We start from the raw sequence: 107,338 nt of genomic DNA, 5'->3' as shown, positions 1-107,338 counted from the left end.
GGACACTCTGCACATACGAACGAGCATTTGGGAGACCAGCAGAATGAGTTTGCTGCAGGCACTTTCTGCCGTGTGAGAACTCGGTTTGCAGCAATATCATTGCATCTTGCAGTGAAATCTGAGTTAAGCACCCTGGTTTAACTACACATTGCCCTTAGTTGGCCTCTGTTTTTATTTAAATATATTGCTGGGTGACCACATTTCCAACTTAAGAACTGTTCAGGTTACCAACAGTTCCCAGGAAGGGAACCCTGTCCTAACCTGGGGAGGACTGTTTTGGTGTTTGGTGTCAGTATCTTCAGCAGCCAAGGTCTGATGCTCTGAAATTCTCTTAGGAACCTCTCCTCCTCCTTTTTATTGCTCTCCCTTTATTTCGACCCTTAAAGCCCATCTCTTTCAACAAGCTTTTGCTCATCAAGTTGGTTATCAAATTGTTTGCTAATCCTCTCATGAAATCCTACATAATATTGTTGTTGAGATAAAACCAAGTGAACTTTGTTAAATGCTATTCATTGTTTTAATTTTATGAATAAATGGTTGATCTAAAATCTATAATTAAAAGTAAACAATTCCTAAGCTTTGCTGGCAACTACCACCACAAGAGACAGCATGCAGCCAAATTCTTCACAAGTTCACATTCTGATATCAAATACCTTTAACCTCCCACCCAGTTGCCCGAAGGCAGCATTTATGTTTTAATTGAATGCATCTCAGGTGTGCTTTTTACTCGTTGTACATCATTCTACTGGTTAAGCCATATGCTTTACAAGACGACAAGAAAGGGCACGGTAGGCAACAAAATTACATTTTTAAGCCTCTTTAGGTCAAATTGATGTTTCTGAACATTATACATGAATGTTTTGTTTGCTACTCTTCCTCAAACAGTACTTGCTGGAGGGTTCTTTCAGGATGTTTCTATTTATTTCATACAAGGTGTTGGTCTTCAATAACTCAAGCCAAAATGATTACTTAGAATTGCTTGCTTTCCTCAATAAAATGGAATAATAGCAAATAGAAATAATTTTGTGCTATAAATGTATGGTTATTATGAAACTTTGTAAAACTCTTTATGTGTTTCTGAATTGCCGCCGTAATCACTATTTGCATGTTGAACAGCTGGCTGACTACTTGCTTGTGGAGCTCAAGTTACATAAAAATCCAGTTGCACTTCATAGATATCAGCAATGCAGAGCAAAAGATGCAGTTGTTCAAAGATTAACAGATTAAAAATAAAACTGTAAGAACTGCATGTTGAAATGTTTATTCCTTTACTAAAGTTGACTTCTACCAAACGTCAGAAATATTGCGATAGAATTTTACTTTTAAAATGACTGTGCTTCTCTATGCAAGCTGGATTGTGATTATAGTTTACCGTATAAAGTGCTCTATTCAACCCTTAATTTTGAAGTTAGTTTGAAGTTTCAATTAAAGATTTTATTTCCTTCTGTAATAAGAGAAGGCTGATTAGGCATGTAATGTTCGTTAAAAATATTTGTATTCAGCACTGATTAAGGGGAGTTCCTATGCCCCCAAGATGTATTTTGAAATAGTAGCAAAATCTGCTGGACTGATTTTCATCCTGCTCATCCTGCAGAAATCATGCAATGGTGAAGTTAAAATATGCTTAGTGGTTAACCTCCACCAACCTAGCTGAATTCTATCAGATTGCAGTTTTGATCTTACTTTTACCAGTTGATTGACTTATGTAAGGGAAGACAGCAGGGTCGCTCTTTAAACAAGTAGATGGTCCTCTGACAATCACAAAACTCTCATAAAATTGGTACATATTTCCATATGTGAATCCTTCAAAAGTTTCAGTCTGTACCTTTCTTTCTTTGATGTCTTGGCCCCATATCTGATTAAAAATCAATCTCTGAAAATACATTTTGCTGTCAACACCTTTTTCAAAAAGATTCCAAAGGTTGTGCTTCATCTGATCTCTGGTTTAGTGTTGATTGCTGAGTTTGAGAGTTGCTTCTGATCTAGTAGTTAGCTGTAGACAGATGCGTTAAAACTTTCAGTGAAATTTATCCACTCTTCCCAGAACCTAAAAGTTGCAATGAGAATGACGATGTGGTTATCAGCATTCCCTATTACAATGTGGGAAATCTGGCAGAAAGTTATGGAAGCCAGAAGTAGCTGTCATAATACACAGGCTCACCCTTTGCATCTCTCTTCAGTCTATTCAGCAGAAATCAGTGAGAACTTGAACTAAAATATTCCTAAGTCTTGTTGAGTGAGGTGTAACTGAGCTTTTAATGATGTACTAAACCCTAATTACTCCTTTTGGCTCTAACAAACTAATTATATATGTGTACTCTAAACCTATGAGATAATTAAGAATTATTAGAATCATAAATATCAACTTTACTTTCTGGTTTGTTTATATTATTTCAGCTCCCGCTTTAATATTGGGCGTACATCCCAATCTTTAGCTTAGTCTCTTATTGTAAAATATTCAAATAAAATTATCTCAATAATCACAGCTTCTACTTAATTCGACCAACCACCAGCTGGGAAATTGACATTATGTGTTACCTAGAGGTTGTTTTAAGATGCAAGATCTGCATATGTTGAAATAGCAGGGTGAAAGGAATGTCCAGGAATCAATGTGGAGGAAGGTCATGCCTGGGCTCAGCTGCAGAGGACCCAGATGTCTTCAGTGTGGTGGCCTGAAGAAGGCTGGCAGATATGTACAATGAAAGGCTTGGTGCTTGGGCAGACCTGCCAGAAACCTATGAGCAATGTCAAGGGACATGGAGGAGGACAGAATCAATCCTGCACAGCTTTTCCCCAAAGGATGGACCCTATTTGTTCCAGCATGGAAGTGGGGTCAACTCCATTGGCATATTCTGCACACAGCTGCCACAAACATGGATCACTGAGTTTCCAGTGCAGCTTGAGCAACAACCACACAATGTCTGGGTGCATGGATGCTGCAGTAGAACCTCAGACTGCTACCGACATGTTCAAAGGGACCGCAGGATATCACAGCGTTTTCTCCTCAACAAAAAACTAATGTTGCCAAGAAGCCACCCCAAGTAATTGTCAGTGGCTCCATGGAAGAAGAAGCTTATGTCCTCTCCGAGAGTGAAAGTATTCATGATTCCGCCAATGCCACTCTGACAGTGTCCTGTCAGCTTGCCAATCAGCCTAGACTGCCATTGCTTATAGTGAGACGTGGCATTCCAAAGCTGAGATATAAACCCAGAGCACCTCAAGGTCATCCTTCAATGGCACCAACAGTTGTCTCCACTGAAAATTAGCAGCTTTCCACCAGAGATGCTGCAGCCACAAGGGCAGCCCTATATTACGAACACAAGGTTAAGTAAAGTGATGTAGAAGACAAGCTCTTAAGGAATGCAGCATGACAATTTCCACTTACTTGATGCCCATCTGTGGTGGAGATGCTCATCAAACACACGAGCCTTGTTGTCAACAGGTAGCCCTTGTTGCCGAGGATGTTTGCTTTGATGGTACAGAGGCAGAGGGAACAGAAATCTGCCACAAAATAAAGGCATCATGACAGCTGCCACAATGTCAGGCACTGACGTGTTGCTTCCAGTCATGCAGCAGCTGGACATTAAGGAGATGGAATCGGTATTCATCCTGGTTTGGTACAGAGTTAGTATAGTGAGATGTCTGCACCCCTGTAGGGATATCCTCAATGAAACCTACCACCTGCACCAAACTGGCCAGGTGACCTGCAAATCCTAGTGCATGCAGTCAATGCATCTTGCAACATGCATCCAATTCTCACACATCAATATACTCACTTGACTTGCTACTCTCTGGTGAAAGAGAATGGAGGATGATCAGTCCTTCTGCAATGGTAAATAACAAACTGTGAGATGCTGCAAGTAACTACAATTCTGCCTTGATGGATCTTAGCCATAGAAATATTGACAGCGACAAGCAATGCAGTCATTGACCTTGCCTCTGTTTGGTGCAGATGGCAAGTTTCACTGAGGAGATCATGACTGAGGTACAGATATCTCACACACTGTTGACATGGGCTACTCTGTACTGCTTTATGTCATTTCATAAAGTAATGCCCCAATCGTGGAGTTAAAAAAAAATCAAGATTTCAGCTGAAGTAGAAAGAGCGGACAGAGGATAATGCCAAAAACAAATTTAAACAATGTTAATTTTAAAATACTGGAGTCTGACTTTACTTTCATACTTCCATTTAAAATGTCTGAATCCACATTTATAAGGTAAAGAGCTTTTTGGTTATTTGTCACACTGGTGAGCTGTGAAGTCTTGGTGCAGTAGTCCTGCATTGTACATGGGTGCTTGCAATGGAGGAAAAAAGAAAGCTTGTAAAGCTGTAACATCTTCATTATATTAACTGTCAATATCCTAAGAATCCAAGCATCAAGAATAAGGACATTTCCCTGGCAAAAATGGAGAGCAAGTACTTTGGAACCAAACATGAAAGCTTTCTGTATTTTCAATTAACATAAAGGGAGGCCACCCCATCGAGCCTATGCCGGCTCTTAGAGTAATCCCATTCCCCATTAGTTTTCTCCGTAACCTACTGTCCCCAAGTTCCCATGCTTCTCCCCCAAGATTCTATCGCTCGCCCCATTATAATAGGAGCAATTTACAGAGGTAAATAATACTATCAACGAACACATCTTTGGGATGTGAGAGGAAACCAAAGCACTTGGAGGAAACCCACCTGGTCACAGGACTGTGCAATCTCCACACAGACAGCACTGGAGGTCAGGACTGAACCTGGGTCATTCGAGCTGTGAGACAGCAACACCACTAGCTCACCATTATGCAGCCTTATTTGCCCTTAAGCATCTCAAAAGCTCTTCCTGGCCTTGGAAATATTTGGAAGTGTTGTTAATATGATACTGCAGGGAACTCACCAACCAGCTTCCACATGCCACATAAACAATATTATGATAATAATCAGAAAATCCATTTTGGTTAAATTCGTTGAGGGATAAACATTGGCCGGAATACCAAAAGAATGTCTCTGCTCTCCATTGGAAAATGCCATAGATCTTTTACTTTGATTTTGGTTTGACATCCCCCCTGAAGAATGGTACCCCTGGCAGTGCAGCACACCCTCAGTAAAGGACTGGTACTTCAGCATAGATATTGCACTGAAATCTCTGGACCGAGGCTTAGCTAACAACCTTCAGATTCAAAGACAGGATTACTACCAATTGAGTCACAGAGCCACATTCAGTGAAGGCAGGGTAGGATAGAGAGGATTGGAGCAAGGAAAAAGCAGGTGAAAAGATAAGGGTAGAGAAGGGAGAGGGGGTGGGGGGAGGACATTTATTCATAACTTCCAGGTCTTATGTTGTCCATTATTAGGCTTCTATTTCAAAAACCTGGTTTACTGCATTTGCCTTCATCTAATTCCTTCAAATGGCTGCAAATATTGGCCCAGAATTTCCTCTGTAAGTGGTTGACTGCTTGTACTCCCCACTCACCTACCCACTAAACCTGCCCTTACCTGGGAAACTCCAGGCAGTTCTCATTTCACCAACTGACATCAGGAGAAGTCCAGCATTAGAATGCAGTGAACTTGACAGCCAGCCAGTCACAGTTTCAGGACACGTTTTCACAAAAGCTTGCGGGTAATTACAGATCTCATTACAGTTATGGAGGTAACCACTGTAGTTTTTGCACAAAGCTATGTTCAGTATAATTTGCATATTTATTAGAACCTAAATGGTTTCTGCTTCTGAAATATCGCATGACTCTTGTTGGATAATGCTGTTCTTAGTTTTATATCTTCTTTTCAGAAAGGATATCACTGTTTCTGACTACATTCCACAGGATGAGGCTGGAGACTGTGACTTTCCTTGGTGAGTATTGTTAAAAAGATGAAGTAACTTTCAATAATCAGTTTGTGCACATATAGGAAAATGATCTGCAGGTCATCTCCATCTCAGGAACTTACTTTTGCAGTTCCTTCTACTTTTTCCATCAGTTATCTCAGTTAGATGGGGAGCAGTTGTGGATTCTGGCTCTCTTCAGTCTTCAGTCATTTGCATCTTCTTCCATCTCCTTCTCTCTCATGTGCCTCCAAAATATCACTTCAACTTGTCTTCAGTCTTCGCCTTCTCAAGCCTAATATCATTGGTAACTTCTTCAGCATTGCAATGTATTGAAATTCATATATCTTTATGGAATGAGCCAGTAAATAAAGGCACTGCCTTCTATATCACAAATATGTACTAACCAGAATATCCCCACTACTTCTCTGTACATATGCTCATTTAGCTGAACCATTGATGCATAAGAATTGGCTTAAACACCTTTGGTTAAATTGCTGTAAAATTAACGAAGCTTTAGACATTCAGAAACATACAAAGTTATTTTACAGTTTTGACAGCTAGCAACTCCAGCCTTAGCCAACTGTCAAAGTTTTTCTCAGTTGTCTGTGTGTAGGTCTTGTTCAGTTCACCACCTTCTACATTGCAGAAGGCTCTATCAATGACAGGGCCTCAGTGCTGAGGATCACACAAGACAAGCTTGTACCATTCTCATAGGTCAGTGGTAAATGTACTCACTCACCACTGACTGCAGATTCTGGGCCAATATAGTGGTCAAACAGAAAGAACGGCATGTCCCCCTATTAAATGAGAATTCGCTCTACAGATCAGCAGTGACAGGTGTGGCAGGTGAGTGTTGGATGAATTCAAGTTTACTGAGAGTGGATAATGAGAAATTAATCAGGAGGAAATTAGCATATCTGGAAGTGACAAAGAAACTAGTGAAAGTATCCTGAGAACTGGTGGTGATGTTATCTATGGAGCACATATATTGTGCGGAAAGTTAAAATAATATGGTTCTTTGTAAATAACCTTAAGCAAGATTTGTGGCAAGACATCAACCATGAAAGATAATAGACAGCTGGCCTATTAATATCCAGGCATGCAATCCTGTTTAACAACTTAACATAACAGCAGAGATAGAAATTAATTTAAAATATTTACAAAGCTAAAAGCTGTTCTGTGCTGCCCAAACACAACAAAATGAATGAGAGCCCATTATTATGGCTTACTGTAGAACCAACCACCATTTGGCACAAATGACAACCTGCATTCATATTGCACCTTAACAGGACAGACTATCTGACATTTAGCTATTGACAGACGGTCAAAACTTAGTAAAAATGATAATATCTTCAAGGAGCAGAGAGAACTAGAGAGAGACATTAAGAGAGAGAATTCCAGATGTTTAAGGCAGTGGAAACACAGTATGAATGGTTGAGAATGAAAATGAGGGATGCTCAAGAGGCAACAGTTGGAGGATTATGGAGATCCAGGAGAGTTGTAGAACTGGAGGAGATTAGAGTTAGGGAATGGGAAGACCATTAAAGCTACCCCCAAAATTTGCCATGAACGTAACAGTGAGGATAATAATGCACAATCTCAGTTATGAGGTAATAAGGTGGAAATCAAACAGCAAGTTCCTGCAAGTCCACATCCAGTTACCTACATTGCTCTCCACAATGTGATGTTTCTCCATGAAGTTCCCAATGGTGGCATCTCACCAAGAGAGTCACCCTTATTTTACTGAACTCAGATGTGGAGGAATTGAACCAAACGCATGAGGAGTTCTCCATGCCAGTGCCAGTATCCTTTTAACAGTGTAGTAAGTCATAACTACTGCCAAGCAACCTCTCGTATATTTAAAAGTGATGATAACAGGTGTGGAATCTCATTCCTTCATATTTCAAATATTGTTTATTTATCAAAAACTCAAACAAAGCATAGCAATTAGCGTAATGCTGTTACAGCGCCAGCGACCTGGGTCCAATTCCCGCTGCTGCCTGTAAGGCATTTGTATGTTCTCCCCGTGTCTGCATGGGTTTCCTCCGGGTGCTCCGATTTCCTCCCACATTCCAAAGGCATACAGGTTAGGAGCTGTGGGCATGCTATGTTGGCGCCAGAAGAGTGGCAACACTTGCGGGCTGCCCCCAGCACATTCTTAGCATCGCAAAAAGACGTATTTCACTGTGTGTTTCGATGTACATGTGACTAATAAATAAATAAGTATAAAATAATATTTTTATGATATTTCTCTCCTTGAGGTTGCAATTTGGATGCCCTCACTAATGTAAGAGTGAGTAATAAACCGTGAGAGGTGGCAGAGATCAGCAGCAGCCTGGAATATTCCTGAAGCCAGGAAACTGAGAGCAACATCCATGGACAAAGGAGTCAAGGTTTTACTTTAGGTCAAGGGAGGTCAAAGGCCTGAGGAAAAACAAAGAAAGCTGGTTGCATGTTTGCTCTTCAAATATGGTTTCAGCAGTCAGTTAAAGCTGGTTGTTCTGCAAATAAACTAGAACTGTTTTTCAGGCCTGTAAGGTTAAAATCTCACTGTAAACAACCTTGCATGTTACTATTGTTGACATCATTTGATAAGGTCCATGGGTGAAAAATTAAGTGTTAGAGAGAACAAAAATCCTGTGCAAAAGTTCAGAGTCAAAGTTTCTTGACAGATGCTAAGATATCCAGAACACGGCACAAAATTGCTCCTCTGGACTAAGCCAATATTCAACTGCAGAATCCTCATATTTGGAATATTGGGAATAAATTTCTAGGCTCCGATCTCCAATGGTGTCAATGAAAGAAAATAAAAAATCTGCACTTATGTAGTGTCTTTCATACTCCTTTTAGATTGTCCCAAATAGCTTTCTAGCTTGTAATCACCATTACCCAGAACACTCTACGCAAAGATGCATTTCACTGTGTGTTTCGATGTACATGTGACTAATAAAGATACCTCATCTCATCTTATCTTAAAGGAATTACAGTCCTGTTGCAGGGTTTTGACCCGAAACTTCGACAATTCCTTTCCTCCCACAGATGCTGCTCGATCCCGAGTTCCTCCAGCAGATGAGTTGTTGCTTAAGAAATTACACACACTTTTAAGTTTACATTTCTGATGTATGATTCAACTCACCATTCAGTTATCTCAACGAGAAAAAAATTAAATATTAGCCATTTGTTGGTCATGTGCTTAATTCCTGTTCCAGACTTTCAAGACTAACTGGTAAGAGTCAACGTTAGATATCAGTAAAATTAATTTAATATGATCAGCTTATTATGACACTGCAGAACTCAAAAGCAAAGCTGATTAACTTTTGAGGCAGTAGTTTAGCTGAATGCAGCTAATTATAGGAGATTTTTCACAATCCTACATTAATGTTTGTGAGCAGCAAGGTAGCTGTGTTCTGAACAAGCTGAGCCATGTTTTATTGTGTGGGCTGTTTGTCTAATTCTTTGCTTTGTGAAACCTGTCATTCAGATTTAATTAGTTGTCCTGAATGCTGTTTTAGTGCAGTGCATTGGAAACATTAGGAGGGGGAGCAATTTTAACTCCCAGAGAATGTTGGTTTGGGTCAAATTACACGTAAATATATTGGAAACCAAACCTAATGTCAATGTGCCCACTTGGGATTTTAAGCAGAGGCAGGAAGGAGTGAGGGCAACCAATTCCTGCTCACTGTAGGTGGGACAGTCATTTAAATCGTGTAATGAGTCCACATCCTTCAGGATTGGGATGTACAAGTGACCAAAGTTGCAGGATTACCAATATTTTAAGAAGGTTGTAGGAAAGACAGAGAAGGGCAAGGCCACAGAAGGAGTTAAAAACATGGATGACAATCGAAAAATTAACTGCTGACATCGGAGGTGAATGTTTCCAGGGAAATGTGAAATCAGACTGTGGCACCAGAAGTAACCTGATGTTTCCATTTATATGGAAATTGCATTCACAGCTTGATAAGGAATCAGGAAAACAGCATATTTAATTTATTTTATCCAAATCTGTATTACAGTGTTGATAAACATTGCTTACTCTCAAGACGATTGCAATGCTGGCTCATGTTACCCACCCCTTGGAGACTTGCTTGTGGGTCGTAACAGTCAGCTTTCCGCTTCCTCCACCTGTGGCTTGAATGGGCCTGAAACATATTGCATCCTAAGTCACTTACAGGTTAGTTCATCTTATTCCACAGTATTAATATCTAAACTATTTAGGTTGTTCTGTGACATATCAATGCTTTGGCAATGATTTAAAAATTTATACTTGCTGAAGACCTTTTGTATCAGGTAAAATATTATGATTAATATGAATAATATAGTTCATTCAACAAGGGCATTTTTTGAATGTATAAATTGATTCAGTTGTCCAGGGTGGAGTGCAGCAACATTACAATCATCATAGAACCTGTCTCGGCAATTGATAGGATTGTGATAAGACTAGTCTAAGAGAAACTGTCTGGAGGGAAAAACTGCTGATGCTGGAAATCCATAACCAAAACAGAGATAGACAGAAGTGCTTCACAGTTCAGGCAACATCTTTGGAGAGATAAACAAGGTCAATGTTTCAGGTCAATGAACCCTCATCAAAACAGGAGACAGTCTTGTTCTTCCTATGATTAATAATCACGTTCATTGAATGAAGCCCTTCATCTGACTGGCATTTTAATTTAGTAAAGAAAGATGTTATTCTATTGGTGTTTGATCAACTTTAGTTAGAATTAAAAAAATTCCTTGCTACCACTTTCATTACCATTGATAGCCTTTGATACAGATGATAATGGCCCAGCTCAAATTATTGAATATCACTTTCAGTGTATGTTAGATTCACAAAGAAGATGACTTACTAAATCACCTTAAAGTCCCAATCCGCAACTTAACCCCTGCATGAATCTTTAACAGCAAGTAAGAAAACATGAAGGGAACAAAAGGAATATAAAGTCATGAAGCTCGCCCTGGATAGAATTTAGCACATCACAAAAATGTTCCAATGAGTGCTTAGGTATAGAAATTTCTCTACCATTTGTCAAACCCTGAAAGAAAATCTGATTCCAAGTTCATACCATTTTGAAACAAAAGGGCAGTCATGGGAACCACTCTGCAATTACTCTTGTGTTTGTCTCCACTTTCACCATCATACCCAAAAGACTTTCAAATTGAATAAAACAAATCAAGAGTTCCAAATCAACTTGGTTGCAAAAGATTTTTAAAAAATCCTTTGCAAATGCAGCAAAATAAAGCACCACAACACCAAAACAAGAGCAACATTTAATAAGTGCAGAGAGCTGACATGCTGGATATTCATTCAGCTCATTTCAGCCACAGATAATTTTGGGCCAGAAGGCACTTCTAAAATTCAGCTCAGCAGCATACATCTAGCAGTTTTTGAACATCACTCAGGCTACCAGAGTCAGCAGCAGCTGGAAGTGGACCAGTTGATCAGCAATGGCCAGAGCCTCAGGTAACTCCTATCCTGCACAATGTTGAGAGGTGAACAGGGGCAGGTAATTACCATGGACTTGAAGCAGTGCACTATGCTATGCAGCCTAGTGAAGAATGACATGGAGTGGTTTAAATGAGAATACTTACCCTTTTCTAGTGGGGCCGCTGATAAACCCTGGCCCTTGTTAATATTTCCATTGTCAAGTAACTTCCGGCGATGTTAGAATGTCAACTGACCCAAGTGATATCCGACAGATTTCAGAAGCTCATGGGGCATGGGAAACATGAAGAAATTCATCCATTGTGTCCCCATTCTGTACCCAAATAAAGGCTCCAGTAAGCCCCCAAGATCTCTTTCAATAACAATTTCAAAACTTCACAGAAGGATCTCTTCCCACCACAGATATGTGAGTAGGAATTTTCCTTGGCAGCACATCGAACCAATTCCACTGACAATATCACATTTCCGATGTGTTAGCTGTTGTTTCCAGGTTTTCATGCAATTTATTTCCCTGACCTCTGTGACTGCTAGAACATGCAGTCCAGTAAATGGAGTAACTGCTGGAACATGACCACGTCTTTAATTTGGACCTCCTTCAAAGTTTTTCAAAATGCTTACTAACATCAAGTTAAATAGAATGTTAAAAGTCATCCAATGCAGTATCACTGTTATTTTGTCTGCTGCTTATAATCGTGGTACAACATGATCTACTGAATATCATCAAAGAGTCTAAGGAGACATGACAAAGCGTGCTACACCTCTTCAGTTCCAAAACCGAAGAACATTCTGCCAAAACTATTTGGTATTAGTCATGCAGAAACAGGTTGTAGAGCATTAAAATTATAAACGTTAGAGTGAAGTTACCGAAGAAAAACTTCTTGTGGTTTAGAATACTTATTTTTTTCTGCCCATGCAAGACATTGCATTGCAGGAATAAGTGAATCATGGAGATCTGTCAGGAGTAAAGAAAAACTCCATGTGCTATCATTAATGAGACAATGTTCAAAGGTGGGATAACAAATTCCTAACTACGTGCTCAATTTAGTGTGAAAGATGCTTGTGCTATGTCAAAGTTTATTTTATTATCCATGCACAAGTTAGTTCATGTCTTTTTTAAGAAGTGTGCTTTAATAATGGAAGCTTCTGAACAGACAGACACCTAACAAGCCAAGGTATGCAACATAATGGCATGAATCCACATTAGTATAAAAGAAAGTAATATTATCAAAATATAGCTACTTCCTGCAAAACTGAATGGAATTCTGTTTTACTCCATGAGATAATTGAACATTTGGCTACTTAAATTGTAAATAATTAAAAAGATGTTTTAGTCACTAACAATTCAGTGATTGTATGGGGTAGATGCATTCATCCCTACAGCATTAGTGGAAATTAACACAGATTATGCGACTAATTGTCATACCAGTGTTTGGTTGAATTTAGTGTTCTGAGCATTTTACAGAAACAAAAGTCTTTTGGCCTTTAAAATGGATTCTAAAATCAGAATGCACCACAGTAGGTTAAGCAGCATTGTGCTGCAGTGCATATTCAGGTTTCTTTCTGAAGGATAGTGTGTAATATTCATATTCATTCAATGACGGACCTCCCTGCATTTGGAAAGGCAAGGACTGATTCGGAATTGTCAGCATGGCTTTGTGTATGAGAAATCGTGTTTCACAAATTTGAATTAGCTTTTTTTTTGAAGAGGTGACCAAGAAGATTGATGATGGCAGGGTGGCAGTCATTGTCTACATGGACTTTAGCAAGGCCTTTGACAAGGTCCTGTATGATAGGCTGGTCTGAAAGGTTAGATCACATGGGATCTATGGTGAGTAGGCAATTGGACACAAAGTTAACTTGGTGGTGAGAGTCAGAGAGTGGTAGTGGAGCGTTGTTTTTCAGATTGGAGACCTGTGACAGGTGGTGTGCCACAGGGATTGATCATGGGTGCACTGTTGTTCATCATCTATGTTAACAATTTGGATGAGAATGTAGGTGGCATGGGTACTAAGTTTGCAGATGACACCAAAATTGGTGGTACTGTGGATAGTGAAGGAAGTTATCTAAGATCACAACAGGATCTAGATCAAGGGAAAAGTGGTTCAAGGAATGGCAGATGGAATTTAACTTAGATAAGTGCAAAGTATTGCATTTTGGTTAAACCATGGCAAGATTTACACAGTAAGTGACAAGGCCTTGGAGAGTGTTGTAGAACGGAGGGACCAAGGGGTACAAGTATATACTTCCCTGAAAGTGAAGACACAGGTAGACAGAGTGATGAAGAAGGTATTTAGCATGGTTAGTAGTGGAGGAAAATTTAACTATAGCATTTGAAAGAGAACTGGATAAGTATCTAAAAAGAAAATATGCGCAGGGTCATGGGAAGAGTGTGGAGGCATGGGACCATGGATGGAGTCTACTGTGCTGAATGATTTTCTTCTGTGCTTTAACCATTCTATGATTCACTGATACAAATAGTGGGACAAAAGCCAGAAAAGGAGAAAAACATTATAATCTTGCCAGTAGAAGTCCTCCCATTCTGATTTTGGGGATCGCAGTTGAGGTGGGACACACTTGTCCCTGGGAACACGGAATAGGTGGTCATTTGCAATACCAGAGCCACTTCCTAAATTTTTACAAAGACTGTTCAGCAGATCAGATATCAATGTTTCAAATTACTTTTAAATTACGCACAATATGCACAATATAAGGGTACATGTATTGGTTTAAGATACACTGAAGATCTTCAATTTTTTTCCTCAAAATTAGGATGAACGGAAGTGTTTTACATGTGATTCAAGATCATCTTTCAACTCTATCAGCTCCACTTTCAGCCATCGCATTGAAAATGTTATCACAGCTTTTGAACCAGATCGGAAAAGGAAATGGTGGCAATCAAGAAATGGTATGTTTGCAGAAAAAGAAGGTACAGGGACTGAGGTTCAACAACCAAGAGCATCTTTTTGCCTTCAGCAATATTAAAAAATAGTCCTCTAAACCAGAGTTGTCAAGTAAAAACACAGCACCATATTTTTACATTTAAAAAAACTTCAAATCAACCTGATGTCTGACTTTTTAGATATTGCATTTTCACATTGATCTTGGATGCAGATAGACGTAATTGTTGTTGTTAATCCCCCTTATTAACTGTGAAGAGCTACCATCTGTTCCAATTCTACACTATACAAGCAACTTCAAAAGTAAATGGGCCAACGTTTGAAAACAGGTGCCTTGAGCAAATTCATGTTGTTCTCCAAAGCTTGATAACAGCACCAAAATAAGTCTTGCCTGGAAAGTTGTTAGCCCTATTTATTGGAAATAAACATCAGACCTGAAAAGCAATGAGATAGATCTTAACTTTGTCAACTACTGTAAACTTGAGGAAGTATGAGGGTGAAAAATGTGTTTAAGTGAGTTCGGGTGGGAGGAATTGGTAAAGAACGAGGGAATGTGGGAGTGAACTCAGAAAGAGGGGATCTGTGAAAATGTTAAAGTAAACAGGTTAATATCTCTTAAAATAACAGATAGAAGAACATCATTCAAACACGTTAAGCATACGTTGACTGCAACACCCTCTTCCAGCTATTATTCTTGTCTATACAGATCAACAATTTACAGCTTGTCATGTTTCTGAATTCCAATAATTTTCTCTGCTGCTGTAGGTGTGCACCATGTCAGCATTCAGCTGGATCTGGAGACACTCTTTCAATTCAGTCATCTGATTCTTTCCTTTAAGGTAACACTTTAAAGCTTTGTTAGTTCCTACTCAAGTATTAAGCTGTTGGAAAAGGCAGGTTTTCCTTATGTCAATGATTACTCATTTGCAGTCAGGTAGGCTGCTTCTCTAAGTTGTTTATTGTACCCACCCCAGTGGCTACCATTTACTAATCATTCCTTGTTCAACTGTGCCAGAATCACATGAAATTCACTGAATACCCTCTTCATGTCTGTGATAGTTATGGATCATGTAATATCATCTGTAGCCCTTTGAGGATCGAAGCATGTGTCAACTGTTCACAAGGAGAAGCTTTCAGAAAGTCTTTCTCTCTATAGAAGCTGCCTGCTAGCCTCTGAGTATTAGACACATGGCAATGAAATGACGCATACCTCTCTGTAAGTTCTTTAATTTGTTGGTTTGATTTACTGGTTGTCCACAAGTATTTGGAAAAGTATTCTGATATAATATTTAAGCAATACACCAGCAGGAAGAGTCAGCTAATTCCTCCTTCCCTGATAACAATGGAGTGATTTGAATTATTTTGCTGTCAATTTTGATTTACTCATCAAGAATGTAAGTTATTCTCCAGTGATGCCATTTTGGCAAAGTAGTTTCATGGTCCACCAACCTGAATCTGAATGTGGTTTAATTCAGGAAACATCTTACTACCCAGCAGACTACAACTAAATGGTTGGAATCTCTATGAGTAGGGTAGTCTAATACAGCCTGGTCCTTACACTGAGTGAGTGTGGGATGACGCCTAAACATGTATAAGTAGGTGCCACAGAGAATCAGTTAAATCACCTGGAAATTAGTGATGTTAAGAGTGAAGATTTGTTTTGGTCAATTTGTTGAGGATGTGACTGTGGAATTACAACAGGTATGCTGCAAAGTCAGTGGCCAATGCTCTTCTCCAGCACTCCATTCAAATCTCAAAACCCCTTCCAAGTACCAAGCTTATTAACTCACAGGAAGAAAACACAGTTGTCCATGTTGTATATCACCACAGGGTGAAGAAAGTGAATGACTGATAATTATTCCATGTGAAACATGATTTGGGAGCAAAAGACTTTTCTTTCCATCTTACCCTTATGTTTCCCCACCACAACCCAGATGCCAAAAATACTTCTCAAGGAAAGCTGATGATTTGATTGAAACCACTCTGAGTCCTCCACTAAGTCTCACTGCACTGACTTCAATGGTTGGCTGCACAGAGCATCCAGACCCCCTTCTGGTGCCTGGCCAGGAGAAATTCCAGAAGGAAACTCAGTCTCAGAGAACATTATCAAAGTGATTCCCTTTTAAATAATGATTGCAACTTTGAAATCCTACTGCATTCATTTCAACTTTTGCTGAGTTCTTTTGAACAATGTTAATGGGGACACTGAGTCAATTAGCAGACCCATTCCTCCAGTCCAGTGAAACATTCTGATCAATCTGTTCTTTAATCACTCAGACTTTCCGGCCAGCGGCAATGCTTGTGGAGAAATCATCAGATTACGGTCAAACATGGAATGTCCTGCGATATTTTGCGTATGATTGTGCACACGTCTTTCCAAGTATCCCTACTGCACCTGCGCGGAGAGTGAATGACATTATATGTGATTCAAAATACTCTGACCTCGAACCCTCTACAGATGGAGAGGTAGGGCATTAAAATTAACTTCCTTACTAAATCAACCATCCATCTGTATATTTCTTCTTAATTATCCAATTAAGTCATTGTTACAGATTCATTGTTATAGATGTCAGCTTTGAGACAATTTTCGTCCAAGAGTGACTTAGCTATTCCAGTCCATAGTATGCAGAGTTATCTCCACTACCCCCTTCTCGTTTGTGGCACTTGAAATGATTTATGTGCAAGTGGAGCATTCCCTGTTAATGCAACACAGCTTCTTCAGAATTTACAGCCCTGACTATGAATCTTTCATGCAACTATTTTAATGATTGACCTTCTATAAATTTAATGGTTCTGTACAAATTAATGCCACTGTACAAATTAGTAGAACAAAGTCTCAGTTTCAAAGGATTTTATTTTAATCATGCATTTGCAGGTTGTTCTGAAAGCACTGGATCCACATTTCCAAATCCATAATCCATACAGCCCAGAGATACAAGGTAGGCACTTCTAATGTGTGAAAAAAACCCTGATATTTGCAGTGTTTGCAACATCAAAAAATGAATGAATCTGAACCTTCTTTCTTCATCGTGACCTTCAGTCAGGGTGGGCAGTTTAGTCATTTGGAAATGTTGTGCTCCTGCTGCTGTTTTTGTTGGGCTTCTGTGTGCACCTGATGAAGGAAGCCAATGCTCTAATTACCAATCCAAATGCTCCTTTACTATATTGAGTGATCACAGGCCAGGGATTCCTACAAGTAAGGTTCCCTACTTTGCATCCCTAATGGTGAGCACTCTCATAGGTGATCTCTGCCCATCCTCACAGGCAGTGAAGAGTATATTGGTGGGATCTAGTGAAAAGGTAGGTAATAATGGGGTGCCAATCAAGCAGTTGGAAGCCCTCATACTCTCAACGTTTCCTTCACACTTTGCCATATGCTAAATTTCTATCACTTGACTTCCTCAGAGCAAATATCACTTACCAACCTGCGTATAAATTTCACTCAACTTCACACCCTGGGTGATACACGATTGCGGAGGCAAGCGAGACCTGACGAAAAGTATTATTACGCTCTGTATGAAATGGTCGTTCGAGGAAGCTGCTTCTGCTATGGACATGCCAGTCACTGTATTCCAGCTGATAATATAAGAGGCGATGCTTTCAGCCAACAAGGAATGGTGAGAATCTCCTGAACATTTGTGGTCTCATGGTAACTGCAAATGTGCACTTCTAATAATTAAAAATTCAAATATGGATGGTGAACATGAATCAAGGGTGACATAAATACATCTGTATAATTATTGCCCCAGACAGTGGGTCTTTTAGCTTGGGAAAGTTCTTTATTTTAGTTCCCACTGGTGTGTTCCCTCACCAACCAGGACATTTGTTGATATCTGCCTTTCCTGGAAGCAATAAAGTGATGTAGCCTCCAAGATCTGGAGAAGAAATATCTGGGCCCAAATGGAAAGGGGCAAGAACTGTCCTATCAGCTTTTTCCACAAGGCAGGGGGGCAATGTACACTGAATCACAAGATAAACTTTACATCAGAATCAGAACCAGATTTATTATGGAGACACAAGAGACTGCAGATGCTGGAACCTGGAGCAACATACAATCTGCTGGAGGAACTCAGCGGGTCGAGCGGCATCTGTGGGAGGAAAGAAATTGGCCTGATGTAGGGTTTCAACCCAAAACGCTGACAATTTCTTCCCCCCGCACCCTCCCCCCCCACCCCGACAGATGCTGCTCCACCCGCTGAGTCCTTCAGATCTATTATCACTGACTTGGATGACGTGAAATTTGTTGTTTGGCAGCAGCAGGAAAGTGCAAAGACAGAAAATTATGAGAAATTACAAAATTAAATAAATTGTGCAAAAAAGAGGAACGATGAGGTAGTGTTCATGGGTTCATGGACCGTTCAGAAATCTGATGACGGAGAGGAAGAAGAACATAGAAGCACAGGAGAAGGGCATTCAAACCATCATATCCAGTGCAGCACTTAGCACCACTTCTGTTCTTTTTCCCTGTTGCTCTACTACTTTTATTCCCTTCTAAATATATTTATTTTCCTTTTGAAAGATACCATCAAATCCATTACCACTACCCTTCCGAGGAGTGAATTCCAGATTGCAACAACAGTATGAAAAGAATTTTGCATCTTCCCACCACCACTCCAGCTCCTCCCCACCATCCTTTTCTTAACATTTAGCTTGAATCTCTGTTCTTTAGTTACCCAAGCCTGTTGCTGCTGAAGGTGGGTTCTCCCTGTCTGCTTGACCAATAATTTTGAACACTTCTATTAAATCTCCTCTTGACTGACTTACTTCAGGTAAAACAATTCCAGTTTCTCCCAGTTCCTTAAACCCTGGAACATCTTTGTAATGTTGCAATAGGTATCCTTTGTCAAGTGTGGGGTCCACAATTTGACATGTTACTTTGTCTTTGATCTGAGCAATAATTTACAAATAATAAAAGAATTAAATCATATATTTAATTTAAATTAAATAAGTAGAGTTGCAGTGCTGTAATTAGCCAATTACAGTATATGGTAAAGCCCAGGAAATTCCCCAACTGATTACTTTGCAACGGTAGAATTGAGATTAACAAATGACACCCAAAATTGCTGGCCCATCATTTTTCATATGTATCAAATTTAGTTTTCATATATTTCCTGCGATGTAGAAGGAGGCCATTCATCCCAAAAAGACTATCCCATTCCTCCACTAATTTCCATGGAACCTGTTCTCTCTCACACACCCATCAATCCTGCTCTGATTCTCCAAACATCCACCAACACTAGAGGTAATTACAGCAGCCACTTAACATATGGCATGAGGGAGCATCCAGAGGAAATCCTGCATGGTCACAGAAAGAATGTGCAAACTTCACACACACAGCACTGGCAATCAGGATCGAACTCCGGTTGTTGGAGCTGTGAGGCAGAAGCACTACCTACTCTACCATTGTGCTGCCCATAATATCAGTCTGTGGACAATAATTGTTCCTTTAATGCTGCCACCCCCTGTAAGGACAATTTCATGAAAGTGACTGCTTGTAGTGATATGCAACCACGTTTTGGGATGGACAGTTCCAGAGGAAAGCTGGAGGAAAGAATGCAAATGAAAGGATGCTTTCTCACTCCGTAAGCAATTGATGAATAAAGTATCTTTATTGATCACTTAATTTACCAACTTTTATCACTACCTCTGAGTGCAAGGGAGACAATGAGACAAATCACATGATCCAAGCACTATCTTATTTACTAGTCTATCAAAAGTCTATCTGGTCTATCTTAAATCTTTCTACTGGTCTATGTCTAGACTATTTAAAACATAGGTATGTGTTTCATAGGGAAGGCAAGCTCAGGTATGGGATTGGGGGCTGGGAACAGGTGAAATCAGGGCATTGTTCAGAAAGATCAAATACAAGGTCACAGAATTCTCTGTAACTAAGGACAGGCTACTGAACAAAGGAAACCAGAATCACACAGAAGGGCGCAGAATGAGATGCAAAGTTGGAGGAGGTTATAAAGGCGAGGCAGGCCAAGATGACAGAGGGAGTTGTTGGTGAAGATCTTATATGTTGGAGAATTCACAATTTTTTTCCTTTGAGGATTTCAGCTTCAACATAGCCTCAGCCACACAAGATGTAAAATCTGTAGCAGTGTTTAACTGGGTCACAAGTATTTAAATCTGTTTCTATTACAAATATTTTACAGGTTCAAGGGAAATGTGTCTGTCAACACAATACAGATGGCGTGAACTGTGAGAGGTGCAAGGACTTGTTCAATGATTCACCATGGCAACCAGCTATAGGGACAGAGACAAATGAATGTAAAAGTAAGGATTATACTATCTGTTTTTGTTTGTTTGTTTAACCTGTTTCTCAGATCTTAAAGATTCAAAAGTTAAACTACGTTGGATTTTAAAAGATACATGTATTTTTACATTTATAATAGTATTGATATGTTCTATCAGATAATTGCAGAGGCTAAGGATTTCTGTTTTGGGCACAGTTGGTAATCTGGACATCAAATCAATGCAAATTTAAACACAGTTCAAGTAATCTTTTTGCTCAAGTTTCTGTTCAAACTCGTTTGCATTTTGCCAAACATAAATTATTTCAAGAACAATTCAATGCAACAACACTTTGGAAGTAACTGCCTTGATTTTTCAGCTGTAATGAACTGCAAATCTGTCGAAATTCGAGCAATTACACCGTGAAGCTGACAGTAACTTTGTGTCATATGGTGTGAACAGTGGTAATCAAGAAGCTGCTGACTGCCATACCCTGCCACAGGCTGTGTCACAGACAGAATTTTTGTACTATATTCATTGTAAAGATCCCTGGCAAAAGCTTTTGTAAGGAAATGTAACTGAGGTTTTAGTGGCATACTAAAACAAAATTACTGCTGAACCACCTCTCTGTTTCTGAAAAATTAGACCTTCTCAAAGGCAGAATAATGCACGAGTTTATGTGGAGGTTCCCTGTATGATTTATCAGCTGGGCAGGGGGCAGGTTTGCAAGTGGAGATAGCTGCCGGCAAATTTTTTTCTGCAAAAACTCCCACGGAGTTTTGTTCATACAGGAGGTAAATTCAGCTTCAAATTCCTCAGTTGTTTACGCTGATTTCAGGTGAATTGCACAGTCGTAATGGAAATTGTCTGGACTGTTTCACAAATGAAATAATTAGCGATGTATGCAATACTGTCACAGTCTTGAAATATACTTAATCTCATTGGATGGTGCATGTGAAGATATTCTATTGTGTTCAAGTTTTTGTTTTGCAAGTCTCAAGCTCCTATAATGGGATCAAATCACTTAACCTGAAATAGTATAGGCTTGAATGGCATTGATGTCAAGTTTTATTACATTATATATTATAGAGGAGTAACATTTAGTTTATATGATAATCCATGTTATTGATTCTGTACAATCCTTATTCTCAGGTTACTGGCATGCATCCATCATATTAAAACTGTTTTACAGGTTTTGATACTGTCATCTCAATATATTGGTATTGGTTTATTATTGTCTCTTGTACTGAGGTACAGTGAAAAACTTGTCTTGCATACCGATCGTACGAGTCAGTTCATTACACAGTGCAGTTACATTGAGTTAGTACAGAGTGCATGCAAAAGGAGTGACACTTTTTCTTATCCCATTATATTAGTTAAAATTGCTGGGAATAAATTGATGTGTTCATGAAGCTCTCATTGGTCAGAACTCCAAGACATTCATCAGAAAGAAATTCCCTGAATAGTGAACAAGACTGAGGATGAGGTTACAAAGTGGATTAATGAGGAAAAGACAATCTGATTAGTGGACAGGAGGACATCAGTCCAACAACATGTCACTGAGTAACCTTGAGAGGATTCAATCTCAAAATAGACACATTTTCTTGTCAAATTCTTTACACAAAGAGTTGGATCATCACCTCCCAAAGGAGATTGTTAGCACAATGCCGACTGCACTATATATGTATTTTCTCCATATTTAAAACAGGATGCACATAACATATGTGATGAGGTTTGGAAGAGCAGGTGTTACTCAGATCTTTAATATATCAGGTCATAATATTGGAGATGCTGAAGGTATCTTAAGAACTGCCATTTGTACATCGAAACTCCTCACAATTTTTCATGCAGAATCATAAGTGGCTCTTCCTGAATCTCTGCACCATTATTCTGTAGGATCTGGTGTGTTTTCACAAGAATGGTGGCAATCCATTCTCACACACTGTAATGAATTGGGCTGCATGCGAGGAACTTGCAGCATCTGCTTGTCACTTAATGAGGACTCAAAGCTGACCAACCAGTGCTTGTTTTGCTTTGGGAAGGAAGAGAGTCAAGATCATCTTACTGCTGGCTCCATGTGATAAACTGACACACTCATACATTGTGTGGTTCTAGCTGGGACCATAATGTATATGAATTAACAGGTTAAGTTCCACCCTTGGCATTGACTCTTGCTTGCAGCAACAATCTGTCCCTGAGCTCTTCAGACTTCAATCATTGTTGACCAGAGGTAATTTAAGACTGCATTGATGTTTTGCCATTTTCAGTCTCTGCATGTCCAATATGTTCGCAACTGGTGAGAGCTGATATATTTTTTAGATAAGGTATTAAACTGAGGAGTGTCTTCTCTTGTAGATGTACAACTGGAATCTGCTATTCCAATATATTTTATTTTTTGCCAAAGTGAAGTTTTTAATGCAGTTATTATATTACAGCTTGATCACCAAATGCAGAAAATCATCCTGCTTCATGGTTCTCATTTTGTTTGTCAAAACAGTGTTTTGTTACCATTTCCTTTTCAGGATGTAACTGCAATGGACATTCGGAAAGATGTCATTTTGACATGGCTGTGTATTTGGCCAGCGGAGGGGTCAGTGGTGGGGTCTGTGAGGAATGTCAGCACAATACAATGGGACAAAACTGTGACCAGTGCAGGCCCTTCTTCTACCAGGACCCTGGGAGATCAATTTCTGACCCGTATGTGTGTGTCCGTAAGTTCGCTTTATCTTTATCTCATTTCAAATTAACTTCCTCTGTAGGAGATGCAATGTAAAAGGTGATTGATTAAGCAAAGTAGTTACATCTTATGTGTGTGAAGGTTAAGGAGAGCTCCTGTAAATTTTGACACCAACGTATAAGATTTTTGGCTCCCATGAGCACTAAATCTGTTCCAAAATGGCATCTGGCACATGTGTGAACATCTGTGCTACAAGTCATACTAGATACTTTTTTGCTAGGAGTGCCTGCATACACAAACTGATACCTGCAGGGGTTTACAGAGCCAGCAGATTACTCAGTGAACCAATGTGTAACATGGATGTGATGCCAGTACTACGAGTTTGGAGCTCAGATCTACAACCTAGCACTCTCTTTTAGCTTTGCACAGCTAAATATGCCATTATTCCCAATAAGGAACTTCCCCTCCCTCAGTAGCGCTATTTAGAACTTATACTAATTCTCTTATCAGAGGGGTCAGTACCACCATGGATAGGAAGGGACATTTCTTTCCCACAAAGGCATTAAAACAGACGTGAATTACATTATCAGGCAACTTCAGATTCAACCAACTTAATTGCAGCAAGAATAACAAAGATACTCAGTAAAAAAGCTGTAGATCAGAGTTTTTCTAATAATCCTACTTGAGGAATTTCATTCACCTCATCCTAATTCCCGAAGATGAGATGATCATTAACTTGCCTCTTCGCTGATAATAGATTGAATCAAGGCAATTTGATTCCATCAAATTCTGCAGACGCAAAACTGAGCTTGTTGACATAAACGTCCAAAAAACTAATTTTCATTTGTTATATGTATAAATAGTTTATTTTCTTTCAAGTAAAAGTCTTCAGGAAATGACTGAACCTTACATCCTGGGCACAAATATATCATGATTCCTGAAGATGAAATGTTACAGACTGGCTTAGTTTGATTTACAGCAACTTAGAGATACAAAAAATTGTGACTAATTTCTCACTTGTCACTTCAGCTAAGTTCCAAGTAATCTTTGAAGCAGTTACTAAGGCAGTGGCAGATTAAGATTTTTTGGAGTGCTGGTAGGTACCCCCACCCCATTGTTGTAAGACTTGTTGTCGTTGGGGCTTGCAGGCTTAGCCACATAAAGTCTCACATTATATCAGAGGTTCCCAGGGGCAGCACAGCTTCCAAGGCCCATACTGTCTGCTGTAACAGTGAACGTTGCATAAAAGTATATTAAATAAGTGAACAAGGGAAAAGAAAATGCGGGGTCTGCTGATTACCTTTTCCTGAAACCTGACCATTTCGTGACAGCATTGCAGTCCTCAAAGTGTTTGTTAGTACATTTAGAGGTAAACTTTAAAATAGCACTCCAGAATAAAAATTCGGCACATTTTTAAACAGCTAATTGTATACACCTTCCTCCTTATTTAGGAAGTTGTACACATTTCCTCCCTGTCTACCCTCAATATCCTCTGTACTTCACTCCATCAGCTTTATCTGGATATCCTCCAAGTTCATGAACATACATTGTCTCTCACAAGAGTAAAACTTACAAAGGAAGCTGAGACAGGGATGATGATTCAAAGAATCTTGTGACTCATTTTGCTTGCTACAGCTCCTTAAAAGAGCACTTTGAAATTGCAATTAGGTGCAGTGAGAAAACTGTGCCAACCAGTATTGTACCCAGAGTTACACAATGGTAGACCCGTGTCCACCGTTACAGATTCCCAGTATTACATGGTGACAGACCTGTACTCCAGTGTTAAACATTGACAGATCTGCATCTACCAGTTCCCTACCTCTGTTACAGAATAGATCAATGTCCTTTGTACCATGTCCCTGTGGCTAGAGCTAGACCCTGACTTGGGCTCTTAAGATCAGACCTGCCCAACATGGTGTCTGGGTCTCTGATCCCTAAGCCTCTGCTCAGTATGGCCTCTGGGTGCCTGATGCCAGAACCGGGCTGATCCCCAGGTCCAGGCCTCCCACTGATTAGGCCCAGGGACCAGGCAGACAATGGGGACTGGAGACCTACATCAGGACTTCTTCCATAGAACTGCCACAATGACGTGCAATGACATCACCAGTTGCTCCATTTCTGAACCTTTGCCTGGTCTGAGAATTCCTTCCCACCGTTCGCTCTGCTCCCACTTCCCCCACAGTCTCTGTTTGTTTTACAGGAAAATTGTCTCAGAGCACGGAAACAGGCCTTCATCCCACCACATCCACTGCCGACCCGCAAACACCCATTTACACTAATCCCATTTTTCTTCTCACATCCCCACCACAACTACCCCTCCTCCCCCGTTCTCCTGCCATACACCTACACTCGGGACAATTTTGCATGGCTGTCGATCAACCTACCAACCAGCACATTTTTGTCATGTGGGAAGAAACCAACACCCCCTGGGGAAACCTGTGCAGTCACAGAGAGAACATACAAACTCCACTTCCACAACACCCAAGGTCAGAATCAAAGCCAGGTCTCAGAAGCTGTGAGGCAGAAGCGCAAATCACTGCGGAATTGTTGCTGCCACAGATCATGTCATTCCCAAAAATCAAAGTAACACCAAAACCAAACCACTGGACGAACTCAGCGGGTTGAGCAGCATCTGTGGAGGGGGAGGGATGGTGAACGTTTTGGGTCAAGGCCCTGCATCAGGACTGGATGTCTGATCCAGTCATCACGCTGTAGATGTCTCCAAAGTGACATGGGACAGGCAATTGTCCTTCCGCGCTGGCAACCTTGGCCCTGGTTGTAAAGCCACAGCGGCAGCTGCAGCTCCTCAGGCAGCTCTGCCATTGTCCAGGTAGACCTGGTAGGCCTGGGCCCGAAGACTTGTGCATTCATCTGCCGCCGACTGAAGTAGGTCTCACCAATCTTGTACAAAGTACTGACAAGTACATCATTCTGGTGCATATTGTTTGATCCACAGCCTGTAACTGTGATCCTGAAGGCTCGGTGAACAACGGGATGTGTGAAAGTCACTCAGATCCACAGCTTCGTACGGTTGCTGGCCGCTGCATTTGCAAAAGAAATGTTGAAGGAAGAAGATGTGATCAGTGTCGGTCTGGGTATTTCGGCCTGAGTGCTGTTAATGCTGAAGGATGTAAGGGTAAGTGTGAGCTAAAGATCTCTTTCAATTTTCCCCATTTAATTTGTTATATACTCTTAATAATTCCTTGGGTAATTTTAACATATTATGACAGCCATGGTTCAGGTAACATTCGCTGCTCTGCAAAGGGAAGTTGTGGATTCAGGTTCCAGTCTCAACATGGGCAGATAATCTAGGCTAGCTCCAAGAAGCTGTGATCTGTTCAAACTTGCACATAAGTTCAAATAAGATTTACTATTGAACTGATTTAATGTCACCAGTGGCTGCAATGTAAACATCCTGTTCATTGTAGAGGCCCAGAAATTTGACAGTGCTGTATCAACAGTTGATTGCTAAACATGCTGTTAAGCCTCCATTGGCATGGGTTGAATGCTCATGTTTTGTACTTGATGCAAATGCACCAGCGGTTATTTGATGAGGTCAGTTAAACAGGTATAGAACCAATGGTGAAACCGGTTACACCTTTTGCACAAATAAGTATGCAAATTATGGCCCAATGTCTACAAAGCACCCCTCAACGACAGTGGTTATTGAAAAGCAACTCACTCCCAAAAAGATAATTTTCCTAAAAATACTTTCCTGAAAACCACTCAGCACGTGGGAGTGGTCTTCCAGAGCCTGCATCAAAACCACAGATTGTTCCCTCCCTCATAACGTCCGCCAGTCTACCACCGTCCTCCTTCCTATCACTGTGACCCTTCCAGTATCCCTTCATCAAATCAGCTCCTCTTTTATCACCCAACACCCAATGGATGGCCACGCCTTCAAACTTCTATCCCCTTTTCAGTTGCACCCCTCCCTTTCAAAATCTTATCATTAGAGGTCCACTGTTCCCTGGTTTGGGATAATGAGGCCAGGGATCTAATCGTAGGTGCGCGGGACCTATTCAAACAGGTTCAGGAATTTCTTGGCCACGATACAAGCAAATCTAAGCATTATATAATAATCATTGCCGACTTAAATCTATTTATAGATTAAGCCAGTTATGGTGTGGTGGGCAATTCATGGAAGTATTCAATTATTTTGCTTTAGATCCATACATTGAGGAATTAACTACGATCATGTTATTTTAGAACTGGTATACAATAAGGAAAGTTTAATTAATTATCTTGTTGTTAAGAGGCCTTCAAGAAGAGGAATCATAATATGGTAGCATTTTACATCAAGACTGAAAGTGATCTGGTTCAATCCAAAGCCACGGTCTGAAATCTAAACCAAACAAACTAGGAAGATATGAGGTGTATGTTTGCGATGGTAGATTGGGAAACTACATTATAGCATATGACAGTAGACAGGCAATGATTAGCATTTAATGAATACGGTTTACAGCAAGTGTATATCCCTTTAAGACAGAAGACATCCAATAAGGCCTGGTGTCCCTACCTAAGGAAGGATATGCTTGCAGTTGAGGGAGTCTTGGTGGTTGAGGTCAGAGGTTTGCAAGGTGCTGTTGGGACAGTGAATAACTGCAGTGTATTTTGTAGATGGTATACACTGCAGCTACAGTGCACTGATGATTCAGCAGAATGAATGTTTAGCATAGTTGATGGGTGCCAATCAAGTGGGTTGCTTTGTCCTGGATGGTGCAAGCTTCTTGAGAGTTGTTGGCACTGCACTCATCTGGTCAAATGGAGAGTATTCCATCATGCTTCTAACTTGTGCCTTGTAGATTGTGGAAAGGCCTCAGGTTTTCTTGTAGGTGAATCACACGCTGCACAATACTCAGCCTCTGACTTGCTTCTGTATACATCAAGTTAGGCCAGTTGAGTTTCTTGTCAATGGTGTCCCCCAACACCCACAGTTTTGATAGTGAGGGAATCAGCAGTAATGCAATTGAATGTCAGGGATAGGAGGTTCTACTCTCTCATGGAGCTGGTCATTAAACCCCTTCATCTGGCATTTTTGTGACATGAAGTTATTTGCCCCTCATCAGCCCATGCCTGAACATTCGGACCATAGATTCATACAGCAAGGAAACAAGCTTTTCAGCCAATGTGTAAGTGGCAGCTATCAAGTACTTTTCTCTCCTAATCCCATTTTCTAGCACTTGAGCTGTAGCCTTCTTTGTCACAGCATTTCAAGTGCTCATCTACATATTTCTTAAATGCTGTGAAAGTACCTATTTTCATCACCCTTGGGAAGTGTGTTCCAGATTTCATCCACCCTCTGGATGAAAAAAAAACTCTTTCTCAAGTCCCCTCTAAATCTCCTCCCTTTTACCTTAAACTCTATGCCCTCTCGTTATGGACACTCTGCCAAGGGGAAGAGTTTCTCTCTATCTACCCTATCTCCATAATTTTGCATTCCTCAGTTATGGCATCCCTCAGCTTTCTCCGCTCCAAGAAGAATAAACCCAGTCTATCCACTCTCTCCCCATAGCTGACACACTCCATCCTGGTGAGTCTCCTCTGCACCATCTCAAGCACAATCACATCATTCCAACTTTGTGGTGACCAGAACCGTGCACACGCATGTTTTATATAGAACATAAAACTTTACAACACAATACGTGCACTTCTGCCCACAATGTTGTGCCTACTCTAAGATCAATCTAACCATTCCCTCCCACATACCCCTCCATTTTTCCATAAATTTCTTGCTCCTATATTCTATGCCTGGCCTTCTTAACCAACTATGCTACTGTCTTCAGGGATCCTTGGGCATGTACACTAAGGTCCCCAGTTTCTCAGTACATCCTGGTGTCCTACTGTTTACGTATATCCTAGCCTGATTAGTCCTCCCATCGGGGATAGGAATGTTCTTGGAGTCTCCTTCTCCCATTAGCTGTTTAATTGTTCACCACAACTCTCAAATAGATATATGGGACTGCAAAGCTTTAATCGGCTTGGTTGGTTGTGACATTGTTTAACTTGGTATCCTGTATGTAGCTTTTGCTGGAATGCTGGTTTAATGGAATGAAATGAGTAGCTTGATGCAGAACAAAGGATTCCCTTGAAATATGTTGCTGCACAGACCAAGTATTGAAGTAAGGACATGTTGTGATTCTACAATGGGATACAGATGGATCCAGTGTTTGGCCGAAAAATTGGCAAATGGACTCTAATACGGGGAAGTGTGAGATCATGCATTTTGGAAAGAGGAATCAAAAGACAGATGTTACTTAAGTGGAGAGAGACGACAAATGAGCGAGGTAGAGAGGGATCTCGGTGTTCCAGAGCAAGAATCACAAAAAGTTCGCAGGCAGGTCCAACAAGTAGATAAGAAAGCTAAGGCATGTTGGTCTTTATTGCAAAAGTATTGGAGTTTAAGAGAAGGGAAGTTTTATTACAGTTGTATAGGGTGTTGATGAAGCCACATCTGAGATACTGTGCAGAGTTTTGGTCCCCTCATCTTAAAAAATGAAATATTAGCATTGGAGACAGTTCAAATGAGACTCATGGAGCTAATTCCTGGTGTCCATCAAGAGAAGCTGGAGGGTTTGGGTCTGTATTCCTTAGAAGAATGAGGGTAAGATCCTGAGGGGCTGGACAGGGTAGATGTTGAGATGTTTTCATTGTTGGGAGAGTCATGAAAAAGGGGACAAAGCTACAAAATAAGGGGCTGAGTATTTAAAACTGGGGTGCATAGAAACTTATGGAATTCTCTGCCCCTGAGGTCCTCAGAATTGATTTTTCCAACAACTGTTTAACAGATATAAATCTTCTGTCAATTTCTAGACCAATGTCTTTGATGTGATGACTTTCTTAAGATGCTGATTTTTTTCCCCAATCTTCTTGAGCACTTTGAGGAAAAGCTTGTTCTTGGCACCACCTTGTGGCCACCTTGGGAATCCTCATCCTATCATGCAATTGTCATTTTGTGCTGATATCATTTACATTACTGACTTTATCTTGAGACCACCGCAGTTCTGTAGTTTCATAAAAAGAAATTGAATAAAACCTTATTGCCTCCTTGTCTTTTGGCATTTCTTTGCTTTTATAACCTGCATAGCCACCTAATCTTAGATTTGATAATTGAGCTAAATATATCCAGCCTTCTTAACCTGTCCACATAAATACGCATGTGCACATACACGTGCACACACACATGCACACACATCTCAGCCCAAAGTTAAGCCAGTTTGTTGCCAATTTAGAAACTAGAAATGGAATCATCAGAATAGAGACAATGTTTTCAACATAAGTGCTGGAGGTGGGAGATAGATTGCCTAACAGTTTATGGACCTTGCAGGAAGAACTTGGTCAACAGGTGTGAGGCGCTTGCAGTGTTGCTGTACGTGGCAACTTGTGGCACTGTGCTAAGATTCTACCTGTCCCCTGTTTAGTAAAAGATGGGCCTGACCTTGTTGCCAAGGCACATTCTATTCAGTTAGACCATGCCATACCACCTGTCCCTGATAGAAAAGTGAAGAAAAGCACTTCTGATCATGTCATTTAGACAGTGGTCTGCAGGGAATGCCCAGTGGACCTGCAGGAAAACGAGATACCATTCCTGTTGAATGGTTCCCCAAACAGTCAGTCATTTGGCAGAATTCTGAAGAAAGCACCAAGGTCTGGCTGTGATGAGAAGGCTCCATTTTGTCAGATCCTTCAATCACAGCCAGAGTCTCAATCCCACCAGACACTCAAGTTAAATCAAGTCAGGTTGTGTTTATTGTAATATGCACAAGTACAGTGAGGTCCAGGTACAATGGAAAACTTCCTTGCATTGCTTACACTCCCCATTAGGTGGCTATGGCACAGACAAGACCATCAGCTGAATGCTTTTGAAGTTTGTGTTTACCATGAAAGTTATAAATGGGTGTCGAGTATCATCCCAAGCAGCTGCACAACACAGAACTCTGTTGCTCTAAGGGCTCTTCCCAGGGACGGACATTAAGACTGACATCAACTGCTGCTGAAAGATCATCAACTCAGGGAAAGATACATTTTGGTCTGTCTAATACTTGGGGCTGGTCCTCCTGTACAAGGCGTTGTCTACAACCCAACACTGCATCCTGGCACATTCCACAGGTTAAGGGTTATGTGCTGATGGGCTCTGGTGACACTGCTGAAGCTTGGTGCAGCCTCTGCAATGTATCTACAGAGGAAGTCCACAGTTCAGGATCCTCTCTCCACTGGACACTGAAGAATTGGGTCCCGTGTAATAAATTGTTCCAACAAAATGTTGACGAAATGTTTGGGTGTAAAAAATTGATGCCTTTATGACATCATGTAAATATTATAAGCAAATGTAATTATGAGTTGTGCAGTGAATGATGACAGGTGAATGTCCTGTATAGTGTAATTACAAATGCTATGAATGAAGCACCTTACCGGGGAAAAAAATCCTGTAGCATCTTTACTGCACTTTAGAGTTGCAAATTGGTGAATTGTGTGCTGCACATGCTCTGCCTGGGATAGTGGAACCAAACCAGTGGTGCCTAAAGAGCTGGCGCTGCTTAAGGCATGCCCAGGAAATGTCCTGCTATTCTTTTGGTGGAGTCAGGAGAAGAAAAAGAGCGGTCCATCTCTTCCAGTCGCCTCTCCCAGGAATATCTCCCTCCCCCAGACTCCAACTGTTGGCCAACTCCATGCAAGATCCAAACAGTTTTCTAATAAGCCAGAGAATTGCAGCAGGAAGACCAGCCTTGTGCCTGGTGCCATTGCACCAAAGCACAAACCTCGAAATGGCACCAGCCTTGCACCAGTCACAATAAGCAGCTCTCTTGTTAAGCTGTTATAAATGAGAGGAAACAGAGCTGCTTGAAAGTAACAGATGAGCAAGGGTCACGCGGTGATTGTGATGTGGAGAACATCAATGGAGAACCAATTGCGGATTCAGTAAATTCTATGTTTTTTTAGATCTTTGATGTAAATGGGTCATTAGACTTTAACAGGAAAGGGATTTTGACTGTGTTTTCAGATTGTCGGTGCGATGCACGAGGTAGTGTGTCAGCACACTCAGCCTGCGACCCAGTCACTGGAGAGTGCCAGTGTCTACGAACTGTCACTGGAAGGAATTGTGAACGGTGTCTGGTATGTCAGAATACAACCTTTAACCTTACCAAATGCCTCCAAACTTCATTGTTATACCATGAGTGAAATCTTCAGAATCAATCGTTATATTCTCTGGTGCATTGCAATATAACTTTTTATGTCACTAAATGCCTCCAAACATTCACTGAAAGCAGTCTATCCCCATGTTACGGCAGTACAGGTAATGGAAATTCACACTTAAGGAATTCACAAATCACTGCAACAAAATTTGAGATACGGAGTAAAAATTCACTCCTATGGAATTTATGTGAGAATAAATAACCAACCACAAAACACAAATAAATAAACACAAAATGTGAAAGAAACAATAAATTTTGTCAATTTTTGTCAAGGGTTTGCATTACAGGAAATCCTGATATCGACAGTTTTCTAGGAACACATCCATAATCCAAGAGTGTGCTGCATACCCACAGGGCAAAACTCTCAGGCATCCATCAAGGTGGAAACCTTGCTGTCTCAAATCCCAGGAACCATTTGGTTTATAACTGCCCCACACCTCTGAGCACATATTAGAGGCATCCAACCTGGCGCAATGGTAAATGTCAGAATGGCTCACATCAATTCATCAGAAGAAAGGAAATACTGAAGGGAAACTGGACAAACAATCTGGAAATGCTCCAAAGAAAACTCACTGCCACTGTTAGAAAAATTGTGATTTTTCAGACTCTTCCAAAGGATCTTGGGTTGGCTGCCTGCCTTCCACTGGGATCTTATAAATTCATAACGGGAGGAGTTTCCAAAACAGTGTTGGAACACACCCAGGCCCAGCTCTTTGACATGGAGATGGCAGTAGATGGCCCCACATCTCCTTTCCTTTCTGATAGTTGGACTGGAAAACAAGTGGACCAGAAAGAGGAAATTTGCCCTCCCCAGCAGACAATCAGCCTGCACCCAGCCCTCTCCAGGGGCTGGGCAAACTTCAGCCTGGGTAACTTCAGCGTGAGCTGAAGTTTGTCTATCCCTTACTGTGAAGATCACATGAGTTGGATGAAGTCATGCTCTTGTAGCAGCAAGCAGTCGGTTATAGAGCAGCTTTGATGAATAACTGGAAACAGCCCAGCTGCCTGATCTCATCATCAAGGAGTAAGTGAGAAAGGAAATTCCAGAGCTCAATAAAAAACCTTAGCTGAGTTCCCTGGTGTCAGCTGTCTACGTGAAGGGTGACCTGATGGAAGGGTTCTACAGTTAGTTTCAGTGGCCTTAGGCAAGAGTGAGAAAAGAAAGAACAGTAATAGCCTTTCATTGCTTGGTATGGGATCAGACATTGGGTGTCAGATGAGAGTGGCATTAGGCTCAGCAGTGAGGCCTCTGTGTCACATAACCTATCATTTCATACAGTCTAGGTTCACAATGAAGGATAGCCAAGATATCAGGTTTATGATAGGTATTGTATTACATTATCTTGTGAAATTTTATTCAAAACTTCTGATGGTGTTCCTGTATTTTGTTACAGCCAAACTACTGGGGACTTGGTAGTAGTCTCTATGGTTGTTCCCCCTGTGACTGTGACATTGGAGGAGCCTACGATAACGTGTAAGTACAACTCCAAGCAATGCTTCCGGTCTTTACAGACCAGGCCAGTTTAAGAACTTGCGAGTGTGAATTGGGATGACATTTTTGAAGGGAAATGTACTATGGAGATGTGGTCGTTGTTCAGGGATCTTTTGCAGGATGTTAGGGATAAATTTGTCCCGGTGAGGCAGAGAACGAATGGCAGGGTGAAGGAACCATGGGTGACAAGAGAGGTGGAACAACTAGTTAGGAAGAAGAAGGCAGCAGAGATAAGGTTTAGGAAGCAAGGATCAGATAGGTCTCTTGAGGAATATAGGATAGCAAGGAAGGATCTTTAGAAGGGGCTGAGGAGAGCAAGAAGAGGACATGAAAAGGCCTTGGTGAGTAGGGTTAAGGAAAATCCCAAGGCTTTTTTAACTTACGTGAAGAGCAGAAGGATGATGAGAGTGAAGGTAGGACTGATTAGGGACAAAGGTAGGAAGATATGCCTGGAAGCTGTGGAAGTGGGTGAGGTCCTCAATGAATACTTCTCTGCAGTATTCACCAAAGAGAGGGGCCTTGATGACACCGAGGACAGTGTTGGTAAGGTTAATGTTCTGCAGCATGTGGATATCAAGAGAGAGGATGTGTTGGAGCTGTTAGAAAATATTAGGACAGATAAGTCCCTGGAGCCTGACAGAATATTCCCCAGGCTGCTCCGCGAGGTGAGGGAGGAGTTTGCTGAACCATTGGCTAGGATCTTTGAGTCCTCGTTGTCCACAGGAATGGTACCGGAGGACTGGAGGGTGACAAATGTTGTCCCCTTATTCAAAACAGTTAGTAGGGAGAGTCCAGGGAATTATAGACCAGTGAGCCTTACATGTGTGGTGGGCAAGCTGTTGGAAAGGATTCTTAGAGATAGGATCTATGGGCATTTAGAGAATCATGCTCTGATCAGGGACAGCCAGCACGGTTTTGTGAAGGGCAGATCATGTCTCACAAGCCTGATAGGATTCTTTGAGGAGATGACCAGGAAGATTGATGAGGGTAGTGCAGTAGATGTGGTCTACATGGATTTTAGTAAGGCATTTGACAAGGTTCCCCATGGTAGGCTTCTTCAGAAGGTCAGAGGGCATGGGATCCAGGGATGCTTGGCCGTGTGGATTCAGAATTGGCTTGCCTGTAGAAAGCAGAGGGTTGTGGTGGAGGGAGTGCATTCAGATTGGAGTGCTGTGACTAGTGGTGTCCCACAAGGATCAGTTCTGGGACCTCTGCTTTTCGTGACTTTTATTAATGACTTGGATGAGGGGGTAGAAGGGTGGGTTGGCAAGTTTGCAGATGACAAAAAGGTCAGTGGTGTGGATAGTGTAGAGGATTGTCGAAGATTGCAGAGGGACATTGATAGGATGCAGAGCTGGGCTGAGAAGTGGCAGATGGAGTTCAATCCGGAGAAGTGTGAGGTGGTACACTTTGGAAGGACAAACTCCAAGGCGGAGTACAAAGTTAATGGCAGGATTCTGGGTAGTGTGGAGGAGCAGAGGGATCTGGGGGTTCACATCCACAGATCCCTGAAAGTTGCCTCACAGGTGGATAGGGTAGTTAAGAAAGCTTATGGGATGTTAGCTTTCATAAGTCGTGGGATCGAGTTTAAGATCCGTGAGGTAATGATGCAGCCCTACAAAACTCTGGTAGACCACACTTGAGTACTGTGTCGAGTTCTGGTCACCTCATTATAGGAAGGATGTGGAAGCGTTGGAAAGGATGCAGAGGAGATTTACCAGGATGCTGCCTGGTTTAGAGAGTATGCATTATGAGGAGAGACTAAGGGAGCTAGGGCTTTACTCTTTGGAGAGAAGGAGGATGAGAGGAGACATGATAGAGGTATACAAAATATTAAGAGCAATAGATAAGAGTGGACAGCCAGCACCTCTTTCCCAGGGCACCAATGCTCAATACAAGAGGGCATGGCTTTAAAGTAATGGGTGGGAAGTTCAAGGGAGATATCAGAGGGAGGTTTTTCACCCAGAGAGTGGTTGGGGCATGGAATGCGCTGCCTGGGGTGGTGGTGGAGGCAGGTACGTTGGTCAAATTCAAGAGATTTCTAGTTAAGCATATGGAGGAATTTGAAATAGAGGGATATGTGGGGGGAAGGAGTTAGGTAGTTTTTAGGCAAGGTTTAAAGGTTGGCGCAACATTGTGGGCCGAAGGGCCTGTATAGTGCTGTACTTTCTATGATTCTATGAAAAATAGCTTTATCAGAGTCTGAACTAGTGGTCACATGTGTGGATTGATTGGAGGCACCCAACATGTAAAAGGTAAATTGCATCCAACTAACTGTTGTTCGATGGAGTAACAAAGAGGAGCGATGAAAGAAATGCAGTTATGTGGTACATGTGGACATCCAAAAGGCATTTAATAAGATGCCAGATAATAGGCTTATCATCAAGATGGAAGCCCATGAAATCAAATGGGGCACAGCAGCATGGCTAGAACATTGGCTAAGTTACAGTGAAAGAAGAGTTGTAGTGACAGGAAGGAAAGTGTACAAAATAGTTCCCTGGTGGTCAGAATCACTGCTTTCCTTAATGTTCAGTAAAGTCTTGGACTTGGACCTGCAGGTAACATTTTCCAAACATGCTGATCACACAAAACTTGGAAGCATAAAGAGCTGTGAGGAGGACAGTAATAGACTGCAAGGAAATGTGGACGGGCTGTTGGAAAGAGCATTAGGGTTAGGGTTAGGGTGGCAGATGAAACTTAATGCCAAAAAATGGTTAATGTTACATTTTGAGAGGAAGAATGTGAAGAGGCAATATAAACTAGAGGACACAATTCTAAAAGGGGTTCAAGAACACAGAGATATGGTTTGTTAGAAGTGGCAGAGCAGGTTGAAAAAGTAGTTTAAAGAAAGCACTTAAAGAAAGAATTGGGATGCCTGGACTTTATAAATCGAGGTACAGAGAACAAGAACGCGGAAACTGTGATGAACTTTTATGGACTTGCATCTGTGTGCTATGCCAAAGGGAAAATATAAAGGCTAAAGAGATGCTTACTAAAATGATTCCAAAGATAAGGGACTTTAGTTATTCAGAGAGACTGGAAAAGATGGGATTGTTCCTCTTAACACATTGGAAATGAGACGGAATCTGATGCGTGTTTAAAATCTTGAAAGATTTCAACAGAGTAAATAGAGAGAAACAGTTCCCATTGTCAGAGAAATCAAGAAACTGGGGAACATAGAATGAAGGTGATTTGCAAAAGAACCAGTAAGCGTCTGCTATACACTGCTGAGGTAGCAGTGGAGGCAGATTCAATTGTTGTGTTCAAGTGGGAGCTGAGTAACTATCTGATTGCAGATGCTGGAAATCTGAAATATATAACCGAAAATGCTGGAAACATGAGTAGTTCAGGCAGCATGTGTGGAATGAGAAAAAGTGTTTATGTTTCAGGTCGAAGACCCTTCATTAGAACTCAATCTGAAACGTTAAATCTGTTTCCCGTAGCACAGATCCTGCCTGACCCACTAAGTGTTTCCAGCATTTTCTGCTTTATTATTGAGATTATAGTACCTTAGCCATCAAACCCACTCATTATTGGATTCACCATGAGCTGTGCAATAGGAGACTTGCTAACATGAAGGAAAATAACAAGTCATGATGGTCAACTGTTGGGGACACAAGAGACTGCAGATATTGGAAGCTGTAGCAACACACAATCTGCTGGAAGAACTCAGCGGGTTGAGCAACATCTGTGGAAGGAAAGGAATTGTCACATTTCAGGTCGAAACCCTGCATCAGTCAACTGTTGATAGGCTCTTGTTAAATGAATGAACTTAAAACCTCACTACTCCTAAATTGAATTTAATGGCTCTTTTAACGTATGCAACAAAGAGTGTCCCTGTCTGAAATTGACTTATTTAACATCCGTTGAACATTTTAGTCATGTTTATTTGACGAGAATAGATGTTTTTCAGAAATTCCAATTAATCTTCCTCCAATGTCTGTAATGGTTATGATGAACAGACATGTAGTGAATTTCATGTAGTAGATCTTTGCACAGAACAGTGAAAGCAGCTGAATAGGGTACAATATTACTCTGTGTTTTGAGGTCTTTCCACTGCATTTGGTTCAAGCGTATTGTCTGTGTTTTGCAGTTGTTCCCTGCAGGATGGACAGTGTCGATGTCTACCCAATATTATCAGTCGCCAATGTAATGAACCAGCACCTGGTTACTTTTTCCCTCCACTGGATTACTACTTGTATGAAGCTGAGCTTGCACAACAATTAGGCAACAGCGTTTCTTCCTTGGTTTGTACCTCTAAAACTTTTACTTTAGTTTTAATTTTTCAGACAAGATCCTTATCAAGCAGTTGCACTGAAATATAATGTTAGATCTGCACCAGTGTGAATCCTTCTACTATCACTTAACTATACAGGGGCCAGAGCATAATGACAGACATTGAATATTTGGTGTGCTTTGTTCTGACACAATCGAAATAAGTTCCTGGCACTGCATTAAATGAATAAAGCCACACTGAGGGCAAGCAGATCAACCCTGCAAGATATTGGCCTCGATGCAGGGTCTTGATCTGAAAGATCAACCATCCCTCTACCTCCTCAGAGGCTACTTGACCCCCAAGTTCCTCCAGCAGTTTGTATTTTGCTCCAAATTACAGCATCTGCTGTCTTTTGTGTTTCTGTTGGAGGTCTTTGTTGGGTTAGGAAATTAGATATTCCATTTAAAACTGTGTCAATTTTTTTTGTAAATGTAAAGGAATTAATTCATTTCCATTTGTCTCTGCTGCAATTTAACTGAAAGGTCCTGGCCATAACTTAATGCTTCTCAAGTTATTCTGCAACATTTTTACGCAGGGCATTCTGTATTTCCAGGATTGGAATGAAACTACACTTGCACATGTTCATCAGATATGAATTGTAACATTATAACTTAATAATTACACAGCAGGGACTTACATCATTATTTGTCCTTGAAAGGTAAAATTGAGGTGCTCAGTCCTCGGCCTCCTCCACTGCCAGGAGAATCCAAGCACAAACCGGAGGAACAGCACCTCATTTTCCATCTAGGAACCTTGCAGCCTGACAGCATGAATATTGAATTCTCCCACTTAAAGTAATCCCCACCCCCCTTCCCCAATAACCCCCCACCCCCACAGTACTTCTTCCCTTTCCTAGCCTCTCCCTCATTTTTCTATCTTTTTTTCCCTTTCTCCCCTTACCTTTGACCCATCCCCTCGTGGATCTGCTCTCCCCTCCTCCCCCCACAGCTGCCTATCACTATCTCTTACCTGCATCTACCTATCACCACCTTGTGCCCATCCCACCTCCCCTCTTTTGTCCACCTATCACTGCTCTGCTTTTCCCTGCGATCTATTGGGCTTCCCCTTTTCCTATCTTCAGTCCAGAAGAAGGGTCCTGACTTGTAACGTTGATCACCTGCTTTTTTCCACGGATGCTGCCTGGCCTGCTGAGTTCCTCCAGCATCATCGTGTTTTTCATTCATATTGAGATGCTAACTGTCCAGGGTGTGCAGGGCAAAGTTCATGTACAATCATTAGTACTAACATGAATGTGTCTAACCTCATGTGTTTGCTACCTATGGCTATAAAACCTTTCACTGGGTGAATTCGTCCACTGGTCAATACTCTTTAGCTCCCTAAATAATGAAATGAGTTTCCTTTTTCTCAGGTGAGGCCAACATCTATGCCATTATGTGATCAGTATTTACAACAGCAAGGCTACAACTTTCGGGTGGATCAAGGCAGACTGATACTTCACAGGATTGCTAAGCGTCACTTGCGACGGCAGAGGAAGAGGGTATGCTGAGTTTCAATAGTTTACTTGCTGTAGAAATCATAACAGAGGATAACAAAATAATGTAAGTACCCTCAGCGATGTTTTTATGGAGAGAAATAGGAATCAGATTGACTGACCAGTTCCTGTTTTCTTATGAGCCGACTCAGACTGTCACAGTTTAAATAGTTCAAATGTTAAAAACCACAGGATCAAAATTCAAAGATTTATCATAATTAAAACTGAACCATTGCCTTAAATTGATTAATGCCATCTGTTATGATTGCATTTTTGGATTTTTTAGGATATTTTATGTTGTGGTTTAAGGAAGCCAATGCAACATCCATCCATGAGCCAGGTAAAGCTGGACCCAGCCCGCAACTCACGTTCACTTCTTGCGGCTTGCCTGCAAGTCGCATTCACTTTTTGCAGCTGCGCAGTTCCCAATGTGCTGCTGGGCCCGCTGCTTCAACCATCACACTTCTAGTGAAGATTGACATCCTTATTTGAATGAATGGGGATGTGCTTGATGCACCAGTTATAGATGGTGTAAAGATCATGAGCAGATACGAAGTGTGTCAGGCCGCTTGGCACAACCCTGGACCGTGTGCTAAGCCAGGGTCAGAGTGGGGGGTCAGCAGGTCAGCAATCTGACCTCTAGCATTCTCCATACTTGTGTGCTGCACGCACACACAGAGATCTGGGACATACTGAGTCATGCACAGAACCATCAGTTTGATCCAGCTCAATAATAGCAGTAACTACTGGATGACATCATACATGCCATGTAAGGGTAATTTTTTTCTAACATTATCTTCCCAACATTAATAAAATTAAGTAAAAACTATTTTCTTCTATAAATTGGGTTTGAGGTTGTGCAATGTTCACTGCCAAATTTCTGAAAACTAAAATGTACTCATAGGTTAAATTTGCACCTTAATATTCTCATTCATTATTTCTGCATTGGTATACCAAGGGATTGGCCTATTTCAGAACATATGCAGATGCATGTTGTCACCAGCCATGAGGAAATCTGTGGCCCATGAAGGCCAACATTTTCTCTTTCAAAATTCACCTCCAATTCCCTCCCCTATGACCACATCTTTAATTTCAAATCCAATATTTTCCAATCTCCTCCCCTGATCGTATGCACTTGTTTTGTTGTACATCATTCAAAGATATCATCGTGCCTGTGAGGACTGCCACATAGATGCTGACTAGATCCGATTGACCACTTGGAGAACACCAATGTCTAGTCAAACTATGGGCACTTCTCTTTAGTGAATGTTAAAGGTAAAGGCTTTGTGGATAATTTTAGAATTCACACTAACGTTTCTAAGTTCTAATCCTGGGAGGTGTTCTTTCAGGAGACCATCGAATAATGAATCTATTTTGGTAATGTTTGTGTTTTCCTTTAGCAAACAGTGAATCCAGATTTCCAGGTACAGATTGTTTCCAGGGAAGCTACTCCTGATCGACCTGCCACCTGGACCGGCCTGGGATTTGCCCGTGTACCAGATGGAATGGGACTGCGGTTCATCGTTGACAATATTCCATACCCAATGGATTTCACAGCTGTCATTCGCTATGAGACAGAGGTAATCAGAGTACAGCATGCTTCAGCTTTCACATTCTCAGGTGTATCCAAATAATTCTTTGCTGATCAAACCCATGCCAACCAAAGGTTTGAATCTGCATCCCTGCATCTCTCTCCTGCATTTGGGAAACAAATGCCAAATTCCTACTTCGCGTCTATCTCTTTCCTTTTGCCCCTCCTCAAGAAACACAGCGATTTACACATTACACTGGCCCTTAGGTTCCTCCTTCTCCCTGCATATCACCAGGTTGACATCCGTTCACTGTACTCAGATCAGCTCATTTCAGTTTCCCTCACTCGGAATCATTTCCAATATGTCAAAACTCTGTCATTGCTCCTGTCGCAATCTGTGGCGTGTTACCTGATTATTCTTCCCTTTTTATTGTATTCAACAAAAATATATCTGTAAAACTGCTGGTAAAATAATTGAGTGTATGTTTATTCTCCACTGATACAGTCAACAGAGGATTGGGCAGCTCATGTTCGAGTTCAGCCAAGGAATCAGCAACATGGGAGCCAGTGCAGAAGTAACTTGCCCTCACAGGAAGGTTATACACTCACCATGCCGGGGACAGCCAGGTTAGAACATGCTGCAAATCAACCTGCTAGGTTTTTTTGCAAAGTAACATTGTATTCTTTATCAAATTAAATGTACTAACAACAAAACTGACAATACCCTTCCCTTATCGAACACTTGCAAGTCTGATTTCCCGCCAAAAGTCTGCTGGCAGCTAAAATGCAGTTACTTTATCATAGATAGAAGATTTCTATCTTTAAAAACATTTGGAACTTACACCATGCAAACTTGTATCTTGACTTCCTGCAGTGGAATTGGTCTGATTTTATTGGCTAAGCAAGCTAGCTAGTGGTGGATGGTTACATGACTGAAAGCTATTTGAGGGCTTCAAAGGGCGCAATGTGTTTTGCATATGAGGAAGTTCAAGTCCTGGACCCTTTTAGCACTGAGGAGAAAGTGATAAAACTGACCCTTTGCAGTCTCTTCTGGTCCTGGTTCTGATTACATTGAGCAGCAAAGCTGCAGTGATTTCCACACTCAACGCATCAGTTAAAATTATTGTCAGCAGGACCCAACATGCAAATATACCAAAGCATCCTGCTGAGTTCCAGCATGTAAATGTCATCACCAGCACAACAAAGTAGGTTAAAATTTGGGGCGATGTTCCAAGGGTAAGTAAGGGCAGCACAGTGGCACTGCTAGCAGAGCTGCTGCCTCACAATTCCAGCAATCCAGGTTCAATCCTAACCTCAGGTGCTGTCTGTGTGGAGTTTGCACGTTCTTCCAGAGACATGGGTTTCCTCCAGGTGCTCAAGTTTCCTCCCTAAGATGAGTAGGTTGGTAAGCTAATTGGCTGCTGTAAGTTGTCCCTAGTATGTAGGTGAGTGATAGAATCTGGGGTGGAGTTGATGAAAATGTGGGGAGAATAAAATTGGATTAATGTAGGAGTACTGTAAATGGATGTTGCATGATTGGCACAAAGTTGGTGGAAAGAGAGACATGTTTCTGTGCTCTCTGCTCTGATTCCATGATGCTATAGTGGACTACTTTATCTGCCCACCCACCTGCTTTCCAATCTCCCACTCTGTTCACTTATAATATCATTTCTGGTATTTTGCTTTGGACAGAACTGATCAGGTTGGCCTCAGTCTTGCTGATCTTAAGTTGAAGAAAGTTCTTGATTGTCTCTGACTAGGTGGAAGAGAATTATTGGGGTCAAGGGTGGAAACTGCAGATCAATCGGTATCAATAGATTGTCTTTTCAGTGAAATGTGCCATTTATATTTTCATTGTTCAAGTATATTAATAACTAAACAGGTACAGTAGTATAATGATGAAATCACTGGACTACCTATCCGGAAATATATAGTTTTCTAATTTGACCAGCAGAGTTGGAATGAAAATCTAGTATCAGTAATGGTGACTATAAAACCACCACATTGTAAAAAAAATCTCATTCACTATGTCCTTTTGGGAGGAAATCTGTCATCTTTTTTTGTGTGACCAAAGATTGACTCCAAACTCACCAATGTAATTGACTTACAGCTGTTGTTCATGATGGCTGAATGAGCCACTCAGATTGGATGGTAATTAGTTATGGACAAATGAATAATAACATCCACATCTTATGAATGATAAATAAAACTGTTCCAACACAAACATTCATGTGTTGCTTCTACCTTCAGAGTTCTCTCACACCATGTCTTTATCTCAAGCTCTGCTTCTTGCAGAATTAACCACTAACTTCCACATCTATTCTGACTGAATAGGAAAACTGACCTTTGATATCCTGCAATCATTAAGTTCATTTCTGTACTCACCGAGCATCATTAATGTTGTCCTCAGCTTCCTATTCTTTGTTAGATCACCTATTAAACATAAAACATGAGTCAATAGTATTTCCCTGATCATATTAAATATACTTAAGTAAGGATAAAGTTATGAAACAAAGACAATAAATAGCACTATCATGTTAGTGAATTGTTTTAAACATCAGGATTTTCAAGAAGAAACTGGATTATCACTGTCTGCACTGAATGTTGGTGGACCAGCACACATTTGCTCTCTGTTTTGTACAATGACATCAGTCGTGTTGGCATTGGGTGCAACAGTTTATATAGATCTCAACTATCTCCATTTGGGATACTAATTTTTATTTACTGTGAGTTGACAACTGGAGTTTGATGATAGAATAGAAATTCATTCAATTAAAGGGATAAGCCATGAAAGGATTAGTAATTTAAGATGTGTGGTTAATATATTAAATAAGAAGCACTTTTGCAAAAGAGACTGTAAGTGACTTGTTGCATTGTATTTCTGCATAAACAGAATAGCAATTCTTCAAACCCCCATATGTCTGGAGCCACAAGTACAGTATATTGTGGATATTTACTTCAATCACGCTCCTGCTCAGAACAGCAATCACATCTTGATCGATTCTGTAAGTTCAGAGCAAGATCTTCTTGTTTCATCAGTTTATAATGTGTTCAAGAAGTGGCAGCTTCACAGTACCAGCTGTTTCCAATTTTTGACAGTGCTGAAAACATTGCCAAGAGATATAGATTGCGGATGGGATTACTCTGTAACAAAGTTAACACATACCACATTTCCCTCTTGGATCCCATGTCAACACAGATTGTTAATGGTTCCTCCCTCCTCTAACCATCTCCCTAAGGACCCCCTTCCTCAATCTACCCTCCTCTCAGTTCCCTACCCCTTCATTCACCTTTTCCCATCTTTGCACCTTCCCTCCTCCTTGCCCTTCCCCTTCCTTATTCCTTTGCTCTCCCCCCACTCTCCAACTGCCAACTGCTCACTTTCTCTAAGAATGAGACCCCTTCCCAGACGGCTACCGTGTTCCCATTCTGATCTGCTCCATACGGTTGACAGCCCTCCCACCACCCACCCCAACACTTTCTTGCCCCAGCAGTTTCACCGCCCACAGAATGCGGCCTGAGTCAGGACCACTAGACCTCTCCCGGATCCCAGAAACATTTATGCTGCCCGACAGTCGGCAGATTTCGATGTCCTACTCCAGTAACGTCGATCGATCCCTGTGTGCGATTTCCCAGCTGATGGAGGCAGATTCATCCTGCAGGAGAGGGAGCCTCTCACACAGCTACCAATGATAGTTATCTCATAGAGTGACCCTAAGCTCTGTCTCCTGCACTCCTTTTCAACTCCCGACTTATAGTTACTGGCCCAGCATTTGAAATCAGCGGCAAGCACTGTTGTCTAGCTGAGACCCTATTATAAAAATCCATACTCCGGTTCAAGTTCTCCTCCCCCAGACCTCCATTATTCATCATTCAGCAATAATGAACATCTTTTCCTCTCCTTCATCCTTAGTTGGGTTTGATTCCAAGGATTAATTCGCTGGAGAATTTTTGCACTGAAGCAGACTTGGATGAGTACAGACGATACCAATGTGTTGAGGTTGCCTCTCAAGTAGGACCTCAGACCCTGCCAGAAGTGTGTGAGAAACTGATAGCCAGCATGTCTGCTCGAATCCACAATGGAGCTGTTGGTGAGTACAAAATGTTTGCAGGAAGAAAATGATCCTGTAAAATATTCAGATACCATAACAAACAAAAACCTCAAATTGTTTAATGACACGTATTGAGCTGGCAAATTCACTAGAAGTGGTTGTACTAAGTCAATACTGACTTATTCATCCATGGAAATGACCAGATTCAGCATTTGTCCAGATCTGAATAAAACCACTATCAATAGGGCCTCCTATTGAGGCTCTTACGTTGCCATTGGCAACCTACATCCTGTGTCAACAGACAAAAAATTGCACCTTTTTGTGAAGATGATCTATAACAAGGTATCTGTATAAATCAAATAAATACAGTTTGTATTATGTGGAATTCATAAGTACTAAAGTCATTACTATTTCTGGAAAACATTTGGTATTTTAGAGCTAATAAATCATGCAGCATAGAAAGAGGCCTTTCAGCCCACCATTTCCATGCTGACCAACATTACCTAATACCATTCACCAACCTTTGATCTGTAGCCTTCCGTGCCTTGTTAAATGTTGTGAGTGTACTTGCCTCCACCACCCATTCAGGTGGTGCATCCTAGGTTCCAACCAACTTCTCGGTGAAATAATTCTTCCTCAGATGCCCTTTTTTAGACATTTTCGTAAGATAACTTCAAGCATACGTCAAAACTTCCAAACACACCAAAGCAAGTCTCAAATCAGTGCAGATTAGGTGAAAAACAGTATGATGCTTGAGGAACTCAGTAGGCCAGGCAGCATCCGTGGAGAAAAGCAGGTGGTCAATGTTACAGGTCAGGACCCTTCTTCAGGACTGAAGATAGGAAAAGGGGAAGCCCAATGTATTGCAGGGAAAAGCAGAGCAGTGATAGGTGGACAAAAGAGGGGAGGTGGGGTCGGCACAAGGTGGTGATAGGTGGATGCAGGTAAGAGATAGTGATAGGCAGGTGCAGGGGAGGAGGGGAGAGCAGATCCACTGGGGGATGGGTCAAAGGTAAGGAGAGAAAGGAGAAAAAAGGGTGGAAAAAAGAGGGATAGGCTCGGAAAGGGAAGAGAAGTATGGTGGGGGTAGGGGAGTTTGTGGGGAAGGAGTGTGGGGATTAAGTGGGAGAGTTCAGTATTCATGCCGTCAGGCTGCAAGGTTCCAAGATGGAAAATGAGGTGCTGTTTCTCCAGTTTGCACTTGTAATTCTCCTGGCAGTGGAGGAGGCCAAAGACTGACTTATCAGTGATAGTGTGGGAGGGGGAGCTGAAGTGACTGGCAACAGGGAGATGCAGATCATGGTTTCGGACAGAGCGCAGGTGTTCTACAAAACAGTCACCTAGTCTGCATTTGGTCTCAACAATGTAGAGGAGGCCGCACTTGGAGCACCAAATGCAGTAGATGATATTAAGGGAGGTGCAGGTGAATATCTGTCTCACCTGAAAGGGCTGTTTGGGTCCCTAGATGGAGGTGACAGAGGTGGTGTAGGAGCAGGTGTTGCACCTATGGCGGGGGCAGTGGGAAATTCCTGGGGTGGGAGCAGGATGGGTGGGGGGGGGAGGAGTGAACTAGGGAGTCGCAAAGAGCGGGATGGGTAGGGAGGGGAAGATATGCTTGGTAGTTGGGTCCCGTTGGAGATGGTGTAAGTGGTGGAGAATGATGCGTCGGATACATAGGCCGGTGGGATGAAATGTGAGGACAAGGGGGACCCTATCCCTGCTGGGTTTGGGAGGGGTGGGGGTGAGAGCAGAGGTGAGGGAACTGGCAGAGAAACGGGTGTGAGCTTTCCCGACCACAGTCGGGAGAAGTCCCAGTTAGAAAAGAAGTTGGACATCTCGGATGTCCTGGAGTGGAAAGCCTCATCTTGGGAGCAGATGCAGTGGAGGCAGAGAAATTGAGAAAAGGGGATAGCAGAGTTTGAATACCAGAGGGCAACCAGTGGTCTTGTTTCCACTCCCAGCAAGACTCACTGGAAATAAGCTTAACCAACACTTGTGGCAGTAAAGGAAAGCAGGAGTTGCACCAAATTCAGTCAGTTTCCCAAGTGCCAGGGTAATTTATAAATGCTCCTGTTCTTCAAGAGGAGGAAAAAAAGCATGGAGTATAACTACCTGGGGTATGAAGACCGTGAAGCACTACTTCTTGTTGTGCATTTCCTAATTCCTGCTGAGATATATTTCACTTTTGCATTTTGCTCTGATTCTTTCCTGCTAATTGAGCTGACTTTCCTTACGCTACCCCACAGCCTGCCGCTGTAACCCTCAGGGTTCAATCAGTCCCACCTGCAGTAAGTTTGGTGGTCAGTGCCAGTGTAAACATGGCGTGATCGGGCGATGCTGTGACTCCTGTGCACCAGGATTTTATGGATTTGGGGCGAGTGGTTGTTCAGGTAAGTCACACACAATCAAGGGAGGTTAATACAAGGCAAGTATGATCAGTCCTTCAAACATTAGTTGGCATAAGTCTGCAAATATACTTGTTTAAATCTGTTGAAGCTTAATGTCATTTAATCAGTGTTTGAAGCAAGATTTTCATTTATCATGTTTTAGCTTGTTTTTATATTGCATTCAGTTCTGCTAAAAATTAAAGTGGCTTCAAACTGCTTAACTGCTTTCAACTTACAAGCATTTCCTGTACTTACAAAGGTCAGCTTGAGGTGGTATGATTTTTTTCATCATTGTCCTCGCCTTACAATAATTAAAGCTCTCCATTTTTATTTCTTTTACAAGGGTTCGGCAGCAATTTGTGTGATTTTTGGGGAGTGGAACCAACACTGCTGCTTGTCATATTATAACATACTTTTCATCAGTTTGGTATATTTGCTTGTGGATGCAACCCAATTGCTTTCCGTTTCTCTTTGTACCATGTACATATGATTTGCTGCACTTCATTTTTTGGTAATCCTCTTTTTTGACGTTTCTTATCTTTGTCCGTTTCATAGAACCTTGTTTTAAAAATCAAAAATGGCAGCCAGGGATCATTCAATAAGAAAATGAGAAAATAATACCTGCATTTTCTTACATTGGTTTGTGCAGTATTTGCTGTGACTGAGATCCTTGGTCACTTTAGTCTGCTGGTTGGATCATTTGTTTCTCCATTCTTACTGCACCTGGTATTCCCAGATGTATTCCCTATCAAAGTACTGACCAGGTCTGAGCACTCACAGGGAACATGATGAGGGCACTGATCTACTGTTCCCCCTTGTATCAGTAACACCTGCCTAGCATCATGTTGTTTCTGAAGTTAAGTGTTAACCTGAACTTGCACCAATATCAGTACAACCAGTGTATTGGTTGGTGTTTTATTTCAGTGATTCAGTGACCTTAAGATCTAGCCACATTAATGCTCCATCTGACCTAAAAAGAAAATCGTATGTCAGTTTGCAGAGTTTAATGGATTGATATCTGATGTACTGAGAGTGCTTTGATATAAGGTGTGAGCTCTTTGACCTCTCTGCTGCTTTTGTTTGCATTGATTGGAATTCATGACAACTTTCCTTTCCTAGCCTGTTACTGCGACCGTCAAGGATCTGTTAATTCCATCTGTGATCAGATAACCGGACAGTGTGGTTGCCGCAGGAATATTGTTAATCGTGCCTGTGACCGTTGCCGGCCTGGATATTATGGATTCCCGAGCTGTCGGCCCTGTCAGTGCAGTGGCTATTCTGAGAGCTGTGATCCTTGGACAGGGGTGTGTCAGAACTGCAGAGCATTCACCACTGGAAATAACTGTGAGCGGTACGGATGACAAACATTTTAATATTAACATTGTAAATGTTTTCTACATTATCATTAATGATGCTCGCAATGATATGCAAGCAGTAGGTGTCAGCATTGTTTCAGATCTCATCTGTGGCTACACATGATCGTACTAGAAATAGCTGTTTGTAAGTGAGTTGTTTTAATTTAGTAATTAATATAATTAAAATTAGAAACATCACTGCATATGATGCCATGGAATAAACATAACGGTGGTCAATAAATAGTGTTTGCTATCAACATCATCTCGGACACGGATTTTCAGGCTTCTATGCAGATTATCTGGTTATTTTTCTGTCAAAAGAGTGAGTTATACTTTTCGCTGGACCAACGCAAATTCTTCTCACACTCAATGTTCATGTCCTGTCTGTTGATAGAATATATTGTGAATGTTACTGCTTCTCCCCACTGCATCTGTAAAATGAATCACACAGAATGCATTCAATATATCCTATTTTGGGATGGAGTTACACTGCTAACATTTCCAATGTTATAATGTTTCTGGTTTAAAGTCATAAAATTGATCTGGTACAGTAGGAGGCTATTGGGTCCATTCAGCCAATGGCAGCTTCTGGTATCAGTCCCATTCCTCTGCTCTTTCAGCAAATCCCAACATTTTATTCTCTCTCAAATGGTGGCCCAATTCCATTTTGAAACCTCAGGCAGTGAATCCCAAATCACCACTACTCTCTGCATAAAGACAATTTTTCCCACATGTATCTTCTGCCCAGCATTTTAATTCTACATCCCTGATCTTTGAACCATCTACAGATGGGAATAGTTTCCCTCTATCCACCGTACTTGAACCAGTCATGATCTTGCACACCCCGATTAAGCTTCTCAGAATCTTTTGTGATTTGAGCAAAACAACTGCAGTTCCAGTCTAATCCTACAGCTGAAATCTCTCATTGCTGGAACTGTTCAAGCAAACTTGCACCTCAGATCCTCCCCAAAGGTAGGTGACCAGAAATGATCACAATACCCTCATGGAGGTATAACCAATGTTTTGTACAGGTTTAACATAACTTCTCTAAGGTTAACTATGTTGGTTTAAGGCTGTTCCTATTCGTTGTGAACATTGTTTAAAAGTACTGACAAAGACAATATTACAATTATTATTGTTATTTATCACATTGCTCAGAGTGAATAACTATAGTAGATGTATTTAGTCTTCCAAACTGCCATTTTTAGGATTTGTGATTGAAATATTGTATTTGTATTTTGTAGATGCAGTGAAGGTTTCTATGGAAACCCAACTTTAAATGAACCTTGTCAGCCCTGTCAGTGCCCTGGTATTCCAAACAGTGGACAATATTTTGCCCATTCTTGTTATGAAGACCCTCAGACTGAACAACAGATTTGCAACTGCCTTGAAGGCTATACAGGTACGTAGATGCAGGTTTTAAAAGCCAACTTCCAGGTGACATAAGATGCATTTTCCTCTCTTGAATATGCTGACCCATTCTGTGCTTCCACATCTTATCGTTCACTAATGCCCAGGTGTTATTATACACAGATAACTGTTGAAACAGCAGGTAGCTCTTTGGTCAGAGTAAAACTGAACCTCATATTTACAGGTGCAGTTTTCAGTGTTGACTAAGAAGTGGTATCCTGGCTGATATTGATCTTCCCACCTCGAGGCACTGAAGCCAATAGCACCACTCATACAAAAACTTAGTGTGAGATCTGTGAATTGAGACTGGGGCTTCTGGGCTAAATGGATGAGCACATACTGGCTGGGTAGTTTCTCCATAATAGTTACCTTACAGTACTTCAATATTGCTTCCACTGTCAGATTCACTTGGTACATTTGCTATGAGTTCTGCCAGTTTCCAACTCCTTTATTAAAAAATGACTTCTTGAATCCACATTATTTCTGCCTGGTGAGTGAATGTATTGTTAGTTAAAAATAAAACTGCATTGGCACAAAAAGTAAAGTTGAGCTCCATATCCCCTAGCCTAACAGAAATTTACACTTGGTGTGAGTATCTGCAGTTTCATTCATGATATGGCTTTACATACATTATAGATTTGCTGCAATTATGTGGTCAAAGTAAGCTGTACTGTGGACTGGAAATGTGATTGTATAGTGCAGTTTATTTCAGCATTAAGTAATAGAAACTTGACTTTCCCTGGAAGAAAATGGAATAATAACCATTTCTGGCCATTTTTCATCACACTGGAAATTCAACTACACACTTTCTGTCACAACATACATTTGCACACCTAATGTGGGTGGGCACTAAGTGCTGCCATTCCCTGTGTTACATTGCTTTTGGACATGGGAAATTAGTCCAAGTTGTCCCAGGACAGTTCATTATTATTCACTCCTGGGACAGTTAGCGACTGGGACCTCATTATGGTAATGCCAATACTTCCCTTCTAATCTTTAGTCTCCTTCACATACTGACGTCCTACCTTCCTCCGCCAATCACCTGACACCCACCTTCCAAGTCTGCGATTGCTGACTCCCCATCCCACTTGACCATCAAAATTCCCGATCAAGGTGCCAATCTCCACAATGACCCTTTCCTCTCCCCAACAAAACACTGATCTCCAGCTAGCCAAACGCCACCACCAACAGTCCCTCCCACCACTCATGCCAGGCCTGAATTAATGTTAACATTGACAACCATTCCCCAGACCCTGATTAGGCCTCCTTTGTCTAACCCCATCACCCACCAGCCCCCTCTCCCACTCCGTCAGTCCTTTCTTTCCCCTGGATCTCCTGATGTGAGGTTGAGGCCTGGGTGCTGCATTTTCCCTTGTGTAAACAGCGAATCTGTAGCAGGCATCAGACACGACTGAGATTTGCTGCAGTTTCCCCACAACTGACACAATGGTTGTCATGCCATCCATTAAGTACACAGCCTTTTATGGCACTCGTCAGTCTCATGTCCTCTGTCCTGGGGCACCAACTTCAAGGTCTGCTCCATAAGTTTTCTTTGATTGTCGCACTTGAGGAATTCATGATCTTAGTTTAAAATTGATGTTTTGTTTTAAATGATTCTCAAATCAATCCTGAGCAAAAAAAAACTGCTGGAGGAACTCATGGGTCAACGTTTGATGCAGGGTTTCGACCTGAAATGTTGACCATCCTTCTGTCTCCACAGATGCTGCCTGACCCGCTAAGTTCCTCTAGTAGTTTGTTTTTGCCCCAGATTATAGCAGCTGCAGTCTCTTGACTCCCCTTAAAATTTTGATTTCACTTCTACTGATTTGAAAGCTGTTGCCAAATTTCATTGAAGGACATCTGAGATTCGGTGAACTGGGGTTACAGGGTAGCATTGCAGAATGAGGAAGGAGTTATTTTTCTTTGTCATGCTCAGTAACTATACACCCATCAAATGTGAACTAAGTATCAAAGAGTTGCATGGGACATAGAGTGTATATATCTAATCTCTGCACAGTGCTCTTCCCTTCCTAATTACAGAAAACCAGGAGGCACTGAGCACCAGATGGATCACCTCCCTTTAGGGAGTTGGGGAGATGAGGCTACGATACCAGTCTCAGGTTGTTACAATATGTTTCCCAGTCCCTGATCAGTAAGGATGTCATCAAGACAAATTTGATACGACTTCCAATTTATGATAAATGTGCTCAAATTAAGATTAAATGTGGCTGGGTAAAATCCAAATGTTAAAATCTAAAGAAAAAGGAAATACTTTTTGTCCCAAAGAATAAATGCTGGAGGGACTCAGCGGGTCGAGCAGCTCCTGTGGAGGCAGAGGGATGGCCAACGTTTTGGGTCAAGATGCTGCATCAGGACTGTGAGTGTAGAGGAAAGACAGCCAGTATACACAAGTGAGAGGTGTGTGACAGAGACTGGTAGTAGCGGGGGAATGATGGGCAGATGGAGTGAAGCCAGGGGGTGGGGAGGAGGTGGACTTTTTGTCCCATTTGTCTGAGACTGAAAGCTTAAAGCTAACACTAATTTTCACAAGAACAATAAATATCTGGCATTTCTATTTGTTGAAGCAATGTGTTTAGTCTGTGAGTCAAGTGACACACACACAAATCTCACCATTGGGATTTATGTCATTATATTTGACTCCCCAGATTCAAATGTCGCAATGAAGTTGGGTTCAGATTTTTTTGTATTTTCATTCAGGAATCCACTGTGAGAAATGTTCCCCTGGCTTCTATGGCACTCTGGTCGGGATTGGAGATCGCTGTCTACCTTGTAACTGCAATGACAACATAGATGGAAGAGATCCAGAGGCTTGTGATCAACAGACAGGAGAGTGTTTAAAATGCCTGTATAATACCTATGGAGCAAACTGCCAGTTTTGCAAGCCAGGATATTATGGATCAGCAGTGAACAAGGATTGCAGAGGTATGATTTTGAGCATATTAATCACTTTAGCTAGGTTGTCCCTGTTACAGTTCAACACCTTCTAAAGCAAACTTCAGGGTAAAATTTCATTAGTATCGTAGCAACCTATCCATTGAAGAGCAAATTTAACAGGTTGCTGTGTGACCAACAACAAACAATCACGGCAAGCTTGCTCGGTGGAAGTATAAGTTCTAACATGCAGAAGTGTATCACTTCCAGGCTGGGAGCAGGACTGAAATTAGCACTTTCAATATTAATGTGTTGAAGTATCTAGTCATAAAGTTATTAATCTGTCACAGGTATTTCCCAAAATACTTGTCAGTCCTTGTACCTTTACCCAACTACTAGGCCTTTTCCAATATTTTCCTGGTAAAGCATCATGGGAGGGTTCACAGCACATGCAAATCTGAGGAGATTTTCACTATCACTGTAATAAACTATGTGGGTGTCAAAAGCAAAGTAATGTGGATATTGGAAATCTGGAACAGACAATGCCAGTAATACTCTGCAGGTCATGTGGACAAAGAAACAAGATTAATGTCTTTGTTCAATAGTCTTCAGTCAAAACTCTTGATTGTCAATTACAACACTTTTTTGAAGTTTAATTACCTATTTGTGTATCTTGTAGCATCAAACTACTAGATTAGCATGAGATGGTAAGCTTAGTTTGTTAAATATTGTCCTGCCGAATGTTGACATCTTTAATGAAGTATAATTATTTATCTTACAACTCATTATTTAATTTTTATATAGCATGTTTGCAGGAAAGGATAGACACAATCACTGAATTTTCTCATTTTTATATTACCACATACAGTGAATAAGATTCACATTTTGTATGCATTATTGACAGTAGTTGTTAAGTTTACAAACATCTGTTTACACATTTAATGAAAATCAAAAACTACAAATGCTGGAAATTGGAGAATCATTCCCTGGTCAAATCTTTTGCTTCATCAACTGCTCCCCCTTTTACAGCACTTTACCATGCATCCACAAGAGATGCAGCACTTGTCTTTTCATCTCTTCCCATCCCAACATCTAGCGATACAAACAGTCCTTCCAGGAAAAGCAATGATTCACTTGCACTTCTTCCAATTGAGTGTACTGCATTCGGTTTTCACAACGTAGTCTCTACATTGGAGAAAATGAGCATAGACTATGTGATGGCTTTGCAGAATACCCGTGTCCAGTCCACCAGGATGACCGTGTTTTCTGCCACATTAATTTTCCATCCCATTCTGTGGCCACCTGTGCCAGTTATAACAGCATCTTATTTTCTTTCTGAGCATGTTGCAGCCTTCTGGACTCAATATCAAATTATACATCTTCAGGTAACTTGCTTTCTCTACCTGAATGAGAATTAGCTGGTCCATTTGTGATACTGGTTCATTTTTTTCTCTCTCCATTAGCACAGTGTGTCCCACAGCTCTGCATTTTGCAACTTCTATGTTCCTTTGCCCTCACTCTAACTGCCTTCACTTCAAGGCTTTTATGCTTCTTTATTCAGGTTTTCTCTCTCTCTCTCTCTCTCTCTCTCTCTCTCTCCCTCTCCCTCTCTCTCTCTCTCTCTCTCTCTCTCTCTCTCTCTCCCCCTCTCCCTCTCCCTCTCGCTCTCGCGCCCTCTCCCTCTCCCTCTCCCTCTCCCTCTCCCTCTCTCTCTCTCTCTCTCTCTCCCTCTCCCTCTCTCTCTCTCTCTCTCTCTCGGCTACAGCTCATCCCCATGGTAAACCTGACCTCCCTTTGTCCTATCCATCTCTTCTACACCCTCTCTGCAACTTAAAACCAATTTGTTTTCTCTTTTTCCCAGTTCTGACAAAAGTTTTTCGATCTAAAGATCATCTCTGTTTCTCTTTCCACATGTGCTGCCTGACCTGGTGAATGTTCCCAGCATTTTATGTTTTTATCTCTGCTCACAAAACTGCTGTTTCACGTCAAAATTATCACAAAGTCCATTGTGCATTTCCAACACCAGACAGTGTGATGCCTGGGAATCATCAAAGATCATTTAAGAACGAAAGCATCCTTCCAGTGGCTCTTTGGACAGTGGTACTGACCAATTTGAAATAACATACAGTTCACTGCATAATGGCACTGAAAAAAGACAAAAGTAATTCAGGACATGAAGTCTACTACCTGAAGCATATAAAGACATTGCAGATGTTTTCTTTCTGTACAAATGCAAGTTATTGCTTATCATATTATTTCAGCATGTTGTTTAAACTGTCTTTCAGAGTGCCCTTGCAATGGCATTGGAGTCGATAGAAGGCGCTGTCTTCCTGATGGTTTATGTATGTGTGATCAAGTGACTGGTCACTGCCCGTGCTTACCTCACGTGGTAGGGAGCAATTGTGAGAAATGTGCTCCAGGCTTCTGGAACCTGTCCAGTGGAAGAGGGTGTGAACCATGCTATTGTGATCCACAGAATTCTGCCAGCACTCAGTGTGATGAGGCAAGATGGAAAGTAGCATACTTAATCAAAGATAGAACCTGAATTAATGTTCAAAATTCAATAATATTGATTAATCACAGACATAGGATTTAATGAAGGAAATGGATCGGGCATGACTGTCCAATCCAACAGAGGGAACCTTTGCCATTTATATGTGCTGGAGTAATTTATCCAGTTCAGTAGCACATCAGTTGGAATGCTCATTTATATGGCAATGCAAAATCCTGGGTTTTACATTCCATTCTAAAATAGTTTTTATTGCACATTTTCAGTTAACTGGACAATGCCAGTGCAAGGATGGCTATGGGGGAAAGACATGTTCTGAATGTCAGGATAATTATTATGGCAATCCAAAGGTGCAGTGTAACCGTAAGTATCTAATTATATCACAATGCTTATTCACAAGAAGTTCTAACTGCTGAGCAATACAGGACATTTTTGGAACAAGCATGAATATATGAAAGGAAATGTTGAAATCATTTTGAAACCAGTAACAAACAATGAGATTTCAGGATGTATTTCTGCAGAAGCTATGTCACAGCAAGTGTAGGCACTAATTCACAAGTTTGAAACATAAGGATCAGAGTAACTTGCAGTTAGGAGTGACTGCCAGTGTCACTGAGTGAGTGACACATATTCCCACAGTTGCACGAAAGAGAGGGTTGAAAATACAAGTTATTAGAGTCACAGAGCTATACAGCACGGAACAGGCCTTTTAGCTCAACTCGTCCATGCCAACCAAGGTGCCTACCCAAGCTATTCATCTTATTTATGCTTCTCATGATTTTATAAACCTCTATAACGTAAGACCATACACCACAGGAACAGGACTTGCTGTGATATGTTATTAGGATTAATTTTAACATTCTAATACTTTTATCTGTTCACTTGGGCACTTTCTTAAAAATAGTGATGGTTGATAATAGCAGACAAGCTGGCTGTTATTGAGGCCCATAAGTACAAGGTAGAAGGTGCATGATTACTAAAGCACTGTGGAATGTGGGTTGCCCATCTACAGGCAGGGATGATCAAAAATGAGCCGATTCAAATACAAAGCCTTCTCAATGCATAATCCTCAAATTTACAGCATCAGAATCCCACTGATCCCAATGAAAATCACGCTGCACAGTTGCACTGTCCCTGGAGATTTGCACAGGAGTTCAAGGTTAGGTGTCAAAAACCTGAAATGAAGGTTGAGCACTACACAAAGTGACAAACATTTACATGCCACGTCACAGAGATCATTTCATTTGAACAAAGTGCTGACCATCTATCTGTGATTAGTAAAAATACAAAAGAAGATCAGCAAGCACTTGGCATGAATTGTTTTGGGCATGATTATTTTGCAGATGATATTCACCCAAACAGCTCAGCTTCCAAGTAGCATTCCTCCAGAGTTGTGACTCAGGCCAGTATCTGTACATGAACATGGTCACGCATATCATATTTATGTTGAAAGAAGCTATTTTTTTTAGAAATGTATGTTTGTCTTCAGAAATCTCAGTGATATAGTGTGCCATTACTTAGTAGGCTGCAATATAGTGAGATTAGTAGAGATGGGTATTTGGCATGACCAAGGTAGGCTCGGGCTCCATGGCTCACTGAGAAGATACAGCAAAGTAATGAATGCTGCCCCATTTGTTCCTGATTTGGTCTTGCAATCCGTTCAGTGCCCTCCTTACTTATTCCATGTGGTGGCACTCATGGGTTTCTTCCTTTCATTTATGGCAATTTTTTCTACTTTTTTAAAAATATCAGTGTTATTTCCTGATGAACATGTATGGTGAAGTCGTGGCTGAATGATATTAGAAATGAAAAATTGTGTAATATTCCTCAAAAAATACAGTTGGTCATACTGATTAAGCATATTGTGGCCATTAAGAAGTGAATTAATCTCATGTTTGTTTCCAATTTTAATTGTCCAAGCTAAATGACATCACTGTGTTTCACCCAAATGAAATGGTGGATTTTGAGTGTCATGGTAAATATACAATGCAGTACGATCACACAGAAGCTTTTCACACACAAAGGTTTTTAAATTGACCATTGTTTCAATATTCCCTGGCAGCATGTAACTGCAATTTTGGAGGAACAAAAAGGCCGGCATGTGACAAGACAACAGGGGTCTGTAAATGTCGTGAAGGGGTAACAGGGAAACATTGCAACAAATGTGCCTGGGGTTACTGCAAAGAGTTTCCAAAATGCACACAGTGTCACCCTTGCTTTAAGCTGCTGGATGAAGAGATTTGTGCACTCATCCCAGTAATTGAAGGACTGTCCAACAAAACCACATCACGCAGCGACAATCTGGGGCCTTCCTTTGACGACCGGTTTAAAGAACTTGAAAAGAAAATTGCTGAGGTTGCCAAAATTCTGAATGGCTCAGCTGCTTCCCCTGAGGCGTTCGAAAAGACCAAGGATTATTTTGAAAAGATCAGGTAACTCCCCTCCATTTCAATTTTCATTGAAGTTTTTATTCGATGCACCATCCAATTTGATTACTCCCCAAAATTTAACTGGAAGTAAGAAGCATTATGATTTATTTTTGTGAATGATGAAGAATGGATAAACTGGTTTGTCTTTCGGCAGTGACAATCCAGTCACCATTTTGGTTGGGATACACCACATAACATGATCTCTCACCAACATCATACACAATATATTTTAATCCATTTAGATTACAGATGATGACAATTGTTTCTTTCCATAAGTAAACCATTTGAAATATGAACCAAAAAAATGTTGAATTTAAAACATTTGTTGGTCAATGTAGCTTGTTTTACATTGAATTCCTCTTGTTTTATTTCAGAATTGATTTATTTTTGTCAATACTGTATTCCAGAAATCCAAGATGTTTCTGGTACCTCCATCTGGAGTGTAGTGAGAGATCCACAAATTAGGCTGAGACCCAGACATAGGCTTTTGTACAATGGTTGGCACCACCAACCCTGGTTGGGACAGTCAGTGCTCAGGATCTTGCCAACACTTAATATAGCGGGGAGAACTGACTGTTCCAAACAGGGCTGATGGTGCCACCATTGTACAAGAGCTCCAGCTATTAACTTCCTCATCTTGAGCTTGGGTGAACATCACTGGCTAGTGAGTGCAGCAACAGCAGCCTATTTGATGGAAGAAAGGGTCCCACATTTATATGCCTACTTGATCTAAATAAATTGCTAGATGTCCCATTTAGAATCACAAACTAAGACAGGGTCAGCATCAACAATATTCAGCAGAGTGAAGACAACATTCACAAGACAAAATCGAAGGCCCATGAGTCCTTTAAGGAATTTGTTGCCACAGAGGGCTGTGGAGGCCAAGTCATTGGATGCATTTAAGGCAGGGATTGATAGGGTTTTGATTGGTAAGGGGATTGAGGGTTATGGGGAGAGGGCAGGAGAATGGGTTTGAGAAAAAAAATCAGTCATTATTGGATGGTGGAGCAGACTTGATGGGCCAAATGGCCTAATTCTGCTTCTATATCTTATGGTCTTATGTTCTTATAGACCTTAGGCCCATTGTGTCTTTCTAAAGAGAAAACTTTTCATCAAGTACAGATACCTCAATGAAAAGATATGCCTGTAAAACTATTAACTGTAAATGTACAGTGTGAAAAACTGTAGAATCTCTATCCTAGTACTCACCAAGGAGAAGGGCATGGAGGATTGCAAGATCAAGGAGGGGCATGCCGATATTCTAGGGCATGTTGATATTAAGGAGGAGAAAGTTTGGGGCTCTTGAAGAACTTTAAGGTGGATAAGTCCTCAGGTCATTGAGAGAGACAAAAGGGAAGGTTGCTGGGCCTTGACAAAGATCTTTGTATTCTCTTCAGTCATAGGTGGGATCCCAGAGGACTGGAGAACAGGCAATGTTGTTCCTCTGTTTAAGAAGGGCAATAGAGACAAACCAGGAAATTATAAGCCAGTGAGCCTTACATCAGTGACAGAAAAATTATTGGAGAAGATTCTTAGGATCTACTCACATCTGGAAAAGCATTGACTTATTGGGGATAATCAGCATGACTATGTGAGCAGGAGGTCATGTCTTACAAACTTGATTGGGTTTTTAGAGGAGGTGATGAAGCTGATTGATGGGGACAGGACAGTGAATGTTGTATACGTGGAGCTTTCAACAAAGTCCCTCATGGTAGATTCATCCAGAAGATTCAGGCACATAGGATTTATGAAGACTTGGTAGGTTGGATTCAAAATTGGTCTGGCCAAGAAGACAGAGGGTGGTGGTGGAGGGGTATTATTTTGGCTGGAGGTCTGTGAGCAGTGGTGTTCCACAAGGATCAGTGCTGGGACCTCTGCTGTTTGTGAGATATATATAAATGATTTAGATGAAAATATAGAGGGCTGATTCATAAGTTTGCAGACAGCACAAAAATTGGCGGAGCTGTGGACAATGAGGAAGGTTGTCAAAGGATTCAGCAGGATATAGACCAGTTGGAAATCTGAGCAGGGGAATGGTAGATGGAGCTTGATCCGCACAAGTGAGTTTTTGCACTTTGGGAGGTCAAATGCAAGCAGAAGGTATACGTTATAAGAGGAATCTTAGGAGCACTGATATACAGAGGGATCTTGGGGTGCAAGTTGATAGCTGCCTGAAAGTGACAGCACAAGTAGATAGGGTAGTAAGGAAGGCGTACGACGTACTTGCCTTCATTGGTTGGGATGTTGAGTATAAAAGTTAGGAAGTCATGTTGCAGCTGTATAAAACTTTGGTCTGGCTGGATTTGAAATATTGTGTGGAGTTCTGGTCACCATATTACAGGAAGGCTCTGGAGATGGTGTAGAAGAGGTTTACAAGGCAAGTATTTTTGCACAAAGAATAATAGGTGCCTGGAACGTGCTGCCAGGGGTATTGCTGGAAGTAGGTATGACAGAAACATTTAAGAGGCATTTAGACAGGCATATGAACAGGTGGGAAATTAAAGGATATGGACCATGTGCAGGCAGATAGGATTAGCTTGGATTGGCAACATGGTCAGCACAGACATTGTGGGCTGAAGGACTTGTTCCTGTGCTGTACAGTTCTATGTTCTGTATTTATGTAATGATTTAGTTACACTCTTTCAGGCTAACATCTGAGAATGAGCCATGGAAAATAAAACTATTTTATATGCTATCTGTTCCACAACTAGAAAACAGATTTCTGTGCATTTTTCTCAAACTAATCCAAGCATCAGTGAGTTAATTTGAATGCAGAGTTATATTATATCTGTTTCTCCCTCTACAGTGCTGCCTGACCTGAAGAATATTTGTAGCATTTTCTGGTTTTATTTCAGATTCCAGCAACTGCAGTACATACTTTGTTTTTGAAACGTAAAGAATCGTGGTACATTTTAAAACTCAGTTTTAAAATGCAGGAGTTTTAATAAGAACTGGTAAAAGATTACAGTTAATGAAGAACAAACTGATTATATCTGCTTGCTGGAGTTATTTTCACACTACATCTGATCAATTTATTTGCACACCAATTGTTTGACAGACCATATGATAGATTCTCCATCAGTGGAACACAAATACCATATATGAACACCTGCTAAGAACCAGCTGTAAACATCTGTGAGCCAAAATGTAACAGTCAATCTCAGCACCTAATTCTGCATCATAATGACTGTGTCATGGTTGCATAAACTGGAGGCTAGTTTACACAATGGAATCATCCTCAAAATGGGTCTGTCCCTGACAAATCCATCTCAGTTAGGGCACTCTCTGTTCAAAAATTAATCTTCCTTCATTGAGACATTGGCCAGATTTTACTGGTAATGTTCCATGTGGAACCTCTGGTATTTCTCAGTATAAATGCCATTAAGTTTCACAACTCCCACACAAACACATAAGACCCAAGCTTACTGGCAGAGCTCCATTGGCCATTTCACAGCTGTACTCCAAACTCTAACTCCAAATATAACCTGAAGTTAATTTTCCATTGGCACTGAAGGGATTTTGCCAATTGCAAAGTGCAAAGAAACACCCAGATGAAGAAGAACCCTTAAAAACCATACGTAACGACTTCCTTGAGCCTTTTGCAGACAGCCCTTCTGACAGGAGTTGGGGGCACAGGGAATGGGAGGGCAGAAAACAGTTGAAAATCTCCTGACTGTCCAATGCACATTAAAACACTTCTGATCATAACCACTCCTATTTCTAAACCTCTGGAGGAGTGAATGGGGGCAGGGTGTGGTGATTTGGTGGTTGGGGGCTGTCTTAACAAGAGTATAAAGGAATTGCTAGCAGGTGTTCTGCACGTAACCCTAAAGAAGAACACAGAATGGCAAAATACCAACTACATAATAGAACCACAAACTGATGATTTAACTATCCACACAGAACTCATATGGTTTGGATTAAACATATTTACAACTTCAATATTGTGCAGGAAAAACAAAATGAAGATTGATCCAAATGTGAATATCTCCAAAGACACGAAGGAACTCAACAGCGTCATCGATGATCTTAATAAGGAAGTTGACAAGCTCATCGAGGATGTGAATCGTTTGAAAAAGAAGCCTGCAATAAAAAACGTGACTGGTATGTGGAAAAATCGTGAACCCAACATACCTATGGTGCATACCTACATCAAACAAGGGCTGAATCAATTGATTAGAATGATGATTGTATAAATATTTGTTAAAATACAGTTCATTGAAGTAATCCTATGCTTCATAGTTGGGCATTTAAACATCCTTGAAAAAAGATTATCTCTTTTTAGCTCTTTGACAATAGGGAGCAAAACCAATCTTCTCACAGCAGGGTTAGGGTCCCTCAGAGGCAAAAGAACATGACTGACCAGTGCCGTACAAAAGTCACCCCAGTTTTGTGCATGGCCCCTGACAGCAATATGCACTGGTCCAGAAGGCCCAAAACACTTTTTGTAACTGAAAGAACATTGATGTGTAAGTGGAAACATCCAGAGGTAAGGGATTGCAGGGATGGGGATGGGATTAGAGTGTGAGCACCATCTGGGGGTGGTTTGGGGAAGTCAGACCTGCAGTTGCAGGACATTGCATGGTGAAAGAAAGGGACCTTCTGGATAGGATATGGAAAGATCGAGCACTGAGGATGGGTGATTGAATGGATGGAGCATTTGGGGTGGGGTCATTAGACTGGAAGAAATGACCAGATTGGGGAATTTTGCATCAGTACATCTGATTAAGATCGGTAGGGGTTAGGTGTGGATGTTGCTGCTGTAGGGGAGCAAACATTGAAAGGAACTCTTAGAGCAGAATCTATTTGTGAAAAATATTTGTCCTTGGATTGTGCAGTAATGGACTGCTTTAAGCAACAAAGAAGCAGGCCTTGATTGACATAGAGCCATAGATCAACACAGCACGGAAACAGATCCTTCAGTCCAACTCATCCACGCCAACCAAGGTGCCTTCCTGAACTAATCCCAATTGTTTGCATTTGGCCCACATCCTTCTAAACATTTCCTATCCATGTACCTGTCCAAAGATCTTTTAAACATTGCATTTATATCTGCCTCTACCAGTTCCCCTTGCAGCTCATTCCATTTACCCACCACCCTCTGTGTGGAAAAAGTTATCCCTCAGGTTCCCTTTAAATCTTTCCCCACTCACTTTGAGCCTATGCCCTCCAGTTTTGGACTCCCCGACCCTGGGAAAAAAATTGTGATCATCCACCTTATCTATGCCCTTCATGATTTTATAAACCTCTATAAAGTCATCCCTCAGCCTCCTTTGCTGCAGGTAAAACTGTCCCAGCCTATCCAGTCTCTCCTTATAACTCAAGTCCTCCACTCCTGGCAACATCCTTGTGAATCATTTCTGCACCATCCCCAGCTTAATCACATCTTTCTAATTGTATGACCGGAACTGCACAGAATATTCCAGATGTGGTCTCACCGATGTCCTGTACAGATGTATCATGATGTCCTAACTCTTGTACTCAATGTTCTGCCTGATGAAGGCAAGTGTGCCATACACCACCTTCACCACCTTGTCTACCTCTGTCACAACTTTCAGGGAAGTATATTCTTGTACCCGCTGGTCTCCCTGTTCTACAACACTCCCTAGGGCCCTGCCATTTACTGTGTAAGTCCTGCCCAAGTTTAACTTCACAAAATGCATCATTTCACACTTGTCTGAGTTAAATTGCATCTGCCATTCCTTTGCCCACTTTCCCAGTTGATCTGGATCCTGTTTGAACCGTAGACAACCTTCTTCATTGTTCACCACACCCCCAATTTTGATGTCACCCGCAAACTTACAAATCATGCCATCTACATTCTCATCCATATCGTTAATATATATGAGAAACGACAAGGGTCCCTCCACCCATCTCTGTGGCAAACCACTGGTCACAAGCCTCCAATCTGACAAATAACCCTCCACTACCACCCTCTGACTCATTCCACTGTCAATTTTGTATTCAATTGGCTCGCTCACCCTGAATTCCAAATGATTTCACCTTCCATACCAGTATACCATGCGGAATCTTGTCAAAACCTTGCTGAAGTCCATGTGGACAACGTCTGCCACCCTGCCCTCATCAATCCTCTTGGTCACCTCTTCAAAAAACTCAATCAAATTAATGATACATGATCTCCCACACACAAAACCATACTGACTACACTTAATCAGTCCTTGCCTTTTCAAATATAGTTGTCTTGTTATTGCAAGCTTCTGAAAAAGTGGCTTGTCTCAGATGCACAAATACATCTTGGGCATCTGATGCCAAAAAATGCACTGCATGCTGCTACACACCACTCTGCATATCCAGCGGCTTCTGTAAGTGTACAGCTGATTGGTGAATCAGAAACCAGTTTGAGGGAATCAAAAACTTAAAGGACCTGCAATCAAGTTGGCCTGGAGACTACATAATTCACTTAAATATTGTTTCTTTAAGAGGCTTTACGTTACTGAAAAGATTATGGACAAACCTTTGTTTTAATTTGCACCTAATCCAATAATCTAAATCACATCCAAATATATCATTGCACCAATTCTGCAGGAGATCATTGTTAAGAAACAGCATATCTGTTTTGGTTTTTTATCCTTTCCCACATAGAAAAAGATGTGTCATTACTTTTCCCACAAAAAGTAGTCTCTTATAAGTACTTTAAAATTGCTGAAGTCTCTAAAGGCTTGACGTGCCTAGTGCTGAGGGACTCATGCAGAAAGTCACTGCCCCCAGACATGGGTACATCACCAGTCATTCACCTTGAGGTAAAGCATGACTGAAACAACAAGCAGATGGCATATAGGGCAGAATATGTTGGGAGAAGAGAGAAGATGAGGTGGGGAAGCAGATGTCTCAGCAGGAGGCCATATCTGCCCAGGATACTCAATGAATAATTCTCCATTCTAAACTAGGATAAAGAATGGTATGTGAGTCATCTAGTCATGTGTTCACTCTAATCCAGGAACCTCAGAAGGGCAATGACTACATTGCCAATGGCTGCCAAGGTCACCATGGCCACATTCTTGGATGCATCAGCATCCTTCCAGGTGGAAGGGCTTGCAGTTTTCCACCAACAGTGACATGAGCGAGGCCTCTGACAGTCTCCATACAAGGAAGGAGTATTTTGTTCCAGGCAGTAGCAGGGTCATTGAGCACACGGTTCTGCAAGAGCTATGGCTTCCCCATGGTGTCAAATGCCATTGGCTGCACACACATCACTTTCAGCTGTACACTTGTCAACTCTCAGATGTATCACATGGCATTATGTTCTCTCATTGTCCAGCATTTTTCTGACCATCCATGCAGCATTGTGCAAATCAATGTCCTGGAGCAGATGAGATGTCTTCATTCTGTGACAGTTCATTGTGGCATTACCTCTTAAGACACCATAACAAATCAGACGATGTCTTCTTGGTAACTTGGACTATCTTCTGATAATGCTCATGGGTCTATTGCGTAACCCAAGGACATGTAGCAACATAGAGACAATGGAAGTCTCCCACGATGGAACAGAGCAGATTATTGGTGTGGTGAGTGAAATTGTGGTTCAACTTTTACAGTGGTCTGGTACATACTGGGCAATTTAACTGCTGTGAGAGCTTAGCACATCCCTCCAGCTAAATAGTGAGCAGTAGGAAGGCTAAATGACTAGCTGCCCGTATACAACTTACCTTACTCTGTTACCAATAAACAAACTCAGATGCTCATTTAACTATAACCTCAAACCTTACCAACCTTCTGTTACTGACCATGACCTTGGCCTCAATGAAGAAATAAAGCTAACAAAATATGCATGAGGAGCCACTTTTTTTAAATCAAAGCTTGCCAAGTTGCACAGAAATATCAGTTAATCACTTTCTGTCCACTCACTTAGGGCCTAATTTTTATACCTTTTCCTGACCAAAACCCCTCATAGCTTCACCCCAATGGCTGCAGCAAGGTTGGTTGAAGGCTGGTGACTTCTGGTGAAGGTAGCTTCACATTTAACATGGAGCAGCTTTAGGCCAGAGACATAGATTCAATCTGCACTTTCCTAGCATGAGTGATAGGCTCCAAGAAACCTGTCACAAAAGGTGGAAGGTGCTCACCACCCTGCATCATCCTCCTATGTCATCAGGCATCTTCTGCTCATCCGGCAGAATCTGTGGTCCCACATTGATCTCATTAGTCACCTTGGAACCCAGAGAACCAGAGATGAAGAAAGGCATCCTCAAGCCAAAGGAGGAGATTGACCTCTCACTGCCTTTGGTTCATCCTGGAGGGAATCCAGCCCCCTTGAATCAGGACATCTTACCACCTCCTTTGCTGAAATCTCTCATGCAGTTTTCAAAAACCATGGTCCTGCCATTCTTGACAGTTTCCCAGATCAGTTTTTGTGGCAGATTACTAGCCAGCAACAGCAGCTGCAGTTGCAATGCGTGTCCCTTTGAACAGTGCAGGCAGGCTTTAATTCGTTGAAGCAAGGTTTACTGCTGCCAGCCACATGATACTTGGCTCTCCACTTAGGACTGCAGCCAAAGAAAAGCATGGTTAATGAAGAAGCTTGGATTGCTGCCTACGTTGCAATCAATGGCTGTGGTTTACTTATGCATTACAATCCTAGCACTCCTTTTCAGTTTAGCCCAATAATGTGTTAATACTGACATGAAAAAAAAACAAATTAGTATGTTTCTGAAATTAAACATAAATCTCATCTGGAGGGCAATTACTTCAATCGTAAAAGGTTTTTGCTAATGAAGATCTTGTATAATTTGGCCCTTCTTTCACTTTCATCCGTCAAATTATTATCAGTATTCAGTCTTGTGTTTTGGGCATTTGATGCGGAATCAATCATCCGCAAAGCCATACTCATCCCACCAGCCCCTCAGTGAGGTAGCAGCACCATATTTGCAGCTATATTTACTACAGACACATTGCAACAAGAATTTTCTTCATGTTAACACCAAATTCACTATTGAACAACGTGTTTTTGTATAGCATGATGAAGTAAAATATTTTAAATTACTTCAAAATTCAGTCAAGGATGAAACATCAACCTGTCACAATCCTAAAGCAGTTTATATGTGTGTTGCAACTACTTTACAAACACATGTCCTTGAAATTAGCTGGGTAGAACAGAAGCTATTCACGGCATCTTATCTCAGCAGAATCGGTTATATTGCGACCTAGATCTGGATCCTGTTCTGTGCTCTTTGGAATGCTACTTCTATTTTGTTTACACTTTATTTGCTTTGCATGCCTTTTATATCATTTCGTGGTATTTTCTTTGATGTCCGGGAGTTTTAAACTACTGGAGAGAATTGTAAATATTTTATCATTCATGTTAAGTCTATGACTTTGTTGCTGTATCTGTTTAATCCCGATTATGAAATTGGTTGGTTTACTAAAATGCTGCAAAAATATTGACAGAATGGTATTCGATTTATCTTCTTAAATCAACACTTACTCTCACATTTATAGTCATCTTTTATTTCCCTGGTAATTTATAGTGCAATGTAGTAAAACATTCAAAGTAGCTCTGTTTTTATTATAGTTTGGATTCAGGATGTGCCAGTCAGCAAAAATGAATACCAGATCCTTTCTTATGCAGAATATATGTGACCCTAACATAAAAGTTCACTTCAAGTACCACTATGTTTATATTACACGTTTGAGTTTAGGATGTGTTGACCTATGTCTTTACCTTCCATTGTAAATCAGCTGAGCATCATCATCCTTCATTCCAGGTGGTCTAATGTTTTTAAATCATGGGCAGCCTGTGGTGAATTGTCAGCATTAGATTTAGTGAATTAAGGTATTAAGCACAAAAGACCAGTACAAAGATTGACACTTTGCAGGAATTATTATCTGATTCCCTCCCCATGATGGTGGGGTGGCAGAGGTCAATGCTTGGGGAAATAAATGTAGAAGGTATCGGGGGTGGGTGTAAAGGTAAATCAGCATATGTCCACCCTGACCCTAATCTGCCATAAATACATCAACTTTCAATTCAGTTATTTTGGGTTAGGGAGTACCTGAGTGGCTCAATCTGAAGAGACTGGGTCAGCAATTATGGTATGATGGTGCTTCCACTCAGCTTTTGGCAGCTGTTTGCTTTCAAGCTGAGTAGAAGCAGCACAGGTGGGAGAAGCAGCTAAATACTTACGGCAAGGGGGTGCAGAAATGCTCCACTCACCACCTCCACTGGTTCCTCCACCAAATCTTTCACTTTGACCTGCCATGATCTGCCAATCCCCTTTCCCCCCAGACTGAGAACTAGAGTCTTCCTCCCTGCTGCCCCACTTTCCTTTCTCCTGACTGCCGACCAAAGATCCTGGCCTCACCACCTGTAATCTTAGTCTCACTCCATTCAAAGTGCCTGCACCCCACCATGCCCACTTCCCTCCCTTCATCCTTGCCGCCACAGCGAGGCATCACCCCTCCTTTCTGATTGCCATGGGACAGCTTCAGTGGTCACCATCGAACACAGAACTGTACAGCACAGGAACAGGCCCTTCGGCCCACAGTGTCTGTGCAGACCATGATGCCAATTTAAACTAATCCCATCTGCCTGCAGTGGTCTATATCTCTTCACTCCCTGCCTATTTATGTGCTTCTTAATGTTGCTATCATATCTGCTTCCACTACTTCCCCTGGCAGTGTGTTCCAGGCATGTACCACTCTCTGTGTAAAAAAAAAACTTGCTTCATGTATCTCCTTTAAACTTCCCACCAGGTGCATCATCTTCTGTATGGCCGACCAGCAGGTTGGAAACAGGATAAAAATTAAATACAAGTGGGCCTCCATCTTCACAGAATTTCTGGGCTCTGCCCCCCAGTTCCCCACACCAGAAACACCTGCCCACTCTAACACACTATAAATATTATGGCCTTAATTTCAGTAAGTGTCAAAATTAGCTCCTAACCTCAAGTAACTATGATATAATCAGCTCATTTAGTACCACTCATTTACAGTATAAATTTAATATGCTCCTGAATTTGCTTAAGACTAGCACCATCATATTGGCTAATCAACACTGCTGTGCTCCAGGAAATTATGGTGTGGCCAATTTACCACATTACTGACACTGCACCATCCGTTTCGGGGATCTTTGCAGTGCTTGGTTGTTGCTGAAAATAACCACTTAAAGAGAAAGGATGCGCAGAAAGGAAGGTGCAGCTTGGGTTAAATGACGTAGGGCTGTGGGTGGCTCCTGTGGATTGCAAGGATGAACCTAATCCTAATGCTGCATCCCGAGGAATTATCATTGCTCGAACTGCATTGGAAATTAACAGCAGATGGATATTTGATACATTTTAGTCATTTTTAACCACACTGCTGCTCAGACTGAAGAATAATGACCCTGGAGATTGATGGGCTTTTAGTTCTTCCTCAGGCAAATGGGTCTTTGTGGATCTCCCACAGACTGCACACAAACTCTCGTCCATTGAACCACACTGGACGTGATCATTTTCACTGGGGAAACTGTCTCAGCTTTCTGTTGATTTGGGAAGAACCCTGTTCTTCAGTCTGTTATTTTCTCTTCTGTTGACTTCTTGGAACTAACAAAAACCAGAATACAAATATCTCTGAGCTAGAAATCACTTAAAACCCAGTTAATTTATTAGGATATAGTATATTGAATGAAAACAAATCTATTTTTATGGGCATTACATCTTTTGGAAATCAATTAAATGGTGATAAAGTACTACATTAACATGAAAAACACAATAAATAATTTCATGCATGGTGCATTTGTATAAATCAATTTTTAATAACTTATAAAGGTAATTTAGTTCAATCATCAGAGAGTTTCCAACTTTTCTTCTGTTGTATTTTACAATAGTGATCAAAGATTATATTCAATTCAAGGGGTAATTGTGTCATTATTTTACTACTGTTGACAGGTAGCTTCGAAGACATCGAAATGTTTTACCAGATTTCAAAAGCCTCTGAACAGAAAGCGAATGTTTCAGAATTACTGAATATCTCAGAATCTACAAGAAAAAATGCAACTGCTTTGTTAGACAAAGCATTATTGACAGATAAAGATGAACTTAATGCACTGAAGCAAAAAACTGAACTTTTGGATTTGAGAAAGGCAAACAATATGGTGAGTTCTGCACCCACTAAGACCATTTTATGGAAATGTAGACTGGTTTACAATACTTTGTAGAATTATAATATTTTAACAATTAGATTCAGTTCATAACAGACTCATAAGGATACAAAAAAGTAAGGAATAGAAACAGTAGACCACGTAATTCCTTGAGCCTTGTCCACTAGTGCTCCACTTCTCATCCACTCCTCTGTCCAATGCCTACGTTCTTTCCCTTATCAATATCAGCCTTAAGTATATTCAACAATTGAGCATGCACAGCCTTTATTTGACGCTCTGCAAATTTTAAGCTGCATATTGAGCAGAAACAAGGCAGGAGAAATTTAATACAGAGAAAGTGATACATTTGGGTGCAAAGAATAAGGAGAGGCTGAATAAGTTAATGGCACAATCTTAAATAACATGCAAACATAGAGAAACCTGAAGGTGGAGTACACAAGTCTGTGAAGATGGCAGGAAAAGTTAAGAAGGGATAAGAGCTCCTTGAGTTCATGAATAATGTGAGAAAGTTATATTCAGCCTTTAGATGCACAATCATTAGGCCTTGGCTAGGGCACTGCACTAAAATCTGGGCACCATGGTTTAGAATGGATGAAGAGGCCTTAGTGATGGTTAGAAGAGCTTCAGTGGAATGGCACCAGGGACAAGGAACTTCAACTGTAAGGAAAGGCTAGAGATGCTGATCTTCATATCCTTAGAGCTGTAAAGGTTAAGTATTTTTTTTGTTTAAGGATAATCTGTTCCCAGCAATCAGAGATTGGGTAAAGAACCAGAAAAAAAAATTACACAGTAAGTTGTGTGATCTAGAACTCACTGACTTGAAGGCTAATTCAAGAGGAACTTTCAAAAGGATGCTGGATAAATACTTGAAAGGTAAATACTTTATTGGCCATGGGGAAAGAAAAGGGAATCAGTCTAAATGGACGGCTCGTTCAAGAGCAGACCGAACATGTTAAACTGGATGGCTTCCTTACTCAGTCTTTCAATTTTTATATGTTTTGTTATTATACCTCATTTCTCAACTAGTACACCATTGCACCAGAGTAATAAGAATAAAAATATGTTCAATTTTTGTATTTCAGGATTAATTCCAACTCTGCCTATAAGCCAGGCAGCCGTGCAACTAAATGGTCTTCTAGCCTCATGATGCCTGTCCCATTCAAAAGCTGAGCTCTTGTTTCAAGCTGCAGAAGTCCCAGCCATGTTTTAAGTTATAATGCACAGAATTATTGTAAATTGGGAAAGAATCCCCAAGGAAACTTCTTTCAAACACTTTTCTTTATATTCCATTCCTTGATCTGACCTATTTTGTAAAGTTCTGAAATGTAGTTCAAGCCTCCTTCAAGCAGATGCATTTGAAACCCCAGACACAGTTCCATTCTCCCTTTTATGCATCAGGGGTCAAATTATTTGTGCTCTGCAGAAGGAATAAATGATTGGATAAATAGGCTTTGCTTGGATTTCTTTTAAAGTTTGAAGTTTTGGAGCAACATTTGATACTGTTTACACCAGTGGTTTTCACTGGTGGTAATGAAATAATGATCGCTACCTGAGTGGTCCTAATGTACCGGCTGCTGTGGGACTGTAGGTGTCTTCTGTTGGATGGGAATGGGGCATTTCCACATTCCTTCTCTTCCCAACACCCGCCCCCAACCCCACCCTGCAGCGCCACAACAATCAGCAGTTGTTCCATTCTCCCTTTATTCTATGAATCATTCCTGTTCTTATATACATTTAATACCTAACTCCTTAAATGACCCAAATCTAGTCAGACTGATCAAGATTGTACTGTTTAAAATGCATAAGACTAAGGTATATATTTTATCACAAAATGCTGGGTGATCACCACTGCTAAAAATCTTAGCTGGACCAGACATGTCAGCAATGTTATTACAAGAGCATGATAGAATCCAAATAGTCTGGCATGTGTGGCTCACCTCCTGACCTTCAAAGCCTCTCCACCATCCACAAGGTTCAGATCAGGAGCATGTTTGACTGCTAACAGCTGCCTGGATGGGAGCAGAAGAGTAACACTGAATAATGTTGGTATCATTTAAATTGATAGCACCAGTGTCAACATTGCAACAGAACCTACACTTCAAAAGTACCCCAGTGGCTATGAACTACCCTGAGACACTCTGTGATTGTAAACCCTGCTATAAAATTCTTGCGCTGTCTTTATTTCTTTCCTCCACTCCTGCATCTCAAAGGTATTTCAAACCATGTTTACTGTCATTCCTAGCACTCTTTAAGCTTCATCATTTGTAACTTCAACACCATCCTGTAATCAGGCATCTTGCACTCAGCACAGCACACTGCCCTAATTATTGCTGAAAAACTGGGCTAACACTGAGAAAATATTTTTTTAAGTGTAACGTGTCTTTTCCTTTATTATTATTTGCTCTGAGTGTTACAGACCATTTGCCTGCATTAAATTTCATCCACAATAGTTCTCACTTCAGTGTTTTGTCCCACTGATGTGACAGCTTCTAACCTGCTTTTGTTTTGAATCCACTACAGCACCTAGTTTGACACTATGTGCAAGCTTGACCACATTTGCAAAGAATTTTGAATCCAGGCTGTTTATGTGAAGTAGAAACAATAATAATCTCAAACCAAGGTCTTGAGCCACTCCGCTGAATCCTGCCATCTGGTTTAATTCATCCAATGTGAACCATGAATTCCTGCCCTTCAACCACTTTCTTATCTCTTCAAGGCTTATCTTCTATTCGTACAGTTTTAAAATAGTTGGGAACATACTTATTGCAAAACTTGTCCTAAATTCTTCAGCCCTTAGGTATTTAAAATCTCACTGTAGAATTGGTAGTGTGAATTTTTAAGCCAAATTCGAAAAGATAATTCCTCTCAACATTGGACCATTTTCCAATTTGTAGCAGTTGGTAATGAAGCAAAAATTGTGACTTAATTTCCCAGACAGCGAAACATAAGGAAATAAACGGAAGACCCAAAATCTAACCACAGTTGTTAATGTTCTAACTCCAAAAGGTTAAGTCAAATGAACTTGATCAAGACCACACAATACCAAGATAACAATTCAATCACTCTAAAAATTAAAGAAAATAATAGATAAGCACTTCTATGATGCACAATAAAAAGAGGATTTGCAACCGAATAGGGTGGAATGTTTATCATAATGTTCAGCAGGTTGAGACTTTGGCAATATTAGAATAACATAATGGCTCAGAATTTATAACTGTAATGCCATACCCTCCAATCAATGTTAAAAAATTCCATGTAATTTTAATCTTTTTTTATTTTGAAAAATGTGCTCATGAAATTTTGTTCTGTCTTAATCTTGTGTGCATGCCCTAATCTTTATTTCACTTTCTGTGAAGTTATTAAAACTGAATTATAAGTGGTGTTCTTTATTTCTTGGCTTGCGGCCTACAAGAATATTTCAATGTGATCCACAACTTGGTGAGCTTCTCAACTTCGCTTCCCGAGTGCCATTGGTTCCCTTATTTCAGCACCCAACTGCATGTGGCAGAAAATTGACACCATAGAGCCAACTAACTTTTATGTCAGCAATTTTTTTTTTAGCTTGGTAGTATGCATGGCCCTTTACTGCTGATTGCAAAATCTGGGTCATTATTTGGCTTAAGCATTACCAGACTTCCTCTGAAATAAACAGAGTGCTTCTCCTCCCTGCCTTCTACTCACCCCCTATTTTTTTGCTCCAAGTAACCAAAGCAAATTTCAGTACTTTTTGTTTGTTATGGTGTACGTCATGTTTTCTTTAATTAACCTCTGTAGATTTGCGGAGCACAGGGAAATCTATCCTGTGATAAAGATCCATGTGGAGGAGCTTTATGTCGTGATGTTGCTGGAAATAAAATATGTGGTGGCCCAAACTGTAATGGCACATTGTTTATGGCAAGTGTTACCAAAAACACTGCTGAAGAAACAAGTGATCAGATGACCCAGCTCCTTAATAAAATGCTGAATACAATTAGCAAGGTATCTGAGTTTTATATTTCAGTTATGTATAAACGTCTTTTTATCCGTCCATTTTTTTAATGTCAAGTAACTTGGAATAACATTGATTTTGTGCACTAGTAAACTAGTTTTCCTTTTTTCTTCCTCCTAGATTGATTCTATCAGAAATAGAACACAAGAAACTAAGGAGAAGGCAACCAAGTTATCAGATAAGTTAGTCAAGACCAAGGACAAACTTGAAAAAGAAAAGCAAGAAACTAAAGCCATCATCAGAAAAGTGAAAGAGTTTCTCACAGGTACTTACTCCCTTTTCCAATTGTGTTTTCTTCCAAATGGATCCAGTTAAGAATCATTTGGTATCACAAGATGACTGGCCCCATTAAATCTGTTCTGCAGAAAACAGTCAAGCAATTGGGGAAAGAGAGATAATGGGAAAATTGGAGGGAAAGTATCGATGAGGATAAACAAGCTAAGTTTAAAGGGTAAAGAAGAATAAATCCAGAGGATTTCAGATGATCAAATGTAATAAACAAAATTATGATTCTGGAGCATTAGAAATGTCATCCTAGAGAAGGCAACTGGTTTTGACTGACTAGATGATATTGTTATGCTGGAGTTTTGAAAACTTATTTGGGCAGGGCCTAGGAAAAATTTCCCAATTTCTCTCTGATATTATACATGATTGTGAAAAGATGTGGCTTTGTGGTGAAATGGTGCTATACTCTTCCTTGCTTTACTGCTTTGAGGGATGTTTCGAGAATTTTAAACTCTGCTCCCAATGGTGCAAATACCTTGTTTGGAAAATTGCAAATTGCCTCATTTTAGGCAGGCTGTCTTGTAATTATTTATGTTTTCATTGTACTGAAATAATTAAATTAAATGCTTTATGTCTGCATTGCTAAAGGCTTTGCGAAAATTACACCAACACAGCTCCTGCCAAACTATTGATTCAATAAAAGTAGCGACAGGATGAATTTACTCCACAAAGATCATTATTCTGTTCCAGATTGCTTGCAAAATATGCTCTTTGTTCTTTTACAAAGTTAACACAATTTTTATGCTTTTTCGTCAAATTCAAGCTGATGGTGTTTCTTCTGAGGATCTTGAAACAATTGTGAACTATGTCCTTTCCATCAAGTTACCCACTACTCCTGAGGAAGTGAAGAACAAAAGCAAGCAAATTCAGGACATTCTTTCTGAGATTAAAGGCATCGATAAAGAAGTGGAAAGACTAAACAACCACTCCCAAGAAGCAAAGATGCTTTTGAAACGTGCAATGAAAGCTGAGTATGTTGCATTTTCAATTCAATAAGGTGGCATATAAAAGGTCGGAAGTAAAAAATTTGGTGACCCAAATTGTAATGGCATTCTGTTTATGATAAATGATAACAAAAACTGTGCTGAAGAAACAAGATATGAGCTCATGGTATAAGGGGAAGTGCATTGACATGGATTTAAGAGTGTGTATCACATTGAAGACAGAGAGTGGGAATAATAAATTCTTGACCCTCAACTACTTATTACCCATATTAATGACTTGGAGGAGGGAGCAGGGTATAAGGTATCCAAGTTTGCGGATTACATAAAGATAGGTAGGGAGGCATGCTGTGATTAGATGTTTGGACTCTGCAACAGGATATAGGTAGATTGAGTAAGTAGGTGAAAACTTGCCAAATGGAATTTCATGTTGGAAAATGTGAGGTGATGTGCTTTGGTAGGAGGAATCCGAAGGCAGACTATTACCTAAATGGAGATAGGCTGCAAATGAATGGACTGCAGAAGGACCCAGACATTCTTGTGCAAACAAAATGTTTGCATGGGGTGCTGCTAGCAATTAATAAGGCAAATGGCAGATTGGCCTTTATTGATAGGGAGTTGGAGTTTAAAAATAAAGAAGCATTTTAAGCATTGGGGAACTGAGGGCTTAGTAGAATTGGCACAGAAGAGGAGCTGAGCCCTGGGGCAGAGCAGCCATGATCATTTTGAATGGCAGGACACGCCTGAGGGGCCAGGGAGCCTACTCCTGCTGCTACTTTCTAATGTTCTTATTAAATAATTGGATGGTTAAATATCATTCAATGACCTGCGCTAAAGGTATACAGCAATACAGCATCTGTAGTTCTTACTAAAATATTCCATTGCTACAAACTAATTATATTTTTCCCAAGATAATGAAACATGTAGCAGGGAAAATGCTGGAATCTATCATTAAAGATATCATAATGGAACATCCAGAATAGAATAGTAGGATTGAGCAGTCAGCTTGGATTTATGAAAGGGAATTCATGTTTGACGAGTCTATTAGAGGTCTTTGGGGATGTGACTAGTAGAATAGATAAGGGGGAACTCGTGGATGTAGTGTACTTAGATTTTCAGAAGGCCACACAGGAGTTGTTCAACAAGGCTACAGTCAATGGATTTAAGGGTATTATACTAGCATGCATTGAGAATTGGTTAACAGACAGAAAGCAAGGAGTGAGAATAAGGAGTCTTTGTCAGTTGACAGGCTGTGACAAGTTGGGTACTGCAGGAATCAATTTTTGGGCCACTGCTATTCACAATCTACATCAACGGTTTTCCTGAGGGGACTAGATATCATATTTACAAGCTGTCATAAAAACGAGCTGGGACTGTGAGTAGAAAGGAGGATATAAAGATGCTTCAAGGAGGTGGAAATAGGTTGAGGGAGTGGGTAAGAATGAGGCAGACAGAATATCATGTGGGAAAAATGTGAGATCATTCACTTCAGTGTACAACAGAAGAGTATTTTTACTCGGTGACATTATTTGGTAAATGTTGATGTTCAAAGGTGCCGAGGTGTAATTAGGAAGGCAGATGGCACATTGGCCTTTATTCAGAAAGGATTTACAGAGTAAAGATGTCTACCTGCAGTTATAAAGGGGCTTGGTGAGACTGCACCTGCACATGGAATATTGTGTCAAGTTACTTACCTTGGAAAGAGTCACAGAGAAAGAAATCAGAATCAGGTTTATCATCACTGGCATACGTCATGAAATTTGTTGTTTTGCAGCAGCAGTACAGTGCAAGACATAAAAATTACTAAAAGTTACCAAAAAATAAATTTTAAAAAAGTGGAAAAGAAGAATTAATGAGGTAGTGTTCATGGGTTCATGGACCGTTCAGTAATCTGATAGCGGAGAGGAAGAAGCTGTTCCCAAAACGTGGAGTATGGGTCTTCAGGCTCCTGTGCTTCCTCTCTGATGGTAGTAATGAGAAGAGGGCATGTCCTGGATGGTGAGGGTCCTTCGTGATGGATGCAGCCTTCTTGAGGCACTGCCTCTTGAAGATGTCCTTGATGGTGGGGAGGGCTGTGCCCGTGATGGAGCTGGCTGAGTCTACAACCCTCTGCAGCGTCTTTCAATCCTGCACATTGGAGCCTCCATACCAGGCAGTGATCCAACCAGTCAGAATGCTCTCCACCATACACCTGTAGAAATTTGAAGTGCAGCAAAGGTTCACAAGACCAGTTCCAAGGATGGTGGGCACACAAAAGATTCAGCAGATGCTGGAATCTGGAGCAATATACACAAAATGCTGGAGGAGCTCCAGATCTGCTGAGTTTCTCCAGCATTTTGTGTGTATTGCTCCAGGGATGGTGGATTTGTTATATGAGGAGAAACTGAGTACTCTTGGCCTATATAATCTGGAGTTTAGAAGAATGAGAGGAGATATCAGTAAACCTTGAAAAAATTCTGACATGGCTTGAAAGGGTGGATCCAGGGAGAATGTTGCCCCATGCTGTGGAGTCTAGAACCTGGGGTCAAGTCTCAGAATAAGACATGGGCCAGTTCAGACTGAAATGAAGAGAAATTTCTTCACTAAGAGGGTGGTAAGTCTTTGGAATTCTCTATCCTAGAGAGCAGTGGAAGCTCAATCATTGTGTTCACTCAAAACAGAGTCTGATGTACTTCTGGATATTAAGGGAACTAAGGGATACGAGTTAGTGCAGGAAAATGGTGCAGAGGTAGAAGATCAGACATGATCCTGATGAGTGGTGAAGCAGCCAGAAGGGGCAAATGCCTACTCCTCCTCCTGCTCCATAATGTCCTTATTATGTCCTTGTATATCAAGGCTTGAACAAATGCCAGCATTTTATTTTTATGATTTTCTGTTATCACAAGTATCAGCTTAAGTATGCTAAGTTCTTTGAATGTGATCCATAGAAAACAAGACATATTGTTTGTGTAGCCCTCTCTTGACCATCAAACTGATTCAGATACCCATTTAGCTTCTGGAAATTTGTGCATTTTCTCATAACATAGTGACTAACGTATAAGAACAACAAAGGCAAGAATTTGCATTGATGCAGGAATTTTAATGTAGGAAATGCCACTAGGTGCTCTATAATACCTGATAGTAACAGCATTTGGAAAGATGACTGATCAAATTGATATATGTTTAGGAAGTATTTAAAGGCAAAGATAAGGGAGTTCCAAAGAGTGAAGGTGAGAAGGTAACACAGTCTGCCCAGGTGGTGGGTCAGGAGAGGAGCGGGAGTCATGTATGTAGAGTCCTGTAGAGATACATTATGGCAACTGCTCACCAAGTCTGTGCTGAATGTCGATCACCAGTTTACATTAATCCTACATTAATCCCATTTTTACTCTTCCCACATTCAGATCAATTCCCCCCACCTTGAGGTTTTACCACTCACCAACACATGAAGGTCAAATTTCAGTGGACAATTAACCTATCAATCTCCATGTGTTTGGGATGTGGGAGGAGCATCCAGAGGAAACCCATGTAATCACAGGGAGAAAATACAAACTCCACACAGACAGCGCCCGAGGTCAGAATTGAACCCAGGGGCTGGTGCTATGAGGCAGCGGCTCTACTCGTTGCGCCACCGTGCAGTATAGCATGAGGGGTGGAATTGGACATTAGAATCAGAAACAAGAGCAAAATCTGAGTTACAGTACTGAAAGGGATTGGAGTAATACAGTGAAATGAACCCACGTAGAATTTTGTAACTGTGAGAAAAACTGAACTGGAAAGGAGAGTTCATGACATCTGAGAAACAGAACAGAAAAGGCTAGAGGTAATGACAAAACACAAAGGTATTTGTGGCAATGTGCTTAATACATGACAGAGACAGTGATATTGTAGAAAAGGAAACTCAGGATGGAGTTTTATTTATAATCATCTTTATTGCTCAACTGGCCTCGGTAAAGGCTGGAACATACAATAATGTTTAACAGCCTTTATGTGTACCCATAATTCCTCAGGTCAAACATTAAGTTTTCCATGCCTGGCACTGCACAGCCTGTCTTTGCAAGTTGCAAGATACCCAAATGGTCAGTGAGATACAAACTGCACACCATCCAACTAAAGCTCAATTTGTAAAATTCCATCTGTATATAAGATCCAGTGCAGCATTGTTGTCACAACAGCAGTCAGTCATGAATCTGACCACATTTAAAAGGTCTTACTGTACTGTATTGTTCTTGGCAGCACAGTGGCACAGTTAATGCCTTGGGGTGCCAAAGAACTGGGTTCACTCCTGACCTTGGGTCCTGTTTGTATAGAGTTTGCATGTTCTTCCTGTGTCATGTGGGTTTCCTCCAGGTGCTGACGTTTTCTCCCACATCCCAAAAACATGCAGGTTGGGAGGTTAATTGGCCACTGTGAATTACCCTAGTGTGTAGGTGAAGGGTAGAGTCTGGGGGGAGTTGATGAGAATGTGAAAAGAATAAAAAATGGAATTAAAGTAGGATTCGTTTAAATGGATGGTTGATGGTCAGCACAAACTCGGTTGATTGAAGGGCCTATTTCCATGCTCTGTGTCTTTCTGACCTTGTACATAGGTGGTAAATTTTACGTGTGTATTCTCAGGAAAGCAGCTCAAGAGATTCCAAACCCAAAAGAACTGCAGAAAGAACTGGACAAAATAAAAGTAGTACAACAAGAAGTTACAGCCATAGTGAAAACAATCACAAGTGATCTCGACAATTCCAAGTCAAAAATTTCACAGGTAAATTGGAAGGATCCCAATTCTGAGTAAATTTTAATTCACAATATTAGAACCTGGGTTTGTTTTCCTTGTCTACGTTTCAGGAAATGTTTAATATGTGTTGGCCTCAATGTATAATATTAAACTATATGATAAATTTTCCTTCTGTTATTAAATCAAGAGATTTAGTTTGGTTGGAGATGATAGAGATGTCAGAGTACCATTTGCTTAATATTTTTATTAAAATGAACTCTGGCATACTTAAGGATCCGAATGACATTTTGATCCATGTTGAATCCCATCAGTGATACTTTTCATGTATATTTTCCCAGCTTCTCAAATCCTAATTGCTTCCAATTCTATTCTACTGTTTATCGGGTTAATTTTATAGTTGGGGTTTATAACCCAATAATGGCATTGAATTTGATGAAGGCATTTTCTGGAAAAAGATACATGGCTGTACATTTTTGTAGGTGTGTGCGTGGGTAAAAGGATATCAAGAGATCACCTCACAATTCTCTAGGTCATCATTTTTCATTTGTAAAAACTCTGTGTAGACTTCAGGGAAATCTTAGTTGGTTTGCCAATTGTAAGTGCAATATAACAAATTCCTTTTTATTGCATTTAGAATATTGTTGTCCATTAATTCTACCGATCCATCCCTTCAGATTAATTTTAAAAATATATTTTTTTAATTTAATCATCAATTCTTAAACGATGTAGCTTCTTGAACATAGATATTTCACTGACAGCCATCTCATCCTCTGGCATGCAAGGATGTTTTATAGACTATGGCCACAGCCTCCCCAAATTCTTCTTTGAGTCAAAGTTGTACAATTTATGCCACTAGGATCAATTTCTTTCCATTACTTTTCCTTGTCTGTAGTTATGCTATCCAAGGCTCCACTCCTCTTTCCATTTCCATACTATTCTTTGAGAACAAAAGCAAAATACATATTTTTGCCATTCATCCTGTTTTGTATATTTTTCATTTGTGTGCACTTATGCAATTTTTTGACTATCTTTTTTTAAATACCTTATTATTTCATGTTATATTATGTGTCAGTATTAGTCATACCCTCCCTCAGCATTTCAAATCTTTTTGCTTCCATTATAAATTCTCGATCCAATGTGCGATTTTGTTCACATGAGGGGAGGGTTTTATCATTCCTGATATTGTTGTACCTTTTCCAAAACTTATGTTAGTTAGCAAAAGATAGCTAATTTGCCATTTTTATGAAATTAATATGTTTTGTTTTTCATATTTAACTACAACTGAACAGGTTAATGACAAAATCAAATCAATCTCTGACAATCTCATGCATTTCATGAACAATATAACACAGTTCCAAAATGAAATTGAAGGACTGAAAAACAAGACCGAAAGCAACAAAATATCAACTAAAAAGGCAATGGAAAAAGCAAATGAAGCCAAGACTCACGCTGATGAAGCTGAACAAGTAAATGTTTTAATCTTATTTTTCTAACGTTCTATTACTCTGCTTCTTATTAAATCTTTTAATCCCCAGGGAGTAATTCAGTCGATCAGTATTAATGAATTTAAAGATATAAACAAATTAGCGAGCAAGGAACTGTTCATTCAAAATGAAGATGAAAAGATTTATGGATATTAAGGGAATCAAGCGATATAGGGACAGTGCAGTAAAATGGTGGCAAGATAGAAGATTGGCCTTGATCTTAATGAACGGCAGAGTAGGCTCTAAGGGTTAAATGGCCTACTGCTCCTCTTGTCTCTTATCTTAGGTGATGCAATGCATGCTGTGATTAAAAACTAACCAGATGTACAATGATGTTGCTTGCTTTTACCATTATTGGTATGCTAAGAATGTCATTAATAATTAATACTACCCATTGCAAACCCAGAGGTACATCAGGTCAGCATGCTGTATTTTCACATTTGGGCTATTTTCAAGCTGAAAGATTGGGAAGTAGGTCCCTGGCTCCCTGCCAGATGTTAAAGCCTGCATTTTTCACAGTGGTGGGTCAGCATCAAAAGTTAACTGTTAATGAGCAACTGGAAAGGATGCTTTGGACCATCCAGTCTCTCCCATACAATTGTGATATATTGTCCCTTGATATTTCCTGGGAAGTAGAGAGTGACCAGAGGAGCATTGTTAACATGGTTAAGCGAGGGGGAGTCTAGAAATGCCAGGGACATGGAAGTGTTGTTGTATTTTAGTTGGCTGCTGGTGATTAGTTGTGTTTTGCAGGGGTCGATGTTGGGTCCCCTACTTTTCACGTTATATGTTAAAGATCTGGATGACGGAATTGAGGGCTTTGTGGCCAAGTTTGCGAATGAGACAAAGATAGGTGGAGGGGCAGGTAGTGTTGAGGAAGCAGGAAGTCTGCAGAAGGACTTGGACAGGTTGGGAGAATGGGCAAAGAAGTGGCAGATGGAATACAGCACAGGGAAGTGTACGGTCGTGCACTTTGGTAGAAGAATAAAGGCGTAGGCTATTTTCTAAATGGGGAGTGAATTCAGAAATCGGGGGTGCAAAGGGACTTAGGAGTCCTAGTGCAGGATTCCCTGAAGGTTAACTTGTAGGCTGAGTCAGTAGTAAGGAAGGCAAATGCAATGTTAGCATTCATTTCAAGAGGACTATAATATAAAAGCAAGGATGTAATGCTGAGGCTTTATAACGCATTGGTCACACCACATTTGGAGTGACGCGAGCAGTTTTGGGCCCCAGATCTAAGGAAGGATGTAGAGGCATTAGAGAGGAGGTTTACCAGAATGATCCCAGGAATGAAAGAATTAATATATGAGGAGTATTTGATGGTTCTGGGCCTGTACTCGCTGGAGTTTAGAAGGATGAGGGGGGATCTCATTGAAACCTACCGAATATTGAAAAGCCTGGATAGACTGGATGTGGAGAGGACGTTTCCAGTTGTGGGAGAGTCGAGGACCAGAGGGCACAGCCTCAGAATAGAAGGACGTCCCTTTAGAACAGAGATAAGGAGGAATTTCTTTAGCCAGAGGGTGGTGAATCTGTGGAACGAATTCCACAGACAGCTGTGGAGGCCAAGTCATTGGGTATATTTAAAGCGGAGGTTGATAGGTTCTTGATTAGTAAAGGTGTCAAAGGTTATGGGGAGAAGGCAGGAGTATGGGGTTGAGAGGGAAAAATAAATCAGCCGTGATTGAATGACGGAGCAGACTCGAAGGGCCAGATGGCCTAATTCTGCTCCTATGTCTCATGATCTAAAGCAAGAACTCATATTTTACTTTTCTTTCATTTCTCACTCAGCATCAGTGCTGGACTGGTGGATTAGGCGGGAAAAGCAGAACGTCACAGAAGGAAAGAGTGCTGCTTGGTTTGGGAACAGGAGGAAACTGCCAAAGCATGAGTATTGGGAGAGACTGAGAAGCCATCAGAGGGGCAGTTGGGGAGAAACGATTTCACCCACACTTATTAGTGAGCTGAGGTCACTGTCAGTAGTGAGGAAGAATTTCTCTTATTTGGATGGTGGTTGAAATCTGGAACATACTACCTGAGGGATTGATAGAGGTACTCTCACAATGTTTAAAAAGTACCTAAATGAGTATTTGAAACAGCATGGAATAGAAGACTATGGGCAAAGTGCTGGAAAATGGGATTAGTATCGATAGGTAATGGCTGGCATGGATACGGTGGGCTGAAGGGCCTGTTTCTGTGTTGCAGGACCACTTGTGGGATTAAATGTAGACAGTTTCAGGTGTGAGCTAGTGCAGGGCAACCTATATCTGTATGCAAAATGTTATTGTCTACACTATTGAAATGTTTTTTTTCCACAACTAATAGTCCTTTTACATTAGTTTTGCAAATTATCTGTTTTTAATAGACAACTTTCATATTTTGATCATTGCAGGAATTTAAAACATTGAATGAGGTGTATGCAAAATTAAGCAAACTGAACATACAAGAGATTCCAGTTGATGGAAAACAAAGAGCAGAAAAATTACAACAAGAGGCAAGTAATCTGGCAAAAGACCTGGAAAAAAAACTAAGGAGGATTACAGGTAGGTGGACGTTGTTAATGCAATGGCACTTTAAATGTATTTGATAATTTGGAGTCCAGCCTCTTCATATTGTACTGGCATTTTATTCATCTACTAATCAAACATTAAAATAAAACAAGTGGGGAAATATACAACATGTGCTTTGTTAAGATTTCACATAATGTTGGTACAGTTTCTAAAATTAGTACTTTCGGGCAAACATACTAGTACAACCAGAGATGGCAATAAGTGTTGACTTTGCAAGTATTGTTTGCATTCCCAGAACTTTAATGGAAGAGGTGGAACTGGAAGAGAGTTCTAGAAAGCTAGGGAGCTTAAAAAGATGTCAGGAAAGAAGCAGTGGTGGCAGGAGGGGCCCAGGAAGATTAATCCCTTGAGTCCTGAGGCCATGGTCTCAATGTTGGAGGAAGTTTCACATGCCTTGTTAATATCAGTGAAAGTATCTACTCACTATTTCACTTGGACACTTACTCCAACACTCAGGCACACCCCTCACAGCTGGCACAACTTGCAACTTTTCAACCATGTCATGCACATGCATTTCATGTAGCTGGTAGAGACTGCAGTCTGGAGAGGGATCTCACCGTGCCCTCCAAGTCAGTCATAGTCATACAGCACAGAAACAGGCCCTTCAGTCCACCACATCCATGCTGACTGTTCTGGCACCTTGCACACATCTATACTAATCCTATTTACCCACATTAGGTCTGCAGCCTTCTGTGCCTTGACAATTCAAGTGCTTGTCCAGATACTTCTTAAATGTTGTGAGAGTGTTTGCCTCCATTTCCTCCTCAAGCAGTGCATTCCAAATTCCAGCCACTGTGTATGAAAAAATTCCCCCACAGAGCCCTCAAAACCTTCCACCCCTCACCTTAAACCTGTGCCCTTTTGTCTTAGATGTCCTCATCACAGTAACTAGATTCTTACAATCCATCCTGTTGATAATTTCTATACCTCCATCAGGACATCCTGTCCAGGGAAAACAAACCCAGCCTATCCAATCTCTTCTTATAACTGAAATACCCCAAAACAGGCAACATCTTTGTAAATCTTCTAGCACCTTGCACACAATTAACTGAGCTCCATCCCAACTAACTCCCCATATTTGTGCAAGTTACTGAATATCCCTTTAAATAACACAAGTTGTCCCTGAAGCTCAGATCTGATTTCCTATGGACCACACTGTGGGTGAACTATACATGAATCAATTTCACAATGCACGAGTCAATGGACACTGCACAAAGACTGGTATCACCCCTGGGCAATCAATGAAGATAAATTTTGAGGTCAAAGTTACTCATTATTAGAAGAGTATCAAAATAGGCAATTACTGCCAGTTGTTCCAACCAATATTAAACTGATCTGCCAAGAGCCTGAGATGAACTTTATTGGGTACATTAAATAGTCTGATACTAATGCTGTTCCATAAGGCTCTGCAGTTGGTCGCCTGTATTTATCTTGTTGCAAATATTATTAATTTAGATTTAAATGTAGGTAGCATGATAAAGAAGTTTTCAGATTAAACAAAAATTGGCCTTGTCATTCACAGGGAGGAGGAAAGCTCTCAACTTCAGGAGAAGACAGATTGCTTGGTCAATTGGGCAGAAAAGTGGCAAGTGGAATTTAATCCAGAGAAGTGACAGGCAATGCAACACAAGAACATTCCATGAATGGAAGCACATTGAGAAGTGTAGTGAATCAGATGGACTTTGTCCATAGAAATTTCTGGTCACAACATTTAAGAGGAGATGGAGATCACACTGGAGAGGTTACAGAGGAAAGTTACAAGATTGTGAAGTAAGATAGGATAAGATGGCCTATTGTGAAGTAAGATAGAGGAGACTTAATTGAGATATACAAAATTACGACAAGTCTTGAAAGAGTAACTAGGAAGGAACCGTTTCCCTTGGACGAAGGGACATAGATGTCAAGCAACTGCTAGAAAGACTAAGGGAAGATAAGGAAAGTGACTTCACCCCAAGGGCAGTGATGGTTTAGAACTCACGCCTGAGAAAGTGGAAGAGGTAGGAACATTCAAAATTTAAAAGGTACAGGGATAAGAATTTGCAGAGTTGTGACCTACACAGCTCTGGATCAAGTGAATATATTCAAAGATGAGAGAGGCAAATCTTGAATCCATGGTTATGGGGAATAGGCAGATATGTGTTGAGACCAAAACCAGATGAACCATACTTGTACTGAAAGGCAGAAGAGTGTCCATTGGGTGTACGGCTGACTCATGTTCCTATTTCATAGGATCCTTTTCTTTAAAAATCGTGTGGAAAATATATGCTCTACTGAGATAGTTCCAGCCAATTTATTTCTAATCACAACTTAATGAACCATAGATCTGGGGATCATAATTCGGAAGAACTTCCTTCCTGGATGTTAGGACTCCCAACCCAGAGCCCTGAATGGTCCTTGAGCCACAGTATCTGAGAGGTTCAGGCTAAATGCGGGAGCTGGTTTGATTGTAAGGTGTACCTATTTACACCTGTGGTGCCCACTATTTCTGTGTATTCTTTTGACCTATCTTTATTGTTGTAAGTTTAAACTGTACTCTATGACTCTTCAAGCTGCTGTGAAATGATGCGGCCATTGTTTGGAGCATAATGGGAACGTGAGTTACAGAGATGATTGAAACTTTAGTCATGAGTTTTCTAAACATCACTAACTTGTCATAAAAGATGAACTTCACTTGTTAAAAAATCCAGAATTGAAGTACAGGTTTTCCCTTATGCAAAGAGACAGCTACTGTCTGAAATTTATACAGCTACTGTCTGAATATTGTGGGGTCAACATCAGGGTGAGACCAGAAAACCTGTCAATGATGTCAGTAGCTGATGAAGAGAAAAAATGCTGACCAATAATCTGACAGCAAGGATAGTAAATAATAATAAATTACTAATTTTAATTTTTTCTGCATTTATAGAATTGGAAAAACAGCTAAAGGATGGAAATAAGAAACTGAAGGAAAAATCAGATTACTTGTCTGGATTAGAAAAAAACGTGACAAGTATTAAAGAGTTTATTGAGGAGAAGATCAGCTTCTACAATAAATGCCTACCATAATAAACCAGCAATCCACCTTTTTATTGTCAATTACCCTTCGTAACTTTTAAAATTAAGACTTCGCAAAATATTGTGTAAAATGTAATGCTAACAATGTGATATTTCATGAGAATGGGCTTATATTCTGTTCTCTGCAGTTGAGTCACAGAACATAAACCCACTATAAACAAACCATTGTTGTATGTTGTCTCTTTGAGTATCCATTCAAAATTTGTTACAATTTGAAGTTTAACAAATTTGAAACACATGCGACATTTAATTATAGATCCCAGCTGATTTAAACAAAATGGCAAGTCACAAATAGTAATCTTGGCACAATGGACTTCGTATTGACCAGCAAGTTATCAAATGTGATAACTCACTCACCAAATTCATTACTATTTACTTGTGTTCAAATCTCCTTTTCCTTTCTAATATCCTATACTTTGTTCTTTGGCTTTGCAAAATATTGTTGACGGTTTTGCAGTTCTTCCTTTAATCTATTATATATGACTTTCTCGTTTAGCATGGTTTACATACGGTGATCTGTCACTCATCACCCCAATGTACAAGAGTTCAGAGCCAGAAAAATATGACCACTTCATTTTTATGTGAGTGGGCAATTTGCTGCTACATTCTGTCAGTCACCCAAAAATGAAAATCTACTCCTGTGCAGTTATTGAACACATTTTTTTACTTTATCTAAAATTCTTCTTATCAGATTTAAAGTTACTTTTTTTATTGGTGTGGCCCTTTGGTTGACAAAAACATTTTTACTTATCCAAATCTCTAACTTTATATTATTCCTTGCAACCATCTCTCTTCCAGGCTACAAAGCCAAACACTGAATTTTCTCAAGGATCCTCATAGTTAACTACTCAATTTCAACAGATAGACAGAGACCCCTGGATAGTAACACACCAGCTCCTTTTTTTTGCCAAAAATGTTCATCGGGAAACCCCTGGGAAAGCAGGTTTTTCCCCACTTTGCCATGGAAATGTAACTTACATGAGTCTCAGTGTACATTTTAAGAACTGAGCATACTATGTGATATGACCTTGATACATTATTGTACCAGACACTTTTGTTAGGTTGAGAATGACTATCTTCAATCATGGATATTCTGTGCTTAGGTGATATTACTTGCACATGTAAAAAAACTCACAGATAGGACAAGAAGCTTGACCCTTCGTATCAGTCTCTTGGCTCTTTTCTACATAGCCTTCAGCAACCACTTGAACATTTGTCAAGATACAGGTCCTCCCCAAGTTATGGCAGGGTTATGTTCCTGTTCACAGTTCACAACTCAAACAATTCGCCAGTCAGAAATGAGTCTGCCAACCATGTTCCCACCCGGCAGAAGGTGCCTGGAGCCCCACGGCTGCTGGCAAATCCATCCTAAGCACTCATTCGTATATACCGGCTGTACATAAGTCATGCGTTCGTAAGCTGGAGAGGACCTGCTTTGCCATGGGAGACTCTTTTTATGTTGATCTGGATGACACCTACAACAGTACAATAGTATCTCAGTGGTGAACCGGAGAGTTTACATGCTTGTCTGTAGATAAATGACAAACTTTGGACTCAGAGAAACGTTGCAAAATTCCTTGCTCCAGGCTGGAAAGATCCCAATACACAAAATTCATTCCACAGCAACCTTGCCAAAACACTAGCGATGTCCTCAAGCTGCAGTAGGTGGCAAACTTCAGTGACAACATCCATTCTGGAACATGGATGTCTCAGAAATGTTAAGTTAAATTCAGGAAGGTAAGGTTTCCAGTGAACACCCTGGACAGATATGGCTCCCTGCTGCAAGCTTTTCTGATCCCTCTCTTCAAGTAGTTTGTCCTTCACTGCATGACTGCTGTACATTCTCCTTGTTATGCTCCACTCCAAGGGGGAGGCCTCCTAGTCTGAGACCTACCAGTATGTGAAGCACCCTTGGAGTGAGCAAAACACACACCACACACTCAGAAGCTTGACACGAACAATGGACAACAGCAAACACATGTAAATTTGTAGCAACGACCAGAAAAAAACAACCAGCAATTAATTATTGGTAATTGATAAACCCTTAAAAAAAACCACTGGTGGGATTCCTGCAAACTGATAACATTCATTCAGAAGTGCAAAGTTATCAGAGGCTGTTAGCTGGAGCTTTAAACTCCAAAACTGCAGAACTAACATCTAATCACCCTTGCATGTGCTTTTCCAAGACTGCATCTGACGAGGCTTGTGTTAGAATTATATGTATGCGAACCATGGGTATCACTTCAAATTCCTTCTGCAATCATAACATCCAAAAAAGCTGATTTCAACTTGGTCCTTTTCAACTTGCTCCCTCAGCTATTCCTGAATGGTGAGTGGTGCTTATTTACCCTTGTCAGGAATAAATTTCATCAATATCACCCTACTTTCATATGTATTTCAATCAATTGGTTCCCTAATCTCCGGAACAGCAGGAATTCTGATAGAAGTTTATAAGATTACGAGAAGCACAAATAGAATAGACAGCCAGGATCTTTGTCCCAGGGTCAAAATGTCCAATACAAGAGGGAGTGCATTTAAGGTGAGAGGGGGTAAATTCAAAGGAGATGTGCGAGGCAATTTTTATACAGGGAGTGGTGGGTGCCTGGAATGTGCTGCCAGGGAGTGGAGGCAAATAGAATAGAGGGAGGTTAGTTTAGTTAAGCGTTTCATTACTCGTTTCACTAGTTAGGCACAACATCGTGGGCCAAAGGGCCTGTCCTGTACTATACTATTCTAAGTTCTATGCATCTTCTGGTTTTGACGATAGTTTAGGATCGTATTCAAAGTTATTCATTTTGCATTAAGTTTCTGAATCCAGGTCACGTAGTTTTTATTTATTCAAGTAATGTGGCTGGCATTTCCAGTATTTATTGTCCATCTCTATTTACCCCTGCTTTGGAGAGAAGGCTTACAGTCAACCACATTCTGGAGTCACATTCAGCCAGACCAGCTAAAGATGACAGATTTCTTTCCCTGAAGAATAGTGAATGAGATAGATCCTGAAGAAAATCTGGTAGTTTCACGGTTACTGTAATTGAGATCAGCTTCTTTAAATTTGAAATTTATTTAATTATGTACAGTCCCCAGCTGCTATTGTGGGATTCAAACATGTTTCTGAATCATCCTGATGGCTGCCTTTGTGTGTGGCTACAGCAACCTGTGTGCAGGACCAAAGTAGGCAAACACCAAGTGTCACTACGTGCTGAGGTCCTACCTGTCCCCTGTGCTGTGAAGGACTCATCCTGCATAATGTTCCATTCAGTCGGATCTTGCTGCACTACCAGTTCTTCACAGAAAATTTTCTGCAGAGAAACACCTTTGACCACAAGTTCATCAGGCAGTGGTCAGCAGAGACATCCTGCAGGCCCTCTGGGAGAAGGATATGATGGCTCCTTCTGGGTGTTTTCCCTCACAGTCAAAGCCATTTGGCAGAATGCTTCATCACCAGAACTCACCAACAAGCATATTCCACCTGGGGAGTCTCCAACCTGATGGCCTCAGCATCGATTTCTCTAACTTCCGGTAACCCCACCCCCTTCTTTTTCTCCCCCCCCCCCACTCCTTTTTCTTCTCTTATTCCTGTGGCTCCCTTCCCCCGCCTTGACGACCTGTCCGTCTCCTCTCCTCCCCTCCTCTCCCCTTTATTCCATGGTCCACTGCCCTCTTCTACTGGATTCCTTCTTCTTCAGCCTTTTGCTTCTTTTACCTATCACCTCTCAACTTATTATATCTTCTCCCCCTCCCCCACCCACCTACCATCCCCCCTCTCACCTGGACTCACCTCTCACCTGCCTGTGTGTGCTCCTCCCCCTCCCTCCACCTTCTTATTATGGCTTCTGCCCTTTCCATTCCTGATGAAGGGTCTCAGCTTGAAACATCAACTGTTTATTTCCTTCCATAGATGCTGCCTGACCTGCTGAGTTCCTCCAGCACTTTTGTGTATTGTAGCACCAAGACCTTGCATCCCCATCAGATCCTTCCTGCATGGTCAGTGTCTCATTCCCAGCGCACACTGGCCTCATAATGGTTGCAATGCGGATGAGACAATCAAACATTTTTGTGGACTGTGCTTTTGCCAAGAAGGCCTGGAAAAGAATACAAGGGTCCCCAGCAGCTGCATGACAGAGAAATCTCTGATCTCTGTTCCCAGGGACACATACATCAACTGCTGCTAGAAGATCATCAGCTCGGTGAAAGCCACACTTTGCTCTGCCTAAAACCTGTTGGTCTTTCAATGTAAGCAGATGTTCTTAAGCGAATGCTGCCTCCTGGCACATTCCAGGCTGCAGGAATATGTGCTGTGGGATGCACAGAAGATCAGTGCAGCCAGTACAAAGGCTTTATGAGGAGGGATAGCAATCTAAAGTCCTGCTGCCACTAGATACTGTGCCTGTCAAACAGTTCGTGGGTGTATTGCTGAAGGATGAAACATGAGTGGCCTCGATGCTTTATAAGTAGAATGTGAAGGTTCATGAGCAGAAAGAATGCATTGATTTGACAACACAATTGAAAGCATAGAAAGACATGTATTGATTGTATTTTCTGTACATATTTTTATGAATAAAGTAATTTTTTGAGATAAAAAAAAGTTCTGACTTGGAAATATGCTTTATCGTCACTGGGTCCAGCTCCTGGAACTCACTCCTGAGCCGCACAGCTGGAGTACATTATCAGAATTCACCATCTTCCAAATTGGAAGATGCGGTCCTATTCCTCAAGCTTTATATTGTCCTTCGTGGGAACAGTGTAGGTTGCCAAAGATACATTGATCAGAGTGTGAGTGGGATGGCAAATTAAAGTGACAGGTGACTGCAAACTCAAGGTCACTTTTGCAATTTGAATGGAAGTGTTCTGCAAAGTAGTCTCCCAAACACCATTTATTTTCCCCAATATAGAAACCATTTTGTGATCACCAATATGCATTAAAATCAATGGAGGGAAGTACAAAATTGTTGCTTCAACTGGAAAGAGTGTTTGGTCCCTGGACAGTGAAAAAGGAGGAGATAAAAGGGCAGGTATTGCATCTCCTCCGATTGCATGGAAATGTGCCAGGGAAAATAGAGTGGGTATTAGCTCCATGTGTGCATGGCTCTCAAAAGGCTATGTTCCAGACAGCAATAAATATGTAATTACGTGTGGAACATAGCCTTTCAAGAGGATTACCAATGTGGGAGATCTGTAATTAAAGCATAATATCTTTGTAAAAAAACAATTAATTTTAATTATTTAAAATGTGAAAATAAACAACTGCAATTGTCCTGGCTGGAACAATGGAAATAGTTAGTGTCTTTTTTAAGCTATCCTGTCTTTCCACATCTATAAATATAATTTTTCAATACATTTAGAGGAACTGCATCCATTATCTGTAGGAGATGACTGATCTGGAAGGCTGTAGGTCCATACAGTACCACAAGAGGGCAGAGCACTTTGGAGATTTGGCCTTGAATTTATATTATATAGCGTCATAATTTGGTGAAGAACTAATTTCACTAAAAACGCCATCATTGTGTAAGAATCATCTGGCTTCACACTTAAGACCCAATTACATCTTGCAGACCAACTTTGTAAACTTTCAAACTGTACCTGCAATGTACATCACGGGCACATCCCTCCCCACTATAGGTAGTATCTACAGGAGGCGCTGCCTCAAGAAGGCAACATCCATCATCAAAGATGCCCACCATCCGAGCCATGCCATCTTTTCGCAGCTACCATCGGGCAGGAGGTACAGAAACCTGAAGTCCCACACCACCAGGTTCAAGAACAGCTACTTCCCTTCAACCATTCGGTTCTTGAACCAACTGGCAAAACCCTAATCATTATAGTTTAGCAACACTATGACCACTTTGATCACTTTACACTAAAATGGACTTTTTTTTTTGTTCTAATTGTGTTCTTTCTTGTAAAAATTTATGTCTAATTTATGGTTTTTTCTGAATGCTGCTTATACGATGCTATGTGCTGTGATGCTGCTGCAAGTTTTTCATTGCACCTGTACATACATGTACCGTGCATATGACAATAAAGTTGACTTCACTTGAACTTTCTAAATAGATATTAAATTACACTAGAGACACAAGAGACTGCAGATGCTGGAATCTGGAGTAAACAAGACAGACCAGATGAAGATCTCGACCCAAAACGTTGTCTGTCCGTTTCTCTCCACAGATGCTGCCTGACCCACAGAGTTCCTCCAGCGTCTTGTTTGTTGCTTTAAGTTACACTAAACAATTATACTTGTTTCTTCAAATTAGCTGGACATTGAGGCTGCTGAAGCCCTGGGATCAGGCTGTTAGCATGATTTCCAGCTGAAAACAGTTAAGAACCAAGTCACTGCTAAGTCTGTGCCTGTTCAATCACCTCAAAGAAATGCTAAAATCAAGGTCTGCCAGTGAAACCATTTTCCCCACCTCTAAAATGCCAATAAATCCATAAGTTTTAAACATCAATCCCGTCAAGGCACTGTTGTATCTCTGAGCATTGAACAGGATGAAGAAATTTTCTTCATATGATAGTAGATAATTTCATGATCTAGGAGCGTTAAGTAATATCTTCACAACATCTCAAGTTCTCCCTGGCTATGACTCCTGCCTACCAAAGTAATTACCTCAAATACTTCTACAGATTTATGTACAGACATTCTTCCGCAATTGTTAAGCAGACCCTTGGGATTGAGGATGACCTGCTTCCTCTTTAATTTTGTGGGTTCTGAGGGGGCTGATGAAGTCAATGTAGGAACCACAGACTATTCCACAGACAGGGCAGGTGGTGACTGACGGGGTAGGCAGGTGGGTAGTTTGTGAGGTGATGCTCTCCATCCACTGCTTATGTAGGGCTTCTGTATGCTCCCGATGTATGGCCTTGATGTTCTCAATACCATCCTGCATTCTCCTTCTTCACTTTGGATAGTCATGGGTCAGTCGTTCCCAGGAGTCAGTGGAAAGATAGCACTTCAAGGAAGATTTGACCATATTCTTGACTTCTTTCCTCTGACTGCCCAAGACGTACCTTGGAATAGTGTGTGATCTAATGTCAGGCATGCTAACAAAGTGGCCCAGTGTAGCTAACTGAGAGCAACTAGGTCCTCAGTGCTGAGGACATTGGCTTGGGCAAGGATGCTGATGTTGTTTCACTTATCCTTCAAATGAAAGCCAGACTGGAACACAGTCTTGTTGGATATAAGCATCAAAAGAACCAGGTGATCAACACTCACTGCAGGGAAAGTCTGGTAATCAGACCAACCACACACTTAAAGACATTTCTGGGCTAAACTAATCAATTGTCAGTGACGTACATGTATTATACTCAGATTTGTATGCTTGAATTTAAGTGATGGTTTATCGATGTTCATCCTCCTCACTGCATGTATATTTATTCTACTCACATGGGTGTTCAGAGTTTGGACTGTAAATATACTGTTACAATTACTTTGAAGGAGGGTCACCAGCTTCTGAAAATTTATTCCTCATGTTCTTTGCAAATGAAGTGCACAGATATTGTTGGTCATGTTAAGTGGCATGCTGCACTTATTTTGATACCACTTGTGCATAAATTGTAGGTGTATGTGAATGAAGTGCATTGAAATAGACCTTAACTGAGGGCAGGGCTATGCATGGGAATTTGAATCTGACTGCATTTGAAGGTGGCAATTTAAATGGACATACTGCACCTGTATGCTCACACATGCTTGTTTTTACTATTTTTGGTGACTTTTAGCCCCATCCACTCCATTTCCATCCCAAGCTACAGCTAACTGAGGATACAGTTTCTATAACAAGCCATCCAATGTATGCAGATTCTTTGGACACACAATGGTGACATCATCTCAAAGTTCTGTTTCTCCATCACAAATGCTGCCTGACTCGCTTAGTAATTCTGGCATTTTCTGCTTTTATTGCAGGTTTCCAAGATCTGTGGTACTTTGATTTTGCACAGCACGTACTACAAAGGTCATGTCCTTATTAGAGCTACCTGGTTCAGGGAAAAGGGCAATGCATAACAAGGCTGATGCTCCTAAAGAAAGCTGTGTCATGCAATTCAAAAATATCCTTTTCTGAAGAATGATCAACTATATTAGAAACATGAGAAAGCCCAAGGGCATTGTTGAGATTTATGACCTCTTAATAATGTGTTCGCAGATAGAAAGCGAAATACATATTACTGAGAAATACATATTTATCATAAAACATAGAAAGCTATTGAGTGGAGTGCACTACTGAGGTAACTATGGAAAACATTAGCAAAAACTACAGTACTTCCTTTGTTACCCTGCCCACACAGAAACTAAATATTCAAATAATACCTCTAGGCATACATCAGGGTAATACTCCTTTATTTATATTCTTTTCTCTGCTTTCTTTTTCTTTATATTCTGCCACCTTCCCACATGAACATTAAGAAGATTAAACCCATTGCCTTCTGTTACAGCACAATCTTTGTTCCCTCATCATCCCATTGCCCAAGATTGGACAAACTGTTCTTGTCCTCCATATCTTGCTTGAGTCCAAGCTGCGTTTCTGACTCTACATCATCTTCATTATTCAAGTCCTTATTCCATCATAGTCACATCCACCACCCTTACCTCAATCCGTTCACTGCTGAAACACTCATATTTTTGTCATTTCCAAAGTCAGTTACTCTGACTTTGGGGTCAGTGATGGAAAGGATGAGCAGCTTCAAGTTCCTGGGCATCAACATTTCAGAGGATCTATCCTGGGCCCAACACATTGATGCAATCATGAAGAAGGCACACCAGTGGCTCTACTTGTTAGGAGTTTCAGGAGATTTGGTATGTCACCAACGACTCTTACAAATCTCTATAGATGTATGGTGGAGAACATTTTCACGGTTGCATCACAGCCTGGTATGGAGGCTCCAATGTGCAGGATCGTAAGAGGCTGCAGAGGGTTGTAGACTCGGCCAGCTCCATCACGGCACAACCCTCCCCACCATGGAGGACATCTTCAAGACGTGGTTCCTCAAGAAGGCAGCATCCATCATTAAGGACCCTCACCATCTTACATGCCCTCATCTCATTACTACCATCAGAGAGGATGTACAGGTACCCGAAGATCCAAACTCAACGATTCAGGAACAGCTTCTTCCTGTCTGCCATCAGATTTCTGAATGATCCATGAACCCATAAACACTACCTCATTATTCCTTCTTTTTATTTTTTGCATTATTTATTTATTTTTGTGATTTATGGATTTTTATGTCTTTGCACTGTACTGCTGCCACATAACAACAAATTTCACGTCATATGTCAGTGATAATAAATCTGATTCTGATTACTCCAGTGGTTTCTTTGATGTCCTCTTATCCTGGATAATGCGCAACACATTCAAATTTCTTCTTACCTTGCGGTAATCTGCCTTTAGCCCAGTATGATCGCCCTACCATTTCTATGACTTAAGTTGGCTCCTGCTCCCCACACTAGCAATGTTTAACACAGGCTCCTCCCTACCTGGATAATATCTCCAACCCATGCCTCTCTTCCCAAATAACATCTGTCTGACTGAGTCTCTTGTATATTGCCTTCCTCGTCTTCACCCTGCATGATAACAGCTTCAGTCCCATCCTCAAAACCTACTCCCCTAAATCTCTGACTGGCCACCTTCCCCTCCACCAGTAAATCTAATTAAAGCACACATTACTGGCCAAACCTTCAGTCATTCCCTCTCACTCCCTCCCTCTCACTCCCTCCCTCTTTGGCTTTTTGTCCACTTTCCCCAAGTACCTGTGAAATACAAAAAGCTCATTTTCATGGTATCTATTCCCTGTGTATACTGTATATGCCTATGACAATACTTTTGAACTTGAAATACCATTTGATAGTTTTCTGTTTTAAAACAATTTGTTCTTTTTCCATTTTCCTGTGTCACATGTCATCCCAAATAAACAAGACAAATTCGGCTCACTTCAAAAACAACCTGTCAGAGATATGAAATAATGGGGGGCTGGACTGGATAGCTTTTGAAACAGGCACAGGGATTTCAACACACAAGTTTTTACAATGTCTGCCAACATTGTGCTGCCCAGAATGGGCTCCCTGCCGAGGCATGCAGCCAACAACAATCATGCATTTGAGTGGACAATGTAGAATTGGCCTACTACCTTTTCCTGTGCATGGCTGCTGGCACAACTAACACTGCCTGTATGGTTCACTAGTGGCATGCCTTCAGCAGAGTCTCAATATCACGAGTGGTTAGTGTCACTTGTAGCACCAAATAATTCGTCCTTGTTCTTTTACTTGAAAATTGTAGTCATATGGCATGACAGAAAGCTTGACTAAATAAGCTCAGGATCAAAGAACTATGTGACTGGTATGTAAACCTTAACAAAGGGGTGTTTCTGTTAAATGTAATTAAGGATCTTTGGTCTTGTAATCACCTGAGGAAATGTTGCAGAACTGAGAAAATATGCAAATACCTTTTGTAAAGTAGCCTTTCTATGCAGTAACTGCTAATGCAATCAATTGCCTCTTTGTTATTTAAAATGCTACAAGCAAAGACAAGCCAGACCAAACCTGTTGTGGTCATTCTTTTGGCAGAGACAAGGGGATATGAGGAGTTGATCACGATATCAGAGATATGCAGGAAAAATGGGAAGGGAATGGGTTCTGAATATGGTGCTGGAAAAACATATGAACATATTAATTAGGAGCAGAGCAGGCCACTCAACCCCTCGAGCCTGCTTCGCGATTTAATCAGATCATGATTAACTGTAACTGGAAGCAATTGAACAGAGACTGGGAACTACAGGCCAAAGGAATTGTGAGTTGTCAGGCCAATTCCGCACAAGGGCAACAGAGTGGTAAACCGAGGGGGATTTAAATGAAATTTAGGACATTTCCCAACACTTTTGAGAAAACTGACAACAGTCAAGGAAGCATGCAAGAACAGGTGGAAGCTATTGTCTCGCACTTCACTGTGTGTTTCGATGTATATGTGACTAATAAAGATATCTTATGTCCTCAAAGAGATGAGGAGCATGGATATTCATGCCAACCTTCAGAAATAATGTAATGCCTTTGTAAAGTTTTTTTCTTTGTATTTCAAGAATATAATAAAGCTCACCTTAATGTGAAATTTGAGTCTGTAACTTTAAGTCAACAGGAACCCAGATGCTCACACACTAAACTTAGTGGAGGCCCATTGTGGCTGTGACAGGTGCTGGCAGACATCCTGGAATTCAGTTTGACCTGGAAGACATAGGAATGGCACAGATTAAGTGACAACATTCTCCACTATTCTCAGACTCCGCACTGCAGGCCCTGATGGAGATGCAAAGGCAGAGAGATTTCCTGCAACTGCAGGGGCCAGGAAGTTCTCCAGCCACATACTGCAAAAGCTGTAGGAGGATAAAGTTGTGGCTGTCAACCCCAGGGATCAAGTTCCATGGGCCTGAATGCAGTTCTGCAAAATATTCAATGATCCCCTAAGTCAAGGTCCACAAAATCATCTACAATTCTGTATCCCATTAAAAACGCCGCAGCCACTGCCAATCCTTCACACCTCCATTACTCACCAATCAACAATCTCTTTCCATCAAAACTTATACCTAACATTCATAAACTTCACACCTTGCATACCACTCAGTCATAAGAGAGACACAAGAGACTGCAGATGTTGACATCTGGAGCAACAAACAATTTGCTGAAGGGTTGAGCAGCATCTTTTGGAGGAAGGGAATTGTTGTGTTTTGGGTTGAGGCCCTGCATCAAGACTTAATAGCTTCTGGATGTCTTCTAAATGAGGTGAGGCAAATAGGTAGGTGTTGCCTTCAGGCAGGGGAAGGGAAGATATCGAACAGGTACCACCTCTGCATAGGCTGAAGTCACATGAGATCTGCCACAGAAAACTCATGTGAGAACTTCAATGAATAGCTTTGAGAAGAAAGCTGTTGAACATGCATAGGTCTGCCAGAAAGATTAAATACTATTTCAATGAACAAAAGAGGAGTCCAAAAGCAATCCTGCAGAAGACTTTGCCCAGAGATTATAGTCTATACATTCCAGCTGGAAAATCTGGTCGTGGAAAACTCCACTGGCCAATTTGAGGATCCAATCATAAACACCAATGGCCAGTATCACCCAGCACAAGCTAATACTACCCATTGTACAGTTACAGCAGTGGGGGCTTAGCCGTGTAGGGTTACCATGCTGTAATTGTGCTCAAAAAGCACACGTTATAGGGGTAGATTTCCAACCAATGTGTCTTCCTCATTTGCAATAGACTGGTGTCAGCTTGCACACCGACTCTTTTCCAAGGCTTATCTCAGACTGGTAGCTCAATTTGTTGAATTCATTTTGTAATCCAACTCAATTCCACACCACATCGGGATTCCAATCTTTTATTTTAATATAAAATCAATCAACATAAAGTCAATTTCAAAGTGTTAAGATCATGCATAATTGAATACACTGTGCAAAACTTCTATATGTATATACTATATTTATAATCTAATGTTTAGATTTTGGCCATTGTAACATGACATGTTGAAATACTGAAACAATTACAAATCAAAGTAAAAGGATAAAAGGAAAAAAAAGATATTTGTCTTTGTATAATATTATTTTGAGAATTCTGCTTACATGTTCTACAGAAATATGAGTTACACAAACCTTAGGAAAGATTTTCAATAATTTGCACTATATTCACTTCAGATTTCAGAATGGAAAGTCACAATGAAATAACTACTGTATTAAAAGAACTATTGTATGACAGGGACAGAGTGGTTGCAGATGGAGCTATTCAGACAGGGTGACGTGTGTTTTCTTAAATAACAGGAAACTCCAACAAACATTGCCTTAGTTCCAGACAGAGACACAAAATGAAAGCCTTACTTTGGAAACTCATTTAACACAGGATGCAATCCACAAATCAGATGTTGTACACTAACTTCATTGTTTCTTCACAGACATTATTGCAAGAGAGATCTGTCTTAATTGAGAGATCTGTCTCAATTGGATCTCAATTGAGAGATCTGTCTCAATTGGATCTTGATTTCCTTTTCATTTACACAAGCAATAAAAGGCACAACAACAAATCCAAGTTAAATTAAAAGATTTTCTTGTAAGTGAGTCATAGCTTGGTTTTCTGAACTTGAAGCCAAACCAAAATCTTGGGACCAGCAATAATTTCCTGATTTAATAATTTTTTTCTTTCTTGTGTGAAAGCTGTGAAAAAATAACTGCACCATGAACAATCATGGCAAATATAGTTCCACCTATCACCTACCAGTCTCTATCCCAGCCCACTTCATGCTGTTATATATGTCCCACCTCTCCACCCCCACATATTGTCAATCTTTCTCCTTCCTTCTCAGTCCTGATGCAGGGTCAACTTGCATATTCTGCCTCCATGAATGCTGCTTGACCCACTGAGTTCGTCCAACGGTCTGCTTTTGTTCTAGATTCCAGCATCTGCAGACTTTCTTGTCTTCTTGTCTACCATATAACTTTTACTGATTCATGTTTTACCATGTGTTCATAAAACAACATCTTCATTATGCAATTGTCTTTACTGTGGCTTTCCCATACAATGGGAATTTGTTAATTAAATTAAGAACATACTGTTGGTCCCTTTCTTCTCTTCTTTGGCAGTCCCTTGGTATTGAAGATAGCTTGCTTTCACTCCGGTTTTCTGGGTTCTCACAAGGCAGGCAAATGGATGGTTTGTGAAGTCGTACACTTCTACTATTTACACAGAGCTTGTGCGTACTTGAATTTACACAGAGCTTGTGCGTACCTCATCCTTGAATTGGGTTCTCAAGACCATCCCAAATGCTCCTTCTCCACCTTGAGCTGTCATCGGTCAGGGATTCTTAAGAGTCAGTGGCTGTGCTGACACATTGAAGGAAGTGGTGAATTTCTTCATAGGTGTCTGCCTTTGGTGAGAGACATTCCCTGTGCTCTACATTTTCTGACCTCATCGTGAACCTTTATTGTCGGAAGGTTGGTAGGGGGCCATTGTCTTGCAGATGTATGTCATACCAATCTCATAAGCTTCAGTGAACAAGTCAATGATGGATTGGAACTTGGCCTCCAAGCACACATAAATGCAAATATGATCTGCATGTCGCAAGTATCACCTGAGGTTTGCATGATCTTGCACAGGTTGAACAGTTTCTCTTTAGTTCTGAAGAGTGGAAGAGCAGCTCCACTCCTACAGGAAGTTTGTTGGAGATGAGATGTAGCATTGTGATGAGAAAGACCAAGAAAAGTGTTGTGACAATGACACAGGCTTCTTTTCAATGAGATTGGCTTTGCTGGAGACCTACTGTACAGTGATCATGGCTTCCACATCATCAAGAAGCAAATGTATGAGGGAGGTGAATTTCTCTGGGTAGCCAAACTTGAGTAGAGCTCTCTATAGTCTCTCCCATTGATGGAGTCAAATGGTTTAGTGACATGAAAAAATCAATATACATGGTTGGTGCCATTTCCTGCATTTCTCTTGGAACTGTTGCATGAATGGGATGATATCTACTGCAGGAATCAAAACTGCAAGTTGAGGAATAATTTTTTGGCTGCTGAAAGGAGGCAATTGAGGAGGACCTTGGCAATTACCTTTCATTTGGGAGACACCAGGGATACAGATCCCATTAACTATATATAGGCACTAAACAATCACCAGTGTGATCCCACTATTACCTGCAATACAAGTCTTAAAATTATTGACCCTGATAAAAATCTAATTGAACTTATTGACGTATAAGTGATGCAATTCCCTCAAATGGGAGAGGACTATGGGACATCAATCCCATAGAATTCATCTGAGTTACTTTGGCTGAGCTGGCTGCTGCCCTTCAAAGTGGTCCATGTATAAAATGTCTGATCCTGGGGGCAAAGGCTAACACAGAAATTCCACCATTTAAATCAGAAGTCCAACTGATGTTGGTTAAGAGGTAAGGATCTAAATGGGTTAGAAATTTCTTGAAAATATCCGCAATTTCTTCCCAGACTACATGCATCTTTACCCTTAAGCATCAGAAAGCTCAGGACTCCAGCTTGAACACCAAAGTCCCAAGCATATTGGACATGTTCCATCGGAAATTTCCCAGCGGGACTTTGACGTAACTGATGAGATACAGCAGAAATTGAGCTAAAATTTGCTGCTGCACCTCATTGGGCTTGTTGAACCTACATGAAGTTAGAACTGGCGCAGGAACAGTGCATATATTCACTTAGAGTAGTCACAACATGACTAACTTTTTTTAAAATAATTTAAGTTTGATTTAGTGGTTCTGATTGTTTTAAACAAGTTCTAAAGTTTTAATAACTGTTTATATGTTTTAAATTATTTTAATCGTTTTTGAATGGTGCATAGTAGCTTTGTCAACTGTTAAAGTATATTCAGCCATGTTGTGGGTGGGATTTGATCTGACCCATCCGTTCACATGGATAGGCCCTTACCATTTAGGATCAGAATTTTAATCTTCAGCAAGCTGGCATTGGGGAATCCACAAAAGTCCAAATTTTACCATTTGTCAGCAGCAGACTTGGCTTCCCACCTTTCTCTTCCAGAATCCTAAGCATGAGCTTCCCTCTGAGCCTTCCTGCAATATCCTTACTTAAGAGATAAGAGATGAGAAAGAGAAAATGAAAGAGGCACAAAGCAGAGGCCTACAGATGAGAACTTTAACTTGGAGGTATCATTTCACTAGATAGCACAGACCAGCCACTCCCGCAATGCTGTCATGGAAGAGTGATAGCACTAAGAATCAATGTGATCATGCCCTCCAAAGAGAAAGCTGTTCAGGTATGAAAGTATGGCTGAAGGGTCTTCCTGCAGAATGTCACATATCTCAGCAGTAACAACCTTGGAGAAACTGAACTATGAATAGAATATATTGTTCATTGGTGAGGTCCAGGTAGGATGTAGAGAGTCTGTGGGAGTAGGACTTTGCTACCAGACATGTCTTTGCCTCCTGGCCCAAGGAACTTGACCCACCCTGATTGGTCAGCCCTGACCAAAGTGATGTCTCCGGTAATGGAATGCGATGAGCAGCATTTATCACTGAGGCACTCATTAAATACATATCTCAACACTGAATGAAACATTCCTTGTTTTTTAAGCATATTGTCTGGATTTTGGAAGGTGTTTTAGCAAACTGCAGTCATTCCTAAAGTCCCCACTCAGATCTCCCAATGTTAGCAGAGTGTCCCTTTAAACGATGAGAAAAAACTGGGACAATGTGCTTGTTGTTCACCCAGGACTGTTCCACAGAGGTCACAGTATGGAATTTTCTGCTCCAATTTATACTGTAATGCATTACATGAATAATGTTGGCATTTGGTCCCTGAAAAACATCAGGCCTGCTGACATGACTGCCATGAAGAAGTGCCTAGTCCAATTTTATTTCTGGAAATGATCTCCAGCACAATCTACTCTGGGTAAAATTGAAGCTGGATTTTGTTTAAAAAATCTGTGAAATCAAATTCTGGGCTTATATTTCCTGCTTGATGATCTGCCATAGAGTCATCGAGTTGTACAGCATAGAAACAGGCCCTTTGGCCCACTGCGCCTATGCTGACCATCATGCCTACTAACTCCACTTTAATTTCATATCCCTCTGTGTACTTTCTGAATTTCTGGGCTTAAGCCTTTGGGAAGTACCATTAGTGCTATCATGTCAGTGATGACTAGATTAGAACCATTAGACCTGCTGGTAAGATATGTGGACTACAATGCTTCAGGAGATACACCTAAATGGACTATGCAGATAAATATTTCAGACATTCCCAGCTCATGATATTTTGTGCACAGAGAGCCAAGGAATCATATGATTGGGAGTGAGCTTCAATTATAGATTCCAGCTTATACATAACTGTTTCTATATGGGTGGTACTGCCGTTTACTGCTGATGCTGTCCATTTAAACAATATTAATGACATGGCTGAACTGTGCATGCATGTCTAATCCGTATCATGAATTGATTAGTTACGCAGGCAGTTAGTGTCTTGGGAAATTAAGCTTTGGTATGTGGCACACAGCCATGTTTCTGCATTGCAGGGCAGAATTGGTATTATATCTAAAATTATTTCAGCTCACAGTAGTAGCACAGTTAATTCAGTTCTAATTGATTCCATTCCTTGTTGAGCTATTGATATTCATGTTATTTAATTCTTGTCTTAAGTATGCACAGACCCAATTTTTTGCAAAGCAATGCAACTTTCTAAAACAGGCATTATTATTTACATGGTGAAAGATTGAAGCCTGCTGTTGTGCAGAGGGACTTGGGAGTGCTTGTGCATGAATCGCAAAAGGTCAGTTTGCAGGTGCAACAGGTTATCAAGAAGGCAAATGGCATGCTGGCCTTCATTGCTAGAGGGATTGAATTTAAGAGCAGGAAGGTTATGCCGCAACTGTACAAGGTATTGCTGAGGCCGCACCTGGAGTACTGTGTGCAGCTCTGGTCTCCTTACTTGAGGAATGATATAATGGCTTTGGAGGTGGTGCGGAGGAAGTTCACCAGGGGACATAGCCTCAAGATTCGGGGGAATAGGTTTAGGTCAGAGGTGAGGAGAAACTGCTTTCCCAGAGAGTAGTGAATCTGTGGAATTTTCTGCCCAAAGAAGCAGTGGAGGCTACCTCATTAAATATATTTAAGACACAGTTAGATAGATTTTTGCATAGTAGGGGAATTAAAGGTTATGGGGGAAAAAGGCAGATGAGGTGGATCTGAGTCCACAGCCAGATCAGCCATGATCTTACTGAATGGCGGAGCGGCCTTGATGGGCCAGATGGCCTCCTCCTGCTCCTATTTCTTATGTTCTTAGGTAAAGTAATTTAGACGTACTTGTCCTGTAGCAGCATAGATAACCCTCCAACCTTGCAACTACCTTTAAATCCAAGGATCCCAATAAAAACACTAGTTTAAAGGAAAAAATATCACAAAATACATGGTTGAAGACATTATGGGTCTTGCAAGTGACATACCCTTCCTGTTGTCTGTTTTATGATCACACTTTTGGCATTATACTTTAGCTAGTAAGGCTAAAGTACAGTACAGAAAATCAGAGCTGAAGAATCAAAAGCAAGGTGGCTGAAGAATCAAAAACAAGGTTACCAACTTGAAAACTGCAAGTAGGCACATTAAGACAAACAATCCAAATGATCAGTCAGAAACTGCATGAAAAATAGGAAAAATGAGAGACTAATTATAAATTATTTCTGACACATTTCTGTCTGCCATTTTTTCCTCAGTAATTAAAAGTCCAAATGCCCATAATAAGATTTTAAACAAAATAAATGAAAACATTATTAGAGAAAAAGATAGAGAGCCAGGCACAATGTTTTACCCATTCAGTTTTTACCACTCTTGTGTATTTTATCACGTTAATCAAAATTTTTACTCTCCTTCAAAAGCCCATGCTTAAACTTGATATTTCTGCTGAGAGACTGGAACTTGGTTACCGAAAGGCACTCTGAACATGTGCAGTGTGTTTAACTTCTCAATATGCATGCAAAGCACGGACTTACCCCAAATGACAGAATGCTGCTGTTTGACTTCCAAAAGTTTGTAATGAATATGAGGTAGAAGGAAGAAAAAGGAACTTGTGCAGAAATCAATTGGAAAATATCGGATTTATTCTTTACCTCAAAAGTTTATAAACAAGTTTATAAGGCCTGAGAAATGAGTCAGCTGCTTGCCTGTAAAACTTGCCACACAACCTTCTTTCATTAATTTCTCAACAGTTTTATAGCCCAAACAATGATTCATGCCTTTGTGAAGAACAAGGAAACCTCCCCTTAGTCTCCTGTGATGGAATCTATTTTCCATACCTTTGTAGGATGTAACTTTTTTTAAACATACTCACAGGAAATCAACATCATGTTCTCCATGCACAAATTGCAACCTGACCTGATTAGCTTGCTAGATCTTTTCTGAGGACAGCTACACATTAACCACATTGGTAGTTCTGAAGTCAGAGACAGATCTAACTGGTAAAGATGGCATATTTCCTTCCTTAGTGGACATTAGTTAATCAAATGGAAATTTATGTTGATCTGGTTGTCACTATTACCAATGCTAGCTTTTTTACCAAATTTAAATTGATTTGAAATTTTCTAGTTGACATATCAATAGGGGTCTTGATGCTCGTCCAGTAACAACAATATTTAACTAAATGTTATGAATTTAGATTTTAAGACCCAAGGTACATACAATTCAATCCTTATAGATGGAACTTGATCCAAATTCAATTCCTATTTCTGAGGTTCCTGATCCCTGATCAAGTAGTTCTCAACGATTTTGGCTGATGTCTGGGGGAGTTCTGATGAAAGGTCCTAACCTCTTCACAGATGCTGCCTGGCCTGCTGCATTTCAGCATTTTGTTTCATTTTGGATTTGCAGCATTTTGCATTTATATCTGTGATAATTCTATTCTGATCTTGCCTTCAATATTTTCAGCTGTGAATTTTGACAATTGGATGTTTTATTCCCATTGCTTAGTAAAAAAAAGTCCCTGAACCTAATGTCATCTTTCTGATCTTATCAAAGGTTGGTAGGGAACGGATTGTAATGAAATTTGTCAAACTACCAAATAGGCATCTTATTGTTCCAACAGGGGAAGACTTTTACAACCAGAGGTATGGTCATGGTTGTGTCATGATGCTCAAAGGAATGACCAAGGAATGGTGCCTTTCCAGTGTAATCCAAGTCCAAACAACTTTTTTTTTAAATTAACTTATGGATTGTTGGTGTTGGTGAAGGGTCAGAATATGCTGCTTATCTCTCATTGAGGAGGTGGTGGTAAGTTGCATTTATCACCTTGTGGTGAAGGTCTATTTCTGGTGTTTAGACCCAGTTATGATGAAGGGACAATACCTTTTCAAATAAGGTGGCAAGTGACTTGGGCAAAATTGGTGTTCCCAAGCAGATTTGCAGAACAGAGCTTTCTGCTATGCATGTGCAGATGTTTTCTCGCAATCCAAGATTGAATAAACTTGAATGCTTACCAAATAAAAACAGTCCTTATTATGTTTGATGAGTTCTAAATATCATGGTGACTGATGCACTCCAGCTTTTGTACCTACCAACATTTTCTACTTCAGAGTAAAATGAGTGATGGAATGCAAAGCTCTAGTTATTCAGGATAAAGTAAATCCAAACACAGAGCAACATGGAG

At 40.7% G+C, this 107,338-nt stretch overlaps 1 protein-coding gene across 2 annotated transcripts; it reads left to right on the top strand.

Moving 5' to 3' along the window:
• The first annotated feature begins 782 nt into the window (after nucleotides 1–782).
• On the top strand, nucleotides 783–87,357 carry lamb4 (laminin, beta 4). 2 transcript variants are annotated; one of them, XR_007957808.1, is made up of 36 exons: nucleotides 783–788; nucleotides 5,772–5,834; nucleotides 9,821–9,978; nucleotides 14,017–14,152; nucleotides 14,910–14,983; nucleotides 16,422–16,610; nucleotides 17,020–17,083; nucleotides 17,550–17,761; nucleotides 20,303–20,423; nucleotides 22,904–23,092; nucleotides 26,015–26,194; nucleotides 32,060–32,172; nucleotides 33,647–33,726; nucleotides 37,838–37,991; nucleotides 39,390–39,518; nucleotides 40,913–41,092; nucleotides 41,549–41,670; nucleotides 43,937–44,048; nucleotides 44,957–45,134; nucleotides 47,342–47,485; nucleotides 48,602–48,833; nucleotides 50,082–50,239; nucleotides 52,966–53,190; nucleotides 55,425–55,642; nucleotides 55,915–56,011; nucleotides 57,711–58,080; nucleotides 62,030–62,181; nucleotides 69,960–70,165; nucleotides 73,946–74,149; nucleotides 74,280–74,424; nucleotides 75,208–75,415; nucleotides 79,982–80,120; nucleotides 81,383–81,559; nucleotides 83,970–84,120; nucleotides 85,670–86,144; nucleotides 87,053–87,162. XR_007957808.1 is itself a non-coding variant. In XM_052033619.1 (35 exons), the coding sequence occupies exons 2-35, from the start codon at nucleotides 5,807–5,809 to the stop codon at nucleotides 87,190–87,192; spliced, it is 5,385 nt and encodes a 1,794-aa protein (XP_051889579.1). In that variant the 5' UTR covers nucleotides 783–788; nucleotides 5,772–5,806; the 3' UTR covers nucleotides 87,193–87,357. The 2 variants fall into 2 exon arrangements, 1 of the variants encoding a protein (XP_051889579.1); XM_052033619.1 differs by lacking the exon at nucleotides 85,670–86,144 and having other exon boundaries at nucleotides 87,053–87,357.
• Nucleotides 87,358–107,338: the final 19,981 nt, after the last annotated feature.

Source organism: Pristis pectinata, chromosome 19, assembly GCF_009764475.1.
Source record: "Pristis pectinata isolate sPriPec2 chromosome 19, sPriPec2.1.pri, whole genome shotgun sequence".
Taxonomy (NCBI): domain Eukaryota; kingdom Metazoa; phylum Chordata; class Chondrichthyes; order Rhinopristiformes; family Pristidae; genus Pristis; species Pristis pectinata.
Note: the sequence above shows the minus strand (reverse complement) of the source record. Positions and strands in the feature narration are given on the sequence as shown.

What these genes read in the sequence shown, in the direction of transcription:
- lamb4 (XM_052033619.1), top strand. Translation starts at nt 5,807, where the DNA reads ATGAGGCTGGAGACTGTGACTTTCCTTG. An exon ending in CCAGCACTCAGTGTGATGAG is followed by an intron (nt 55,643 to 55,914) that starts GCAAGATGGAAA and finishes GCACATTTTCAG; the next exon opens with TTAACTGGACAATGCCAGTG. An exon ending in TGAGAAAGGCAAACAATATG is followed by an intron (nt 70,166 to 73,945) that starts GTGAGTTCTGCA and finishes TAACCTCTGTAG; the next exon opens with ATTTGCGGAGCACAGGGAAA.